Source organism: Galleria mellonella, unplaced genomic scaffold, assembly GCF_026898425.1.
Source record: "Galleria mellonella isolate WM207_F2 unplaced genomic scaffold, CSIRO_AGI_GalMel_v1 utg176, whole genome shotgun sequence".
NCBI lineage: Eukaryota > Metazoa > Arthropoda > Insecta > Lepidoptera > Pyralidae > Galleria > Galleria mellonella.
The window spans coordinates 1,277,602-1,421,780 of NW_026442019.1; the positions used below are offsets into that span (position 1 = coordinate 1,277,602).

General features: G+C 36.0%; 4 protein-coding genes across 14 annotated transcripts in view; 3 read left to right on the plus strand and 1 right to left on the minus strand.

The window, feature by feature from the left end:
- The first annotated feature begins 305 nt into the window (after window positions 1–305).
- Window positions 306–61,850, plus strand: LOC113510406 (insulin gene enhancer protein ISL-1). Of its 2 annotated transcripts, none has more exons than XM_052893475.1 (9): window positions 306–864; window positions 38,296–38,485; window positions 47,429–47,559; window positions 50,926–50,993; window positions 51,900–52,005; window positions 57,071–57,188; window positions 58,396–58,561; window positions 59,720–59,920; window positions 60,921–61,850. In XM_052893475.1, exons 1-9 carry the CDS (start codon window positions 759–761, stop codon window positions 61,029–61,031), a joined length of 1,197 nt encoding a protein of 398 aa, XP_052749435.1. In that variant the 5' UTR covers window positions 306–758; the 3' UTR covers window positions 61,032–61,850. The 2 variants fall into 2 exon arrangements, with proteins under 2 accessions (XP_052749435.1, XP_052749436.1); XM_052893476.1 differs by having other exon boundaries at window positions 58,396–58,558.
- Window positions 61,851–66,504: 4,654 nt separating this feature from the next.
- On the plus strand, window positions 66,505–100,166 carry LOC113514893 (endoplasmic reticulum metallopeptidase 1-like). Of its 4 annotated transcripts, none has more exons than XM_052893471.1 (20): window positions 66,505–66,703; window positions 78,482–78,556; window positions 79,056–79,109; window positions 80,160–80,276; window positions 80,821–81,001; window positions 82,100–82,261; window positions 83,572–83,699; window positions 83,893–83,991; window positions 84,685–84,829; window positions 86,243–86,394; window positions 87,734–87,878; window positions 90,194–90,314; window positions 91,900–92,002; window positions 92,493–92,685; window positions 92,769–92,950; window positions 93,335–93,475; window positions 94,422–94,639; window positions 95,670–95,788; window positions 96,585–96,766; window positions 97,645–100,166. In XM_052893471.1, exons 1-20 carry the CDS (start codon window positions 66,638–66,640, stop codon window positions 97,810–97,812), a joined length of 2,751 nt encoding a protein of 916 aa, XP_052749431.1. In that variant the 5' UTR covers window positions 66,505–66,637; the 3' UTR covers window positions 97,813–100,166. The 4 variants fall into 4 exon arrangements, with proteins under 4 accessions (XP_052749431.1, XP_052749433.1, XP_052749434.1 ...); XM_052893472.1 differs by lacking the exon at window positions 66,505–66,703 and adding an exon at window positions 71,165–71,311; XM_052893473.1 differs by lacking the exon at window positions 79,056–79,109.
- Window positions 100,167–108,521: 8,355 nt separating this feature from the next.
- LOC113513622 (RNA-binding protein 33-like) lies at window positions 108,522–141,613 on the minus strand. 3 transcript variants are annotated; one of them, XM_052893478.1, is made up of 19 exons: window positions 141,562–141,613; window positions 141,145–141,346; window positions 139,297–139,434; window positions 137,648–137,711; window positions 136,263–136,358; window positions 135,485–135,570; window positions 134,519–135,242; window positions 132,763–132,840; window positions 129,115–129,235; window positions 127,859–128,026; window positions 127,398–127,482; window positions 120,549–120,667; window positions 119,347–119,552; window positions 117,660–117,894; window positions 116,575–116,678; window positions 115,389–115,468; window positions 115,045–115,110; window positions 113,165–113,518; window positions 108,522–108,955 (listed from the first exon to the last, which is right to left on the minus strand). In XM_052893478.1, exons 1-19 carry the CDS (start codon window positions 141,570–141,572, stop codon window positions 108,824–108,826), a joined length of 3,069 nt encoding a protein of 1,022 aa, XP_052749438.1. In that variant the 5' UTR covers window positions 141,573–141,613; the 3' UTR covers window positions 108,522–108,823. The 3 variants fall into 3 exon arrangements, with proteins under 3 accessions (XP_052749438.1, XP_052749437.1, XP_052749439.1); XM_052893477.1 differs by having other exon boundaries at window positions 139,297–139,449; XM_052893479.1 differs by lacking the exon at window positions 132,763–132,840 and having other exon boundaries at window positions 139,297–139,449.
- Window positions 141,614–142,327: 714 nt separating this feature from the next.
- Window positions 142,328–144,179, plus strand: part of LOC113519259 (zinc finger and BTB domain-containing protein 24-like) — a 9,486-nt gene continuing 7,634 nt past the window's right edge. For 2 of the 5 annotated variants that reach the window (XM_052893480.1, XM_052893484.1), the window contains exons 1-2: window positions 142,328–142,434; window positions 143,205–143,310. In XM_052893480.1, coding sequence (XP_052749440.1) covers window positions 143,275–143,310 — 36 coding nt within the window. In that variant the 5' untranslated portion in view covers window positions 142,328–142,434; window positions 143,205–143,274. Of the gene's footprint in view, window positions 142,491–142,513; window positions 142,721–142,748; window positions 142,859–143,204; window positions 143,311–144,179 lie in introns of those variants that run through there. The other 3 variants (XM_052893481.1, XM_052893482.1, XM_052893483.1) reach the window with 3 other exon arrangements.

Below are 144,179 nucleotides of genomic sequence, written 5' to 3' on the forward strand. Positions count from 1 at the left end.
CCAGATTAAAAAATAAAGTCAGAAAAAGGAGCTCACGGATCAAAACCATAAATCATGCTCATTATATTCGAACCGGATTATTTTTTACCGAAGAAAATGTTCAAAAAAGCATCAAAAGGCTATAGGGGAGCGCCATTTTGTAAGGGTACAGTCGATTAGGGCGGGAAAATGGGAAGCTGTTGGCCAACCAGCGGCGCTGTTTTGAAAAGGCGTTCTAAAAATCCACCAATAGCATCGCAGATTGGTCCACTCATGCGCTTTCGCGTCGATCCATAGAATTATAGATATAACACGGCAGTGTGGGCTTGGCCGTTGACGCGAGAGGACTTATGTCGCTCTATATTTTACATTTTTTTGTATAAAATGTCGAAGTGCCTACGGACCAATATTAGTGAAATTTTAGTCTAAATGAAAATTTTGGTGTATTCCTTTTGTGATAAAACAATAGTGTTACTAAAACAAACTCTTTTTAAGTGTTTTCATAGATAATGTCTGACCATAAAATACCAATATGTTAATGTGATATCAATGCTGTAAATATTATATTTTTTCCTGATTTTCTAATATCAAAACAAAACCAGTTACCTTAGTAAGCAATAAAACTAGATTCAAACTAAATCTGAATTTAAAATACATACCTAGTCACGGCCTAATTACTGTCAAAATTAGAAAAAAGAAATAAACAAACAGACCAGACGTTTCGCTTGTAAAGGCGTCGACATAACGTGATCATCGGTGAAGACATATCATCTTCAGTGATGGTGATGGCCAGCGGTGGCGGTGGTGGGCTGGTACAGTCCCCACCCGATATGATGCATCATCACAACATTATGGACACTTCATCACATGTCGAGATGATGCCCAGTGAGTATTCACACTTTTAACCTTTTGACCAACCTAATCGGATTCATTCCGGAATTATTTTCGTGTCCATATTGTGTCTGTCAAATTTATCTGACAGATAACCTGTCTTCGCATATTATTCAGATGCTTATACTATATTAAAACATTAAAATAAAATATATTTAAAATGTAAAACAAAGGTTTACAATATTTTAAAATTAATTACTTGTTAAAGTTAGAAATATTTAAAAAAATAGTAAGCAGTTACCAAGTGCTAGGGTCTCGGCAAGTGCTGTAAAAGCCATCGGTTAAAAGATTAACTATCAAATTTTACTACACTGACACCCGCATGATATAACTAGTCTACTTTTTTAAAACAACAACCAAGCATGTTTACCTATTAAGTAATTCAATTACTAAGTTAAATTAGATTTGCTATCAGTAATTTACCTCATACGGCAAACGAGGAAAAATTTATAATTATCAATCAAATAAAATTGTTGATACAAGTTGGTCGATATACAGTTTATCCATCTATATATTATGGAAGTCTTTTAAACAGAACATAAGAAAAACTTGTCTAGGTATTACTTATCTAAGTTTATTTTAATTGCTAAAAAATATTAACTACTTATATTTTCTATATCAATATTCGTTATTTAAACATACATACATACATATCTGTCACACCCGTCTCCCATTAGGGTAGGCAGAAGCAATAGAACGCCAAATGCTTCGATTCAAACAAACCTCTTTCGCTTCCTCCACATTCATCAATCTTTCAATTTGAACAATATATAAATATGTAAACAAAGTTCATTAAACTATATATAGCTTGGTAAATAGGATATTTAATAATGTCAAACAATATTTGTGGTTTTATATATTTAATATCGTGCGTCATATGTTGTGATATATCTACAGGGAAGGACCTATTTTTGTACAATAAGGTAAACAAGTATTTTAATATACATTTTTGTGGCTTTATTTTATTATTATTATTATTATAAAAATAATAAAGAGTTAAATATATTGTTTTTTTTTATACAACTTAGAATGGAAAACAAGCTGACGGCCCACCTGATGGAAAGTGGTAACCGTCGCCTATAGACATGAGCAGTACCATGGACATAACAGAGTATACTGTTTCACCCATGATACCCCGACTCAGGTGTTATTCCTCTGTACCCAGTAAATTCATATTGTATAATATCATTTATGTAGGCGTATTATTTTAATCTTATTTAGGAATAAATTTCAAGATATATATATACCTTTTCAATGATACATATTAAGAGAACTATAAACTTTCACATTAGGTCTGCCAATTCATCGTTAAATAATTAATAAATGCTTAATAAACGTAAAAATTTACTAGTAGCTAATTACTACATCATACAAAACAGAAAGAGAGAGAGAAAATAAGATAAATTAATAATCTAAGAAAAAGGATTATATTATTGTAAAAATGTCTTATTAGTCTAAAATCCATCTAATCCGCTCCAACTGTAACCAATAAATACAAAGTACGAATATAAGAAAGGGGAGCCGTTGATTGATTTATAAATCGCAGGGGCCGAAACTACCCGTGGGCATTATTTTTGCTAATGCAAGCGCGACCGACCATTAGAGGGTTAGATTCAAGATTTATTTGCACTGCAGCTCTTAGATTTAGTACAATAGCCTTATAGAATTAAATGCACTGTATAAATCTTTAACATTATTAGATATATATTTATTTAAAAAAATGCGAATTTTAACATAATAATTAAGATAGAATAATTATTACAATAATAAAAATAAAAAGTATTTTAAAATTAATTAAATTTATCGTGAAGTTTATTCTATACATATATTTTTTTCTATTTTTTTTTGTTTCTGTATGCAAACACTATAAAATAATTTATAAATTATTTGGCTTTTTTTTTTTTTATTAAAATGACATAATTATTGAAATAAAAACATTTTCCTCTTTAGAATGATGACCGTAGATAAAATGTTAATGACTTTTTTTTTATTTTTATAATTATACACTATGCAGGTACGTGACGTAGATGTATAAAAATGCATATACAAATAGATTTTTTTTTAAATTCCTTGTAAATACAATAAAAGTCTCTTAACAAATTAGTATTACATTTGCTTGAACTTTGTAGATATTTTCACTATCACATTTAAATAGTATATAATGTTAGTAGACATAGAAAATAAATAACTAATGTTATTTATTTATTAAACTGACACTTCCCTATGGTTGACTGGGAGAGAATGCTTTTAGCATTAAGTCCGCCATGTACACGTATATGTACTAACGAATAAATAAATAAATAAATATACAATATGAGTACATTCGACCCCGCACTAGCCGAACCTATATCGCGGGAGTTCAAAAAAGATTACCAAAACACAGTGTTTTACAAATATATCACAGATCAGTGAGCAAATTTTACTAAAACAAAAATGATACAGGAACATCGTTAACTGGGAGAAAGGGATTGTTAGTAATGGAGATCTCCCCAATATACCCAACCAGGTCGACCTCCTCGCGGTTCTCCCTGGAAACTATCATGGTTAATTCCCGATGAATTCATTATGATGGGCTAACTGGCCTATTTTCATTCTCATCTATCACCCTTCACTGGATGTTTATTTCCTTGGATAAACCAACATTACAGCCAAAATTAGTATAAAATAAAAAAAAAAAAAACACAACAACAATAGCAATAAAGAAAAAGAAAAAAAAAAAAATACAAAATCAGCAGAGAATCACGTAAATCCCAGTTCCTAATAGGAAAAACATACAGTGCCCCGAAACAAACAGAGCGTCCAATATTTTAGCGGCGAGAAGCCAGTTATTTGCTGTTTAGCGAACATTGCGAGGATGAATTTTATTGCGGGACCAACGCGCCGTGCGGATACGCTAAGTGTGTATGCAAATACATCGGCAGTTTAGGGTTAAACGGGTGGAGTAACAATTTCACTGTGAACATGCAGGCTAACTACGGTACTATTGTTTAGGATAATCTAGCCACTTTGACCTCGTTAAGACGAGCTAGGCTTAAAAGGATTGTTTTAAATCTATTATAGTATGCAGTTATTTTATCTGAGCGCTTTTTCGTAAGTAACAATTAAAAAAAAAAAAACATAAACAATCTTTTTTTGTGTAAATACTTTTTTGACATTTCGAATTTTTTTTTTTTTATTCAATTGAAAGTTTATTTCTGCCATTTTTGTACCAAGAAATTTTTAATTATATTACTTCAACAATCGGTGAAATTTAAATATGTAATCGTAACTTATACCTTTCTACTTAACTTACTTTCTTAGTATATTATAATTAATTTATAACTATTGTAATTTGTCTTGTAATTTTATATTCTGTTACCTTGTAATTGTTACTTTTTGGCTGATGGCTTTCGCCAAAGTTACAATAAATGAAAAAAAAAATAAAATTCTGCCATGGTGTGTTTTTAACAACTTAATTGTATTTTCACAAAAATTTAGTATTTATCTGCTTGAATAATAGAATTAATTATTTATATTCAGTATGTATACTGATAATATTACTTGATATGTATTTTAAAATTTAGATAATAGTAACAAATCCACAATAATAATCATGTACTTATACATATATATAATACTTATACATATATATAATATAATACATAATAAACACAAACACATTTTTATTCTAGCAATTTGTACATTGTATGTAAATGAATTTTAAATTCAATAAAATCGGACAGGCAAAGAGCAAGGCCTACACAGTCTAGTCTACAATTACACACACTTACATGCACAATTTAAGACAAATTTTATATACAAAAAATTTGTCTTCTTATAAATATGTAAGTAGAATGTGTTTTGACACACGACGTTCCATCTATCATGTAGTAATTCATCTGAGTAGTACCGTAGACTGTGGATGCATCAGCAGTTTGACATTACGCCATGATCAAATGTCACATTTCCCGCGCTTTATAGTGTTATCAACGCCCACACCAGAAAATAATATTTGTACACACAGACCGACACACAAATATTTATACAAGGCAAATTGGACTTAGATATTTGACCCGTGAGATTGTGGTCGCCATAACCTAGTTTCCATGGCTAACCATGGCAATGATAAATTTAAGTAACGTTTCGTTTAAGTGGCAAAATTTATTCTCAGATAGAATACTGTTAGCGGCAAACTACTTGACTAAATCATAGACAATGAAACTTGCGCAGTAAAAGTTTTACTACCGTAGATTAAGAATCGTTTTCTACGTAAAATTGTTATATTGCAAGCTGCATAGTATCTAAATCATATTTCGGACTCTCTGTATACTATTTGTCAGTAATTACCAAAATATTTACTCAGTACCCTATTGTATGGTTGCATTTTTTTATATCCCTGTATTAATTTGTGTAATGCTAATGCGTAAAGTAAGACTTGTCAAGAAGAATATAGGTAGGTCCCTATATAGAAAATTTAATTAACATTGGTATTGCCTGTGTATAGATTTTCAAGTTGGGCATTCAAAATACCGAAGCAAAATTTGAAGCATCCATATACGTGAAAAGTGAGTATAAATAAAAAAAAAATACGAAATTTGAACTTATAACAACCCGCATGAATTCAGCCACACTGACCAAACACACAAACAGACAGCCGAGCGTGTCAGGTACCCAGACCACCGTCATTTTATGGGGCTGCGAGCCCAGTAGCCACGGTTCGCACCTACCATCTAAACTAGCATTTAGATCCGCGCCACTGGTGTCGACACAAAAAATGGAGGGAAAAATGTTTTTTTTTTTTTTAATAGACTTAGGAACTCGTATTATAATCTACAGTTTAAACGATTTTTTACGAATAATGTTTTAATGTTACAACATTTATGAAGAATTTCCCTTGTATATTTAAATTGGCCAATAAAACACGTTTTGCTGCTCTCTGAACTATTTCCGAAAATGTCATGCCTTCGTACTTCGTACTACAAAAGGAATTTCACTGCTTTATTCATTGCCACATTCGCTCTTCAAAAACAAAATACAGCTAAGTACGGCTACCTGTAACTGAAAGACGAGTAGGACAGCGGTACTGTCAAAGACAACCACGCATGCCGGTTTAACAAAAATTTACTCTTCGATGGTTAGTAGAACAAAGTGGCTGATTCAGCCCCTTTCTTCTATTAACTAATAGTGTTCAATAGCCAAAGACTAAACAAATTTTTTCTATACAACTTAGAATGGCAAACAAGCTGACGGCCCACCTGATGGAAAGTGGTAACCGTCGCCTATAGTCATGAGCAGTACCACGGACATAACAGAGTATACTGTTTCGCCCATGATACCCCCCATGCGTTGCCATTCCTGAGGATTCAGATGTTATTCCTCTGTACCCTGTAAATTCACGCCATATCCCACCCTTCAAACCGAAACACAGCCATGCAAACAACTGTTTCACGGTAGAAACACGAATGGGATAGAGGTACCCAAGCAATCGACTTTTTGTTTGCAAGTTGTTAAACTTTATGAGTACTATAGCTGTGTCGGCCCTTGTGACGTGTTAACGTAGTAGTTTTTCAAAAAAATTTACTTTTTTTACCTTTATGACTAAACTAACGGCCCGTCCCGGCTTCGCACGGGTGGACAATATTACAACATTTTAAAAAGTGATTCTTGAGACATAACGATAATAGTTGGACATATAGTGTCGCGAAGTTTTTTGTAGTTATTGATATTTTCTTTAATATTGTGGAACATACTTTTGTTCTATCACCAATAGTTTCCGCAGCGCACGCGACGAAAGATATTTTATAGCATTTCTTTACACCTTGAGTTACGTTACTAAAGTTTTAGTAAGGATCCCTAGTCTTTTCTAGCAATAAATATAGACTATGTTACACAGGGTGAATGTAGCTTTCTAATGGTGAAAGAATTTTTGAAATTTTTGAAAGTAGTTTTGAGTTTATTCATTACAAACATACATACACACAAAAATACAAATCTTTCCTCTTTATAATATTAGTGTAGATGTACGCTACGGTTGACCATATGTCGTCAATTGCAACTTCCATGGACACAAAATGCGATACCTAAGAGCATGAATACTCACAATAAATAGCTTAAAAATCTTTATCCTTAATAATATTATAAATATGAAAAGGAGTTTGTTTGTTACTTTATTTATTACTAGCTGATGCCCGCGACTTTGTCCGCATAGAGTTTGTTATTATTGATGTATGAACCTATCTATTTATTATGTCCGGAAATACTGTACCAAAATTAACAAATGACGTGTCGTTCTCACTCTTTGTTTGGAGTCAAAATGACTTTACTTGAGTAGGTTGTGTACTAAGCGGTATAAGTTACTATAGTTTTTTTTCTTACCCACGGAAACTTTTTAATTTTCCGTGATTAAAAGTATCTAAAATGTTGAACGGGGATATGAGGTTTCACCATGCAACATTTCATTTAAATCGTAGCTACAAATAAACAGACAGAGAAACAAACAATTAGAAAACAATCTGAATGTATTTTATATTTACTTCTGACATTCATTCGACTCGATTTTTTTCTATGTACAGACATTGGACTTCTACAGTTTTATTATATATATATATATATATATATATATATATATATATATATATATATATATATATATATATATATATATATATATATATATATATATATAGGTTTATTAACTACATTATGAAAATTATATTTTTCGAGAATTTAAATTTATTTTTTTATTTTATTTTTATCTGAGACTCCTATTAATAACTACCACTAGTTTTAGAAAATATGTTACAATAATTAACATACTGTATAATATATATTTGCGACATAGCGACGACAGAAAGTAGAGGACAGAAAGTAAAACGCGTCGCGCGGTGCGCTTGGCGCTGCGGTGCGGCCGTGTCGGACACAATGGATGCGCGCGCGCACGTGTCGGCTCCTATGATCACCGCATTACCAATTTACAGCTATTTACAACAGGATATAAATTTTTTCGCTTCCCAAACCCACCCAGTCCGGAACGTGGGTTGGGTTTATTGCTCAATCGCCTTAATGCCTCATCCCTGTAGATCTTAATTTAAAATTAAGATTCCAGTCTTTTTTGATGGGTGAAAATGATATGGTAATACCGCCTGCGCTAACGGGATACGTTGGTGGAGCACCAGTGAAGGGTGATAGATGAGAATGAAAACAGGCCAGTTAGCCCATCGTGATGAATTCATCAGGTTTTAACCATGATAGTTTCCAGGGGGAACCGCGAGGAGGTCGACTTGGTTGGGTATATTGCTAGCAATGAGATTCTCAGTCTCCATTACTAACAATCCCTTTCCCCCTTTAAGATTCCAGTCAGTAAGAAGTACTTAACAACGTTTGGGTGTAATTGTAGCAAAATCAGATGAAACGGAACTATACTCGTAATATACCGAATAAATTAGATTATATATATTTTTTTTATCTTTTGTTATTTAGAGGATTTTATCCTATAAGGATACGTCAGCCTCATCGTACCCTAATTTAAAAAAAATATCTTACACACTTAAAACATATCGTACGGCTCGCCATCGACAGGGAGTTCACCCTCATACCCTACAGCCTAAATGGTCGCGTACAACGCGGTTTCAGAGATATTTTCTCCCACGAACACTCAGGTTATGGAATGAGCTTCCTGCCGAGGTTTTCCCAAGAAACTACAGCATGAAATTCTTTAAAAGGGGGGTAAAAAGGTTTCTTCAGGGTCGGCAACGCGCGCTTAATACCTCTGGTATTGCAGGCGTTCATAGGCTACGGTAACCACTTACCATCAGGTGGGCCGTATGCTTGTTTGCCGCCTCAGTGGTATAAAAAAATGATGATGATGTTGATGAAATGTATAGAACATATGAGCACTTGGCAAGTAACTACTAATCCATTATTTATGTAACATATTACTGCACACGACTGACTATATACACGCTCCTATGTCGTCAACAGTAAGGTTCAGAATCGAATCAAAATTCGGGTTAACCGGTACAGGTGTTAGTCAATATGCTGATAACAAAATTTGTATTAGGTCTTAAATTTTACTACCGAAGTGTGTTGTATGTTTGTCGTAGATAAGGTAATCTCCTAAACATATGTTCACTTATTAGTTGTATTTGTTTGTAATGGGAGTGAGCCCATAAAATTATTGATAGAAAAATAGTTAAGATTGTGGTACGCACATAAAAAAAATCCGTCTTCTATTGTGAAAAAAAAACAGTATATATAAAACCACTGTAGCAGTGGTTCCCAACATTTATTGTCCCATGCCCCACTTGAACATTTCTAAAATCTTTATGCATACATGCATACATAATTTTTCCCGACAAAGTTTACTTGACGACTCTAATCGCCCAGTTGATATTTTGGTAACGTCAAACGAAATTATACCTAATAAATATAATATACAGCATTTTTTTTAATTTACTTTTTATTTGTTAAATTTGACACCGATATCTACTCGTAGCATTGCATTTAAATGGCCCGAAGCAAGAGGGTTAAAATCGCTTCGAGTCCATTTTTTAATTGGCCCCCCTTAACTATCAAATTCCCTCTGTAAGTCGTGGGCCCCACGTTGGGTAACACCGATCTAAATGGTCATGTCTTACGATGACATTTTTATATACATCATTGAATTAGGTCTTATTTTCCGGAAGTCCATCACATGGCCATTTGATTAAAATTTGTTTACTTCTAGTGGCGGAAATAAACAGAATAATTCTAATGGACTAATTATTATAATCTTATTCCGTGACTAAATCGATATATCTATATAGAAAATGTAAAAGCCAAAATCCAGGATAAGGAAGGTATACCTCCAGACCAGCAGCGATTGATTTTTGGCTGGCAAACAGCTGGAAGAAGCTGGTACTCTTTCTAACTACAATATTCAAAAGGAGTATACGCTTCACTTAGTACTCCGACTCCGAGGAGGTACTATTGAACCATCTCACCGTATTTTGGCTATGAAGTACAATTGTGACAAAATAATCTGCCGTAAGCGCTATGCCCGCCTGCACCGTCGTGCAACCAACTGTTTCTTGTTCAAAAAAAATGTGTTCGTGCCATCTGTGGTATCCCACCTTGGAAATCATGTCGGCCTTTATTCAAAAAACTTCGCCTTCTTCCCTTACCATGTATGTACATATATGAAATAGCAGTATTTGTTAAAAAATATTTTAGCAAATTTACTACTACTGTACAACAATACCCAAAAAATACGAGACAGCCAAATAGATTAGTTTTAAATTGTATTCCAAAAACAGCAGTCTATCAAAAAAATTGTTATTATATGTGTACGAAACTGTATAATGCAATCCCTAAAGAATTTAAAGAATTAGGTCTTAAACAACAATTCAAACTGCCGCAAGACTAAGTGTGGACATACTAACAATCTCCGCCCTGAGAAGAAGCTGAAGGATTAAATTAAACCTCAATCTATTTTCATTTTCTATCAGCAGTCTACATTTAAAATGTATCAAAGGTACTAAAATAAAAAAATATATATATCTGTGTGGTCCCGGCATAGAATAGGCCAGCCCTTCCTTTCCCGTGGGTGTCGTAAGAGGAGACTAAGGAAGAGCGAGGGATGGGCAGCAACGTCATTCTTAAAACATCTCTAAAAGCCTAACTGCGGTTGTCCACCCGCCTGCCAAGCAAGTCAGTCAGCCCATCGTGACGGATTCAACTAGAATTAACCACGATTGTTTCAAGGGGAACCGCGTGGAGGTACCTGATACGGTGTATTGCCAGCAATGGGTCAGTTAGACCCCATTACTAACAATCCCTTTCCCTTAGCGGGAGATACTAATGATTTAGTTTTAAATGTCTATACAAACACATGTTATTACATTTTAATATATTTATACTGGGGGGAAAGGGATTGTTAGTAATGGAGACTGAGAATCCCATTGCTAGCAATATACCCAACCAGGTCGACCTACTCGCGGTTCTTCCTGATGAATTCATCATGATTAATTCCTGATGAATTCATCATGATGGGCTAACTGGCCTGTTTTCATTCTCATCTATCACCCTTCACTGGTGCTCCGCCAGCGTATCCCGTTAGCGCAGGCGGGGTTACCATACCATTTTCACTCATCAAAAAATTACATTTTAATATATTTATACTAAATGTCACGTGTGTGTATGTATGTATGTATGTGTAAAACTGTATTCGCTTAACTTTTAGCATGCCGTCTCTATCTGTCTAATGAATATTAATGAGACCGATCGTGTACGAGATGAATACTGGCTGTTCCTTGTTTATCTATAGAAGGCAAATAATAAATATTATACTTAACTGGTCGCCTATACTATATTACTATACTAGCCACCCGCCCCGGCTTCGCACGGGTGCGATATTTGTGTGTGTGTGTGTGTGTAACTTTAAAATGTTTTTGTGTGCTCAACACATTTTAGTAAGGCTGCTGTGTAAAAGTTTATTTCACTTTTTAACGTGAAAACCATCTTTTTTTGGCTGATATATTAAACTTAGGTATATGGTGTCGTGGATTTTTCTTGTAAAGCTATATTTTTACTATAGTTTTTATTCCTTTATTTCAAACCGTTCAGACAGCGGACGCCATATTATAATTACCGAATTCAATTATCATTTATTGTGATGTGTAAATGGCATGGTAACCCCGCTTGCGTTATCGGTATACACTGGTGGGGTACCATTGAGACGTGATAGGTGAGAATAAAAAGGCAGATCGTGACGAATTCAACGTTAAAATAATTATTCACAATATTTTTAAAGGGAAACCGCGTGGAGGTCGACCTGATAGGGTACATTGATAGCAACGGGGACTCAAAGGTCTAAAAGCCTCATTGTTAACAATATAGGTTGATCTCCACGTGGTTCCACCTCGAAATCGTCATGGTTAATTCTTGTCGAAATCATCATGGTGAGCCAACTGACCTGCGTTCATTCTCACCTATCATCTTCCACTGGTGCCTCGTCGGTGTATACCGATAGTGCGGGCAAGGTTACTATATATATATATATATATATATATATATATATATATATCCATATATATATATATATATATATATATATATATATATATATATATATATATATATATATATATATATATATATATACAATATTTCCTTTCATGTTTCAAGCCAGCAAGAATGCTAATCCTGTGCCGATGCAACACTCGCCCGCTTATCTGAAACACTGCGCTCGCCAAAGGCACCGAACATTAACGGTGATAAGCGAATCGTCACGATAAGTGCTAGCAAAAAGCGTCACATTACCAAGTCAACATCAATATCTATAAATAACGGATCGCGTATAAAATTATGCAATGCAATATTATGACAATGATTGGAATATGTTAACACTGAAACGCTTCGAGAGTACTACTAACTATAAAAGTATATTTTGTACAGGTATAATTGGCTTTAAGTGGTAAAAAGTGGCTTTCCATTTCCATTTCATTTCCACAGAAACGTTAGAACTCTTTATACCCTCTACACTCTTCTTCGAAACCCCCAGTCTCCTAACTACTTAAGGAGTAAATTCCATTATCTTTTTGAAACTCACGAACGTAACCTTCGTTCCAATAATACTCTCCAATTATCTTTCCCCTCTCACCGTACTGGTTACGCTTCAAACTCTTTTCTCCTATCTCTATTCTTCACGACTCTGGAACGCGCTTCCTGATGCCATTAAGAGACTACCGACTAAACCGCCTTTAAAAAAAAGCGTTCACGCTCACTTTTTATCTTTATCCGAGCAGTAAGTGCTTTATATTATTCCCAAATTCGTGTATAATATAATATATATCATATATGTGTAAGTATATTTGTTATTTATATATATTTATTCGTTTATATATGTAATTTTAGTATGTATGTATATCAATAATTACTAGTACCGCATTCGAGTATTCTGACACTTTCCTATGTAGCTGACTGGGAGAGAATGCTTTTAGCATTAAGTCCGCCATGTACACATATATGTACTAATGAATAAATAAATAAAATAAAAAATTTTATACTTAGATTAGCTTCTTGCACGCCTCTTCGAACTCGTGGATTTCAGAAGAAAACCAGTAAAAAAAAACACTTCTAGTTGAACGTAACAAGATAAAATATACACCAGAGGGCCTACCATGAAATGTGTTTCGAAATTTCGTTGCCGAACGGAACACAAGTTTCATGTTAAAATAATATAGTAGCTTAGATTATATAGATAGAGCATCGAGCCTCAAAAACGGGTCAACTTTTTGTCAGCTAATTTTCAAATTACTTTTTTTTTTTTTTTATACAACTTAGAATGGCAAACAAGCTGACGGCCCACCTGATGGAAAGTGGTAACCGTCGCCTATAGACATGAGCAGTACCATGAACATAACAGAGTTGATTCGTTTTTTTATTAGTGTTCTATATACTTACGCATAAAATGTATTTTGACATATTATTTGATAAATAAAATGAGTGTTTACGCATTAAAAAGATGCAGAAATTAGGAGACAAAATAAATATAGAAGTTATAAAGGAATCACTCATAACTATTTATCACGCAAAATTTTACGAAAAAGTTGACGCTTTTTTTTCGAAGTATTTCTATGGAGATACTCTATCTAAGCTAAGCTAAGCATAATACATACAGATTAAAAATATTAAAATATCGTTTCTTTGGACTATTACGGTAGTATTTGGTGAACGAAACGTAACCTTCATTTGCTGGGTTGGTTTCAGTACAAACAAAAACACGAAATGGAGTCTGAAATTTTGGAATATCGTTTCATGGTAGACCCTCAAATTTAAAGTTAGCTTTTTAAGAACACAACTGTGAATAGCGCAATACGATTTGGTATAATAGTTATGGCTTGATGCCGGAATAAATAGACAGACAGACAAAAATTAGAAACAAATATAAATACCTACTGATACCCTGCCGTGGGATATTTATGAATTCGTGGTTTGTGAAAGAAATCTAAAGCAATTCTTAATTATATTTTTAATATTAAAGTAAGTTTATTTGTTATTTATTGTATTTGTAGTATATTTATTTATTATATATTTGATTATAATAAAAAATTTGACATACACGTACAATAAAGGATAGGAAACGAAATAGAGTACTGTTTATCTCGAGCATTCGGTATATCCGGTTTTCGCGGATGAAATCGAGGATAAAAGCTAGTATAGAATAAACGTATACTTACTTCCCCATCATAAAGCGAGTGAACACAATCCGATAAACCTTAATTTTCCGCTTTAAAAATTTTAATTATCCAAACATTTCCGTGGGTGATCAATTAGATTGGGCGCCGATTCGAACCCGGGCCGCGGAAGTCGAGATTGGCCGATAGCGGCGCAATCAAAGTGCTCAGTTGTACACTACACTGATGGTGTCGAGATTCGATTAATTTAAATATTTTACTGGCCACAAGTTAGACGGTTTCGAGCTTGGTACAGCTATAGATGGAGCGACGACCTCTAATGTGTTCGCAGGCATTCGATGGTTGTAAGGCGCATGGAGTCTTTTCTTGTGACAATTTATGCTATGTTCAATAGACCATAGGGGAATGAATGATAATTCTATATACATATATGTCGTGCAGTAAATGTGTTTGAGCCTGCCCTATCATTTAATACTCGTACTTGGTTAAAAATAAAATTTAAATATATTTTAAATGATTAAAAATTTGTGCCATCACTTAAGTAAATCATTTTTATTAAAAAAATTTAGTAATCTTTTCAGAATTACAGAAATTTTAACGTAATCTAATTAAAATACAAAAATAAAGGTGGAATGATATATTTTCTTCGTTTGTAAGTAAAAAATGGGAGACAAGAATGCAGTTATCTCAAAAGAGACTTCTTCCAGTAAACTCGTAAATAACGAGACTCCTTATTCATGCTTTCTTGTTCGATATCTTGGTTTAATAATCTTTACTCAAGGTTTTATTTAAGGGAAACCGTTTATTCCTATTGAAGCTATTAATGGGTGAAAATGAACTGGTATCCGCGTTTGAGCTAGTAGTGTATGTGGGCGAGGTACACGCGAGAGATGATAGGTGAGGATGAAGCGAGGGCAATTGGCCCGTATTGGGGCAAATTCCTCAAGAGTTAATCACGATGGTTTTTAGAAGGAACTATGTAAAGTTAAACCTGAAAGGATACATTGGTACAAATAAATTTGCTCATTAAACAATCTCTTTCTCAAAAATATACAAATAGTCATTAAATAAAAATAAAACTAACAAATCAAACCAAAAAACACTCGTTGTCACTTCAAAATTCAAAACAAGACTGAAACAAAACCTGTTATTATAATAAAACTTCTCTTATCGAGTGCGTAAATTCTGTCAATTACCAAGTCTGAACGCGCCGGGATTTTTGCTTCAAAGAAAAGAAAAAATAAAAAAATCTACCACACCGCTCGCTACCACTGGCGCCGGCCAGAGATAAGGTAGTATTTTTTTTAAACATTTCTTTTGTTTTTTTTTTTCATCCGTGGACGTTATAGGTCTTTTATGGGGGACAGTCGATAACGCGAGACATAGATTAGGACGTTTTTAACGATAGCCGCGTAAACCCGTTCCTTGGTATTTTATTTAATCTACGGATTGTTTTTCTTTTTTCTACAATAACCCAATTATTGTGTTAAATTGACGTACTTAATTTCTACATCACTTTTTCATAGGGTCAATAAAATATGAACCTAATGATTTTGAAGTATCCTATGAATTAAGTTAAGCAGATAAAAATTCAGAGTGGACACTGATATTAAACAATTCTTATTTCATTTATGATATCCAAAATGGTTCTTGATCCATACCGTGTTTTTTTTCATATTGAATTCCATAACAATTATGACTGATGATCACAGTGTTCACTCAAAATATTTCTAAAATCATAATCTCGTCGTCAATCACAATTTGCCACAAACAACGCCCACTTTGACAGCTGTCAAATTAACCTGACAGCTTCATTGCCGCCATTTTTTGCCCGCCATCTATTTTGGCCAGTGACAATGCGTTTATTTTTTTTTCCATACACAAAATTTTATGTTTCCATGTGACAAATCGGTAAAATATTTTGTAACGAAGGAGTTGATAAGCGTGGCGCCTTTCGTTGCTTTAACATGAAAAGTTCTGTATACAATATTAAGGTTTACGTAGACATACATATATAGTAGTTGTAGGTAGGTAGAGAAATAAAATAACATTTTTGTAATTTTAAAGTAATTGCGAATTACCATTTAATTAATAGATAAATTTTTTTATCATAGGTAATTATTAAAGAAATTTTACTGTCAATATATATATTTTTTTAATTTTCTAGTATTTACGAAAAAAAAAAAATAAAGAAAAAAAAAATACAAAACTGTAAAAAAATCCTTTATTCTTTATTGTGATTTATTATTCTTGATTATGTTTGTGATTTATTTTTCCATCTATTGTTTACTGTGAATTATTTTATTTAGTAATTTTCTACAAGAAAATATATTTTCTACTATATACTAAATATAAGCTTTCCCTTGGCTGTTTTTGCCAGTAGTTGCCACGTTTGACAAGCCAATCCGCTTGCCTCAACCGCAGTTAGGCTTTAGAGATATTTTAAAACGGACGCTGCTGGCCATTCCCTTAGTAGCTTTTTAGACACCCACGGGAAAGGAAGGGGTGACTCATTCTATGCCGGGACCGCACGGCCAGACTACTACATAAATATATTCAATTCTGCCAATAGGCAGACTCGTGCTAATAAGCACGATATTAATTTAATTACTTAGCCTTATTTTTTGTTGGCAAAACCTTAAAATTATGCGTAAAATCTAAAGCAATAGTCGAAAGTGATGTCCTTGTCGCACGAAATTTGACTCTACGATCCCGGGAGATTTATTATTATTGTCAACAAATAAAATGGTTCTTACCGTTTTTATTTTAGGGTGAGTTTTCGCTTGTTTCCGTATAGAAAAAAATTAGGCGCCGCCGTTTTGTCGCCGGCGCAAGTGTCGCGCCGACAATATCCGGTGCTTCGAGGAGAGGAGAAAAAAGAAGAAAAAAAAAATGCTTTTGTTTTTTTCGGACCCCCGTAGGTCAGTGACCATGGCGTTAAAATATTGTTCGTCTGTACGTATTGTAATGATTTATAACACTTGCCTACGCGCTGACGTTTCGTTTTTTGTTTTTCGGAAGTCAACACTGAGTTGTTAGCATATGGGTTTATTTATTTATTTATTCATTAGTACAAATATGTGTAATGCTAAAAACATTCTCTCCCAGTCAACCATAGGCAAGTGTCAGAATACTCGAATGCGGTACTAGTAATTATTGATATACATACATACTAAAATTACATATATAAACGAATAAATATATATGAATAACAAATATACTTACACATATATGATATATACTATATTATACACGAATTTGGGAATAATATAAAGCACTTTATATATTTTTTAAGTCGCAACTTCTTCCTTGGCGCCTGTATTAAAAAAAAATATACGATTTTCCGTTTCATTCGCGTAACGGTCACACAGCAGCTGTATCTCTGATATGTTCCAATATTTTTTAAATAACGAACGCCTATTTAAAAGTTAAGTACGCCACGACTTTGTTTAAATGAGAGCTATTTAATTTTATTTTCCTATTTGCATGTAAGTGACCGATGAGAAATATGCTACGTCATAAAATTTGTTTTATAAATTTTATACATGTAATAAATTCCAGACAAATTATCTTTTTGAAGACTAGGCAGCATGGTCTCCGACCTTAGCCTGTTCCAAACGGAACAAACGTACTAAAAAAAAATCATGTAATAATTTTTTTTTCTTAAAGAAGATAAGAGGAAGTAAATTGGTAAAATGTATTAAATACGACGATAGAATGCGATAAATAATGATTTACATATTAAATTTATTTTTATTTATATATTTCACCATCATCATCATATCAGCCGTTAATCGTCCACTGTTGCTATGTTTAGCAGGTGGGTTGGCAACCACAGGATTAGGTGATATTTCAAAAGGGACGCCGTTGCCCATCTCTCGGCCGTTAAGTTCCCTTAGTAGCATTTTACGAAACCCACGGGAAAGGAATGGATAGCCCAATCTATGTCGGGACCAAACGGCGAACATTTCACCATATTGTCAAATAAATTTAAAAAGAATATGGTGATTAAAATAATGAATTTAAATAACACAGACTGTATTATGTCCATGGTACTGCTCATGTCTATAGGCGACGGTTACCACTTTTCATCAGGTGGGCCGTCAGCTTGTTTGCCATTCTAAGTTGCATAAAGAAACACTACAGTGATTGTCATTTGCGTGGAAATGTATGTATTTTTATTTATTTATATATACACTGTTACAGGTAAATAATTTTAATGCAATAGTGTAACTATCTTAATAAATATAACAATATATATAAATATAAATGTACCAGTTATTTTTTTTTTGATGGGTGAAAATAGTATGGTAACCCCGCCCGCGCTAACGGGATACGCTGGCGGAGCACCAGTGAAGGGTGATAGATGAGAATGAAAACAGACCAGTTAGCCCATCATGATGAATTCATCGGGAATTAACCATGATAGTTTCCAGGGAGAACCGCGAGAAGGTCGACCTGGTTGGGTATATTGCTAGCAATGGGATTCTCAGTCTCCATGACTAACAATCCCTTTCCCCCCACCAGTTACTATTAGCTACTGTTAGAGGCATTAACTAGAGTCACGTCCACGTTTCACTCACTGGAATTATAATAATAATAAATCCCCCAAAAGGGAGGGTTTCTGGTTGGCTATTACTGATGTTTTAAGAGGGACGCTGCTGCTCATCCTTCGTCCATTAAGTTCCCTTAGTCGCCTTTTACGACACCCACGGGAAAGGAAGGGGTGGCTTAATCTATGCCGGGACTTATTCGGCTAAAAGTCTTAAGTAAGTAATATATTATCCGCATAAAAGATAGGCTCTCGACAGTCTGCTATCGGAGGATTCTCGGATACTTCGGTCATATTGCTCGTCGACAGTCCGACAATCTTGACAAACTAATGGTTGTAGGCAAGATAGAGGGGAAAAGACCACGCGGACGATCGCCTAGTCGATGGTCGGACCAAGTAACCACAGTTACGGGACTGTCAATTGCAGCTGCCCTGCGAGAAGCTGGAGACGAAATGGGGAAACTGCATAAGAGAGGCAACAGACACCTTTCAAAGACATGACCTTCAGTAATGAAATGGACGAAGAGAAAGAGAGAAAGAGAGAGAGATATTGCACTGATCACAAGTAATTGAGTTAAGGGCAGAAAAACGATGATGACGATGTAAAACGTTCTTTATCATCCACTTTCATATTACATATTTCCATTCAAAATCTCATCGGATTTGCAAAAGATACCAGAAAACTCAATTATTTCTAGTACGCACAATATTTTGAAAACCGTGTGAATGTCTGTCCGTCCGTTTGTCACGTCCAGACGTCGCGTGTGAAGGAATTTGTCAGAGAGCAAACACAAACATTGTCTTCATATCGGATTAATGGTTTTGTGTTTGTGCACAAATTCTATTTTATTGGTCGATCAAGATATAAACTTTCATCGTTTGTTCAATTTTGTTCTAACACCATTTAAATTGGAGGCTTCAAATTAATTGTTTTACCCGAAGAAACAGAGATTTCCGAGTGGTTCCGTATAAACAAACGTAGTGTAGGACGATCCAGTAATAAATCAAATCCATCCCCGATGTCACTCCCTTAGGGGTAGAACTTCCAAAAAGTGCTATTTTTGTTTTTAATTACAAATCTAAAAAACAAACTTTCTTAGTTGTAACTTCAGAAATAATAGAATTCCTATACAATTTTTCATTTCCCATTTCACCCCTTTGGGGCACACACAGCGACTACTGACTTTCAAATCTTACCAATCGATTAGATCGGTTCTTGTAAAACTATAATGAGGGGGGAAAGGGATTGTTAGTGATGGAGACTGAGAATCCCATAGCGATATACCCAACCAGGTCGACCTCCTCGCGGTTCCCCCTGGAAACTATAATGGTTAATTCCCGATGAATTCATCATGATAGGCTAACTGGCCTGTTTTCATTCTTATCTATCGACCTTCACTGTTAAGGTTGTCTTGAAAAGATTGCTCTCAGCAATAAGACCGCCTTACTGTACTTATACAATTGTATCGTTGTGTTTGTAAATTGTCTTGTTTATTTCCTATATTGTATAATGCAAACAAAGTATACTCATTCATTCATTCATTCACTGGTGTTCCGCCAGCGTATCCCGTTAGCGCAGGCGGGGTTACCATACCATTTTCACCCATCAAAAATAAAACTATAATGAGTTGGTAGATATATACATAAAAGATAGCCGTGTGTGTCCCGGCATAGAATAGGCCATCCTTTCTTCTCGTGGATGTCGTAAGAGGCGAATAAGAGAGGCCGAGAGATGGGCAGCAGTTTCTCTCTTAAAACATCTCCAAAACATGGCATCCAAATGGCAAACAAGCTGACGGCTCACCTGATGGAAAGTGGTAACCGTCGCCTATAGACATGAGCAGTACCACGGACATAACAGAGTATACTGTTTCGCCCATGATACCTCCCATGCGTTGCCATTCCTGAGGACTCAGGTGTTATTCCTCTGTACCCTGTAAATTCACTGCCATATCCCACCCTTCAAACCGAAACACAGCCATGCAAACACAACTGGTATACGGTAGAAACGCGAATAGGACAGAGGTATCCAAGCAAACGACTTGTACGAAGTCTCCCTCTGGTGACGGATATTTTTTGGCTACTTGAAATATTGTTGCTAAAAATATCCAGTAAATATTTACATGTAATTCCGACGCCTTAAGTCCCAAACACGAATTTAAGTACAGCTCCATACCCTAAGTATTGTGTTGGAGGGATGAAGATGCAGTGTTTCCTTTTAGCGCCATATAATTCTGTATTTAACCCGGTGTAAAGTCTCTACTGGTATATGTATGTATATATTCAAATGGCTTATTTTTTGTCCGTCTGTCCGTACCAATGGATTATTCACGTCACCATAAACCCTACGGTAGCCGGTCGTGTCTAAACTTTTTTAACTAACTTTTTTTTCTAAGGCCAGAGTCACACTTAGATATTGGGGTTCGTTTTGGGTTCATATTTCACATGTATTTTTTTAAATATTCTATATATATATATATATATATATATATATATATATATATATATATATATATATATATATATATATATATATATATATATATATATTTAATTTGTCATTCGTCATAGAAAATATGCATTAGTCGACATAGGCTGTGTATTTTATCTCATTTTTTTTTATTTTAAATATTAACAGTTTTAACTATAAGTCTCTTATAGTTGATATTGTATGCTATTCACGACATGAACATATATTTTTTTAAACATTTATTCCATATTTTTTTAATTTTTTTTTATACAATGGCAAACAAGCTGACGGTCCACCTGATGGAAAGTGGTAACCGTCGCCTATAGACATGAGCAGTACCATGAACATAACAGAGTATGGACATAACTGTGTATTTTAAAAAATAACTGATTTCAATCGTTTAAAAAATATGGTATGGGCCCTTCTTGAACGTATCTGAAGGATATTACTCAGAAGAAAAATAAAAATCCATTCAAAATTACAACACACAAGACAAAAAAAAATAATTTGTTAATTTAACTATAAAAAAAATTTTACTATTTTTATTTTACATTAATGTTTGTGTATAAAATATATGTACTTAGACAGACTAAGATTTTTAGAAAGATCAGGTATAGAACAAATAACTTTTTAATAAGGAATTGTAAAAAATCATCTAATTGCATAAATAAGTCAGTGAACATGTTTGTGTGTATTTTATACATATTTTTTTTTACAACACAGGGGGCAAACGAGCATGCATCTCACCTGGTGGTAAGTGACTACCGCCACCCATGATCACCCACAACACTAACGGCATTGCAAGTGTGCTGCCGGCCTTTTAAAAAGGAATATCTCTTTTCTTGAAGGTTACGTTGTCGTATCGGTTCGGAAATACTGCTGCTGGAAGTTGATTCCAAAGAATGGTTGTGTGTGGAAGAAAGTGCCTTGAAAAACGTACATATATTTATACTTTAGTATTTATACAATAGTGCGGCACCTACCCTTTGTCTTTCGTCTCAATATCCTCTACTTAAGCTTGTTTAGAAGAGATTGCCTATTCGTAAGGCCGCCTTTTGTATCACTTCTCATTAAAATTTACTGTATTTATTATCTTTTTGTAATAATTCTAATAAAGTTTAAATGAATAAATAAAAGTGTCCGTTTATTCCTATAATACGCAAAGCTCCCAGTGTGTTACGGTCTCCATAATCCTATATAAGCTGACGTGAGATGGTCGCTCCACACTCACTACTGTTTAGGATGACAACCTCGACCTGTTCATATACTTCGGACGGTGTCGATCAGTTGCGTTTTTCCTTTCAATGATCTAGTTGGTAGCGATATGAGTAAGTAGTGTACATCGGTAGCGACAGTAAATTTACCTATATATATACTAATTTTATATATATAAAATTAGTAAACTTACTGGTTATTTGATTAGAATTATTATTATTACTATTATTCCTATTATTATTCCGCTTCCATTATTATGTGTATCTCATGCATACTAATTGTACCAGCATTAAACAAAATTAACTAAAAATTGCTTATTTCATTACATTTATTTTGTTTAATTCCGCTACCATTATTATGTGTACCTCATACATATTAATTGTGACCAGAATTAAACAAAATTAACTAAAAATTGCTTACCCTATTTCATTAGATTTATTTTGTTTAATTCCGCTATCATTATTATGTGTATCTCATACATATTAATTGTGACCAGAATTAAACAAAATTAACTAAAAATTGCTTATTTCATTAGATTTATTTTGTTTAATTCCGCTTCCATTATTATGTGTACCTCATACATATTAATTGTGACCAGAATTAAACAAAATTAACTAAAAATTGCTTATTTCATTAGATTTATTTTGTTTAATTCTGCTTCCATTATTATGTGTATCTTATACATACTAATGGTAGTGAAATTAAACAAAAATGACTGAAAACTCAATCAAATAATCAGTGATATGGACTTCGCGGTTCCCCCTGGAAACCATCATGGTTAATTCTAGTGGAATTCGACACGATGCGCCAACTGACCTGCTTCATTATCAACTATCATCTTTCACTGGTGCCCCGCCAGTGTATACTGATATGGGAGGCGGGGTAACTATTACATCGTCATTCATAAAAAAAGCAGACGACTTTTGAAAAATTATTTCGATATTTTTGCAAATTCTAAATACAGGGGAGAAAGGGATTGTTAGCAATGGAATTTGACAGCCCCATTGCTAGCAATATGCCCTATTAGGTCGACCTCCACTTGGTTCCCCCAGGAAACTATCGTGAATTTATCACGATAGGCTAACTGACCTGCTTCATCCTCACCTATTATCTGGTGGGGCACCAGTGAGAGATAATAGGCAGTGGGCGTCGGTATATACCGATAGCGCGGGTGGGGCTACCATTCCTTTATCACCCATTAAATTCTAAATACATCACACGACAACATTAAATTGTCAAAAATTAAAATAAGTGCAATAAAGTACATTCTATTGTTTTTTTTTTTTTTTATATACCAAACATATCACAAAATTAGTCATCATTTTTATACGGTGTTCCCGCGTAATCTCCGATCGGGTGACAGTGATTAAGTCGCCATATTTTTACCTTTTTCAAATTTCAAGATGGCGTCCGATACAAGGATATAGACGTCAAATCAGAACCGAATGTACGTTTATCTTGATCTCTCGAATGTGGCTCGGGAATAAGCGATCTCTTATGCTACAGCGGAGCGATTTATATTACTTTAGACTTTTTTTTTATATCACTGAGGTGGCAAACAAGCATACGGCCCACCCAATGGCAAGTGGTTACCGTAGCCTATGTACACCTGCAATACCAGAGGAATTACTCGCGCGTTGCCGACCCTGAAGAAACCTCTTTAAGACTAAGGTGTAATCTTCACAATAATTCTAATATAGCTTCAATTTCCTTAATTCCCTCGTGCATTAGAATAAAAATATTCTGTATATTAATCTAGGATATGGTTTTTTTGTATATATTTTTTTTAAATCAACTCGGCTGTTAAAGTGTACTTTTTTTTTTATATATAACTTAGAATGGCAAACAAGCTGACGGCCCACCTGATGGAAAGTGATAACCGTCGTCTATAGACATGAGCAGTACCATGGACATAACAGAGTATACTGCTTCGCCCATGATACACCCCGTGCGTTGCCATTTCTGATGACTCAGGTGTTATTCCTCTGTACTCTGTATATAAGATGTTGCATTTGTCAAGTTTAAAGCTTTTAAGAGAATCGGTTTAACAACTACGAAATTCAAGTAAGTGCATTTTTGTATATCACTGAGGTGGCAAACAAGCACACGGCCCACCTGATGGTAAGCGGTTGCAGTAAGCGTAAAGCCCCTACATTATGCGTGCGTTGCAGACGTTGAGGAAACCTCTTTATCCCTCTTTGAAGAACCCCATGCTGTAGTCTCTTGGAAAAACCTCGACTGGAAGCTCATTCCGTAACATGAGCGTTCGTGGGAGGAAATATGTCTAAAACCATGCTGTACGCGACTATCTAGGATCTGAAATCTTTTTTCATTTTTATGTAACTTAGAATGGCAAACGAGCTGACGGCCCGCCTGATGGAAAGTGGTAACCATCGCCTATAGAATAGACATGAGCAGTACCATAGACATAACAGAATGTACAGAGTGAAGTATGAAGATGAACTGCCTGTCGATGGCGAACACGAAATCTGGAGTCCGCCATTTTCGTAGCCCGCTGCTACGGTAGCCAACTAATACCTCGTTACCGATGAACTGATAAAATATTTTAATGGTTCATAACAAATTTATAATTTTATTCTCACGCCAGTTATCTTCGCTTTATAGTAGAATTAATATTATTTAGTGAACCATAAATGTACAGACTATGGCGGACCCAACTACCCAGTGCTAGTTTCATCCTCACCTATCATCCCTCACTGGTGCCCCGCCAGCGTATACAGGTAGCGCAGGCGGGGTTACCATTCCATTATCATGCATTTAAAAAAAAACCAGTGCTAGTTATTGTATCAGCTTTGAACGTACACACGTTAAGAGGGAGACTTTGTACAAAAGTCGATTGCTTGGGTACCTCTGTTCTATTCGTGTTTCAACCGTGAAGCAGCTGTTTGCATGGCTGTGTTTCGGTTTAAAGGATGGGATATGGCGTGAATTTACAGGGTACAGAGGAATAACACCTGAGTCCTCAGGAATGGCAACGCATGGGGGGTATCATGGGCGAAACAGTATACTCTGTTATGTCCATGGTACTGCTCATGTGTATAGGCGACGGTTACCACTTTCCATCAGGTGGGCCGTCAGCTTGTTTGCCATTCTAAGTTGTATAAAAAAAACAATTATAAAAAATAAATACAGTAAATTTTAATGTAAAGTGATATGCTTCAAATTGAGAGATAGAATGGTTTTTTATTTATTTGGAAAATCAATAGTTTTTCCAACAATAAAAGTAAATATATAAGGTCACCACGCGTAGTAACGGAATTTAAAACAAATGCGTGGGATAGGCCAATCCCAATTTATCCCAACAAGTGATATATGATGGACAAAACAGCATTTATCGGGTGAGCTAGTACATTAATAAGAACAGATGTTCAGTGACGGCAATAAATAGCCTCCTAAGCTCCCATTCCTCAAGCACTCGACTTGAGGAAACCGTCCCACTTAAACCACTACGCCAACAGTGTTCCCACTCAAAAAAATCAAAGAACTGTACAAGTTTTTATGCTCTCGAGGTGATGGTAAACAGTACAAGCTATGTTTTACCCGCGGCTTCCTTTGACGGTGAGATGAGAAAGGTTCGGTAAAAAATAAGTGGGATGGGATCAACTTTGGACAGGTTCTATCAGTAGGCTGTTGGATTTGTGATGAAGTTTATTGAAATAGTTTATGAATACTAATATAGGGAGCTGCTGTTACAACTTCGTCCATTTATGGGATTTAATGTTGCCCTATTCGATTACTTGTTGTTTAATAAGTATCTGATAGTAAACGATTGCTTTAGTCTATTGTTGCGGAGTAGAGAATACAGTTTTCTGCAGCTTATTTAGCGTTTAGTGTACAATAGTGTACAAACAACCAGAGGGAGACTTTGTACAAAAGTCGATTGCTTGGGTACCTCTGTACCATTCGTGTTTCAACCGTGAAGCAGTTGTGTTTGCATGACCGTGTTTCGGTTTGAAGGGTGGGATATGGCGTAAATTTACTGGGTACAGAGTAATAACACCTGAGTCCTCAGAAATGGCAACGCATGGAGGGTATCATGGACGAAACAGTATACTCTGTTATGTCCATGGTACTGCTCATGTCTATAGGCGACGGTTACCACTTTCCATCAGGTGGGCCGTCAGCTTGTTTGCTATTCTAAGTTGTATAAAATAAAATACAATAGACTTTGTTCAATAAGTGTTTTTAAATAACAGTTTTAAACTTATTAAAAGGTAGATCTAAAACATTCTTCGGTATTTTATTTTAACATTTAACGCCCATCCCCATAAATATTTTACAAATTTTGATTAATTTTGTAAACGTTGTTGATGTCATAATTAAAAGTATCTAACCAACTCTTTTCAATCCCGTATTAACTACATACGTTATAAAAATGCCGTAAGTTGCTGATCCTAGCATTTTTTTATACAACTTAGAATGGCAAACAAGCTAACAGCCCACCTGATGGAAAGTGGTAACCGTCGCCTATAGACATGAGCAGTACCATGGACATAACAGAGTATACTGTTTCGCCTATAATACCCCCCCATGCGTTGCCATTCCTGGGGACTCAGGTGTTATTCCTCTGTACCCAGTAAATTCACGCCATATCCCACCCTTCAAACCGAAACACAGCCATGCAAACACAACTGCTTCACGGTTGAAACACGAATGGGACAGAGGTACCCAAGCAATCGACTTTTGTACAGTCTCCCTCTGGTAATCCCTAGGATGTAATAGGATTCCGGTATACATGTGTATACCGGAATAGAAAATACAGTCTTCTGTAGATTATAATACAGGGAAAAATGTAAGGTAGCCGAAGACTAGGAAGACGTCTAACCTTCTGGTTCAAAAATCTAGGGCAGTGTTTCGGAATGAGCACCAGATCCCTTTCAGGATGGCAGTGGACCAGGTAAAGATCGACACAATGATCGCCAATCTCCGGTAAGAGATGATATCTTAAGGAGAATAGGCAATTGTTTGCTTGTACAAGCTTTATTGTAGAAACATATTGGGAACAAGATAAACCAGTCGTAAGGAGAAAAAAGAGACGAAAGTAACAACACAAGTGGATAGGAAATTTCTTGCAGACAAACTTAAGTATTAACTTTGAGAAATAAAAAGGAGAAATTATAAAATCTTGTTTAATTATAAATTAAGATCTTGGTGGACCGGGCTTGGTGATGTGGTGCTAATTGAAAATCAGTTCAGGGGGAAAGGGATTGTTAGTAATGGAGACTGAGAATCCCATTGCTAGCAATATGCCCAACCAGGTCGACCTCCTCGCGGTTCCCCCTGGAAACTATCATGGTTAATTCCTGATGAATTCATCATGATGGGCTAACTGGCTTGTTTTCATTCTCATCTATCTTCCTTTTCTGGTGATGGAAAAACCAACTTCAGTAGTGACAAAACCAGTTATTTTGATTAAAAAACTAAACTACTGAGCAGATTTTGATGAAATTTCTACGAAACCAAACTATAATTGTGTCCTTTGAGATAAAAAAAAAGCTTTTTCTAAATCGGTTTACATCTATCGGAGTTGGATGTGGAGATGTGGTAACAAACATAAGACAAATATAATCGAATTCAGAACCTCCATCTTTTTGAAGTCGGTTGATAATGGGCCAATTTGAAGTCACGTGACCAAGGTCGGTTAAGTTTTTAAAAATTTGTGATTACCCTAATAAAGGAATGGTGTCATATTATATTCACTCCGTCGCCAAAGGGAAAATTTTCCTTTGCTTAATAAAAAAAAAACATCAACTGTCTCAATCCAGCGTTTTGTAGAAATAAAACGTCGAAATTTGAACTCTAATAACTGGGCAAACATATTACCCTCGCTTTACACAGCACATACGGTCGATAATCCTACGGCTGGTTGACAGGACTCGTATCGTTGTTACATTGAAACGTGTCCACAGTTACAAGGGAATTCGACCCGTATTGGCGTTCTTGTTGGTTTTGTACAATGTTTGTTAAGGATGGAGGTTTAAAATTAGCAGGTCCTACCGCGGTATAAGGTAAAGAGTCCCTTCTGAGGGTAATAGGTAAAACAAATATGGCGCACAAATATTAAAAAATATTCTTTAGATGAAAATAGTGTATTGTGAAATATTTGGTGGTAGGCGCCGGTTGGAAAGTGTCACAATTTGTTGTATGATTGCAAAGAATTATTTATAATGGGGACACCAGACCCCATTGATGCAAATACGAGTAGAGTGGATGATAATGGAATGGTAACCCCGCCTGCGCTATCGGTATACGCTAGCGGGGCACCAGTGAAGGATGATAGGTGAGGATGAAGTAGGCTAGTTGGCCCATAGTGATGGGCGACCCACTTGGAATTCAGCACGTTGACCTGACAGGGTATATTGCTAGCAATGGGCCTGCTAGTCCGCATTACTAACAATCCCTTCCCCCTCTATTTATGAAATTTTGTATACACGTATACTATATGGAAGGGAGAAAGATATACCTAGGCTACTTTTAATCTTGGTCAACAAACATATTCTGGTCACTTGGACGAAGTCTGTTATAAAAAATATTTTCTAACTTGGTCACACCGAGAATCGAACCCATTATTCAGGGGGAAAGGGATTGTTAGTAATGGAAACTGAGAATCCCATTGCTAGCAATATACCCAACCAGGTCGACCTCCTCGCGGTTCTCCCTGGAAACTATCATAGTTAATTCCTGATGAATTCATCGTGATGGGCTAACTGGTCTGTTTTCATTCTCACCTATCACCCTTCACTGGTGCTCCGCCAGCGTATCCCGTTAGCGCAGGCGGGGTTACCATACCATTTTCACCCATAAAAAAAACCCATTATTCAAATTAGGTATTGCCTCCTTTTGGGGTAGCTCGACAATTTAAAGTCAGTAGTTAATTATTGGTACAAATACTAGCAAACAAGTTTAAAAGACTTTATGACCGGTGCGCCACAATTCCTCAGCTCGCTGGCTGGCTACCCGACGCGCGGTCGTGAAGATAAGCCCAGATACGTGTAGCGGTGCCTTTGTGCGCATCCCTTTGCGCCGCCGCCGATTTGGTTATCGGCCTTAGGGTTGTCACCGAACGCTTTTTTAATCCCCATTTCATTACATACCAAGTATTAGCTGCGACTTTATCCGCGTAACCGGAATTTGTTCCCTATTTGGGACAAAATGTAGCCTACGTTCTTCTATATCGCACACACATATATATACTGACAGCCCACCTGATGGAAAGTGGTAACCGTCGCCTATAGACATGAGCAGTACCATGGACATAACAGAGTATACTGTTTCGCCCATGATAACCCCCATGCGTTGCCATTCCTGAGGACTCAGGTGTTATTCCTCTGTACCCTGTAAATTCATTGCCATTTATCCCACCCTTCAAACCGAAACACAGCCATGCAAACACAACTGCTTCACGGTAGAAACACGAATGCGACAGAGGTGTCCAAGCGAATGACTTTTGTACAATGCCTCCCTCTGGTGATTACGTACATAACATACTTATTGTATGTTTCTTGTACAAATATATCAACACAAAACATGCATATTCTTGTTAATTTTGCAACTAATTGTTATTACAAACACAAGTACTTTATTCCTTATTTAATATACAATCGGAAAATAAACTATTGTAGGTACAATCGATTTGTTAATTGTTTTAAATTATGTTTCACTATGCATACATTATTGTTGGCCTGTGGGTGAAAACGTAAGTGTTTTATACATCTTTTTATATGGGTATAATATTAATTTTTATTGTTATGTTAGTTTTTTTTTTTGATGGGTGTAAATGGTATGGTAACCCCGCCTGCGCTAACGGGATACGCTGCCGGGGCACCAGTGAAGGGTGATAGATGAGAATGAAAACAGGCCAGTTAGCCCATCATGATGAATTCATCAGGAATTAACCATGATAGTTTCCAGGGGGGACCGCGAGGAGGTCGTCCTGGTTGGGTATATTGCTAGCAATGGGATTCTAAGTCTCTATTACTAACAATCCCTTTCCCCCTAAAATTAATCAATTGTTATTACAAATTAATGTTTTTGTATTCGACACTTTGTAACGTAGATTTTACTAACTGATATTTTAATAAAATTGAATACCAGGCATGCTCGCGGCTCTGTTCGTGTAACCGGAATAAACAGATAATCTGTTAAGGCCGGCAAATCACCTACAATTCGTTTGACATTGCGGTATCCATGAGCGGTAATCACTTACCATCAGGTGAGCCGCATGCTCTATTGCCTTCTGTGTTAAAAAAAAAAGTTCTTCCCCGTGCTATATACTATGTTTATGCCTAACTTAATGATAATTGGGTGATTTAATAAACAAATAAACAAACTCACTTTTACATTTATTATAATATAACAATAGGGTGGGTTTAATAAACAAAAAAAGAAAAAAGAATCCAACATCAAAACGTGACAACCCTAGCGTCGGAGGCGGCCGCGGCGGTCACTCGTTATTGACACAATAAATTCTAACTCACGCGTTTTTAAAACCAGCCACACACAAACACGGCGTGATCAGGTGTGTTCATCACACACGCACACAGAAACACGTATTAATAGTCCAAGCACCGGTGACATGAATCGCATCATTACATAATTAAGACGATTTTATATATATTTAAAAATTCATTTTATTGTGTTGTTGACTCTAAATTCTTTCAAACCATAATGTTTATTTATTTATTCCTAAAATTTAAAACCACTATTAGGGAATAGAATTTCTAATTCGATAATTAAGCAATTATAAACGTTAAACGTAAATTTACATAAATGTCACATTCTGTAACTTATACAGTGAGGCTTTTGTGAATTTAAAGTATACGAATCAAATCGTTTACTTCGACATTCAGATCGGAGATTTAACCATTTGAATGCGCGTTTTTTTTTTGAGTTTGGTAAACTAGTTTAGCTAGATGTCCCTTTGCGCTATTCAAAACGAACGACGAAAATCAGCAACTTGAATAACTGATTGGTGGGTGTCGTTCATTAGAACGACATCTACTAAGAAGCTTTTCTTTTGGAAACTATCTTGCTGATTTCCAGGCCTATTTATCACGATGGACTAACTGACTTGCTTTTTCATTACCACCTATCATCCCACACTGGTGCCCTGACAGTGTATACCGTTAGCGCAGGCGGAGTTATTATTCCATTGTCATCCAATAAATAGAAGCATTTATAGTTTTAGTTTTGGATTGTAACAATCGAAGGAAGGATTACGCCATTGCTGCTTACTGGCTGGTCGATTGCCCGATGTCAACTAGACGTAAAGTTATTTTATAAACGCACTGCTCTTGGATGTCCTTGGTGTTGTATGAAAGTCAACACTGACTTTCTACAAAGACTAGGTATAATGTGCATTTAGTTGCTAACTTGTTATTTATTAGATGCTGTATTATATTTAAAAAATTTGTAATGTAACGATTTAACATATAACCACAAGTTTCGATAGTTCCGGATAGTTCGGTAGTTTTTTTTCTATATAAATTTACAAAAAAGTAAGCTTAATATTTATTGTATTATTCAATAAAGAAGAAATTCTCATTTGATCTTATTTCTTCCTTCCATGTTTGTTCTGTGTTTATTTTGTAACGATTAAATCAACCGCTTATCTTTCTGAAAGAAAAAAAACTGCTTGTTGCGAAGCAATAAGATAGCTTATGATAATGTAGATAGATACTCTTTATTGTTTCCTCCAAAAGATTACAATAGTAAACCTATTATAAATATAAACAATTACAAGAAATAATCACAATAAGAATACAATGGGCGACCTTATCGCTAAGAGCGATCTCTTCCAGGCAATCTTTGGATGGAGAGGAGTAATTATAAACAATTTGGTGGGAGGCACGATGAAACATGTATGGGAAAAATAAATACTAAGTATATGGGATTATTCTAAATTTCTAAACTATCTCTTCTTCCTCATATTGGTATTAATGTCGAGGGTCGTGATCACGTGCATAATAATTTCACGGGAATCTTGATTGATATTATACAATATGGTATTACTAAGTAAGTAATTTTTGTGAATTGTATACATATACTTACTCTGTGTTAAGTTTTTATTTATTTAGTTTTAGGTTTGTTTAATTTAATGGATCTAAAATAGAATCTAAAAATGACAATAAATGATCCAAACATACAATAGTTATCAGCAATTGAAAAATGAGCATTGCATCAGAAAAATTAAAATTTTATTTCATCATAAGTTTTATTTAAAAATAAACTATAAAAACGAGGACAAAAAAGATCCCTAACAGATGGCACTTTCAAAACTATTGAATTCACGAATGTATGTTATAAAAAGTACCTAATAGCAATGTTTGTGTACGGTGTTAGGTTCACTTAGAGTACACACTGGGGGCGCCACTAAGATAAAATACGTTCGCCATTTTAATTCGAAACAACAATATTGGGACTTTCTCGCCCTCAGATCTTATACTACTTTATAAAAATTAAACGCACACATATTAATATATACATATATAAAAAAAAACATATGTGTGCGCACATACAATGTTGATCACAATGATCTCACACATTTCGGGTTCGTCGTGATGATCCGGGTTCAATCCTAGTGATGATCGAATGGTATATGTCACTTGACCGACTGTGTGGACAAGGTGCATCGCACCTTTGTCATAATAATTAAACTTTACAATTCCGCTTTGCTGTTTCAATTAACGCCAACACTCAAGATTTTTATGCCGATACTTGCATGTTTACTTACTCCATAGTTACGTGATTGTGTAGTTTATTTAAACCGAATCGAATAGAAATGTTGACAAACTAATAATTTAGGGGAAAAGGGATTGTTCCCAATGGAGTTTGACAGTTCCATTGCTAGCAATATGCCCTATTGGGTAGACCTCCACGTGGTTATTATTACCAGAGGGAAACTTTGCACAAAAGTCGATTGCTTGGGTACCTCTGTCCCATTCGTGTTTCAACCGTGAAGCAGTTGTGTTTACATGGCTGTGTTTCGGTTTGAAGGGTGGGATATGGCGTGAATTTACTAGGTACAGAGCAATAACACCTGATACATCAAGAATGGCAACGCATGGCGGGTATCATGGGTGAAACAGTATACTCTGTTATGTCCATGGTACTGCTCATGTCTATAGACGACGGTTACCACTTTCCATCTTTCCATCAGGTGTCGTATAAAAAAAAAAGAAAATAACCCATTCATTCATTCAAAATAACCCATATTGCCGTCGGTATATAGTATAATGGTTGAACACTCCGTCTCTGTACCATGGACATAGGTACAGAATGGACAAATGCAAGTGGTGCTAATGCCTTGGGGATTCCATACCTTTAATTTGTTGTAAAGTAAATGCAAATTAATTTAGTGAATTCAAAGACGTCTCTGGGACAACATGGCAATTTATTTTATGTTTAAAACCTTGGAATCTGCCTTTTATTCCTTAATATATTTTTTTATACAACTTGAGAACTCAGGTGTTATTCGCCTAATGACATGTAGCCCTGGTAAAATTCATGTGTTGCCATATCCTATCCTTCAAACCCATAAACGAAACAGCCATGCAAACACAACTGCTTCACGGTAAAAACACGAAACTAACTAACGATTGAGGCAGTTGCTTTTTTTCCGTGAAAAAAAATCTGTTATTTTTTTTTGCACTTCATACCTTATTTGTGTCATTTTCATACCAGCGGAACTCTAAAAACAATTATGAATGAGATAAAATTTTAATGAGTCATTAAAACGCGTCATTAAATTGGCTATTAAACCGTGCACCGTCCGTGTAAGCTCACGGCGGCTACTAAACGCTACATAGTTGCTAATATCCAGTTGCTAGTTCATCTATTAGCAATACTGCTATAATAGTTGTATTACAGTAGTTATTAAACGTGTATGGGTGGCACATATACTATTAGAAAAAAGAATAATTAAAAACAGTCCATACTTTTTTATACTAGCATGGTGGCCTGTCTGTTAGTAAATGGGGTAAATGCATACGTAACAGAAGAGATGTCACACGCGCATTATCGACCCTTAGAAAACCTTACCCCTTAGGGGGTACCGCGTGGAGGTCGACCTGAGAGGGTATATTGCTAGCAATGTGGCTTTTAGACTTCATTACTAACAATCCCTTTTCCCTTTATATATATATAACAACAAGCATACTTAATCCATACCGTTATAAGCTTAAAACCAGGTGTGAAAGGAAGTCATTCGTCACGACAGAGAGATCAGGTGGTCTTGAAAGAAAAAAAAAACATAAAAAATTTGCGGAAATGCAAGTTTTATTACAAAAATTAGAGTTATGCCATTTTGTTTTATAGCGGGACCGCGTTATGAGAGACGGAACCATTATTACTGAATTAGCGCGTTGGTTCACATTAATTGATGTAGTAAGTAGCTATAGCGGTAGGGTCACCACCTTCCACTTCTTGACTTAAGGGTTGCCAGCTCTAAAAATAGTTTTTTTTTTTTTTATACGCAATTTAAATGCGTCGTAAAACAACAACATTGTTTGCAATACACAACATTGTTACAACAATTTATACAGGTTGCAAACGGAATTGTAAACGGTACATACAACCAGAGTAAAACAGAATTTATTCATGCTGTAGAGTCGGGAATTTTTCGTGTATGTATGTTACTTATTATATAAAGTATAAACAAATATATTTGATAATTTTCCCGCGAAGTTCCTTACGGGATAGGTAGAGAGAATCGAGTGCCAAAGATCCAGTTCATACATGTCATCACATTTTGTCATGTCATCTTTTTGTAATATGGATAAAAGACATATTACGCCGACCACAAATAAATTGGGATAAGGGTAGAGAGACGATGATGACACATTTCTTGCTTCCTGCATTTTCATACACGCAAGCTACTTCCGGATTCCACTCTTGACTCCTCTTGACCAGTAAGGTTAGTCTAAATCTTCCCCGGTGCCTGCAGCCATACACATTTCCATTTAGTATTATAACTTTCCACCAGGCATTCTTTCAACATGCCAGAACTACTGTAGCATACCCTTTCGCATTTTATACAAATATTCTTGTATAATAAACAAATACATTATTTAGGGGGGAAAGGGATTGTTAGTAATGGATACTGAGAATCACATTGCTAGCAATATACCCAACCAGGTCGACCTCCTCGCGATTCCCCCTGAAAACTATCATGGTTAATTCTTGATAAATTCATCATGATGGGCTAACTGGTCTGTTTTCATTCTCATCTATCACCCTTCACTGGTGCTCCGCCAGTGTATCCCGTTAGCGCAGGCGGGGTTACCATACCATTTTCACCAATAAAAAAAAATACATTATTTAAGTCATATACATATATATAACTGTCTCACTCCGACATAAAATCATCCCGGTCATTCGTCATGGTAAACGCGCATTGCACTGCCAAAGTAATAAACTGATGACGTGTCCATCACCAGGTTATGGACCTATGCAATTTGAGTTTACAACTGGCTTTAAACCTACTTAAAGATTATTAGTTCATTACAGTTAAGTTTATTTCCTTGATTTAAAAAAAAGATTTAATTAAAAATTTAAATAAGTGAATGTAACTGAAAATATATCAGATTAAAAAGTTGTGAATACATACGGGACCGTTAAAATGACTTTTAAATTTATTTTTAACAATTGTATATGTATTTAACTGTAATACAGGTATTCTTATACCTATCTCAGGCACCAGTCTCTCACAATTATATTTATAATTTGATTACTTTAATATAAACATGTCTTATTTTTTTTTCGATGGGTGAAAATGGTATGGTAACCCCGCCTGCGCTAACGGGATACGCTGGCGGAGCACCAGTGAAGGGTGATAGATGAGAATGAAAACAGGCCAGTTAGCCCATCATGATGAATTCATCAGGAATTAACCATGATAGTTTCAAGGGGGAACCGCGAGGAGGTCGTCCTGGTTGGGTATATTGCTAGCAATGGGACTCTCAGTCTCCATTACTAACAATCCCTTTCCCCCAAAACATGTCTTATTGCATTTCACTGTGATGAATTGTGAAGAGAAAATAAATCTATTTATTATTTATTTATTTTATTTTTCTTTTCCCAAATGACAAATCCAAACTGGGACAGAATTATATAATATTGTTGTTGTTGAACATAGCCTCCTCCTCCACAATGGGAGGTTTTGCCAGTAGTTGCCACGTTTGGCAGGCGGATTGGCAACCACAGTTTGGCTTTTGGTGATGTTTTAAGAGGGACGCTGCTGTCCATCCCTCTCCCTCCTTTAATCGCCTATTCCGACACCCACGGGAAAGGAATAGGTGGCCCATTCTATGCCGGGACCGCACGGTGATTTTTAGCACATATTTCTATCAATTTGGAATATATACAACAAATACAAGAAATTTACAATATGTGTACATTGGACTCAAGTATCTAGTGTCAACATTTATCATTACTAGTTTACGTCAAGGTAGTGTAATAAAAAATGAAAACCTGGATCACCTTGCCTAGGCAAGCACGCGAACAATTTGCATGTACAGTGTGCGAGGGAGACAGCGGTGTGCAAGTGAGATGCACAGCCGGTGTCGACGCCGTCGCCAGAGGGCGGCACGAGGCGGCACGCCCATTCGAATCATATTGATTTTGAATGTAACAACACCTAAAATTTATTCATAATTTCTTTATGGCCATTCGTCTTTTCTAGAATGTTTTACACTAATTATAAATGCCCACTTTGAATATCTATATTTGAATTTTGTTTAACTTCGTGATATGTATCTATTATATAATGGTTGTTAGTATATCTAGTTAACTATTTCTATAAATAGTCATTTTTTTTTGATGGACGAAAATGGTACGGTAACCCCGCCTGCGTTAACGGGACACGCTGGCGGAGCACCAGTGAAGGGTGATAGATGAGAATGAAAACAGGCCAGTTAGCCCGTCATGATGAATTCATCTGGAATTAAACATGATAGTTTCCAGGGGGAACCGCGAGGAGGTCGTCCTGGTTGGATATATTGCTAGCAATGGGATTCTCAGTCTCCATTATTAACAATCCCTTTCCCCCCAAATAGACATTTAAATACATACAAATTTCCCATATACTAACTAGTACGCGTTTTATAAATAAAGGGAAAGATTTTTTATTTGTTATCAATTAGGTTAAGATAAACTCAAAAACTACTTAACGGATTAAAAAAAATTTTTCGGCTTTAGAAAGAAACATTTTCAGCGAGTGACATAGTCTGTATTTTATTAAAAAAAAAATCGAAACCGTGTAGTGTCGCTAGTAAATTGACATATTTAATTATTTAACGGAGAAATTCACAAAAAGGTCAATATTTCATTATTCGAATGCTATGTAAAATCATAGATATCATAACATTATAGATATAGGTATAGTATAAATGCTGAGGGATGACAGGTGAGGAGATTATATAGTGATGAATGAGCGACGGTTTCAGAGAGAACCCGTGGAGGTCAGAAGGACAATGGATCAATTTAACTTTTTATTAGGTATAGTATAAATGCTAAGATTATACAGATGGAGCGTCGAGTCTAATAAACGGGTTAACTTTTTGTTACGGTATAACATAGGGGAGGCCTAAAAGGAGAATTTTGCCAACAGTTGTCACGCTCGGCAGGAGGTTTAGCAACCACAGTTAGACTGTGGCGATGTTTTAAGAACGCTGCTGCCCACCATTACGTTCTCTTAGTCTCTAACGACACCTACGGGAAAGGAAGGGGTGGCCTATTCCATGCCAGGACGACATAGCATAATTTTAGACGGTCTTATTGCTGAGAGCAATCTCTTCAAGACAACGTTAGGGGTAACGGACTATTTGTTATATAAGTAGGTATGATAATATAGTATAATTAAGCAGTCTTAATAGTTATTTTTCGTTTCAACTCTCAAGGAAAAAGAACTCGTTTCTATCTATCTGTGTTGACGAAGATTAATTGTTTTATTTATTAAGCAGTTGATTTTCAATGTAGAAGCGAAATGCTTATATAACTCCGTCATTGGTCAACAGAGAAGCTGCGGTTGTCGCTGTGCGTGGGCTGCGGCGGCCAGATCCACGACCAGTACATCCTCAGGGTGGCGCCGGACCTGGAGTGGCACGCCGCCTGCCTCAAGTGCCAGGAGTGCCGCCAGTTCCTCGACGAGTCGTGCACGTGTTTCGTGAGGGACGGCAAGACGTATTGCAAGAGGGATTACACTAGGTAAGCGATATTGTCATTTGTCCGCATTTTTTGTCATATAATATCTCTCATATATAACATATGATCCCAGGCTTACAAGCGGTATCGAACCCTTAAGTCTTAGGAGAGATTTTGCCTCACTCTGTGTGTTCTACCGCCTGTACAATGGATTGTGCTCAGAGGAAACATTCAATATGATGCCCACAGCCACTTTCTACCATCGTACGGCTCGCCATCGACAGGGAGTTCATCCTCATGTCCTACAGCCTCAATGGTCGCGTACTGCGCTTCTTCTTCTTCTTTGAAGTCTGTTGAAAAATACTTCGTCAAATAGGTAGCTAGTTTTATAACTAATCTATGTTAATTTTACTGAATTAGACGTTATATGGCGGGAGTCCATATCACAGGTTAATTCACTAGAATTTAATATAATAACAGAATTAATCAACACGACTTTAAGTTGATTTTAACTTACTTACAACTTAATATATTTGTTCTATTTAAAATGTATGCGTCCTCTGGTGGTTTGTGGAATCTACAGTTAAGTTAATTAAAACGCAAATGCAGAAACGGACGAGTGGTAATCTAAAGTAGGGGTTGTTGAACTTTTAACAAAACGGAACGATCAACAAATACCTTTCATTTCATGGAACCCCATATCGAATGATTACAAATCAAAAACACTGTAATTTATAGAAGAACAAAAGCTTTTATTGGAAATATTTTAAAAGTAAAGCGCTTTCTAGTTTCTTTTAACTTTTAATGTGAAGAATGAAATTGTTTCGCTGTATAAATAATTTCGGGGAACCCTGGTAACTTTTTTACGGAACCCCTAGGTTCTACGGAACTAACTTTAGGAATCGCTGATCTAAAGAAATATTCAAACTTACAACTATTAGGGATTTTTTTTTAATATTAAAACTTTTTGCATATGAAAACAAAGGTGAATATTTATTACAATTATTAAAGTAAATCTAAGATAGATAGCAGATTGTTTTGAAAATATAGAAAATGTTCGTCTATTTATAATTATAATTTGTTATATTTTATGTAATTTAATTTGCTTTTAAGCAAAACTATCACTGAGCTGTAGCTTATTTGGGTCTTTTGTTTTATATTGAAAAAAAATGTATATTTTCTGATTGTATAAACTCGTTTGTTAATTTACGTGTGTCATAAATGTCTCAAATAAAGTGTTTATCTATCTATCTATCTAACCTAAGTAATTTAACAGATGTCTATCTAATATTAGATATATTGCTAGCTTGCGGTTTTTATTAAAATTATAAATTATTATTACAATCTCTTAAATATATCAGAGGAATTGGAAATAGGATAGTTTTCTTTGGATGTCATCTATTGTAAGTATACGGAAGTTGTAGCCATACCTACACGAACAGACCATCTATTTTCTTATAAATTATTATTGTAAATAATTAAAAATATTGTCAACATTTTCCCTTTATATGAAAATTGTTATAAAATATCGCAACTATAAAATTAATAAGTCTTCCGCCATTACCAATTATCAGGTTATAGACCCAGCACGTAATGGAAGCATTATGACTGTAGAATTTTCTAGATTTTCATATTGCAATCATATGTAGGTACTTATCAATTGAAAATAGCAAACAGAATATGTTAAATCAAAGATTATTTTTTCAAATAGACACGTGTTACTAATGTAAAATTAACAAACCAGTTTTAATACATAACATTCCCATATTAGCTCAGCAGTTTATAACAAAATCGTATAAGAAATAGAATTCATAACCGATGTCAATCACCATCACGTCGTGGCGCCACTTTTTATACACACAGACCAAAGATGAATTCACTAAAATAACTTGCATCTGTTTACATTTTCACCCTTCTATCTCTCGCGGCCAAAATATAGAATTACGCATCGACAAACACCGGTGTTCCTGTTTAAAAACCGCTAATGTTAAAATAACTTCTATTCTTTCCACATAAACCACAAAATCGAGTGTTCGATCACAGAAATTCATGTTTTCAACAGTAAAAATATTTTTGTCACTACACTCTGATGTGCCGTAGAGAAAACAAACGTAGTTTGACTGAGCATTATGTATTTCGGCGCCAAAACAAACGTCACTGTGACAGCGCGGCGGGCGGCGGCAACTCGATATGTCTATGGTATGTTTGTTCCCGTTTACACCGGTCCGGATAAGCGGGTTTTCGATTACACTTTTTTTTTTGTGTGTAATGTATAATTCAAAATATTCAGTCAATATTGTCAGAGCGGTGTTGTAATGTAAATAAAAAAGCGGCAGGTATGTTAAATTTTGACCGGCACACTGGAACGTACTTGTGAGTTGCAAAAATGACGAGTCATCCCGTGTGTCACTGATTTAGATATTATGTGTGTATATATTACAAGATTACGATGCATATAAGACCTCAATAAGCTCCCACGGATGACTTTTAAAACAGTCATGTCAGTTAAGAGCATAGACAACTTGAGTTTAATGAAAATGCGGCAACGCAACACGCAACGATCTTTTATGTTAACTTTTTTTATTCAATTTCAAAGACAATAGAAAACTTTTTAATATTTATGATTATTTAAAAAGTACTCTGCCTACGAATTAAAAAGTTAATCATGCAATTTTAGATTATAATAGATAGAGCATCGAGTCGTAAAAACGCATTAACTTTTTTTCAAATAATTGTCAAATTTCTGCTTTCATCTTCGGTGTCCCGTCAGCGTATATCAATAACGCCATCCGATACATGGTTATTCTTCACAAAAGGAGACATTTCTTTATATAGATTATTCCGTGGGATTAATCAATCGATACAAAATAATAATCTCTCACGCGTTATAGATAATATTTATAAATATTAACCCTTTGTAAGGGAAGACAGCGGAAACGCGATGTTTGTTTACCGCCCGCCCGCGGCACATCACCGCTATCGAGTGACGAATTCGACATAAACATCCGAAATGCACCTACAAACAGACAAACATACAAATACGTTACTAAACACGTATTGGAATTATTTATTTAGTTTATTTAATTTATATTGTACCACTATACATACCTATTACACATAGATATCAAGATTAAGCACGAGGACATTGTGTAAAGGTCGACCTGATAGGATATACCCTATATTGCTAATAATGGGGCTTTTAGTCCCCATTACGAACTATCCCCCCATCATAATATAATGCTGTCCTAATAATTTGTGCAGAGTTATCTTCTATACTTATAAAAAATCTGTAGAGAGGTCAATTCTGTACATGAAATATATTTCCAAAATAACTATCAGGCGGTGATTAGTGATCGATACTGATGCCAAAAATGCAATCAGTAAAATTTTTGTCTGTCTGTCTGTCTGTATGTTCGTTATAGAAACAAAAACTACTCGACGGATTTTAACGAAACTTGGTACAATTATTCTTCATACTCCTGGGCAGGTTATAGTATACTTTTCATCACGCTACGATCAATAGGAGCAGAGCAGTGAAGGGAAATGTTAAAAATGTCCACCTGTGCGACGCCGGTACAGGCCGCTAGTTATTAAATAAGTTTATAAGTATACATTCCACTCAGTCAACGATACGAGAATCCCAACATGGAATCTCTAGGGGGAAAAGGATTGTTAGCAATGGAGTTTGACAGCCCCATTGCTAGCAATATACCTTATTAGGTCGACCTCCACACGGTTCCCCAGGAAATATATATATATATATATATATATATATATTAAGAAATATATATATATATATATATATATATATATATATATATATATATATATATATATATATGTTTTCACATCATAATTCAAGTTTTTATTTATTTATTTAAATTTCAATGTACAATTATATAAGTGTACATATGGCGGACTTAACACTTAATGGCGTTTTCTACCAGTCGACCAGGAGGCAAGCAGAAAATTAAGTAGGCGGTGCATTTACTACTAAAATATGTATAAATATTGTTACTACATAGATAAAAAGATAGATAGATACTCTTTATTGTTTCCTCCAAAAAATTACAATAGTAAACTTGTTATAAATATAAACAATTACAAGAAATAATCACAGTGAGAAAACAATGGGCGACCATATCGCTAAGAGCGATCTCTTCCAGGCAACCTTTGGATGGAGAGGAGTAATTATAAACAATTTACATATTACATACCTACATACATTCATAAATAAATAAATATTTCTTTTTGCGTAATAAAATGTAAAATTATTGCATATTTACGAATACGTCATTTGTAGATAACGTGTGTACAATATACCTATCTCGTTCCACGTACCATTTGTACAGAAGCTGGTAAGCTGAGCTCCACGGATGGTATCATGTGTCGCTAATTGCCGCGACCGCTCAGCTCGGGGTGGGGAGCCGCCGGTCGGAAACAAAGTCTACGTGATCACATTTTCAGTCCTGCAGCTCTGCTCTTGAATCCCATATTTTAGTATCATTCCAAACTATTGCCAATGACAATTTTATACTGCACTCATGAAATAACAGTTGGGAATTAGGTTATAATTGGGATCGGTTTACAATAGTTTGTATTGGCGGGGAAAGGGATTGTTAGTAATGGATACTGAGAATCCCATTGCTAGCAATATACCCAACCAGGTCGACCTCCTCACAGTCCCTGGAAACTATCATGTTTAATTCCTGATGAATTCATCATGATGGACTAACTGGCCTGTTTTCATTCTCATCTATCACCCTTCACTGGTGCTCCGCCAGCGTATTCCGTTAGCGCAGGCGGGGTTACCATACTATTTTCACTCATAAAAAAAAAGAGTTTGTATTAGCAAGTTACACTAATACGCATCTATCAGAACAATATGGAACCTTTATGTCGCTAGTGTTGCAATTCGAGAGTGCAGTACGTCTCAATCTCAATATCGATTTACAGGAATTTATTTCAAGAGTAACCCCACTGTTATGGCAAAATATATCGTTCTATACAATAGAAAATACTAGTGTTTTTTTTTTTAATAAAATAACCCATTACACGCTGATAATGTATCCTTCAATAGGTAGGAGAAAAAATTTGTAAACTTAAAAGTATTTTTTGAGTTTCTCTTTTATAAATTATTATTTTAGCAGAGGGAAACTTTGTACAAAAGCCATTTGCTTGAGTACCTCTGTCCCATTCGTGTTTCTACCGTGAAGCGGTTGTGTTTGCATGATTGTGTTTCGGTTTGAAGGGTGGGATATGGCGTGAATTTACTGGGTACAGAGGAATAATCTCTTTCTATGATTTTATAAACACATATTTACCATTTTCAACGCATGGGGGGTATCATGGGCGAAATAGTATACTCTGTTATGTCCATGGTACTGCTCATGTCTATAGGCGACGGTTACCACTTTCCATCAGGTGGGCCGCCAGCTTGTTTGCCATTCTAACTTGTATAAAAAAAAAAAAACAAGAAATCAAATCTATCACGCGGATTGGCAATTACAATTAGGCTTTGGAGATGTTTTAAGAAGAACGCTGCTGCCCATCACTCAATCTAAAGTTCCTTTAGGTGCTTATTACAGCACCCACAGGAAAGGAAGGGCCTACTCTATACCGGGACCGACACTATTTCATTATGATCCATTAAAAAAAAAAGATCCCATTATCACCTGTTAAAAAATTTCTATCCATGATCTCGCTAAGTCGAAGACACAAATAATAAATCTATGAAACACTATTGTTCAAAATGAACCTTTGAATGTTTGTAAATTGATAGATGTAGTTTTTTTTATAAAAAAGAAAATTGAAAAACCAAATGAATTATAATAAAATGTATTTTATATCAAGTCAACAGGCGGCATTTTTACTTACAAATACATACATATCTGTCACGCCTGTCTCCCATTAGGGTTGGCAGAAACAATGGAACGCCAAATGCTTCGATTCAAACAAACCTCTTTCGCTTCCTCCACATTCATCAATCTTTTCATACACGCTCGCCAGTTACGGGTACTTTTAATTTGTTATTTAAAATATAATTAATAAATAATAATAATAAACAACAACAAGAACCAGCATATCGTCATAGCCGTAGAATACTGACGGATCTATATACATATGTAATATTTGTCAGGACTGTCAGTATTCTACGACTATGACGATATTTGTATAAACAACTACTGCTCTATCAAATAATACATATTGTATTTACATACGTATGTAGGTATATAAGAAGTACATATAACACATTGACCTGTTTCTAAAACCTTGTAGGTAAAACTTCAATTGGTTGAGTTCCATTTGATCGGTACTGTATCTATGTTCAGGTGGTTACAATCCTATAGCGACGCCGACGGTACGTACGTATATGCGATGCTTTTAGCAAGATTGCCGGGGGGGAGTTTCATTCTGCTAAGTGGCGGTCAATAACCCGAGCCGGGGGTGTTTTTAAATGTACTTAGAGGTTTGGGTTCGAGGGCTTTATAGATTATTTTGGAGGCTTTAAAGTGGGGTGTTATTGTTTACAAAAATAATGATGAATAAAATAATAAATGGCTCCGGACGTTTCGTGTAGAGCCATCTTGTTTTAAAATAAATATAGCTAATGATTTTTTTTTTAATTGATGATAACGGAATGGTAACTCCATCTGCGCTAATGGTATACGCTGGGGGGGCTCCAGTAAGGCATCCCTGATAGGTGAGAATGAAAAGGCAGGTCAGTAAGCCTATCGTGATGAATACACCCGGAATTCAGCACGATAGTTTACAGGGTTGAACTACATGGAGTCGACCTAACAGGGTATATTGCTAGCAATAGGACTAGTAGTCCGCATTATTAACAATCCCTTTCCCCAAACACAACTACAAAAAAAACTATTCATTTTCCAATGGTAGATAATTCTATTATATATAATTAAAATTAAATGAGGAGCAAGTATATTCTTTCAGATAAAAAAAGAATTTTCCAAATCGGTTTACAACTGAGTTATTAAAATTCGAAATTCAAAATTCAAAGTCAAAATTCACAATTCAAAATTGAAAATTGAAAATTGAAAATTAAAAATTGAAAATTGAAAATTGAAAATTGAAAATTGAAAATTGAAAATTGAAAATTGAAAATTGAAAATTCACAATTCACAATTCCAAAGTCAAAATTCAAAATTCAAAATTCAAAATTCAGAATTCAAAATCAAAATTCAAAATTCAAAATTCAAAATTCACAATTCCAAATTCAAAATTCAAAATTTACAATTCCAAATATCTTTATTCATGTAGGTCTATTCTAGACTCTAATGATATGTCAAATCTACCGTCAGTTCGAAATGATTACGAGATGAGAGGAACTGACAAGAGACTCAGCTTGTATTCTTTTCAAATAATTTAATATCTCCTCATATTATGCTGAAAGCCAATGTTCAGCGATGAACAATTAAGGGCTGATGAAAGATTAAAAAAACACACAACCGAATTAGAAGCCTTGAAGTCCTTTTGAAGTTAGTTGATAAATTAATATTCCTTCTTTCATTAATGTAACTGACATTTCACTAGACCTAAATAACTTATGGTATGAAGTCTATGGTGCTATTTATGTCTGTATACAATGACAAATAGATACACACACACACACACTTACTATCAAACAGCACTTCATTTTATAGCATTCGTTCGTTCATTTAAATGTAATCTTTTCAGGATTTGTTTATTTATTTAACCCTTCTTTGCAGGGGGGAAAGGGATTGTTAGCAATGGAGTTTGACAGCCCCATTGCTAGCGATATGCGCTATTAGGTCGACCTCCACGTGGTTTCCCCTGGAAACCATCGTGAACAATTCCTGTTGAATTCGTCACGATGGGCTAACTGACCTGCTTCATCCTCATCTATCATTCTTCACTGGTGCCACGCCGGTGTATACCGATAGCGCGGGTGCGGATACCATTCCATTATCACTCATTAAAAAAAAGCCCCTTCTTTGCATGACTTTTTTTATTTGTAAAATAAATAAAGGTGATATAATTCATTATCAAAATTAAAGGAAAAATGGTTAAGAAAGTAAATTTGACAGCTATGTTTTTTTTTTCTGCAACGGACATTAAAAAGGCATCCAGACACGATCAACTTAAAGTGAACATATTCTTTTATATAATTTCTGGGCGTTCAATGTTATGATGGAAATTTCCACCTTAAACAAGCAAAGAACTTTAAATTTTAACTTTAATGCACAGTAAAATTCTATGTACATATGGCGGACTTAACACCGGACGGTGTTCTCTACCAGACAACTATTGGTCAAACAGAGAAATACGTAGGCGGTGCATTATTGATTATTGCATTATTTAAATAAGTGAGTTGCTTTATTCCATCATAACTGTAAAATCCTGTACAAATTTGGTTGTATAGAGTATCGTTAGAAGTCTAAAGTACATCATCTCGGATGACACTGGCTATTATAGCCTTTTTTAAAATAGTTCTTTTTGGACAGAGCAATCGTGTTTTTTTTTTTTTTATTTGGGGAGCAAAATGTACTTGTTTGCTAATAACCTTTACAGCGCTTTAACATAATTAAACTTAATTAAATTTACTTACTTAAACAACATAACTCTCTTCGTTTTCCTTCGTCATTTTTTTTCTGTTGTAGGTATGTGTGCTGTTAAGTTTGTGTATGTTATGTATATATTTAATTGTGTATATATTATAATATATATGTATATATGTATGTATATATGTTTGTATATGATAATATTTATATAATAGTGCGCCACCTACCCTTTGTCTTTTTCTCAATGTCCTCTACCCAAAGGTTGTGTGGAAGAGATTGCTTAGCGATAAGGCCGCCTTTTGTATCACTTCTCATTAATATTTACTGTATTTGTTATTTCTCTTTTTACTTGGTGCAATAAAGTGTAAATAAATAAAATAATTAAATTTTTAAATGTATTTTATTTTCAATTCAGTTAATTATCATTAAAACATTAAATAATCTTATTTTCTATTGTCGACAGGTTATTCGGTACAAAATGCGACAAGTGCGGCGCGTCGTTCAGCAAGAACGACTTCGTGATGCGCGCCAAAACGAAAATCTACCACATCGACTGTTTCCGGTGCTGCGCGTGCGCAAGACAGCTCATACCCGGTGAGATTTGCCGTGAAAACGGTAACCCTGTCTGCGTTGTCGGTTGGCGGGGTATAAGCTTTTTTTTTAATAGTACGAAAATGAAGTAGCTTTGCCTGCGTTATCGCTATACAACGGCATGGGTTAAGTCTCACTTATTCTCCCTGGAAACCATTTATTTATTTAACTTTTTACTGCACCAAAAACATAAAAATATACATTGACAATTAGAAAATTCAAGTTAAACACAGTAGCGTAGAGTACAGGTTAAAATATACACAAAGGTATAAAAAGCGGTCTTGTCGCTAGAGCAATCTCTTACAGACAACCTTTGGTTAAAAGGAGAACAAAAAAAATATTATTAAATGTACTTAATTAATTTAATACTTGTTAAATTTGTCACGATGGTCCAACTGATCAGCTTTCATTCTCATTTATCATCCTTTACTGGTGCCCCGTCAGTGTACACCGATAGCGCAGGCGGGGTTTTTTTTTAATGGGTGAAGATGGAATGGTAACCCCGCCTGCGCTATCGGTATACGCTGGCGGAGTACCAGTGAAGGGTGACAGGTGAGGATGAAGGCAGGTCAGTTGGCCCATAGTAACCAATTGAACAACAACTAACCACTATGGTTTCCAGGGAAACCGCGTGGAGGTCGACCTCTGATGGGGTGTATTGCTAGCAATGGGGCTGTTAAATCTCGTCACTAACAATCCCTTTCCCCCGTGCAGGCTGGGTTTTTTTTTTTGATGGGTGAAAATGGAATGGTAATCCCGCCTGCGCTAACGGGATACGCTGGCGGAGCACCAGTGAAGGGTGATAGATGAGAATGAAAACAGGCCAGTTAGCCCATCATGATGAATTCATCAGGAATTAACCATGATAGTTTCCAAGGGGAACCGCGACGAGGTCGACCTGGTTGGGTATATTGCTAGCAATGGGATTCTCAGTCTCCATTACTAAGAATCCCTTTCTCACCCCGCGCAGGCTGAGTTACCATTCCATCACGATATAAGGGAGTCTTCCTTACGAATCAACCATAAAAATCACATACGTATACGTATTTAAATCAAAAAATAAATATTAGTAATACTTTATATTATAATATTAATGTAAATTTAAAGAGTTATCTAGACCTCACATTATTACAACCTTGTATATCAACAGACTTCATTCTAGCTTGAACTTATCTTGCCATATGTGTGTTTTTGACGCGATATCATCCGAATTACGTAGCCGAATTCGATCGCCATGATATTATTAGACGTTGATAAATAACTGAATTATTTTCCTGTCCTAAAATAGCATGAGTTATTATTAAAACGGTAGGCGTCGTTAAAATAATTATAAAGTACTAGCGACTTACCGCGGCTTTGTACGGGTAGGGCATACGTTTACATTACCCGGCGACATACCTGTAATATCAGAGTTTATTTTTTTAATGGGCGAAGACGGTATAGTAATACCGCCTGCGCTATCGGTATATGCTGGCAGGATACCAGTAAAGGGTGACATGTGTGTATGAAGCCAGGTCAGTTGGCCCATAGTGACCAATTGAACAAGAATTAACCACAATGATTCGGGAGAAAGGGATTGTTAGTAATGGAGACTGAGAATATCATTGCTAGCAATATACCCAACCACTGGAAAGTATCATGGTTAATTCCTTATGAATTCATCATGATGGGCTAACTGGCCTATTTTCATTCTCATCTATCATCCTTCACCAGTACTCCGCCAGCGTCCCTCTTAAAATGTTTCCAAACCCTAACTGCAGTTGCTAATCCACTTGCAGAGCGTGATAACTTTTTTTTTTATACAACATAGAATGGCAAACAAGCTGACTGCTCACCTGATGGAAAGTGATAACCGTCCCCTATAGACATGAGCAGTACCATGGATATAACAGAGTATACTGTTTCGCTCATAATACTCCCCATGCGTTGCCATTCCTGAGGACTCAGATGTTATTCCTCTGTACCCAGTAAATTCACGCCATATCCAACCCTTCAAACCGAAACACAGCCATGCAAATACAACTGTTTTACGGTAGAAACACGAATGGGACAGAGGTACCTAAGCAATCGACTTTTGTACAAAGTCTCACTCTGGCAAACCGCCCCAAAGGTGAGACTTATGTACAGCAGTGAACAGTTAAGGACTGATATAATGATCCAAGAATTAAACTCACTTTGGTACAGTACCCGAAAAACGGGGGGAAAGGGATTGTAGTAATAGAGACTAAAAATCCCATTGCTAGCAGTATACCTAACCAGGTCGACCTCTCACGCGGTTCCCCCTGGAAACTATCATGGTTAATTCCTGATGAATTCATCATGATGGTCTAACTGGCCTGTTTTCATTCTCATCTATCACCCTTCATTGGTGCTCCGCCAGCGTATCCCGTTAGCGCAGGGGTTACCATACCATTTTCATCCAACAAAAAAAAAAAAGTACCCGAAAATCATAAAGGAAACAGGACCGTCCTTTGACATTCCAAATCGCAAACCTTTGAAATTTCGTTTTAATCAACCAGCTCGCTGATTCCTCCACATCCCGCTGTTTCCGTCCGTACTGACAGCGCCCACCTGCCAGATATTGGTTTTATTAATGCACTCTAAGTTAAAATAATTATCTTTTAAAGCTCCTGTCAATGTACAAGGAAATGATTGTTTACACCCACATATTATAAAGCATACGGGCCCATTACGGTTTTTATTGAAAGAAATATCCGAAAATATCGATTCTAATAAGCTAATAGGTAAATAGGAAGTAAAATTCCGGTGTTTTTTTTTTAAATCATTTATAATAGATGACAATGGAATGGTAACCTCGCCTGCGATATATGTTAACAAGCCACCAGTTAGAGATGATTTTTGAGGATGAAAGCAGAAATTCGAAAAGAATTAACCACGCGTGGAGGTCGACTTGATATTTGTTGATGAGTGAAAATGGAATGGCAGAGGGAGACTTTGTACAAACGTCAACTTGTTTGCCATACTAAGCTGCATTTTTTTTAATTAATCCTTCAGTAACACAACTGTGAAAACCGCATCCAATTTGAAGTAGTAGTTTTTGCCTGATACCGAAATAAGTGGATAAAATTTAGGAAAAATGTTAATCCTTGTCTTATAGTCCTTGATCTAAGTTTTGGAACAAAGAAATATTCTAATATATCTAAGATTAAAAGACTTATTATGATGAATAGACCTGAACGTATCTTACAACGCCATCTAGTATCGAATGTAATGAGGTTACCAGACAATAGTCCTTTACCTTATCGATCTAAATCATCTAAGTATTTTCTATTCTGCATAACATAATGCGATCAATAAAAAATAATCATTAATCAGTCAAAATTATAATTCGATAAATTCTCTTGTCAGGTGACGAGTTCGCGTTAAGAGAAGGTGGCGCTTTGTACTGCAGAGAAGACCACGACGTTTTAGAAAAGGTGAATATGACATTTCTTAATTGCTACTTCTTGCACTCACGAAAGGGGGAGCTTTTGTACAATAGTCGTCGCGTGGTAGCTACCTATTGTGAAGCAGCTGTACTTCCATGGCTGTTTGTCCTCGAATTTTGTTACGGGCGTCTGCTGTACACGTTGTTGGTTCTCTCCTCAAGGCAAACATTGATTATTGGACATCATACAAAGAAAGAGAGACAACCGGAGAGGACTTTAGTAAATTAATGATCGGCCGTCAAGCTGATTGACGCTGCGCACGGCTGATTTTTGCCCCAGCCGTGAAAATGTTGCTAAAATCTATATATTATGAAAACATTATTGTATTTGTGTTATTTTCGAATTCCTTTTCTATTACCTATTCAAGATCTCTAAAGAACTCTCATACGAGGTTTAAAAAATATTAGATTAGCTGTTCGACTTTGATCTGTCCATTATCCATAAAAAAAATTGCACATATGATGGAAAAGTGCTGGTCATATAAACTCGATGGGAAGAGAAGAATTCATACGCCACTTTAATCAAAATAAATACTGGTCTTATTCAATCTATATTAGCTGAAACCAAATCAGAAAATTTTCAACATCTCTGTAAATTGTTGATATCCATTAATTCCTTTCTTTCCGCGTCTAGGGTAAGTAGACAAAACTTTATTTAAGAAATCAGTTCAGGGTACGATAGGACGATATATCTGAAGAAGGCCCTTAAACTTAAAAAAAAAAAAAAAGGTTTTGGAAACTATCTTGTTTTGCAATATACTTTTAATCTTATGCAACATAAATTACCCAATAATAAATCATTTTCATTAAAAGGTACAATGTCATTTGATAAATAAACATTAATCCTTATCAAGCCGATATTAAGTTTGTTGATTAAGCCGAGCTTTGATTACAGAGTGCCAACTCGAGCGGAGGTGGCGCCACCAATGCGGAGAGCAATAATAATACAACGTTAAGCAACAACAATTCTCACCATCCACACGAGCTAGGATCTATGTCGGGTGAGTTTTTCTATGGTCTTTTTATACGATTATTAAAGGTAAGTGTCTAGTAGGGGGGAAAAGGATTGTTAGTAATGGAGACTCAGAATCCCATTGCTAGCAATATACCCAACCAGGTCGACCTTGCGGTTCCCCCTGGAAACTATCATGGTTAATTCCCGATGAATTCAGCATGATGGGCTAACTGGCCTGTTTTCATTCTCATCGATCACCCCTCACCGGTGCCCCGCCAGCGTATCTTGTTAGCGCAGGTGAGGTTACTATTCCATTATCACCCATTAAAAAAAATGGTGTCTAGTAATAATGGTAAAATGCTCTGTGGACAATCAGAATAATATGAGTGTCCTATGTATGTTATTGGTTCTTCTATAGTATTTTAGATTTTGAATCACAGCACCCAGTATTTTCACTCGTAACTCACCTTTTAGATCTAAATACAGCGTGCGAGTAATTTGTCGAATGGTAGAGTTACGCTGAGGTTCAGGTAGCCATTCAGAAGATTTTGTGCAGCCATGTGATGTGATCTAAAAGTACGTATTTCTCAAACCCAAACGTCAGTATCCCTGTAGACTTACAGGGATATATATAGACAAACGTCTGTTTCAGTCGGTCCTTATTGAGTTTACAGATTTATACTGAGTTTAAAAGATACGCTAATACTGAATGCTAAAAATACTGGAACTCAACTGTAAAGAGACAAATCCTCAAAACTCAAAGTACATCTAAATGTTTCTAAAATAAAATTCTAAATTCTTCTAAATGCTCTTTAGGCATTGTAACATATGAGATTGTCTTAATTTTTTTAGTATATACCGTATTATTGTATGTCTAAAAAGAAAGTAAATTGCACTTAATTTATTAGTAAAAGTACCTAATGTAGGTACTTTCCCGAGTATGCGGTGAAAGGTGAGACAATCCGTCAAAGTTTATAAGATCCTTATTTCCTGACAAAACTTACCCGTTTCTCTAATTAATGACTACAAGCGATGGTTCTTGCTTTCTATTTTATTTTATTTTATTTATTAGGCGCACATAACAGAAGTTTACAAATACAAACTTAAATTATAACATGCAAGTACATAATGTATTGGATCAAGTAAACTTGCCACAACATGTGCACACAGCATGATCCAATAATAAATGCGACTGCGACAAAGCCATTCGGTTGCAACTATTAGTGAAAAAAATTAAACATAAAAAGAAACATAAACATAAATAAAGTAAAATAAAAAACAAAACAAAATTATGTCAGAAGTTTCTAAATATTATATTATTTTACACAATTGCCTGCGATAACTTTCTACTAAAATGACTGCCAATTTGTTTGCCGTTTCCGTCGTTATTTTTCCGCCTTAAACCGTTTTAGAATCGGTGTATTATTTTCTCACTCATTCTATCTATTTGAATACATTTCGGAATTCGTCCTTTTTCTATATCATATTTTATTATTTCGTTTATTTCCTTTAAATATCTTTTTATGTGTTTTTCTATATTTACAACCATTATAACATGATCATCATCATGTCAGCTGTCAACCGTCCGCTGATTAACATAAGGCTCCCCTATAGACTATCTTTGCCATTGGGTGTAATATATATATACTGGTATATACCACTAATAAGTAACAATTCATTTCCAGCATTTTTAGTATTTTTTCCTATACATCACATGTCCATGTCAAGACAAACGATTTATTAACGGTACCTACGTAGAATAACAAATAAACTGATACCTCATCTGATGGAATGTGGCAACCATAGCCTATAGGCACAAACAGCACCATGGACATTATAGAATACACTACAATGCCCATGGTACGTCTCATACAATTATTCTTTACGTATTCTTAACTATTATAACTTGTAGAGAGTTTTATTGGAAGTGCTAGAGCTCTGACGTTACTTTCGTCTTTCTCAATGGTGTAAAAACAATTTGAAAGCTTGATCTTCGTACGACGGCGATCCAAAATTATCCGTAAGTACTGTGTAAGGTCACCAGTATCTCACGGTTGACATAAAATCAACTCCCATAATATATTGGTCGAATGTATCACTTGACATCCGTAATTAGGTATCATATCTGTAGTGGTATATCAAGTGGTGATAACGTTTCGCGATCGGGCACTGATTGACCGATATACCCTTTGATGTGAGCCGACAAAGCCGCCGCGCTCTTTGATGTCGCCGCTCGCCGCGCCGAAATATACTCGCTTTCTTTATCAATCTAATTATTATTAATTTGTAATTTAAAATCTCTTTTGTTTTTCAATATATTTTGTTGTTGTTACGATTCGTGGTACACTTTCTTTTTTAATTTGGGAGATTTTTTTTAATAAACCTATCTCTTAACCTACATTATAATTTAACTATTTCACAAAATGATTATTTTATGGACCATATAATAAATTCCCCGTATAGGTCCCAGCATAAAATAGCCCACCTCTGGGAGAAAAGGGATTGTTAGCAATGGAATTTGACAGCCCAATTGCTAGCAAAATACCCTATTAGCTCGACCTGCACGTGGTTCCCCCTAGAAACCATCGTAAACAATTCTTGTTGAATTCGTCACGATGGGCTAACTGACCCGCTTCATCCTTATCTATCATCCTTCACTGGTGCCACGCCCGTGTATACCAATAGCGCTGGCAGGGTTGCCACTCAATTATCACACATTAAAAAAAAAATAGGCCACCCCTTTCTTTCCCGTGGGTGTCGTAAAAGGCAACTAAGGAAGGACGAGGGATGGGCAGCCGCGTCCCTCTTAAAACACTTCCAAAGCCTAACTGCGGTTGTCAAACCTCAACAAGCGTGGCAACAACTGGCAAAACCCCCCAAGGGGAAGGCTTATGTTCAATAGTGGACAGTTAAAGGCTGATATGAGGATCACAATAAGTTCCACTTAAATCTATCAGAACATTAGTCTTTAGAATAAAGATTTTCCTGTGATATTAATATTATACCAGAGGGAGACTTTGTACAAAAGTCGTTTGCTTGGCCACCTCTGTCCCATTCGTGTTTCAACCGTGAAGCAGTTATGTTTGCATGGCTGTGTTTCAGATTGAAGGGTGGGATATGGCAGTGAATTTATAGGGTACAGAGGAATAACACCCGAGTCCTCAGGAATGGCAACGCATGGGGGAATATCACGGGTGAAACGGTATACTCTGTTATGTACATGGTACTGCTCATGTCTATACGCGACGGTTACCATTTTCCATCAGGTGGGCCGTCAGTTTGTTTGCCATTCTAAGTTGCATAAAAAATAATATCGAATCAAAATTTCAGGTTTTCTTTTTACGTGTACAGAAATGACTACCTCCAGCTACTTCCAGCCAGACTGCCCTATTATAATGCATATTTTTTAATTAATTATCACACGATACACACCTACAAATTATGATTACAATATACATGATAACCCCTCGAATAAAGCTAGCTTAATCGTGATTAAGGGCCCCAAATGACCATGCCCGCTTGATCCGTGTTTCACACCTCGCTAAGCTGGCGTATTCCTTTGTAAATATCTAATCGACGTCATGTTTTGTCCGGCGTTTTAGGGTTGACATTGTAATGTGTGTTGAGCGATTAGGTGGGATCGCTTCCTTGATAATTTTATGTAATTTTTTTTTAATTAAGTTTTGTTTTATTATAAACAAAAGATACGCTTGTCGATACCCATCTGTAATTTAAACAATAAAAATAACGACTGTTTAGCGCTGGTCAGCACCGCTACAATCGGTTTATGCATACATTTTACTACAGTAGATTACTAGGTACTGAGTTTCTACAGTACAGTAAAATCTCGATTATCCAAATATTCGATTATCCGGATTAATTCTTCACTAACTACTGATTTTGAAATGGTATTGTGTATTAATTTAGTAAATAAGTTTTGATATAATCCATCATCTTTACAGCTGGTATTTTTTATATCGTATTGTTTAAATGACGTATGTAAAGCCTTTTAATGGAATGGTAACAAAGGAGATTGTTAGATTATGTATTTTGTTTTTGTATTTTTTTTTATTTGTGCTTTTTTTATTTTTATTCTTTTGTCTCTTTTGCTGTGTATTACGTGTATGTTTTTTTTTTTATTGTAATTTGTGTGCTGTAAGTAATGTAAATAAATTGTCTATCTATCTATCTATCTACATAATAAAATTAATATTAAAATTTCATAATGTGTTGTGTTAACTATTCACTTTTATTGTAAGACAATTTATGTAATAGTTTGAAGTCGTCTTAGTGTCTAGAAATGGGGTAATGTGACTATGGAACGAGAAGCCAAAGCCGAAACGTCCATATTTTTTTAAAGCTAGTAGAATAAATGACAGTGTTGCCAGCTGTCATTAGTTCGATGACAATTGAAGGGCTATTGATTATTAAATATTATTGATGTGTTTGCACATAATTGTTTTCGCGTTATTTTGTAGTAGACAAAGTATTGGATTATCGTATTGTTAAAGTATTAAATTTGTAAACAGTATCTACACGTTTTATTTCTGACCTCTTTAAAAATTGTTTGATTTGATTTTAAAATCGATTATCCGGATTTTCGATTATGCGGAGTGCTCGTTTTATATGATTCGGATAATCGTGATTCGGCTGCAATTGAAGTATTCGATAGTTGCATAACTATCGAACACTCCAACTACAGTCGTAATCGTATGACTATGAGTTTTTGTTTACGAAATAATATTCTATCTTACATAAACGAAAATGGGATATAGTAGATATTTATAGTTTACGACAGTCGTATAACTCGAATCGAATACTACAACTACTGTACAAATTTGAGTTTTATTTTGTGCCACGAAGGTGGCAAATAAACATACAACCCGTCTGATGGTAAACGGTAGCTAAAGCTAATGAATATCTGTAACATTAAGGGTATCACGTGCGCGTTGTCGACCCCGAAGAACCCTTAATATACCCTTTTCGAAGAATGCGTTATTGCGTGACACTTATCATGGTAGAAAAAGAAATGGAACAGAGGCATCTGAGATTTTTGTTCAGTCTCCCTCTAATAATGCAGGTAATAATATATTACTTTATTTCAATTCCAGACTCTGGCAGCGAATCGGGGTCGCATAAGAGTGGTCGCGCGCGCACCGCGGCCGCCGCCGACGGGAAACCCACGAGAGTTCGCACCGTGCTCAACGAGAAGCAACTGCACACGCTCAGGTTAGTCAACAACATCAGCACCATTGCCATAATCGATGAAGGCCGAAGGATCAGCAAGATGTAGTGGCAATAACCGGCTCAGTTTGAAAGGTAGGAAATTTTATTTTAAATAAAGGATCAATACGTTTGGAAAACCAAAAACCAAAACCTTGGATAAAATCACAAATAATTGGAATAAGGACAGGTGGTGATAATTTTTCTTTATCCAGGACTCGGGAGAATTACAAGAACAACTAACTACAATTAAACAAACAATCAAGAAACATATTTTTATTGATTATTTCAAGCATTTGACTTACAAATTAAATTAAATAGAAATGTTAACACAAAGAACATTTAAATAAACAAAATATATGGTTAATCCAATATAGATTACGTAGTACATTAACTACGGACCTAGGCAGGGCATAGATAAAGATAGTACCTACGGTTTTTTTTTGATGGGTGAAAATGGTATGGTAACCCCGCCTGCGCTAACGGGATACGCTGGCGGAGCACCAGTGAAGGGTGATAGATGAGAATGAAAACAGGCCAGTTAGCCCATCATGATGAATTCATCAGGAATTAACCATGATAGTTTCCAGGGGGAACCGCGAGGAGGTCGACCTGGTTGGGTATATTGCTAGCAATGGGATTCTCAGTCTCCATTACTAACAATCCCTTTCCCCCCAGTACTTACGGTTTCAAAGACGTTTTCTTTAGTTTTGAGTTCTAGAAAATTCGCGCGAAACCGATGACATTACAAATGTTGCCCTACATATACTTTATTGTAAAATGTAAGGGAAAATGTTATTATGTACAATTCCGTTATAGATACACAAATGTTTTTATGTAATAAAAACAACTTAATGTCATTAAATAAATTATTTTTCCTTCTGTCTTTCATTCTTTCTAACTACAGAAAAGATTTTGATAAAATTTCTATGAAACCAGTTTGGAAGTGTATCCTATATTATAATAAAAAACTCCAAATTGAATTTTGAAGAAACAAAAAAAAAAAAATCAACCGACTTGTGAATCTCCGTTTTATTTTGAAGTCGGTTGAAAAAAATAATAAATTTATATTTTTTATGTATTTATTATTTTATTAACTTAATTATTACCTATTTAACTTAACTTTTTAACATAGAAAAAGAATTGGTATTTATCATTACAAATAAAAATTCCAATGATCAAATCACCCTATTTATTAAATATTTTATTACAGAACATGCTACGCGGCGAACCCACGTCCGGATGCGCTGATGAAGGAGCAGCTCGTAGAGATGACGGGTTTAAGTCCCAGGGTTATCAGGGTCTGGTTTCAGAACAAACGTTGCAAGGACAAGAAGAAAACCATGCAACTCAAAATGCAAATGCAGCAGGAGAAGGTGGTAATTTGAAATTTGGTATATTTTATATATTTATTATTACATTAATAAAGTTCAGTAGATATTATAATAATAATAATAATGAATAAATAACAACAACTGGAAGAGATCTCTTTTATGGGATAAGTCCGCCATTGTACTTATTATTTTCTTAATAGCTCTGTGTCCTATAATTTAAGACTTTACTGTACAAAGTGTTACAAACAAACAAACAAACAAGATTCGTGATATTTTAAATTAAAATATAATAATTATTCGTGTTTCTATAGTCAAGTAACTGGCCTGATTCGCATCGAAGATTTAGCTAATTAGACAGGGAAGTCACTAGATGCAGAAATTGCAATGAGTATGGTCGATATATTTTATAAAATCACCATAACTATGCATTTGCCCCATCAGTACTTATTACTTACCTCTACTAGTGAAATATACATACATACATACATATTTGTCACGCCTGGCTCTCTAGACAAGTGGCAAGCGAACTCGACGATGGAATCGACATCGCTAACGAGTCCGTGAGTTGGAATGAATCATCTGGCATTGCTATCTCATTCTAACTCACGGATTCGCTAGCGATGTCGATTCCATCGACGAATTCGCTTGCCACTTGTCTAGAGGCCCTGATTTCCATTAGAGTAGACAGAAACAATGGAACGCCAAATGCTTTGGTTCAAACAAGCCTCTTTCTCTTATAAGAAATATAATATATGGGTAAAAGAATAAATAAATGCATAGTACTAATTCAGCGTATATTTCGTTATTTAGGTACAAACATTTTCTATGCAAAAAATGCTCTGTTTAACTAGTAAATATGATTATGATTTCATTCTCTATATCAAAGTAGCTAGTAGTAGCCAGTTTATCTTATATTTCTCTTAAAACCTCATCTTGGGAAGTCTTTCAGTCTACAGACGTAAGATTCCTATTGCTCCAAATTTTGTAATTATAGAATTTAGTTTTCCCAAAGAGGGTTGAAGTCAGGCAGGCGGCCGGTCGTAAAACTATAAGCCAAATTTTTTTGTAACATGGATAAAAACATATTACGCCGACCCTAAATAATAACTGGGATAAGGGTAGGAAGATGATGAGTAATTTAACGTTTGCTATTTATTTATATTAATGAATATAATAATAATATCCTCGTTTCGATGGCACCAGGAAGGGCGACGCATGGGCTACATGTCGATGGGCGTGCCGCTGGTGGCGGGGTCGCCGGTGCGGCACGAGCCGGCCGGCTCGCTGGCGCTGGAGGTGACGGCGTACCAGCCGCCGTGGAAGGCGCTCTCCGACTTCGCGCTGCACGCCGACCTCGACAGGGCGCCGCACCACAGCGCCGCCTTCCAGCAGCTCGTCAATCAGGTCCGTGGAATGGACTCTCGTCCAATGAATACACTACACCTCTCCTTTCTTCTTTGGAAACTATTATTTATTGAGGGGAAGGGATTGTTAGTAATATGGGATACCAGTCCCATCGTTAGCAATATATCCTATCGGGGAGAAAGGGATTGTTAGTAATGGAGACTGAGAATCCCATTGCTAGCAATATACCCAACCAGGTCGACCTCAACGCGGTTCCCTCTGGAAACTATCATGGTTAATTCCTGATGAATTCATCATGATGGGCTAACTGGCCTGTTTTCATTCTCATCTATCACCCTTCACTGGTGCTCCGCCAGTGTATCCCGTTAGCGCAGGTGGGGTTACCATATCATTTTCACCCATAAAAAAAATACCCTATCAGGTTGACCTCCATGTGGTCCCCCTGGAAACCATCGTGTTGAATTCCAGATGTATTTATCACTATGGGCTATCTGACTTGCTTTTCATTCTCATCTATCACCTCTCATTGATGCCCCGCCAGCGTATACCTTTAGCCCAGGCAAGGTTACCATACCATTATCATCCATTAAAAAAAAAACTATTATTTATTTATTTTATTTTTTATTAAAAAAAAAGTAAACAGCTAGAAAATTTCATAATAAAAACAACAAAAAGCCAATTACAGATTTTCACAAATAAAAACAAGATTTAACTAATGCACATGACATCGCTAATACTAACAACTAAATTAACAAACTAAAAATATAAAATAAAGCAATAACTAAATTAATCAACTAAATCAAATTTCTGTGTTACCATTTCCAGTGTGAGATATAGCAATCAAATTGTAGGGTACAGGGACGCCTTAGTCCTCAGGATAATCTATAGGCGTTAGCTACCACTTCCGTTAGATGGATTACCAGTTTGTTACCATTCTTAGTTACATAAAATGTATTAAGCTCGCCACTTACAAAATTACAAAATTTTATTGTAATTTTTTTTATACCTCTGTATAAATGAAAGTTTACACTTGTTACAGATGCACGGCTACGACGTCCCCTCGCTACCACCGCCGCGGCCGCCGCACAGCACCGAAGACAACTACGTAACGTATCTAGAGAGTGACGACAGTCTCCCGCCTTCGCCCTAGTGCCGCCTCACGTAATGCTCGCCCCTAGAGCGACACACAAGCGAGAAAACAAATAAACTTTATACCAAAAGGAATTTATTGAAACTGCAGAAAAATAGACATAGTGCGACAACCCTACATTAACTTTATACCAAAATGAATTTATTAAAATTGCAGAAAAATAGACGTAGTGCGACAACCCTACTTAATATAATTGATTACTGCATTACTTAATTTACATTAATGCTATCCACTCTCAATATTATATATTTATTTATTTTAGTAAAAAATGTCCAAAAATATTGCAAAATTGTAAATGTAATTTGTTTCATAAATTATACAAATTTTTCACCTTTATTACATACTGTGAAGATTAAAACTGTACAAGTATCAAAATTGTATAACTTTATATCAAGCAAACGACGCCTTGTTTGCTGCCAACATTACAGAATAATGTACAGACTTTATACAATTATTTATTTTCTCTACATTTTCTAAACTTTTACGTATCCAATTACTTAGTAATTACCACTGACTTATTTATAGATGAATTTCTTAAAACTGAATCCCTATAATAATAAAATTTACATAGTTTCATTTATAAATAAAATAAATAATGGCAATAAAAAATATTAACTTTGAAATTTATAGATAGATACTAACAAACAGAAATATAGATGGATACATTAACATCAAGAAGTAAAATCGAATGGAAATTACTTATTTTTATGTCACAAATAATGAACTTGTGTATGTACTTTTACCGTACTCACTTTTTTATTTTGCCTAATTAGAGTTTAATAAATACAGAAATATATGGCAACACTTGATAAATACTTGTTATTAACCCGTTAATCCTTAAATACCTGAATTTTAAAATTTGTCGATTATAAAAGGCCTACAATCGATTTTATTTTTATTTGGCTGTTTACATTTACCAAACGTTTTTTTTTTTCAAAATAAATATATAAAAATATCGTTTTGCTTTTTATACTACGAGTATTTTTTCCCATTAGTAAACACAGTAAAGGGGTACACTTTTATATTTTTTAATTTGATTAAAAAAATCAGGCTTTTAAGGGTTAAAGAAGATTGCATTTAATTCGATAGTATTTTTTTATGTTTATTACTATCGTTGCCCTTAGGTTATAAACCGATTTGGAAAATTCTTTTTTATCCGAAAGGATATGAATACAAATTGGTCCACTGTTTCACTGTTTTATATATTATTCTTATATATTTATACGTTACATCTCTTGCACACAGTTTTTTAAATTAAAATAACTGACATATGTGTTGTCCTATACAAACAAACATTGCTACATTAGAAACTTTTAAATTAAAATAACTGGTGTTACCATATTTGAAGTCAGTTATTATGTGGAACTCAATCTTAAATTATTTCTATCAAAGAAATATGTACTACACATGTACATATACAGTGAGGTAAAATTAACAATAGTTGTTTTTTTTTTACTTTACACTACAATTTCCATGTCATAAATACTTCTTGATTAAACCGTATATAATTTATATTGTAATACTAAATTGGGAGCGTGCAAATTGTTTTCTCATATGTCTAATACTAAATGTGCAGGTGTGAATCTTGCCAGGTTTTGTTAAGTGCCGTCATTTTTATGTAGGTACATTTTACAAGTTTTTAGCAAAAGTAAATATTATGTTTGCCTCTAATGCGTTGCAATAAAGTATTTAGTAGCTTCAATAACTAATCCAAAATATCTAAATATGCTTTAATATTATGTACATTGATTTGGAAGACTATAATAATATAAATACTAGTCTTTCGATGCCTTTCTCTATCATTAAAACATTTTAGGTAAACAGGTCTCTTCAGGGTGGACGACGCGCGCGTAAATCCCCTGGCATTGTAGGCTACGGTAACCACTCACCATCAGGTGGGCCGTATGCTTGTTTGCCATCTCAGTGGTATAAAAAATCGTTAATCCTAATTCGAATGTGAAGATTTATGACTTGAACAATTACATTATAATTAGATACAGCGATTAGTTTAACAACTTGTTAGCAAGGGAAGCCTTATCTCTAAAAGAGATCTCTTCCAGCCAATCCAGTGTAGTTAATGAGAAAATAATTAATTAATTAACAATGAGTATTCAAAAATATTTATCTTAATTTGCAGCGCGTTAGAAGCGGTGATAATGTTCAACTAATTATGTGATGTTTACCATTATTTTAACTATTATACATTATACTTATTTAGTTTAGACAATTCAGGATAGAATTAACATCCTTTTGTGGAGATCTGTTAGCGTTTATTGTATATAACTATCATGTAAATAAATTGTATAAATTTAAATATAACTATACATATATAGATAATAGTTTATATATAAGTATAATATAATTAAAGTAAGACCATTAATGGTAAAATTTGTGTAAAATATACATAAATATAGTCAGTCGCGTTTCATATTTAATTTACTTACAAACTTTAATGTAAATAAGTTACCTGGACATATGCCTTCGATTGGTTTAGTTTACAAATGTGGTAATTTTATAGAATTATCGAAAGGATTTAGCTTCTTTAGACAAAAAAATACATTTCAATTAGCGATATTACGTATAGTGTGAAGACGAAATTGTATGGATCATGAACGAAAATACTAGAATCGTCGGCGTATTTAAGATTAATTTTCCAAGGGGCCTGGCCTCATAAAAAAGTACATATTTTACTATACTTTTTTTCTATACTCTCAGACATGTTTTTTTGTCGTTTGTATCCTGGGATGGGCACTAAATATCTAACAGACTAGAGTAGGCACGGCTTATCCGGGATTCTCTTAAATACACCATGATTAATTCTTCTAAATAGAGCATCAGGTGTTAAAAAATATACCAAAAGTGGCTAAACAAAGTGAAACTGTTCTTGTATGCTTTATTTTTTCATACTATATATACCAGTTATGAGGAAGTGATAAATTAATTAAAATATTACGCCCTTAAAAAAATGTTATGCCGTTTTTGTTTATGAATTTTTAGAAAAATGCTCAATCTATCGAACACTACTACGAAGATTCATAACAAAAATACAATATAAATACAGGTGACGCTAATAAATCCCTAAGCTTGTAAGATCATGTGTAAATTATCTGTATCCGACGGCTTTGTCTATATGAATTAGAAAAAATACTATCTTCATATTTTAAATGAAGGATATCATACACAAGTGGTAACCTCACTCTTGAAAAAAAAATCCAATAAATCGATATTGAAATTGAGACGTTTCGTGCTCTCAAATTGCAACACTAGCGACAATGGCTTCATATTGTTCTGATAGTTACATATTAGTGTAACTTGCTAATACAAACTATTGTAAACCGATCCCAATTATAAACTAATTCCCAACTGTTATTTCATGAGTGCAGTATAAAATTGACATTGGCAGTAGATTGGATTGATATTAGATAAAAGAGTTTAAACGTGATCATATCAGACACAGCGTGTCTTCATAAACATATTCATACATTTTAGACTTTACTCTCAATATCTCTAATAGAAATGAACTTTGATTGTATGTAAAAAGGAGTGAAAATTGTATGTTACTATACAGATGTGAACTAAGCCTTACTTATTCTATATAAGATGAAATCAAAGTTGTTAGCTGCATTTAAAATTAAAAATTTTAATTTTAGCTATTGCCACCACCAATGTTATATTTGATGTTGTTTGCTTGTGACAAATTATTTTTAAATCTACCCTCCAAAATTTTTGTACAGTTTAAATGACTCTATTTTCGATGTTTATCATTTAAGCCTTTGTAAAATAGGATTACAATATGAATACGATCGAGTAGCGCTTATTTATTGGCAGTACAAAACGTAGTCAAAAATTCTTTGTTTTCCTGGTACATTGCTATATAAAGATGCTATCAATTTCGATTTCACCTGTATAGGCTTTCAATGACAGCGTCGTAAATCTAAAACGTACATTTCAATGTAAAAAGGGTGATGATGATGTATTGTGCTAATATTCGATAGAGATTACCAGATGTTAATTTATTCGGTAGTTAATACTATACACTGTACTTAGATTGTGAGCATAACATTAATAAAAATATTGAGTACTTACACAAGAACTATATTTTTTTATTTATTAACCTATATTATTAAACTTTTAAGGTAATTTTTAACCACCCCTTCCTTCCTTTGGTGATATAATGCATTATTCTTGGTAAGCTCTAGTGAGACATGTTCAAACGCGCTTGCGTGAGATTTATCCATAAAATTTTAAATAATTTTTATTTGATCCTAACCCGACAGATGTTGTTTGGAACCTTATCTAACTAACCAGAGGGAGACTTTGTACAAAAGTCGATTGCTTGGGTACCTCTGTTCCATTCGTGTTTCTACCATAAAGCAGTTGTTTGCATGGCTGTGTTTCGGTTTGAAGGGTAGGATATGGCGTGAATTTACAGGGTACAGAGGAATAACACCTGAGTCCTCAAGAATGGCAACGCATGGCTGGTATCATGGACGAAACAGTATATTCTGTTATGTCCATGGTACTGCTCATGTCTATAGGTGACGGTTACCACTTTCCATCAGGTGGACCGTCAGGTTGTTTGCCATTCTAAGTTGTATAAAAAAAATATCTCTGCGCTACTTATTAGATATTAAAACTATATTTAGATTTTTTTAATAGGTTATAATGAAATAGGCGTCGAACGGTCAACACTAAGCTCCGAGTTCCTCTATTAATTTGCCTGAAGATGATGGTTCAGAGGTGATACACTTGTCGCAATATGTGCGTGAACTGAATAAAAATCGAAGATTGATGATTAATATAGTCAATCTTCATGTTGGCAGACGCACGCATACAGAATTAAACAAGAAAATTGTAATCGAGAAACCGGTAAATTTATATTTTAAACTTAAATCTAACTTAAATTAAATCTTGACTCTTATTAGAAATTTAGTCCCTAGAATAAAGATTTTACTGTGATATCAAAATGAAATTTTAATTTTAAAGATAAGTTTAGAAAAATTAAGCCTCTTAAATTAAATTCTTATTGACTACTTAGTACATTATAAGTCTATGATTAACTACCAGTTCATTTGAATAATAAGGAAATGACGACTATTTCTGGTGGTAAAAAGTTGCTGACCATATTTATTTCTCAATAAAGTTTTTCTGGCTCAGTTTTGGCAGCCCCGTAAAGCGCCTATTTCCGACATCTGCAATGTTGTAGTACTATAATTTTTATATTATACTTATTTAGAATTTCACAATTATCACATTATGTTTCTAAAAATAAATTTCGAATATTACGCCAAAAAAATCCGTGGCTCAGTTATTTAACAAAAGTTTTATAATGGAAATAAAGTTTCATAAATGGCAACATAGTAAAATGATAGCTGTCATCCGTAATTTTTTAATTTAACTGTCAAGTTGTCAACTGTCACTTTAACTGTCATTCCCACATGCATTGCACTTGTCAAAGTTGTTTGTTATCAGTTCTTATCAGTTTCCCTAATTCCTTGCTGATATGTGGATTTAGTTCTGTACCGGAATTAAATTTATTCCGTTATGAATTAAAATTAATTTTAGTATATTTAACATAATAATTATTAATATTATTGTATATTAAAATGTCTAATTTGAAAGAAGCTGAAGTGGAATTACAGGAATTGAAACCAAAAAGGGCTATATCAAAAGTAAGTGATTACTATTCGATATTGGCATGTGATAAGTTACCTACTGATAAGAATTTATAGAGGTAAATTACAAATTCCCCTAGTTGTTTTTGCAAAACGCCTGATTAAATGTAAAATATGTCCCATACTACTTATTTTTTTTAAATAAATAGTAAATAAATCTTATTTAATAACTAGCGACCTATTCCGGTTTTGCGCGGTTTTTTTTTTAAATAAAATACTGCCTATGTTACTTACTGATAATGTAGCTTTCTATAGCTGGAATAATTTTTAAAACTGTTCAGTAATTTTTGATTTATAAATTACAAATAAAAAATAAAAAAAAACAAGTGTTCAATCAGAAAATCCTTAGGGTGTTCCCACTTTGTAATTTGTAAAATTAATAAATATGTTAGCACTCAAACCTTCAAATTCTAAAATAATTAGCACTCTAACTTCAAATTCCTCCTGATGAAGGTGATCCTAAGTGACTGCAGTCCCGAGTCTAATATAAGACTGGACGCATTTTGGGTCCAGACCGTTAATTCCCATTTTCAATTGACTTCAAAAAGAATGAGGTTCTCAATTGGGTATATATATTATATATATTTATGTTTGTAACCCCATAATTCTATCAAGTGTAAACTAATTTAAAAATTCTCTTTTTACCTGAAAGGATATACTTACAGATTGGTCCTATAGAAATTTTATCAAAACGGGTTAGTAGTTTAATTTTTAAATTAATATAACTGTTTTCATTATAATTGAAGTTGGTTATTTTGTGAAACACAATCCTTATTACTAGTAATTTAATTATGAATATAATTATGATATCTGAAATGTGAAGTCCTCAGGAATGGCAATGCATGAGGGATGCAATGCATGGGCGAAAAAGTATACTCTTTTATGTCTATGGTACTGCTCATTTTTATAGGCGATGGTTGCCACTTTCCATCAGGTGGGCCGTCAGCTTGTTTGCATAAAAAAAATTTAAACTAAACAGATTATCCAATGTTAAACATGTCTATTTAATGTCAAATTATATTATTGTTTTAATAATATTTCTATTCTGGTTAGCCGGCTTCAAAAGAATTTGTACCAAAATTATCTATCTCAGCTCTACTCACATTTTTACTTGCAAGGCTGTATTTAAGTTTGAAGGATGAGATATGGCAGTAAACTTACACGGTGTGGTACTATGGACACCATAGTATACTGCAATACTTGTAGTGCTCTATATATGCAACAGTTATAATTATTGAGCTGGTTACTTGTTGGTCATTTAAAGTTGTATAAAAAGCAATGCATAAAGTTGATTAAGACAATTTACAAATGGTAGAAAAAATATTTTTATACTTTATTTTTCATACCTATACTAAGCCACAAAATACAAAATTTAGGTTAAGGTAGTACCATATCAGTAAAAGGGATTGGTGTAGTGTAAGCATGTGTAATATCTTATCAGATTGTATGCCAACAAATTTACTAGTATTTTTTTTTTAATGATATATAGAAATACTAATTTATATCATGGAATTAAAAATGTCTTTATATTAAGTAATATTATTAGTTACATAGACTAAACAACTTTTAACTACATAAATTAAATTCATTAGTAAATTAAATTGTAGCATTATTGTATGTTAGAATTTTTTTGTTAACTCATGAGTCTTTAAAATCTTACCTGTACTTGCTAAGTCTCCATAGATTTAAATTTTTTTCAATACTCTGTGATTTCACGCCACTGCGATCTCGCTGTTTCTCTCGGGTCATCTTGTTGTTTGTCATTTTGTTTCTCTTATCACATCATCGCGTAAATGTCATGCTGTAGTGTAATTTTCAAAGTTTCGCGCCCATTTCCGCGCCATTTTTTTCTCTCCTGTACATTATGTGACATCTTTACTTTGTTATTTTTTCTCTTAATGTTTTTAAACGTTTAGAATTGTCCTTTTATCTAATATTCATCATAACTTCTTATCACATCATTTTGGCATATCTAATTTTTTATATTTTTCCAACTTTTTTTTTTACAATGGTTTTGACACTTAGAAGTACGTTATACTTATTACGAAATCTTTGGTTATACCACAGATATAATAATAGTTATACTAAGTCTATGTTTTGACAAGAGACTAATGTTGCAAAGCGGTCATTTTTTTCTATGATTTAATGAGATATTATCAGCATGTGTAATAAACATCATGACAAACGAAAAACAGTTTCCGTGACTAATTCAGTTATTACACTTTCCGGAACTTGCCGCTGATAAAAAGGCGCCGCTTTAAAACTCAGCACATAATGCCCGGTAGTCAAATTTCCGCCATTTTTCACTTACATCATAAATATAAATGTCAATTAACAAACTGCACTGATAACGAGTCAACACTAAAATTAAGATTAACAATGTTATCAATATGTATAATACGTTAATATTAAAAGTTATTGTGCTTTTTCTAGATGCCGGTAGTGATAATTAAAAAAAAACCCGCTAGTAACATAGACATATTTAAATGTTATATGTAAAAGTTACGAAAATGACGCCTCAAAATCGACCCTATATCTGTGCCTATATAATGATCTCCAGGAAGCTAATAAAATACTGAAGGTTTGTCCGCATAGACGGACACTGCCAAATAAATGTACACGTATATAATAAAACAATTAATAACACAGTAATAAATTGAATTATTATATTTATTGTTTTATTATTGTACAAGCATTGAACTAGCCGTTTGATATTTGTGATTCTGTTTTATCCATTTATTACATCACTGTAAAGCGTAAATACAACAATAAAAGTTAGACTTCCTAAAAATGTGCGTTAAACATGTTTATATTAAAAAACAAGTGATAAATTAAAACAATCACCTGTCCAGGATGTACTGGTTAGAAATAGAGCTGGTGTTTTTCTGTCCGTAGGTATATCACTGATATTTTTTTTTAGGAAAAGTTAAAAATTACTAGTTTTCATTTGCTTTCTCTGTGTTACTTTTTTTTTTATGGATGATAATGGAATGGTTACCCCGCCTGCGCTAACGGTACACGCTGGCGGGGCACCAGTGAGGGATGATATGTGAAAATGAAAAGGCAGGTCAGTTAGCCCATCGTGATGAATAACTCTTGGAATTCAGCACGACAGTTCCCAGGTGGAAATAACGTGGAGGTCGACCTGATAGAGCATATTGCTAGCAATGGGGCTGTCAAACTCCATTGCTAATAATCCGTTCCCCCCGTAAGGGGGGTTTGCTAGTATTTGCCACGCTTGACAGGCGGATTGGCAATCATAGTGTTGTTTAACAGGGACGCCGCAGCCCATCCCTCGGCCTCCCTTAGTTGCCTTTTACGACACCCACGGGAAAGGAAGGGGTGGCCTATTCTATGCCGGGACCATACGGCAAATGAGTCAGTGAACGATGAATGACGGAAATGATGATGACACTCATCTGGCATTTTTATTGTCTATTATATAACGGAAATATATTTAGTTATTGTTGAATAATGACTACCGTGAGTCATACTCTATTGTAATTAATAATGCCAGCTTTACTCATGTTTTAAATTCGAATATGTCGACATGTTAATTTAAGTTAGTTCAAATAAAATAAAGTTGACACTTGCGTGTGTCCGTTGAATTTAAATATATGCACGTAAAATGTACTGTTTCAGTATAGTGTTTACATATATTTATGTAATAATATATACTGGGGCAATCAAAGACATTGGCCGTATATAAAATTAAAAATGTACATACATATATGCTATATGTAATGGTGCACTTAAATTTATTTACAGGGGGGAGAAAGGCATGCCCTAAGAAAGTCGCATATCGTCATAGTCGTAGAATACTGACGGATCTGACAAAGATTACATATATATATCCGTCAGTATTCTACGACTATGACGATATGCACTATCAGGCATACTTTTAGTTAAAAAAAAGGTGATAAACATGTCTTTTCTTTTTATTGAAGTGTTTTAAAAAGTAAAAAAAAAAAAAGAAATTAGTAAGATTGTTAAAATACTTTTTGTTGTTTATTTACTATTCTTTAAGATAACTAAAAAAAAGAGCATATCTTAACTTTTTTTACAAGATTATTTTTTTTCTTTCTGTAGTGAAAGTTTGCTCAATACAATATGTTTTTCATTGAAGACAAAATGAGAAAAAGAATAAATAATAATAATAATAATAAAATGATAATAAGAATTATATATATAATTAAATCAAAGATTTTCCTTTTACCTGTTTGTTAGTCGAAAGTTAAAGTCACGTGTAAACACTAGTATCATAACGTGGGATTAATTGCAATAAACCAGTCGTTATTTATCTCTGATAAACTAACATAAATGAATAAAAGGATTTATTTCTTAGTTTCACTTCTGTGACTACAGAATCAACATGAGAAAAAGTATATTCTGATAGAGAAACGTAAATTTTAATAAAAAAAAAATACAATACATAAATAATAAGATTTAAAAAAAAAAAAAAACAATCTCTAAGTTTATAGTGTTTAATATTTGTGAATTTCTTTTGCCTTTGTTTTTTTTTCTATTTACTAGTGTATTCCATTTTCAAATAATATGGAAGATATAAACGGCAAGAAGCAGGAGAATGGAATGTTTGGATCTAAGGTGAAGTTGGAAATGTTGTAATTATTGTATTATTTTTGTCGTGCTTAAGCATTTTTAAATGTGTGATCATTTGATTTTTTTTTAGTCGTTCACGCTTTAATTCACGTATATATGTATATCACTTTATTTAAATCGAAATTTTAGAAAATATTTAATTAAAAAAAAAAGATACGAGTATTGTGTTTATTGTAAACATTTGTTATTTTAAAATTAATTTGTCAATTTTTACTATTTTTTTTTTGTGGAATTTTTGACATAAACCTTTTACCATAACGTTTGAGCTCACTTAACTATATACAAAAAAAAAAAACATCTTGACCATAACAAAAAAAGAAAATTCATCCGAATAGAAATCCTTACTATATTCACTAATATTAAAAGCATGTAAGTGAGTTTGTTTCCTTTCTCTTGGCGTCAATCACTATGAAATTTGGTATACACGCACTGTATGGGATGGAGTGGGACATAGACTTTTATCTCTTTTAGTGAATTGGGAAAATGAAAGAGATTTAAATGAAATTTAATGAGTTTATTTGCATTAAACAGTTTAAAATTATTACAAGCCACGTGGTATTATTTTGGCACCTGTTTAATTGCCTTAAAAGATGTAGGCATGCAAATATTTTACATTTATTATATATATATATATATATATATATATATATATATATATATATATTTAACGATAATTATATATATATATATATAATTATAATTAAAAGAGTAATTGTTGAGTTTCTTATGGTTATTCTCAGCAGAAAACTATCCGAAGTGAAAATTGAATTTGTGTATATCCCGTGCGAATTTACGGGTAAATGCTAGTATATTTATATACTTGTATAGTATTATACAATTTAAAATCTAAATACTTATGTATCTTTAAGATCTAAATACTATAGGGAGACTCAGATTTTTTTTTTAATTTTTCAACACATCTTTTTAGAAATACTATTCAGTTTTATTAATAAAATAGTCTTAAAAGGATGCAAATGATGCCATTTTCACCTTGTATAATTAATTATATATTATATATATAATTAAATATTAAAATTTATATTTAGTCTAGTTATTAATTTGTTTTATGTATTTCGATAAAAATATTAAGTAAAAATTGTCTACATATATATAATAGACATTTTTTTAATACGTTTGTTCCGTTTTGGGACAGGCTAAGGTCGGAGACCTGCTGATTTGCTGCCTAGTTTTCAGTATAATAATTTGTTTAGAATTATATAATAGACAGTTTTTACTCAATATATTTTTTTCATACCACAAAGGCGGCAAACAGCCATACAGCCTGTCTGATAGTAAACGCTCACTGTAGCCTATGAACGTCTGCAACACTAGGGGTATCACGTGCACGTTCCCGATCCTGAAGAAACTTTAATATACTTTTTTTGAAGGTTAGGTGTTTTTATATTATTTACTAAATGTTCCAAGTATAAAAAAAAAAAAACAGATTTTTCTATTAATATTGATATTATGACTTATTTAACCATTATATTTACAATGTACAATTTCAAACATATTTAATTTAATACAAAAATAATAGGTAACCGCTTACCATCAGGCGGGCCATACGGTTGTTTCGCATTTTAGTTGTGTAAAAAAAAATATTAAAAATTTAACTAACGTTTGTATGGATAAATAAATAATATTATTAATTGAAGGTAAATAATAAAATTATAATTATTAACTGGACGAAAAAAAGGAAATGGGACGTAGTTTCACTAATGCATAATATTTAAAATACACGGTTTCTGATTTTGAGGTTTTTTTTTCTTTTAAACTGAACGGTTGTCACCATCCTATTAATATTATTCATTTACAACTGCATTTAGGTATTATTTATTACGTTTAAAATGACGTCAATAAAATATACTTAGCCAATACAGTAAATATATCAGTTAAGTTTAATTGTTTAATTGCAGTATAAAGTAATAACGATTAGTTATATCTATATCTATATTGTATCTATATTTCATGTTCGCGCATAATCTCGAACATTGTAAATGTTACTTACCTTACTTAGTTATATTTGTAATTCTTGTTTTTTTTTTTAATTTATTATTATATCGTCATAGCCGTAGAATACCGACGGATCTTTATATGTAATCTTTGTCAGATCCGTCAGTATTCTACAACTATGACGATGTAATAAACATGTTAGAGCGGCACAGATACAGTGTGCGAGAGAGAAAATACAGCCTATATTACACGCTGATAATGTAGCTTTCTATGGCGGAAAGAATTTGTATAAACGCTTAAGGATTTTTTTGGGGTTTATCCATTATAATGAGTAGGGATAATATTTATATTATTATATGTATCTCATCATCTCCCATATTTAGAACTAAAAAAATTTTTCATCGTGCCTCCCACCAAATTGTTTATAATTACTCCTCTCTATCCAAAGGTTGGCTGGAAGAGATCGCTCTTAGCGATAAGGTCGCCCATTGTTTTCTCATTGTCGATTATTTCTTGTAATTGTTTATATTTATAATAAGTTTACTATTGTAATCTTTTGGAGGAAACAATAAAGAGTATCTATCTATCTATTTATAAATAAAAAAAAAAACTAAGTTTTCCTCTTCGTAATATTGGACTAGACTAGCGACAATATTTATTTGTGTAAATTTTAAACATATTTTAGTAAGGTTGATGTTTGTGAGAAAGTACTGCACTAATATTCTCTAATATTTTAAAATTAACGGCCTTTTTATTAATTTAATAAGCGTGTGTATATATTGTACCTCCCGCGCCCCTCACCACCGCACCCCGCCTAGTATTCTCGCACGGCCATCGCCTGCGACGACGCAATAGTTTTACCGGCTTATTGTTTTTATTTCGCATTATCTTCTGACCAACTGTTTCAATTAATATGCTGTAAAAAATATCCTCTATTCCTATGAAATTTCTATTTTTATTTAGTTATTTGTTTTTATAATAATTTATAAAGTTTACTTTAAAACCTGTTTCCTAACTTAATTTTGTAAAATTTATTTTACTTTTAACGTAATAACCAACTTTTTGGCTGAGTTATTAAACTTAGACATATGGTGCCGCGGAATTTTTTGTAAAACTAAAACTTATAAATGTTTTTGTTATAGATTTTGTTTCTTTACTTTAAACTGTTCAGGCAGCGCGCGCCATATTATAGAATTATTGCCGACTTCATTTAGATTTATTGTGATTAATTATTGAAAATATATATATATATATATATATATATATATATATATATATATATATATATATATATATATATATGTGTGTGTGTGTGTGTGTGTGTGTGTGTGTACCAAAATAAAAAATAGTTTATAGCACTCAGGAATAGTACTGGAGATTACCCCGGACATACAAAGTCACAAATTTACCTCTTTATAATCATCACTACATAGTATAAAACAAAGTTGCTGTCGCTGTTTGTCCGTCCGTATGTTTGTTTAAATCTTTAAAACTACGCAACGGATTTTGGAGCGGTTTTTTTAATAGATAGAGTGATTCAAGAGGAAGATTTATATGCATAATACATGCATAATATTGTAGAGAAACATTGATAACTTTAGAAGTTTCTAATGTGATGTGATGTAATGTACACCCGTGCGAAGCCGGGGCGGGTCGCTAGTGTTAGTATAAATAATAATTGAACTCTAACTAAGCATAAATTTTATGAAGTATACCAAGCACAGTTTGTGATAATTGGTAAAAATCAATACATTTATCTAGAAACTCCAAGTTCAGCGATAACAACCGCTCTCAACATATGTTATCAGAGATAACCAGACCTTTGGTGACTGTAGTAGATTATTTGATAGACAAGATGTCGCAGGAAGGACAATAAAATTAAATGTACTGATAGTATAAAAAAGTATAAAGGTCGGAATGAAAAAAAAAAATCCATTAAAACAAAAAATAAACTAAATAAAAATAGGATGCAAAACATGCGTGGATAAAATGATAATCGGAAAGTGATGGCTAACATGGAAGGTTGTGGAACTTCTGGTAGTAATAGTGGTGGTCAGTCTTCGAGTGTTGGCGGTCACACGCATACTAACGGTAGTGGAATTAAACAAAATAATTCTAAATTTCTTGTGTGATGATAGTTTTATGGTTTAAATTTCTTTTAATGTAAATTATGGTATATGTATATAATGTTTACAAATTATTATGTCTTCCACGTGTCGAAATTGAAATGTTATGTTTAAATGTTAACCATGTGGTGTACACATGTTTTTGAATTATAACCTAACATTAACACCATAATTATATAAACATATAAACCTAACAAAAGGTTATAATTTGTTATGTGTGCCTTATTAAAAATAAATAAATAAATAAATAAACAATTAAGCATAAATAACAACATCAAGTTCAAAATGTTATAATACCTTACATCGTTCTTGATTTAATGTCTCTCTGATAAGTTGATAACTTTAAATATATATAACAATACAATAAATAAATTTATATATCTATATAATATAAATAGATGTATTTTTTTTTTGGTGAATGAAAATGGAATGGTAACCCCGCCTGCGCTAACGGGATACGCTGGCGGAGCACCAGTGAAGGGTGATAGATGAGAATGAAAACAGGCCAGTTAGCCCATCATGATGAATTCATCAGGAATTAACCATGATAGTTTCCGGGGGAACTGTGTGGGGATCGACCTGGTTAGGTATATTGCTAGCAACGGGAGTTTTAGTCTCCGTTACTAACAATTCCTTTCCCCCCAAATAGATGTATTGTATAATTAAAATAAATTTAGTATTTATACTCATACAATATAACTGGAAATGTTCTTGAAGCTATGGACATGATAAAAGAAAAACCTCAGCTTAATTATTCGTAGGAAAGTTCGCTCAAGTGCATGTGTTTTGTCTCTTTTCTTTCAATTATATATTTTTATTTTTGTCTATACGTTCCGTAATATCTTCGAACAGATTTTGTCGATACTTTCAGTAATGACCCCATACTATACCATAACAGACGTTAATTATCCATTGTTGAACATAGACCTCCCTCTATTGGGGGTTTTGTCAGTAATCGCCACGCTTAGCAAACGGGTTGGCTAACGCAGTTAGTCGATATTTTGAGAGGGACGCTGCTGTCTATCTCTCGACCATTAAGTTCCCTTAGTCGCTTCGACACCCCCGAGAAAGAAAGAAAGAAAGGTACTTTCTGTGATTGATAAAGTTTAATTCCATGTTGATACCATATGTATTTTGTCACTATTGAATTTCTTGTTTTGTCAAAGATTAAATAAATAACAATCATAATTTAACATTTAATATTTTAAAGTATAAATAATTATTAAAATTTTAAGTTTTAATTAACAATTTACACAGCAATCATAATTTAAAATCTTAAATGTAGTTAAAATAAATATTAATAATTACAATTTATAATTTAAATAACAATCATAATTTAACATTTAATATTTTAAGTTTTAATTAACAATTTATATAGTAATCATAATTTAAAATTTTAATTATATTTAAAATAAATATTAAGATTTTAAAATTTAAATTATTATATTTATGAAAACCTCGTTTTCTCATAAAAAGAAGTTGCAAAGAAGGAGGGCTTCTTTCTTTCTTGGGCCAGGTGTTGCGGATATAATTTGTATGATTCAATGAACTACAATGTAAACACATTATCTAGTAGGTACAATAAAAAAAAAAAACTTTTGTCACCTTTCCTTCCATAGTGATAATAGAATGATTACATTTATTACAATTTGTTATCGTTTTACAATCCAAACCAGTTAAGAGTACCATCAATAAATTGCCGGTTTCTTTCGGATCATTATCAGTCGAGGAGATCTATAGAAAATTTAAGATTTAGATAATTTATTAATATCATAATCTGCGCCTACGCTCACGTCTATCAGTACATAATGTATCCTATGTACTAATTTAGTATGTAACCTATATTAAACAATCTAAAATTTCATGTGTTTAATGAAAGTTATATACAAAAAAGATTTTATTTATTTATTTATTTATTACATTTACCAACTAAGTGAACTTGACAGTTTCTTAACTCGCTCCCTTAGCAATCACAATATATATAAACATAATTAAATGTAATTAGTGGACACTTTCTAAATAATTTTTTGCTATTCTGCAAAACTCCATGAACACTCAGGTTATGGAATGACTTTTATTAATTAATTTTACTAAGAATAACTTTTTAGGTGTACCTGCATAATTTATATTATTATGCATATTGCAACTTCGGAAGTCTCCTTTTATCTCGTAGTCGCTGTCTTGGGTGACGCTTTTTTCTCGATGTCTCAACTTAGTACCTAGTCGTTTTGTATAGTATTAAAATAATATAATAGTAATATCTGCATACATATATACATATATATCTGTCGCGCCTGACGATGATGATTATGCCTACCTATGGGTATTCGGATAGGCATAATGTCTGCATCAAAACAAAAATCCTTAAAAACAAAGAATCGAGTATAAAAAAAATACAATTTTCATGAGAGTTTTTTGTTTCAATTTAAATTTCTAACACTACAATAACAGGATGTACTGATAACAATCCAAATTAAGTACAGTAATTAAACGGCGGTAGACACACGCTCTGCTACACTGGCTTCTAATATGATGGGTGAAGTGTGAAGATATATCAGTATTCTGTTCATCACAACTACAATAATCATAAAATGCCTCTGACTGTCCATTAGGATTATAGTTGAGAGAACATTTATTTTGTTATGAATTTAATTTTTTTTCGAGAATATGGCGTTTCTCTCCTGCATCAGAAATTCACTCCCTTTTATCTACTCAATAACACATCGCGAGCTTTAAATCATTTATAATATTACAAAATAATTAAAAATTAATGAATATACAAAATAATTATTTAACAAATAATAAATATACAAAATAATTTATTAAAAAATAATAAATAATTAATTATTTAACAAATAAATATACAAAATAATTATTTAACAAATAATAAACATACAAAATAATTATTTAACAAATAATAAATTATACAAAATAATTAATTAACAAATAATAAATATACAAAATAATTAATTAATCAAATAATAAATATATCAAAAATAATTAATTAATAATTAACTAATATACAAAATACTTTATGACTTAGTAATAACTTAGTTGTACACGTGTTTACTTTCAGAATGGCACACCAGAGTACGTGGACGTTCCGAGTCGCGACCACGATAAAGATCGAGATGAAAAGCCCTGGCAACGGGTTAATTTTTCATTTATTTCATACAACACTATGTACATACAATACACATACAATTTTATGTGTACATTAATTTATTTATTTATAGTTTACAATTAATTGCTTTATACGATATTATTTTCATTATAAAAAATAATTCTTATAATTATAATAAAAATATATTTTAAATATATTTGTATATATAACATTTATATTTATTTCGTTATATGGATAGGACAATAAAATATTTTAATATAATATATATATATATCTAATCTGATTTTAATTCGTTTAAAATAATATTATTATTTTAAACACGTTAGGTTAATATATTATTTTGACTAAGTGTCAATTCATTGCTTATCATTATTATTCATTTAGTGACATCATGTACATGTTTGTTTATTTCTGATGCATCACTAATGAACTAATTGCTAATTAATACTATTGCTTTTATTACATTTTGTTATTCTAATCATATTTTTATTTTCTTTCCTGTTTCTTCTATAATTATTATTTTTAGGTTGTCTATGAGGTGACCAGAAAAGGGACACATTTGTATGAGCCCGTTAAGTCTGTGAGTAAATGGTTGTTCTGGGCAAATTCAGTTTTGGGACATATTACTAAATGTTTGTGACGTATTGTTTTTATCGGGGTTATATGTTGATATATTTATTTATCTATTTTTGCTTTGAAAGGCAGAAAAAGGTTAAAATAAAATAAATAATTGGCAAATCAATTTAATTACAATTTAGCTTTTAATTCTTGGGTTAATCTTTAACCATAAAGTAAAATTTTTTACTAAAGATCATCTACACACAAATTTAAGACGCATGAAATACTTTGATTTGTTTTGGTTTTTATTTCGATGTTCATGTGGTAGACTGTTCTAGTTATAACCTGAACCTATCTTAACCATAATGTTAATTCTAATACGCTTAACTTAAAACTAATAAATACATTTCATATTTCTCTAGATTATAAATTCTTTTCATATTTTTTTCCTTTTCACTTAAAATTTTAATCTATATATCTATCCTACACTTCACCTAATTGGTTTGTTTATTTTTTATTTCTGTGATCACGGGTTTCAGGGTTCTAGTCCTTTTTGACTTAGTAGTAAACATAATATTGTATTAATGCCATTCTAATGAAATAAATAAAATACATACTATTTATATGTACATTAGAATACAAAGAAAGCATGTTAGTTGGGTTGTTTTAAAATTGGTTTCTGTTGGGATCTCTAATGAAATTGGTGTTAATAATTTAATATTTATTTACATAAAAATATAAATTCTATAATTAATTAATGAGTGTCAAAGGCTGGTGGTAAATTAATATTTAATTTAAATAATGCTTTATGTGAAACGATAAAATTTAAAGTGTGTCAAAATTTGCGGGTTTCCTTTGCTATTTTATATATTTGCTTAATTTTATAAATTAATCAATTAATCAGTACCAGGGAACGAGCTAACTTTTGTGACTCTAAAAAGGAGTCATTATTTAAGCATTTTATTTTAATTTTTTCATGACTTATTTTTATAGTCGCATACTTCACGTTTTATTGGGATATCAATTTAAATATTTTTTCATGAGTAATTAAATTAAAAATAAAATATTCCAGATTCCAAGTACAATAATTATAGTAGTGCTCGGAGTATATCTGTTACTCGGATATTTCACTCAGCTGATCGAAGACAATATGCCTACACCATACCAGGATGCAGACATTACCAGAGAGGTGAGTTCTATAGTGTATTGTCTAAACAGTAAGCCTAGAATAAACTGACGTCTTACTTTTTTTTTATACAACTTAGAATGGCAAACAAGTTGACGGCCCACCTGATGGAAAGTGGTAACCGTCGCCTATAGACATGAGCAGTACCATGGACATAACAGAGTATACTGTTTCGCCCGTGATACCTCCCATGCGTTGCCATTTCTGAGGACTTAGACGTTATTCCTCTGTACCCTGTAAATTCGTGCCATATTCCACCCTTCAAACCGATTCATTCCTGATGTTTATTATATTTTATACCTTTAATTAAATTAATTTACATAATGTTAAGAATTATTTTTTAATTGTAATTTATAATTTAATTACTTAATTAGTTCAGTAATTAATAAATTCATTCTTAATTTTTTAATTTTAATTATCAATGTTATTCTTTAATTAATTAATAATTTTATTTCTTAATTAATTAAGAAACATTTCAGTCAATTTTTCATTTTTAAAATGTAATTTCATTACTCCTAATAATTATCCTGTATCTCATGACACACAGAGTTCGGATATATTTAGTGAAGAATCAGCTTGGAGGTATCTCTACACAATCCTGGGCGACGAGCCCAGGGTCGCGGGGACGGAGTATCACCTAAATAAGACCCGGGATTTGAAGAATATGCTGGATCAGATAGCAGCACAATCCAGAATACCAATTAGGACCGACTGGCAGTTTGTTACAGGTATTTAATTATATTTCAAAGATCCTAAATAGTGCTAGATGTTCGGGCAAACCAAGCGGTCAAAAGTGACAGCGAATGTCGCCCTCCCTTGTAAAATGGATTCTGATTGGGGGGAAAGGGATTGTTAGTACTAGAAAATAACAACCCCATTGCTAGTATTATTACCCTATCAGGTTGACCTCTACGCGGTTCTCCCAGACAACCTTTGTCATCCTCAGCTATCATCCCTTACTGGTTTTCCGCCAGCGTATACTAATTGCGCAGGCGCCGTCTCTATTTTATTTTCGCCCATTAAAAAAATTACTATATCAACATCATCATCATCATATCAGCAGTGGACAGTTAACGAACTGTCCACTGCTGAAGGTCTTCTTCTATTGGGAGATTTTGTCAATAGTTGCCACGCTCGGCAAATGGATTGACAACCGCAGTTAGGTTTTGGTGATATTTTAAGAGGGACGCTGTTGCCTATATTTCGACCTCCTTAATCATCTCTTACGAGACCCACGGGAAAGAAATGGGTGGACCATGATATGCCAGGACCACACCTAGGCGGCCTAGGATACTATATAAAATCTCGTTTATCCGTAATGATCGGGATGGCGTCCGGTTCGTATAATGAAAACTTCGGATAAACCGAAGACTCTCAAAGCATGGCGTGGCTCCAGTGAGGAATAATGAAGGATGATGCACGTCAATTGGCCTATCGTGACCAATTCAGTAGTTATTAATCACGATGGTTTCCAGAGGGAACCGCGTGGAGGTCGACCTGATAGTGTGTATTACTAAAAATGGTGTAGACGCCATTATTAACATCCATTATCCCTCAATTTAGGTTTTTTATACCACTGAGGTGGCAAACAAGCATACGGCCCACCTGATGGTAAGCGGTTACCGTAGCCTATGAACGCCTGCAATACCAGAGGTATTACGCGTGCGTTGCTGACCTTGAAGAAACCTCTTTACCCCCCTTTTGAAGAACCCTATGCTGTAGTCTCTTGGGAAAACCTCTTGGGAAGGTACAATATATATACTATAGGTGTATTTTCATGCCTTTTGCCTCGAGCTTTCTTATTTTTTTTTTATTTTTATTTTCAGGCAGTTATTTGATGAATTCGTCTACTCCCTTTTTGAATTATTACCACAATTTGTCTAACGTCGTGGCGGTGCTAGAGGGGGAGAGCGGGTTCAACAGCGACGGCAGTACCCGCTCGTCGATACTGGTCAACTGTCATTACGACTCTGTACCTTTTGCGTTAGGTGAGAGAGATTAAATTCATTTGTAAAACTTTTTGCACATAAATACCACTTGATATATTATACAACGCCATCTAGCGGCGAACGTAGTAAAGCTTGTGTTATGTGTATTAAACAATGGACAAATATGCTTAAATATTTATTCTTTTATTCATAAAAATAAACCTTTCTAGAAATCTTTTTTAATTATTGCACTGTTTTGTCGCTTTCTTTTACACTGAAAGTTGAGCCCAAAAAAAAATTATCCGGTTAGCTAAAATAGGTTTATAAAAAAATGGATGTTTTAATGAGTAATTCTGTGATTTTTTTCATTTTTTTTTGAAAAGAAAACAAATATTTTTTTTTAATATAACTTAGCATGGCAAACAAGCTGACGGCCCACTTGATGGGAAATGGCAACCGTCGCCTATATACATGAGCAGCACCATGGACATCATACAATATACTGTGACGACCATGTTATTCCATCATGAGCGTCACAGCATATTGTATTCGTTGGTTGATGTTCCTAATAACATACCAAGTAAGTCCACTGTCATATCACGTTGTTTAGTTGAAACAGCCAAAGTCGCCCATTGTTTTCTCACTGTGATTATTTCTTGTAATTGTTTATATTTATAATAAGTTTACTATAGGATATTAATCTTTTGGAGGAAACAATAAAGAGTATCTATCTATATATCTAAAGTTTTGAAAAGACAGCCTGTTTTATATATATATATATATATATATATATATATATATATATATATATATATATATATATATATATATAAATTTAGTTGGCCTATCTATAGCATTCCTCAGCCTCATTTCATCCATCACCCGCTTTGCTAATGTGTTTTTTCTAGAGAGAAAGGGATTGTTAGTAATGGAGACTGAGAATCCCATTGCTAGCAATATACCCAACCAGGTCGACTTCCTCGCGGTTCTCCCTAGAAACTATCATGGTTAATTCCTGATGAATTCATCACGATGGGCTAACTGGCCTGTTTTCATTCTCATCTATCACCCTTCACTGGTGCTCCGCCAGCGTATACCGTTAGCGCAGGCGGGGTTACCATACCATTTTCACCCATAAAAAAAAATGTGTTTTTTCTAGAGTCCTCACCCCACATCTTAATTTTACTTTTAGATCATATTTTTTAATCTACCCGCGTCTTCTTTGCTTCATCTCAATGATGTGTCTCTTTTCTCGCCCCCTAATTTTCTTTGGGTTTCCTTAATAGGATAATTCCCCCCTTGCCTTGAAAGTTTCAAACGGTCACAAAGGGGCGTTATTGCCCATTATTGACCATATGCTATCCTCATAGGTGCGTCGGACAACGTGGTGTTCTGCGCGGTGATGGCGGAGACGCTGGAAAAGATGTCGCGGCGAGCACGGCCCTACCGACACAACATCGTCTTCCTCTTCAACGGCGCCGAGGAGAACCCGCTGCAGGTCGGACGCAGCATATCTACTCGTTATATGATTCTTAGAATGACAAACAAGCTGATAAGCTGAGGAAGCTATATATATATATATATATATATATATATATATATATATATATATATATATATATATATATATATGTGTGTGTGTGTGTGTGTGTGTGTGTGTCTATTGACTTGAGGATTGGTGCGTGTTGCAGGCGAGCCATGGGTTCCTGCAGCACAGCTGGTCGCGCGGCGCCACCGTCGTCGTCAACCTGGACGCTGCCGGCATGAACGGCAAGCCCGCCGTCTTTCAGGTAACGCTGTCGTGTGACAATAGAATGCCAACCGGCATACAATGGGCCAACCCTTTCTTTCCCGTGGGTGTCGTAAGAGGCGACTAAGGGAGCACGAGGGATGGGCAGCAACGTCCCTCTTAAAACATTCACCCAGACCTGGTTGCGGTTGCCAGTTTCTGGCAAAACCTCCATATGGGAGAAATCTATATTCACTAGATAGATAGATAGATACTCTTCATTGTTTCCTCCAAAAGATTACAATAGTAAACTTATTATAGATATAAACAATTACAAGAAATAATCACAATGAGAAAACAATGGGCGACCTTATCGCTAAGAGCGATCTCTTCCAGGCAACCTTCACTTCACTAGTGGACAGTTAACGGCTGATATAATGATGGTGATTATATAGGCACATTTTTTAATGGGTGATAATGAAAGAGTGAACCCGCCTGCCCTATCAGTATACACTGGCGAGGCACCAGTGAGGGATGATAGGTGAGGATGAAAGCAGGTCAGTTAGCCCATCGGACGAATACACCTGAAATTTACCACGTTGGTTTTCAGGTCGGATCTTGTTTTTTGCCCTACCTTAAACTTGGGTCTAGCTAGGACCCCGAAGGAACGTGTTTTAACATGCTTCTTACATAATAAATAAGAGAGTATGTAACAATACAAAGCTAAAGGCAGCACCCGTTTACATGACGACAGGCGACGGACCTGCGGCTGCTGCGCGCGTTCAGGCGAGTGGTGCCGCGGCCTAACGCGCAGTCGTTCGGCGAGTACCTGTTCCAGTCCGGCGTCATACCCTCCGACACAGACTTCAGGATTTGGCGGGACTTCGGCAACATCAGCGGTGAGGGGCCGTCTCACTATTTACCCCATAAAAGATAGCTGCTAGAGTACGCCATAAGGCATTATAAGCTCGCGAAGCGTGGGCGTTGTAAGTGGCGACTAAGGGAACTTAATGGTTAAGGAATTGGCAATAGTGTCCTTCTTAAAACATCACCAAAGACTAACTGCTGTTGTGTGGGGGGAAAGGGATTGTTAGTAACGGAGACTGAGAATCCCATTGCTAGCAATATACCCTACTAGGTCGACCTTCTCACGGTTCCCCTTGGAAACTATCATAGTTAATTCTTGATGAATTCATCATGATGGGCTAACTGGCAGTTGTTTTCATTCTCATCTATGAACCCTTTACTGGTGCTCCGCCAGCGTAACACCGTTAGCGCAGGAATGGGCAAATATAAATGAAAATTTTAAACCATCAAAAAAAAAACTGCTGTTGTGTCAACCCGTCTGTCAATCATGACAATTACTAGCAAAACTCCTGAAGAGGAAGACCTATGTTCAGCAGTGGACAGTTCACGGCTGGTGTGCTGATGATGTTTTATTTGAAGGTGGGTGGGAGAATTATAACAAAAGTCGTTTGCTTGGGCATCCTCTGTCCCATTCGTGTTTCTACCGTGAAGCAGTTGTGTTTGCATGCTTTAAAACTGTGTTTCGGTTTCTTTTTGAAGGGTGATTGGGATATGGTGTGAATTTACTGGGTACACAGGAATAATACCTGAGTCCTTAGGAATGGCAACGCATGGGGGTATCATGGGCGAAACAGTATACTCTGTTATGTCCATGGTACAGGCTCATGTGTATAGGCGACTTGTTACCACTTTCCATCAGGTGGGCCGTCAGCTTTTTTGCCATTCTTACTTCGCTTTTTCTTCGCACGGGTGCACATTACATCACATCACATTAGAAACCTTAAAAATTATCAGTGTTCCTCTACAATATTATCACGCCATATCCAACCCTTCAAACCGAAACACAGCCATGCAAACAACTGCTTCACGGTTGAAACACGAATGGGACAGAGGTACCCAAGCAATCGACTTTTGTACAAAGTCTCCCTCTGGTAAATGTCAATTTGACTATTTTTTTTTTATTAATAGTATAAATTCAATATATTATTGTGCCAGTTGTAAACTGATTTCAATGATTCCTAATAATCCTCGTATCGTATCAGCCATTAACTGTTCACATCTGAGCATAATCCTCCGTCATAAGGGGGATTTTTGGCAGTAGTTGCCACGCTTGGCAAACGAGTTCGCAACAGCAGTTAATCTTTGGTGATGTTTAAAAGGGGGGCTGTTGACCATCCCTCGACCATGGAGTTCGCTTAGTCGCCTCTTACGACTCTCAGGGGAAAGGAAGGGGTGACATTGAGTATAATGTATGTCTATCTATAAGATGCGAGTACGGTTGGCAGGTATCGATATAGCGTACTCGAAGTGGGGCCACGTGTACCACACGCGGTACGACCACCCGTCGCTGGTGCGGGAGGGCGTCGTGCAGTGCGCCGGAGACATGCTGCTGCCGCTGCTGACCGAGCTGGCTGACCTACAGGACCTCGAGAATAAGGTACATCTCACTTATATACTGTTCACTTATGTGAAAATGGTCAATGTAATGGTAAGGAAAATGCAAAACTTCTATAAGGTTTGCTATTTTCTATGTTAATTGTCTCTACTTCAATTCGCTCCATGTCACTCTAGTTTAATCCATATCACTCCAGTTCATTCCGTGCTACTCCAGTCCATTCCATGTTACTCCAGTTCATTCTGTGCTACTCCAGTCCATTCCATGTTACTCCAGTTCATTCCGTGCTACTCCAGTCCATTCCATGTTATTCCAGTTCATTCCGTGCTACTCCAGTCCATTCCATGTTATTCCAGTTCATTCCGTGCTACTCCAGTCCATTCCATGTTATTCCAGTTCATTCTGTGCTACTCCAGTCCATTCCATGTTACTCCAGTTCATTCCGTGCTACTCCAGTCCATTCCGTATTATTTCAGTTCATTCCGTGTTACTCCGGTAACTTCCGTGTTATTCCAGTTCATTCCGTGCTACTCCAGTCCATTCCATGTTATTCCAGTTCATTCTGTGCTACTCCAGTCCATTCCATGTTACTCCAGTTCATTCCGTGCTACTCCAGTCCATTCCGTATTATTTCAGTTCATTCCGTGTTACTCCGGTAACTTCCGTGTTATTCCAGTTCATTCCGTGCTACTCCAGTCCATTCCATGTTACTCCAGTTCATTCCGTGCTACTCCAGTCCATTCCATGTTACTCCAGTTCATTCCGTGCTACTGCAGTCCTTTCCATGTTACTCCAGTTCATTCCGTGCTACTGCAGTCCATTCCATGTTACTCCAGTTCATTCCGTGTCACTCCAGTTCATTCCATGTTACTCCAGTTCATTCCATGTTACTCCAGTTCATTCCGTGCTACTGCAGTTCATTTCGTGTTATTCCAGTTCATTCCATGTTATTCCAGTTCATTCTGTGCTACTCCAGTTCATTCCATGTTACTCCAGTTCATTCCGTGCTACTGCAGTTCATTTCGTGTTATTCCAGTTCATTCCATGTTATTTTCATTCTGTGCTACTAGTTCATTCCATGTTACTCCAGTATATTCCGTGCTAATCCAGTTCATTCCGTGTTATTCCAGTTCATTCCATGTTATTCCAGTTCATTCCGTGCTACTGCAGTTCATTCCATGTTATTCCAGTTCATTCCGTGTTACTCCAGTCTCTTCCATATATATATGATGGTGTGAGCGACCGAGGTGGGGGCCTCGGGACGTACCCCATTACCTCAGTCTCAACTCTGGAGGCTACCACCTCCGGGTCTCGTGGTTTTAATTTGACGTGCGTTTTTAAGTTTGTTTGCCATTCTAAGTAGCATAATTCCGTGGGGCAGGTGGAGCCGTCGGGGGCGGTGTACTACGACTTCCTGAACCTGTCGGTGATCGCGTACTCGAAGCCGGCCGCGCACGCCATCGACGCCCTCATAGCGCTGCTGGCGCTGCTCTCCGTCGCCTACTACGCCTGGCTCGTCGGGCCCAGTCAGTGCACACTTTTTAAATACAGTGAACGCTATATATATATATATATATATATATATATATATATATATATATATATATATATATATATATATATATATATATATATATATATATTTTTCACACACACCAAAGACAATCATCAGCGCCCTCTGGCCTACTCTACCGTAACTACTCTTTCGTTGTCTATGCCTAATGTTGCAATTATTAAAAATAATAATTGTGGAGACTGGAAACATAAAACAATTAAACTCAACAAACGCTCTATATAAACAACCTCTCTATAAGCAACATTCTTTATATTTCACTTTTTTCTTTATATATCACCAGAGGGAGACTTTGTACAAAAGTCGTTTGCTTGGGTACCTCTGTCCTATTCGTGTTTCAACCGTGAAGCAGTTGTGTTTGCATGGCTGTGTTTCGGTTTGAAGGGTGGGATATGGCGTGAATTTACTGGGTACAGAGAAATAACACCTGAGTCCTCAGGAATGGCAACGCATGGGGGGTATCATGGACGAAACAGTATACTCTGTTATGTCCATGGTACTGCTCATGTCTATAGGCGACGGTTACCACTTTTCATCAGGTGGGCCGTCAGCTTCTTTGCCATTCTAAGTTGTATAAAAAAAAAAAATATTTATTCTACTCAGCTTAGTTAATAAAAGAAATAAGTGAAAATATTTTCCAGACGGTAAGTATTTTTATACTCCTTTTTTCCCTGTAAGCAACTTTTCCCAATAAGATTTTTTTTTTTAATTGAAACTGGTTCAAATGAGTTGCTTATATAGAAAATTAACTGTACTTTACTCAACTAGATCTTGCAGAAGTTCAAATCATTGGTTCGTTTCAGCTATTATCCGTCCACTGTTGGACATAAGCCTCCCCCATAGACTGCCATAAAGAACGGTCCTGAGCCACCTGCATCCACTGACTCATTGCAATGCATTTCAAGTCGTCACTCCATCTAGTGGGGGGTTATTCTATACTGCGTTTACCCGTACTCGGTCTCCAATCAAGAACCTTTGTTCCCTATCGGTTGTTAGTTCTTCGAGCTATGTGATTAGCCCATTGCCACTTCAGCTTGCTTATCCTTCGGCCTATATCGGTGAGTTTGGTTCTTTTGCGGATATCCTCGTTTCGGATTCTATCACGCAAAGAGACTCCGAACTTACCCCTAATATAGCTGAGGGGGGGAAGGGATTGTTAGTAATGGGGAAGTTAGTCCCCATTGCTATCAATATACCCTATCAGATCGACCTCCGCGCGGTTCCCCCTGGAAACCATCGTGACTAATTTATCGTTGAATTCGTCACGATGAGCTAACTGACCTGCCTTTTCATCCTCACCATTCATCCCTCACTGGTGCCACGCCAGTGTATACCGATAGCGCAGGCGGGGCTACCATGCCATTTTCACCCATTAAAAAAATACCCTAATATAGCATAAATAATTGGTTATTTGATTACAATTATTTTGTTTAATTCCACTACCGTTAGTATGTATGTGACTGGCAACACTCGAAGATTGGGGGAAAGGGATTGTTAGTAATGGAGACTGAGAATCCCATTGCTAGCAATATACCTAACCAGGTCGACCTCCTCGCTGTTCCCCCTGGAAACTATCATGATTAATTCCTGATGAATTCATCATTATGGGCTTACTGGCCAGTTTTCATTCTCATCTATCACCCTTCACTGGTGCTCCGCCAGCTTATTCCGTAAGCGCAGGCGGGGTTACCATACCATTTTCACTCATCAAAAAAAAAAAAACATACGAAGATTGACCGCCACTATTACTACCAGAAGTTCCACAACATTCCATATTTTTAAAATGTTGTTTTAAATTTTTAAGTTTGTAAAATAAACCCATGGCTCACTTCACGTTTTGGGACACTGTAAGTGTGGTGAGTAATTTATAAATAAATAAATAAAGGTTATGTTTTTTTATGGATGATAATGGAATGGTAACTCCATTTACGCTAACAGTATACGCTGGCGGGGAACCAGTGAGGGATGATAGGTGAGGATGAAAACAGGTCAGTTGGCCCACTGTGACGAATTCCATAAGAATTGACGATGGTTTCCAGGTGGAACTGCGTGGAGGGCGACCTGATAAGGTATATATATTGCTAGCAATGGAGCTTTTAAATTCCATTAATATCCCGGGAAGATAGGTCAAGTTTTATTCGATGAAAGTTCCAAAAATTATGTATTGTTATTAAGTCCTTACATTCCTGAGCTGCTGAGTTCCTTGCGGGTTCTTCTCAGACAACAGTCTTTATCTTCTTTTTTTTATTAAAAAAAACTTGAAACCAGGATGGACGACCGTGCAAGAGCTTCTGTACGCTGTGCTAGGCCGCATCGCGGCGATGCTGGCCGGCGTGCTGGCGGTGCTCATCTTCGTACCGCTGATGGTCGTCACCACTATACAAATGAGGTCAGTAGCCCATTCACTAGTTCTACAATTTGAATAATATAACAGATGCCATTAATAGATACATATACTACAGCCGGCAGCACACCTGCAATGCCGTAGGTGTTGTGGGTGACCATGGGCGGCGGTAGTCACTTACCATCAGGTGAGCCGCATGCTCGTTTGCCCCCTGTGTTGTAAAAAAAAAAAATACATTACATATTGATTCACAGTAAGTGTATCTCGTCTCCATGACAGGAAAGTCCTGTGTTATGAACGTCAGGCTACAGTCATCATCTTCCTACCCTTATCCCAATTATTATTTGGGGTCGGCGTAATATGGTTTTATCCATTTCCAAAGGATTTAGCTTACAGTTTTACGACCGGCCGCCTGCCTGACGTCAACCCTCTTTGGGAGCGTCAGGCTACAGTATTTTATATAATTAAATTTCTTATATAAATTGTAAGATTGTTTTAATAAACAATAAATATAGAATTAAAAGTTAAACATATGAACAACTACATTAAATTGCATTAAATTAAAATAAAACAAATGGAAATAAAAAAAAAAATTCGTTAAAATCATTAAATTAATTTGGAATTTAATTAGAATTTAATTACATTGATGAAATTGAAATTGAATTAATTAATTATTGAAATTTTTACGTAAAACATTCCGTTCGGTATTTGCCAAAGATTTACGTATTAGTGAGGCTGTACCCAACTTATGTCATTCTTTAGATCAGCCTTTCTCAAAGTGGGCGATAACGCCCCCTTATGGGCGCTGCTGGCCTAAAGGGCGGCGGTGTAAGAGACTCAGAAAAAAAACGGGGCCGTTGTGTAGAGGCTTCGGGGATGATTTGTTGATCTTGAAGTTATAGTGATTTTCAAGTAATTGACAAAATGGGAGCGCTAAAATATAATTTATTCTCAAAGTGGGCAGTAGACAAAATAAGTTTGGGTACCCCTGCTTTAGATTGATATAACTTTTTTAATTTATAAACCAATTGAAGTTTATAAACCAATTGAAGTTAGATTAAGCCGTTTTTGAGATTAACCTGCACAAACGTACATACAAATATTTTAAACATCATTGTTTTGAGTTCTTAAAGTTCTTGCGTTCATAAAGCCCCCCCCTATAATAGTTTTTCTTACCTATATCTTTCATGTAATCATATGTATTCATTGATGATTTTTTACTAAAATACTTCTAATATTTAATTTAATGCTTTTTTTTTGTAAAATCATACATAATTTCAGATATTGTTTTTGAATAAACGACTAATGGCTGATCTTTAAATAATTGTCTAGTATCCACACTTGATACGACATGACGAACTTATGAACATTATAATAGAAGGTAAGATAGAAGGAAGGCGGGGGAGAGGGAGACCGAGATATAGTTACATCAGGCAGATCAAGGAACGAGTTGGTGTCGTGTCGTATCAAGAGGTGAGGAGACTCTCTGAAAATCTTAGTGAGTGGCAAGAGCTCCACCGACAAGAGCGCAGCTCTTAAATGGATAGATAGATAGATAGTATCCACAAGTTTCGCTTAGTTTAAAACTATATGGCGATATCAACTAATGTGGAGTGATAACGCGGCGCAGGTACCTGTCCTACCCGTGGCTGGTGGTCCCGCTGTACTGGATGCCGTACCTCGTCCCCGCTGTCATCGTATCGCATCTCTACGACAGGTGGAGGACCAGCAAGGTAAACATTGACTCATAGATATTTTCGAATCAAATACACTGTGGATTAGGTACCCAAGCTGTAGTTTCCCAAGAGACTACAGCATGGGGTTCTTCAAAAGGGGGGTAAAGAGGTTTCTTCAGGGTCGGCAACGCGCGCGTAATACCTCTGGTATTGCAGGTGTTCATAGGCTACGATAACCATTTACCATCAGGTTGGCCGTATTCTTGTTTGCCACCTCAGTGGTAAAAAAAGACTCTTGGCCTTGACTCCTTTCTGAGGTAGAACACGGTCTATCTGATCATCTTCTATAGGTAATAATTAGTCTGATTAGACTACGTAGAGAAATGTTTTATATATAACATTTAAGAAATTTTTATATAGAACTATATAATTTTGAGACATGTTTGTTTTACATCTTATGTATTATTTTAAGACACACCTCTAAATATATAAAAGTAAACCTTTAGCGTATGTTCTGAGATTGATCCGTGTCAATTGTATACCGCAGAGCGGCTTGAATCGCTCGATTCGAGCGCTGCAAGCGATGGCGGCGACGCGGCTGCTGCTGGGCGCGGTGCTAGTCGTACTGACGTGCGTGCCCAGCTTGACCACGGTGCGGTACGCGCTGTCCTTCCCGCTCATGTTCATGTCTTGCGCGGCGATCGTCTCGCTCACCGTCGTCAGATACTTCCGGATGAAAGGTGCGTTCATGTTTTTTCACCAGTGACACATGTTGGTGGTGCTCCGTTGCCTGTTTAATTGATATTTGTACTGGCACGTGCAGCGTGGCGCCACCTGGTGCTGGAGGTGGCCCTGTCGCTGCCGGGCACGATGTTCGCGTTCTCGCTGGTGCTGCGGGCGGACGCCATGGTGCTGCCGGTGATGGGTCGCTCGGGGCTGGACCGGCCCGACTACCTGATCGCCGCCGTCAACCTCGCGCTCGCCGCCCTCACGTGCTCTACTGTCGTTAGTACTCCGGCAATAGTTATTGATTAAATATCCAAATCTAGCGTTACATTATTCCCCACTTCTGGCTCACTTTTATTAATTAAATCCCCACCTCTGACTTATATTTATTCATTAAATAAATCCCCACATGTAAAGTACAATCATTAAATAATTCTCCACATGTAACATGCAATCATTAATTAATTCGCCACATGTAACATACAATCATTAACTAATTCGCCACATGTAACATACAATCATTAACTAATTCGAAACATGTAACATACAATCATTAACTAATTCGCCACTACTAGTTTACATTAATTAAATAATTCCCCACAGGTAACGTACAATCATTAAATAATTCTCCACCATAGATTTTAATTATATTTATATCGTCAGTCTGGAATCGAACTGCTGTTTTCCCGGCGGCGGCTGTGGATAACGGCCGGCTTCGTGTCGCTGGTGTGCCTGGTGCTCATGTTCATACCGTTCAGCCCGTACAGCGACGACGGACCCTCCACGCAGAGGCATTACTGGTTTGTGAGTATTACTACAAATTTCATACATTCAGAGTTGTGCATTGTCTACGGAAAGGCCTTCTCTCTTATGTGTGTTTATGAACCTTTAGTGCGAGTTTATGAATATAGATAGTGCGAGCGTATGAGAGGGAGACTTTGTACAAAAGTCGATTGCTTGGATACCTCTGTCCCATTCATGTTTCAACCGTAAAGCAGTTGTGTTTGCATGGCTGTGTTTCGGTTTGAAGGGTGGGATATAGCGTGAATTTACTGGGTACAGAGGAATAACACCTGAGTCCTCAGGAATGGCAACGCAATGTCCTCTACCCAAAGGTTGTCTGGAAGAGATTGCTTAGCGATAAAGCCGCCTTTTGTATCACTTCTCATTAATATTTACTGTATTTGTTATTTCTCTTTTTATTTGATGCAATAAAGTGTAAAATACATAAATAAGGAGAGATGGCAAACTAACCCCGCCAGATGCACAGTCGGCCGGGGTTCAGGGCCCCAGGGAGAGAAACCGGCGTACAATGCGGGCAGAATCTAAGAGCACTGCTTTCTGCATCTTTCCCGGGAGTGAACCGCTCCGGAATCCCAACCGTCTTAGATGTTTTTCCAGTCTAGTTGGGATAAAATCGACAAAACGATTGGAATGATTTCGGTGGACGCCACCCCCCACATTTCGGTCACCTCGTGAGCCAGGTCGAGATGTTTTCTCTTTTTCTCAGTTTCGGCTTTCACGAGGTTTTCGTCATGCGGTATGGTGATATCCACCAAAAACACCCTCGAAAGTTCCCTATCCATCATTACGATATCAAGTTTGTTCGCAAGAACTGTCCTGTCCGTGATGATGGATCGGTCCCAGTAGAGCCTGACGCTGTCGCTTTCGAGGACCGGCTGGGGCTCATACTTATAGTACGGCAACCTCTCATTCAATATTATTATAATAGCAGAATGTTTTCTCGCAGCACTCAGAGATAAAGTCGCACGATATAAACGGCGCGGTGACTGCGAGCACGACGGGCGTCCTGGTGACCAAGCACGACCCCTACAGCAGCGACCGCGTGCTGCCCGCGCTCCGCGACCACGGCATCTCCCTGCACTCCAGGACTGACTTCTCCGAAGACTGCCAGAGATACGTGTTCTGCAACCTGCCGCTGTACAGGGTCTCGTTCGGACAGTACTTGTAAGTGAATCTTTACTAACACAACAGTAAATCTACAGGGTACAGAGGAATAACACCTGAATCCTCAGGAATGGCAACGCATGGGGGGTATCATGGGCGAAACAGTATACTCTGTTATGTCCATGGTACTGCTCATGTCTATAGGCGACGGTTACCACTTTCCATCAGGTGGGCCGTCAGCTTGTTTGCCATTCTCAGTTGCATAAAATAAACGGTGAAAATGAAACAGAGACCTCACCTGCGCTATCGGTATACACCGTCAAGGAAACTCATTGTTTTATTAAGAAATTAATACATATTTTTTTGTCTATTATCAATATAATGATAGGAAAGATTAAATTTTTTGTATGTTTATTTGTAATGGATAAACTCAAAAACTACTCAACCGATTTTATAAAATTCTTTCACCTACAGAAAGCTACATTATCAGCGCGTAACATGGGCTATATTATTGAAATAAATTAGAGATCCGTACGAAAAACACAAATGTGAATCGATGTATCAAAAATTTATCTATTTAAGCTGATATAAAATACTAGTTTATCTTTATTCCATTATCATATATGCGCGCGAAACCGGGGCGGATCACTAGTATTTATATAAATTGTATTGTACACTATATTTTTGTCTATCTTATAGGATACTTTTAGATAGAATATCAAGATAAAACATACACCAGATTTTAAGTTGGATCTTCAGGAACATAACAGAGGAAAACTGCATCCAATTTGGTGGTGTACTTTTTGCACGAGGCCAGAACAAATATATATATATAAATAATAAAAATTTCAAAAAAATATTGTTATTATATCTATTCCTTCTATTAAGACCCCCCCCCCTCATCAATTTTTCATAAATATCTCTCATGTATAGTCTAGTTACAATTATGTTACTAATATCTACGGAAAAAAGTATTTAATGAATTGATTGACTGATAAAACAATTGGTTAATAAATCGATTGATTTATAAATCGATTGGTTAATAAGTCGATTGGTTGATAAATCAATTGATTGATGAATCGGTTGTCAGGAAGGACGCGCTGTTCCTGTACACGTCCGGGCCGGCGCCTTTCGACCCGGAGCCGGGCATCCGCGTGGTCGGCCGCGACTGCCTCGGCGAGACCTGCACGCTGCAACTCAACATGACCGGTCAGTCCACACACACAAATAAATAAATTATCATTATATTTATCTTCAAATAATGTAATGTCATCGATGGAGAAGAGAGGTTCATTTGAGTGGTAACCAGCGTTTTTTAACGACCAAACGTCTGCGCTATGTAATCGGACTGACAGGGCATCAGTGAGGGATGATAGGTGAGGATAAAGCAGGTCAGTTAGACCATCATGATGAATCTAATAATAAAAATGCATTGCAGGGAGTCGAGTGGATATATTGTTCATGGTGGCTACGGAACCGTTTTTTAGTTAGGCTTGGTGATGTTTTAAGATGGACGCTGTTGCTCATCCCTCGCCCTCCCTTGGTCGCTTCTTACACACCCAATGGTAATGGAGACTGAGAACGGATAATCGCGGCTGAAATGATGATGAACAATGAATGTCATCATCATCATCACATCAGCCGTTAACCGCCCACTGCTGGACATAGGCCTCTCTAATAAGAGGGTATATGCAGGGGGGTGGATTTTACCATTATGGTTTTCAGGGAGAACCGCGTGGAGGTTGACCTGATAGGGTGTATTGTTAGGAAGTGGTTTCCACGCTATTAATAAAATTGTAAATAAGCGGATTGGCAATTGTATAGTCTTCTAACGTGATCTTTCTTCGGGCTGTCCCATTCGTGTTTCAACCGTGAAGATGGCTGTGTTTTTTTTATACGTGAATTTACTTAGAATGGCAAACAATGCATGATCGGCCCACCTTGTTTGCCATTCAAAGTTGTATAAAAAAAATCCCCTGCTAATGAACCGTTGTCCCCACCGCAGCCGCCCCCCACAACATGGTGACGGTGTGGCCGCGGGCGGGGGCGCGGCTGGCGGCCTGGAGCCTCGCGCCGCGGCTGCAGGCGACAGGCGACGTGGCCGGCCGGCCCTACTACGTCATGGTGCATTCGGAGGCCACGTACAAGGGCAGCCTCGACACGCTCGCCTTCAATCTCACATTGGTCGTAAGTCATTTTTTTTTACAACACAGGGGGCAAACGAGCATGCGGCTCACCTGATGGTAAGTGACTACCGCCGCCCATGATCACCCACAACACCAGCGGCATTGCAGGTGTGCTGCCGGCCTTTTAAAAAGGAATATGGTCTTTTCTCGAAACTTATGATAATGATGTATGATATATATAAAGGTAAAGCTAACGGCCAGCCTGATGGGAAGCTGTAACTGTCGCCTATAGACATGAATAGCACCATTAATATTATAGTGTATAATAATAATAAACTCTTTATTGCTCACAGTACAGACGTATATAAAGAGTATTTATACAAAATGTACATATACAAAGGGCGGCCTTATCGCTAGAAGCAATCTCTTACTGGCAACCTGGCGTAAACAGTATACTCTATTATGTCCACGGTACTGCTCATGTCTATAGGTGACGGTTACCACTTTCCATCAGGTGGGCCGTCCGCTTGTTCGCCATTCTAAGTTATATATTTGCACCCCTATTTTTTTTAATGGGTGATAATGGAATGGTTACCCCACCTGCGCTATCAGCACACACCAGCGGGGCACCAGTGAAGGATGATAGGTGAGAATAAAAGCAGGTCAGTTAGCCTATCATGACGAATTGCACTAGAATTAACCACGATGGCTTCCAGGGGAAACGCGCGAAGGTCAACCTGATAGGATGCAGTAATGGAACAGTTAGACCTCATCACTAACAATCCCTTTTCCCCCCCGCCATTCTAGGTTGGATAAGAAAACCCATGCTTTCGCTTATTACACGAAGCCCCCCTCCAGTGAAAAGTGTTGTATTAATAGAGTTGTTTGATCCCACTATCCATTTTCTTTCCCTCATCTTGTTATGTTGTCGTCCGCCAGGTGCCGCTGTCGATGCAGAATGGACCGTTGGTGGACGTGTCGCACCACGCACACAAAATCCACCACCCTAAAGACTACACGACTCAGTTTGCAGAGTTACTGGACGCTATGCCCAAATACTTCAACTTCGCTAACTTCATGACGTTCAGAAATAATTATGTCTTTTAAATGGAACACTTGACATGAATGGGGATATAGTACATTACTGCAGCGGCCAGCAACTGAGGCATTGATGGACAAACGTTTAAATGTGGGCCGAGGCGACGCACACATACGTGAGTCCATCAATGTCTAGTTGTGGCCAAGGCTTGTATAGTACTTTTCTCAAACAATGCGCGGAAATCAAAAACAATTTTACTTTTTAAGTTCAATGACGAATAACGAACAATAATAATTTTTCACGCGCCATAATGTTCCTTTGTTGTTTTTTCCAATAAACAGCTCTCTATTTGCAAGCTAGTTCGAAATTTAAATAAAACCTTTTATTAGTTACCTCCTTGGTAGCCATATTTCGAAGTAAAAGGTAATTCCATTTTTAAATTACAGGACAGATATGAGTTTACATAGTAATTTATCTGGCCGCGAAACACGACAGATATGGATTTTCATACAACTTTTGCCGGCCGCTGCTCGCATGTATCTGGCCAGTACGGCAATATTGATTTATTTCGAAGAAGATTGTTAAAATAATGCTCACATTTCCAAGCGTGTTTGAGAAAAAGTATTTACCTTACTCGTTTCGACTACAGTATTCTCTTTTAATACCCACAAATGGGGTCATTTTGTAATATCAAAAATTATGTACTTCTATGGGATAGACCAGGGTCTTCCAACCTTTCTTTTGTTGATCCTCCCCGGATTTATAAATAATAATGGTTATTTAATTAGATTTTGTTAAATTATTTTGTTTATTTTGTTTAATTCCGCTACCATTAGTATGTGTGTGACTGTCAACACTCGAAGATTGACCACCACTATTACTACCAGAAGTTACACAACCTTCCATGTTAGCCATCAATCTCCAACCGCCATTTTGTTCACGCACGTTTTGCAATACGTGTTTTATTTCTAAACGAGGTATCTTCAGGCAAATTATTAAATCGCTGCTCAAAGGCAAGTATTAATGGTTCGGCACTTAAACTGCATCACAAATGTTTGAGTGTTGGCAGTCACACACATACTAACGGTAGCGGAATTAAACAAAATAATTGTAGTTCAACAACCAGTGAAATCGACTTCTGCAAAATAGGATCTAGTTCAATAAAATATATACCTAATATTTGCATACCCCCTCGAATTTTATCATTACAAAAAAAAAACATTATTTTATCGACTTTTATTTTAAATCTAAATTATTGTCTAGGTTTCACATAGTAAATTTGAATTCCTTGTCACTAGATGTCGTTGTACTGAACAGAACGCGATATAGTTTTCTTCCATTTCTTTCTTGTCTATTTTAATGCAAGATTTTTTTTCTGAGTTAACATCTGTGTTATATACAGTCCGTCTAAATATATACATATTTTATATACTGGTTTTCTTTGCTCTCACCGGACCGAGTTTTGTACAGTTATAAAAAACAAACCAAACGAACTCAGGCCATGTTTCACCAATACATACATATAACAGAGAAGTAAGCATTAGTTTTTCTTTCCAAATTATGCCCTATTTCGTATCTTTCTACGTTCCCCTGTTTGGGGAGTTCTAGGCTTGACTGATCAAATTAGATTTAATATTTTTTGATAAGACAGCATTTCTGGAAACACCGTTGCAGTTAGGCATGTAAAAAAAGGAGCGAAAGATTATAATTAAGAACATTTATATGCTATTTCTCATCCAAAATACTTCAAACTTTGAAGACGAAGGTCTTCAACCAGCGCGTGTTGCCAGTGATGACTTATGAAACCGAAACATGCTCCTACACGATTGCCCGTATGCAGAAGCTACAAGTAACTCAGCGCGCTATGAACAGAGCTATGCTCGAAGTCTGCGTGATAGAATCCGAAACGAGGATATCCGCAAAAGAACCAAACTCACCGATATAGCCCGAAGGATAAGCAAGCTGAAGTGGCAATGGGCTGGTCACATAGCTCGAAGAAACGACAACCGATGTGGAAGAAACGTTCTTGAGTGGCGACCCCGTACGGGCAAACGCAGTGTAGGACGACCCCCCACTAGTGGGAGGGACGACCTCAAATATGTATTACATTGCAGGGAGACAATTTATGGGAGAGATCTATGTCCAGCTGTGGACAGATAACGGCTGTAATTATAATGATGAGTTTTCATTAAAATTGAATAATTTGTAATGAGAATTTGAATTTACAATATGAACTGCTTACAGCATCATTACAATATGATATCTCTTATCGTGATAATATTAGTTGTGGGTGATCATGGGCGGCGGTAGTCACTTACCATCAGGTGAGCCGCATGCTCGTTTGGGCCGTGTTGTAAAAAAAATCTATAAAAGGGTAAATTTATATCAAGTTTATCAATATGAAGTCGTTCTCCTTGTATCAATGAGACTGTATAGTTAATATACAATAAATAAGGTGTTACCAAATTATCTGTATTCCCTTTAACCCATAAAAAGCCTGATTTATTAAATCAAATTAAAAAATATATAAGTGTCCCCGTTACTGTGTTTACTAATTGAGAGAAATAGTAAAAAAAAAAATCAAAACGATATTTTTATATATTTATTTTGAAAAAAATCATTTGGTAACATGTAAACAGCCAAATATTATAATAAAATCGATTGTAGGCGCTCAATGCGATCTATAACCCCGGATCAAATTTCAAACTTCAGGTATTTAAGGGTTAAAGGGATATAGTATTACGCATATACGTTACCATAATGATAGGATTTCGTGTCTCAAATGTCATAAAATTTTTCATACAAAAAAAAAATATCTTTAATAAATGTAAATTTTTCACTCCATGTATAAAAAGTGCTTTTTAAAAAACGTTACGCTCAAACTGACGGAGTGAGCGCGACCTAAAAAGTGTGATAGAGAAAAGTATAGTTTATTTCATACTACTTAGACATGAAATCCCTTTTTTGCGTATATGTATATATATATATATATATATATATATATATATATATATATATATATATATATATATATATATATATATATATATATGTATTTATAATTCTGATCATATTATTTTTATTTTTGTATAATAAGTTTTAACATTTGCACGCGTACAGTGTGCCAGAATAAGTTTGTACAAATTTTCTTCGTCTCCATACAAATGCTTCGAGAAAACCGGCTCAACTTTTTCATACACAATTTTGCGTGATAAATAGTCATGAGTGACTCCTTTATAACTTGTATATTTATTTTGTTTTATAATTTTTGCATCTTTTTAATGCATTAAAATTCATTTTATTTATTAAATAATTATATATAGATACGTCAAGATACATTATGTGCATAAGTTTTTGTCCGCTAATTTGACAATTAGCGGACAAAAAGTTGATCCGTTTTTGAGGCTCGATGCTCTATTTATATAATTTAAAGTTTCCTAATGTAAAAATGTACCTACAAAAATATTCTACATATAAAATGTACCTTACATTAACAAATAAATCAATTCTAATTAAGTTAATTAGATTACATATAATTCCATTTATATTTACATATAGTTATTTAATTTAAATTATGAATTAGCCGTAATCCGGCATATGAAACGGAGCGGCTTTAAAAAAATTTGTATATTCTGTGATGTTAAAAGTTAATGTGGGCAATTTTGCGTAATGTTTAACAACATTAAGCATTTGATTTCAGATTTATGTAACGACAAATTATAACGCGTTGCAAAACGACCACAGTGCCATCTATTATAATTTTTATTTACATGTACATTCCTGAGATGAATATATTTGTACGAGAGCTTGTTTTGTCGACTTTAAATAAATTATTGTTAGTAAGTCCAGGTACCAATATACCTAGGTCATGTAGCTGCATTACTAATGCATTCTTTTTTTTAATTAATTTATTTTTTTGTTGTAAATTTATCTTCTATATTTAATAAATAAATAAATGTATATTAAACTAAACCTGTCATTTAAGTATATAACAAAATTATACATAATTTGAATTGTGACCAATGCCGTACATAGCCCTAGCTAGATTAGAACGAGATTGTTTTTAGCGCCCTTTGGTCGACGATTTCGCTTCACGTTAATTCTATTACGTTTTTATGTTAAATAAATAATTCCTAAATTTTCTTAAATCAATTTTTATCAACACTTATTAAATTTAAATGAAGTAGTTTATAAATAGAGGTATTTTTTCTCGTATTTAACTTTTTGGCGCCCCTCGCCATCTGGCGGCTAGAGCGACCGCTCCTTCCGCCCAACCCCAGGGTCGGTATTGTTGACTTGTTTATTATTAATCAGACAGTGGGCTCGATTCTGTGGCACGTATTTCTTTTAACGTATCTTTAAAATAAAAATTTCAATTTAATATTACATCGAAATCTTTATTCTATGGACCAGTATGAATGTAATTTTATATAAAGTTAAAATAAGTTTAGAATGGTCTATAAAACAATAGTTTTACGAAATTATCGAATTAAAATATTGTAAATAGACGCAAGTTTAGAAAGATGGTACTTCACTGGTTAGTATTAGCACAGATAATTTAATACTGTGGCAATAGCAACTATACGTGTCTACAAATTATTAGTCTATTTATAGTTCCAAATATTTTTACACAATACTCGACTAAGGCAGTCCGTATTAAGCTTCAAGTGAAACAGTATTAACTCGTGTACCTTTTCAATCGTTTATTGCTGACTGTAGGCTTTCCTAAAACTGTCATATCGGACAATCCTGAGCTATCTATGTCTATTATTTGCAAACAATTTTTTTTAAGCAAGATTAGAATAAAAAAAATCCGAATCATGGATGCAGGCATTTTTTCTTTTCTTCAATGACAATCAGTCTTTATTTTTACAACCATACCTGCCGGTGTCAAGAATTTTCATTTTAGTTTGGTCCTTCAAATAATTGCCATATTTAACGTTTCCCGCCTTTTTCGATCACCGTGTTGTACATTCAACGAAAATCTTTTTAACCAATGTCAAACACAATTACGGCAGTATTGCGATGTTATCTAGTATAACATGACATAAAATTCAATGACACTCTCTCCTTTACTCCCAACAGCTTGTCACCATACAGACATTTATTTCATCAGATTGACAAAAAAGAATAAAAAGAGATGGCATGATTGAAACAATAAGATAAAATGGCTTCCTATTTCATTTGCACTAAAACTATATTGCGTTAAAGTATAGATTCGCAAATTTACCGCCAATTTTTTTTTTTAATATTGTACATCTTTACAGTGTAATATACAGGTGACGTCGCTGTTTTGTAGGAATTCGATGTCATTGGTTATTTTTTAATAATAAATTTAAGATTAAATTCAGTCATTGTACATTGTGAATATGGTTGTTTTATTAGATATATTGTATTTAAATGTTTGTCTTTGTGAATGTAACAAGCCAGTATATTTTTAGGTCTCTTTAAAAAAAGATTTTTATATAATATTGAAAATTCATTAATTGCAAATGTAAAAGTCAAATTGCCCGCTTTAATTTTTTTAATTGCATCACACAGCAATATATTTGACATATGATTTTGATTAAATATTTCATTGTTTTTTAATATTATTAATTTAATGTTTTTTATTTTTCCATGACTTTATACTGTTAATACGAATTTATTTAGATGTATGTACTTACGTGTATAAGGACAAAGGACCAGTGAAATAAAATACGTAATGAAATATATTTTAATGTTTTATTTGATCAGTCTTTCGATTCATTAATATGCGTAAGATATAAAAATTATATATCTTACGCACGCTTGTTAATATCACACAAAATAATTCATTGTATTATCTGTGATTGTATACCATTTTCATATGTAAAAAAACAAGGCATACACATTGAGAGAAAGCAACATAAAATTTTATTTAAAAATGTCCATTCTTAATTCGTCCCTGAACTATACAACCACAGATAATGGTGGCGCGTCAAATAATTTAACTTATAAATATAAAATTACATATTTACAGGGTCAAAATGACATAATTCAGGCACAATTTTTCATATCAATTTATTGGAGATCTCCTTTGAAATACAAAACAGAACATATATTGTTATCTAAGTCTAGATACACCCAAAACTTAGACATAATAATAATAGACGACGCAAGTGTCTAATCTGGTCTAATTGACAACTGAACTGGAGATGCCTATTTCTTTCTATTTAAAGTTTCAAACAGCTCCAAATGTATAAGATTGAACCTCTTGTTAAAATCTGAATAACATATTATTCTTTCTACACTTCACAACGGTTATGGGCCCAGCTCGATAACCTCAATATATATATATATAAAAAAAAAGTGAAACATTCCTTCGGCAAGTCTGCACAATTATTACGAAGGCAAGTTCGAATATTAGATTTAACCTCAAAATCGCAAGGATCCGAAGTATTCTTTGCTATTCCCTCTACAATCATTTACAGATGAAGGATTTGTTTTCAAACGCTTCGTCAAATACAGTTCAACTGTTTTATTCATATGTGAGTAGTTTCTATTTTGATCATGTTAAATTCACAATTCGTTAGTAAATAATTTAGTATATACATAAAAAAAAACTTAATTATTCTTTATAAAGCCTATACCTTTCTTCAACTTGTGAGATAGGATAGTTTTTATCCCAAATAGAGAAAAGAAATCCGGTGAAGGTTCTAAACAAAATTTACTAAGTCGATCAATATTGATATACATTAAAATAGCTATTTATTAATAGCAAATTTAGATTCAGACCAAACTCTATGAGAAACACCATCTCTGTCATTCATTTCAAGTTACATTTAACTCATTAATCATATAATTCAGTTTTAATAAATAGTTACACAATAAATATTGTCAAATAAACATAAAATAACATTCTGAAGACTTAGAATGTACGTAGTAAATCAGAGTCAAATATATTCGAGGTTTATTTATTTACTTACCATTTATTGCACAATAAAATTTGTACAAATGGCGAACTTATTAAGGCATTCTCTTTTTCTCTACCCGCTAATCATTAGACAAAAAGTGAAGTTCAAGTAAGCTGTACATTTAATTTAATTAAAATAAAATCCAGCAAAATCCACTTGCGTCATCTATTTAAACTCGCATCTGTAGGAGAAGAGTATACACGTAACTTACGTGATACGTAATGGTAAACATCTTAAAAAATAAAATTACAAACGAATTTGTTGAAGACAATAAAAACTCCACGTTTTCTAACACTAAGGTTTGTTCTGTTGTTAAAATTAACATTTTAAATCATCGTATTTATAAAAAAAAAAAAAACACTATAAACCTATTTTACTATTATAGTATTCTGTCTCTTTTCCTCCAATTGTGATTTTTGCACAATAGAAAGGGACACAATACTTTAATTGTTAAAGTAGGTCTTTATTATATTTTAGTTTATTGCTTCTGCAAGTAACATGTCTATAAGCATTTATATTAAATGCCACCATTTAATTGTGCATAGGAGCGATATGGGTTCCCCCAAAACCACTCCACATTATTCACGAAACATGTAATGGGTAACCATAGAAGCTGATAGAATTCCATCCATATTCCATCTGATATATTTTTTTTTATAGTAAATTCGTTTTGTTCTGTCTGCGTTCTATATAAGTCTTTCATATAATAAATGCTCTGTAACTAATATTCAAGATATATAAAGATTTAAATGTCAAACTAAAATTAATAAAATAAATCCGGTTCATCGAACAATGTCAGCGATTCCCAAAATATTCACAAAACAGTGTGACCATATGTTAAAATATCCAACCAAAGCAATCGTAGCGGCATACTTTCGAGTATTTGAGAGGCGATTTATTTAAAAAATGAAGATAACTTGTACAATATTTACCAGTGAGGTACTTTCAATACAGGGCCGTAGCTAGACTCAAGTTTAGGGTAGGGCAAAAGAACTAAAGAACTTTTTCGTAGGGCACAAGTCATAATTAAGCGACTTCAAAAAAAAGTCAATTTAATTTTCTTGGGGCGTTTCATTTTAAGTTAGGGCATTGGCCTCTCAATACCCCCGTCTACCTACGGCCATGTTTCAATATCTTTTATTTATTGTCTAATTGTCTAAGAAAAATAAACTATTCCCTTTAAATTTTAGGAAACGCTGACTTCAAATGTTTATTACAATATTATAAATTACCTGTTACATAGATAGGTACGTGAACCAGATAATTAAACTAACGATAAACCTTAGCAAAACTATATAATATAATCATATTTTAACAATAGCAAAAAAAAAAAAAAATTATCCTCAATTCCACTTCTCGCGTATAAAGGAACATAATAAAATTGCATATTGGTCATAGGTTCTTTATATATACAGGCTGATATTATCATCCTGTTAATAGAAGTGTTTACAGGCAAAACTGAATATTTCTTCCCAAAGGTTTGAGTAAAAAAATATAAAAAAAAAAAATGTGACGCTCATACTAACATACGCACTATATTATAATAAAAGTCACGACATTTTTTGTCACTCTTTGACCCATAGTATTACACTTTGAGTAAACTGTACAATTTTGCTAGTAGAACACTCCCTGAAAACGACGCCAACGAATTCGGCTTCCACCTCGTGATATATCAAAATACATCAGCGATGCATTTAGAACAAGTTAAAAAACAAATGACTGTTAATCTACGTACTTAAATATGGTAATAAACGGCTACTTAGTATCAAAAACTTCAAAAGCTGATAATAATCAGAAATAAAGTCACACCGATTGTGGCCCATAACGACACAAGAAAGGTATCCTATACCTATCTCCCTCTAACACACATGTTACTATGCTCTTTCTCTCTTTCATTGTCATAATTGATAATAGATTTATTAAATTCATAATAAGCAACATGTTTTGTTGTTACAAATTATGAAATTCCAAACAATAAAGTAACTTGATGCTTTAAACACGTTTCCAGTCCGTTACAGAGGGGTAGACAGAATATCACAAAGGTACAGATATATCACTTTAAATCTATTCGATAGACACGTGTTCGTTACCAGACGTGTAAGAATGGGACGCTGGACGTTGCCGTTTGGTCACTGTGCATTCATGGTGCTTACTCGTTATGCAGTATTATGCATGAGAAAGGCGTCTATCGAAAGAATTGTTCACTACGTATCTGGTCTCCGACGACATATACGATAGAAGATCAAATAGCAAGTATAAGCTCAGATATATAAAGACAAATTAACATTTCCTCACTTGATTACTAACAACACGCTCTAGCATCGCACGATTTTTTAAAATAAAATACAACCCACTTCATTCGTTGATAATGCATCTTTCTATCCATGAAAATATGTTTAAAATCCGTTAAGTATTTAAAAGCTATTTTAATACTACAAACAAAAAGTCAAACCTCATATACATATTAGATTTACAATAAAACGGGTACAAACTAACATGCATGTCAATATAAAATAATAAGGCTATAAGGCCATAAGCTATCTAAATCAATTTAAGAGACGGACTTTTGTGGCTTGACCATTTCCTCGTGGTCTCTATTCGCTGTAAACACGTTAAGTGCAGATTCTAAATAAATACGCTTTACCAACAAATGGTTATTGAAAATTTTGTAGTTTTCAGACGTCTATCATATTTTGTACACTTAATATTATTGTATTATATAGTATATATTACTAAATATTTGAAATAAATTTTACACAAATAATAAATAATACACAGATTACGTTCTTTTTTTGGAATTTATGTTAATGTTGTCAATTCTCAAGTGTCAATTTAATCAATATATTTAAGTTACAACTATTTTGAATTTAGTTTACTATGACCCATAATACAAAACTTTTAGTGAACGATCAGTTAAAATTTTTGATTCAGAGGCAAATTTAGACTTTAGAATCGACTCCATTGTCATAATAAAAATCATTCAATATTACATGTAACATTTTAAGAAATGTAATATTAATTATTTGTTATCATTAATACATTGTTACAATATAAATCATGCGATAACAGAACTGTAATATAATGTTATAAAGAATAAATAATAATTGGTACCATCTTTACTCCCCATATTCATCTATTATTTTACACATAATATAATTCTCTTTTTACCGTTTCAAAACATATGACAATTTATTAATCATATTTATAGATAATAAAACTTGTAGCGTACTTATAACTAAGTACTGAATAGATTATTTGTTAATAATATGACAAAAGACCCCCTTATTCATAAAAACGTCAAACCTCTCATAAACCTATTTTAGCTATTGAACTGTTTTGTCTCTTTCTTTCTTAGCTTCAATGAAAGTGACAAAACAGTGTAATAAAGTAGGTTTGTAGGAGATTATAGTTTTTATGAATAAGGGGGTTAGATTAGTAGTCACTAATATTACAGTAAGAAAAACATAGCCCTCCTTCTTTCAGCAGTTCGTATTTTATAATAATATTGGTAAGTCTTCCACATAACAGATGTCAACATTCAATAGTTTTGAATGTTACGTTAATTGAACTATTACAATCAGCGATGTAACTGTACTATTACATTACAACATCGCTAATACTAACGTGTTCGGATAAACTTTTTACAGAATATTGCTTTATTCCGTGAGTTATAGTATCACTGGATACGTTTTATAATAATTCCAATATTTAAAATAATAAGAATACTACTCTTTTATGATAAACGTCAAAAAATTTTGTAAAGCGTAAGTTTATAAATACTCTGCTACCATTGTAGTGATGTCATATTGCATGATTTATTTCTAAAGAGCAATAACACAATATAAAATCCGATAGATTATTAATTTTAATATATTTTTCAGCAATTATTTTTTCTAGCAGATTATTATATTGTAATTGTTTACAGTAATATTACATTAAGAGAAGATATTACACTGTTTCATGTTACAACACTAATATTACAAACAACAGTCGATAAAGGTAAATATTTTAATCCGTATGTAATACAGTCTAGGCAAAGGTTATAATTGCGGTAAATAACAAACAAAATATTACAATTTGAGAAAAATATTACAATTTGAGAAAATGTTAAAACTAGAGATACAATTTATTAAGGTATTCATTATTAATGTATTGTAACGGTCAATTTACTTTTGGAGACCATTTTATTGTTGAATTTCTTCTTGAATCCTTCAGCTGCTGTGGATGATTTAAACGTTATTTTCGCGCTGCGTTCCTCTTTGTCCAAATTTAAGCTCTGGAACATTAATCCGGGGGTTTCATTCCTTATTACTTATTTTCACTTATGGACTACTTAATATTAAACAATACAAACATAATAATATAACTTATCTACTTAATGTAATTTAAATATTAAAAAATAAACGAAATTATTTTGTGGGTATATTTTCATATTCAGTCATAAGTCAGAGAAGATGTGTTTTGTAAAAGAGAAATAGAGACATTGGCTTATCGGCTTTCGAAATAACTTTCAAGTTAACTGATTATAATAATTTTTTTTTGATAATTCATATTTAATCTTAAGACACTACATATCAGTTTGATTCTTTCGCGACTAGTGTCTATATATCGATATTGTGGCTTGAAAAACTAGTAATTAAATGGACAAGTAGTGATTTATTTGAAGATATTTTTTTATCTTGTAACAAAGACAATAGAATTTGATAAGTAAAAGAAAAAAAAAAAAAAAGAACATAAATGAGAAATAAAAAAGGATGCATTGTGCACATTTCACAATGTTCCTTCAACTTTTTTTTGGTAGCAGAGTATGGTTACTCTTCTTTTTTTTTATCCAAGTCGTGACAAAGCACTAAAAATTGTATTATACGCTAAAGTCACCCACATAACAGTTTCTATTCAACATACAATCTCAACATGAGACTATGTACATAAATACATATGTAATAACTACATTGCTTTTGTATAACGTTACATAATTTTGACTAGTTTTGATATCACATTGAAATTGCATGGTTTCATATTAAATACATAATTATAAATACCATGCGTGAAATATATGCTTAGCTTACATAAATACAGTTCCGTAAATATACGAAACAGGCACTTCGAAGTCACTATGAAATTGTAAAATTGAGATTATTATTTTAAATGTAAATAAAAAATGTAGAATTGTATTAAAAAAAATGTTTGCATATGTAATTGTTCAATACAAGAACATGATTTATAAGTACATAACATTTTGTGAAAAATGTGTGTAAAAATTATATCTTGTTGATACATTGTGAATCTCTTTATACACCATATTTCAATAGAAAATAAATTTTGTATATTTCATAAACAATATACCGTTGAACCCAAATCCTGCAAGTATTTAAACAAAATTCTACTTCAGGAAATTTCATTTTGAATAGGTTCTTCGCATAATGGCAGGTTCTCATTTTAAAAGATAACAGAAACATGCTTTCCAAAGATCAACTTATGAGTAATAAACGACAAAAGTACAAGAAAGGTGACACATTTCATTGAAGAATGCTGCGTCAAGAAATAGTTGAAACAAAAATGTGATTGAATCACTAAAAATAACACGTCATGGAAATAATTGTACACAATAAATAGCAATTACAATCATAACACAAATAATTAAAACTGGCATCACAATCAGCCATTATTTTGTACATATACAATTGTTATGTTGTATAAATTGTACATTTGTATTCTAGGTAGAACTGATGGCCAAAATGATATGTCGTTATTATTAGATAACTTCAATGACGTTTAACAGTTTTGTACAGTTTTGATGTTTAAATTTTGATACTGTTTTTTATATAAAGTTATCGTATCAAATGTATCATAAGAATATTTTCTATATTTTCCGCCATCACATATAATATAATTTACAACACACTCATTGCCATTGATATCAATTTATTTATTAAATAAATATATGCCTTCCTATTTAAAACTATAGTAATAAATTTCTGGGTCACGGTGGGCCAACTGAGCTGACTTCATCACTGGTACCCTGCCAGTGCAAACTGAGAGCGCATGCGGGGTTAGTACTTCATTTTATTATTAAAAAATGAGTTTAGTATACTCAGAAGAGTATTTTACTTTGAATATTCATTACTATAATAGTTTTTGTAACTTTAAATTTTATTATTTTTGGATTATAAAAAAATGAGCTTAATCAATGTCGATTATTTAAAACTTCTATTGTAAATGGTCTCAAATCACGAGTATTTTTCAAATGTAAACACACATACATATCTGTCACGTCTGTCCCCAAGTGTGTGTATTTATAAATTTATTTGGGATCAGTTCTTCTCCTCAGTTTTCCCCAAGTCTATCCGTTTTGTTAATATTTAGAGTCATTTGACCAAGTATTATTCTATACCAATCGATGTTACACGATGAACGAAATTGTATCGTATACCGATTGGACAATATATTTGAGAAAATGTCAATGCAACAACATATTTGAGACACATTTAAATAAAATGACAGTGAATGTGTTATAAACTATATACATTAGCATATATATATATATATATATATATATATATATATATATATATATATATATATATATATATATATATATATATATATATATATTTATATAAATATATAAATATCACAGATTTTATATCACAGAAAGGTGTTGGTATTTAATACTGAAAAAAATATCTTAACTATGTTTGATGCTTCAAAAGTGTTTTAAAATTTTCGATCGATTGAAAAAAGAGATAAAAAAATAAAATAAAATAAAAAAGGTTACGTAAAATTTTCATAATTTTAGGTATAGAGACTAGTACTACTAGTTTTTACCTGCGTCTTCGTCCATGTCACTAACATTGGTCGATGGTGATAAAAAAGTTGCCTATATGCGTTCCCATACTAAATTGGTTGAGCCGTTCAGGCGTCAAGAGGTAACAAATAAACAAACAAATGCACATCATATTTAATAATTTGCAAAGTTTATTTTAAACCTACACTACATTCTAATTCTAATATAAATTTAACAGTTGTGTGAGATAAAATATTATATTTCTACTTTTTACCCTCACCTCTTTCTGTTACACGAAGGCTTTTGTAATCACACGGCACCATTTCTTTTTCGACAATATGTATCACCATCTCTTTCTTTCCCGTGGGTGTCGTAAGAGGCGACTAAGGGAACTTAGTTACTAAGAAATGGGCAGCAGCGTTCCTTTCAAAGTATCACCAAATCCTAACCGCAGTTGCCAACCCATCTGTCAAGCGTGGCAACTACTGACAAAACGCCAATTATGCGGCAGGCTTATGTTCAGCAGTGGACTGTTAAAGGCTGGTATGATGATGTACCACTATTGATTAAGTCAAGTTGCTTTATTCTGGACATTTAACACCCAAGGCCTACCTCGTCCTTTCTTTTATAGCCATGGAAAGGTATTTTCACAACGTGGCAATCGAATCGCTTCATTGTGTCCGTATCACCTTAGCCTGGACTCTACAATTATAACAAATTTTTAAATGATATATAACAAAGTCCTTGTCCGTATCTATTCGTTTCTCTATTTACTTTTTACTTGAACGTGAAAAATAAAATACGGCTACGGTAACCGCTTACCATCAGGCGGGCCATATGCTTTTTTGCCATCTCAGTGGTATAAAAAAAAATCAATAATTTGATCAATACTGTAACGGAACGTGAAGTGAATGTGTATGAACGAATGAATATGAGTGAGTACGACTGACGGATTGACGGATTGATTGAATTGACACATTACTGAAGTACTGTCCTGATAAAATTAATTATATAACATTGTAACTGGATGATGTCTGTATATTGAAAATATTTTAGAAAAAAAAATAAAAAGGACCTTAGACGCTTAGATTTTTAAAAAATATTTTTATATACACAAACGGTACTTAAGTCAATATAAAAGCGATTTTGTATTTAAAATATGTGTAAACACCGCGAAAATTTAAAATTAACTTAGACGTATAGAGGTCCAAACAATAATTTTTAGAAATCTTGTCTTTCTTTCTGTCTATATGTTTAGTCCAGGATCACGCAGACTACCGCACAAAATTGGATGCAATTTTTATAATTATCTCCCTGAAGGTTTAACTTGAAATTTGGTGGACTCTGATACGTTATTTTTTATACTACAAAAGTGGCAAACAATCATACAGCCCGTCTGATGGTAAACGGTCACTGTAGCCTATGGACGCCTGCAACACTAGGGGTGTCACGTGCGCGTTGCCGACCCTGAAGAAACCTTAACATAATCTTTTTGAAGAACCCCATACCGCAGTCTTTTGAGAAAACCTATCCTATCTATTAATGTGGTATATTTAAATGGGTTTTCTACTGCTGAAATCTGTACAGACGAAGTGGCGGGCAAAAACCTAGTATCAGAACATAAACTAGTCAATTTACATCACACTATACGAAGCATCAAACTGTACAATCGACTTAACCCTATAATGTCATGATTACCTGCACGTCGCTTCCCGCGAGCGTCTTCAGCCGTGTATCCGTGATGCCGTCGGGCAAGTTCGTTACCATGGCAACGGTCCCATCACTCAGATACCTCTCCTCGTCCACATCCGAGTCCGAGTTGTACTCAATTTGTGGCTCTTCCTGTTTCTTTATCACAATACGGGGCTTCTCCGAGCCTATGGCGGTTCGGACCGCCCTACTGAATATCCCAGGGTTGGGCTTGCTGGGATCGTTTTTGCTCTCTATACGGGAGAATACTGATTTCTCTTTGGTTTGCGTTTTCGTTTGGAGTATCACCCGTCGGTTGGGGAAGGATTGTTGTGGTTGGGATTTCTTGTCCTCTTTCGCGGGCTGTTTGTGGTTAAAAAATACTGATGTTAATACTAGGTACAATATAACAGGCAGCACTGGCGTGTTGGGGGGGGGGGGGGGGGGGGGGGGGGGGGTAGTCCGTGTAAAGCTTCGCAGATATGTCTGAGAATCATAGAATATTCACTAACACTATATTATTAAATGCTATATTGTGTATAACGCCAAATTTACATTATCCCTTAAAAGGATACTCGGTTCCATATATATATGGCCGTAGTTAGAGAGAAGGGGGGAGGGGGAGGAGCTTGAGGGGCAATGCCCTACTTTAAAATGAAAAGCTCCAAGAAAATTAAACAGACTGGCTTTTTCGAAGTCACTTAATTATGGCTTATGCCCTACCAAAAAGATTTTATGCCCTACCTTAAACTTGGGTCTAGCTACGGCCCTGTATATATATTACAATGGCCTGGTGTTCTAAGACACAGGTAGCTTGGTGTCCAGTTTAGACGCCAGTCTTCTTCAACTATGTATAGTTACATGCTACATTGTTGCCAATTGAACTGTTATAAAATCTATGGTATAAAACACGTAGTACAAACAGAGGATTTGATACGTACCTGTTTTAAGGGTCCACCCCTCACCCCCCTCAAAAGTAATTTTAAATATGGCAATGATTATAGACAGAAATAGACGAAAGTTTGTGTTTTTCTCTATCCCATGTATTTTGGAAGCTATGCTTCGGTTTGAAGGATAGCATTAGGCACTGAAATTATAGCATATTATTCGAAGTCTTTGATAAATTCCTCTAATCATGATTCTAAAATCACAGATTTGTCAGAATATGGGGTAGACAGAAGGAAATTAGTGACAAAAGGCTGTGTCCCTACAAACACCTGTTGCTACGTTCAATTTAATAACTTATTTCGTACATACAAGCCCGAAACCAACGTAACATTCTTTAAGTTTTCAAATGTCTTTAATAAAAAAGGTCTTTCAATTGACTGTATTTTTTTTTATCTGTTACGTCATAACCGCCATATTTATAAAGCGATTCGAAAAATTCTTTTTTTATACACGTACTTTCAGATTGGTTACATACAAGTTTTATCTGAATTGATTCGGTAATTTAGTTTGTAAATAATACTAACCAATTATTTTTATACCATTTTACCAGACTTTGGTACCGTGAAGCAGTTGTGTTTGCATGGCTGTCTTTCGATTTGAAGGGTGGGATATGGCGTGAATTTACTGGGTACAGAGGAATATCACCTGAGTCCTCAGGAATGGCAACGCATGGGGGGTATCACGGGCGAAACAGTATACTCTGTTATGTCCACGGTACTGCTCATGTCTATAGGCGACGGTTACCACTTTCCATCAGGTGGGCCGTCAGCTTGTTTGCCATTCTAAGTTGTATAAAAAAAAATCCTTTTGCCACGATTAAATATCTTAAAATAGAATCTCAATACGTCCTTTTTGAAGAACCCCCATCAGTGGTCGAGATCAAGACGATTGTTGCCACATGAAAATGCAACAAGTTCAAATGAATTAAATATATTACTTACCTCCTTTTTATCAAATGTAATTCTTTGCCTAATCTTCGTTGTGTTTGTTTCCACCTTCTGCTTTGTCTGAATGGATAATAGAATAAATATTAGTACTGGCGCTACGTCGCGACTTTACTCGGATTTTGAGATTGATTTTGTGCATATAAATAATGATTTAAAAAAAATAGTGTCACACAGTCAGAGCTCCGTGTGAAGTATAGTGACAGCACACCAAATTTGTTTACACAACTATGTCTTTACACATGTATTTAATGACATTTAATAATTTAATTCCATTTTAATGTTTATCAAACACAAAGCATGCCGTGGTTGCTTATAAATGAAAATATAGTTTTAAATACCTTATTGGCAGTTTTCTGAACGTTCTCCGTATCCTCCGCCGTGGAGCTGCTGGCTGCAGCTCGGCTCGGGGGTGACTTTTCTGTAATGGACATTTTTATTTGAACCTTTGTAATTATTCACATGTTTCATTCAATAATAGTTCTCAAATCCTACATGTGAAGGTTCATTTTTGGTTTTGTATGTTACGTTTTTGAGGTGCAATTTTCAAAAATAAATTATCTATTTGTCACTTCTAGTATTGTCATAGAATGTGCCACCACTTCCTTTCATGTGGGTGTCGTAAGATGCGAATAAGGGAATGTATAGTCGAGGGATGGTATGAAGGATGATAGCAGTGTCCTTCTTAAAATATCACTAAATCGTAACTGCGGTTGCGTGGCAACTATTGAAGCAGTTGTGTTTGCATGGCTGTGTTTTGGTTTGAAGGATGGGATATGGTGTGAATTTACAGGGCACAGAGGAATAACATCTGAGTCCTCAGGAATGGCAACGCGTGGGGGGTATCATGGGCGAAACAGTATACTCTGTTATGTCCATGGTACTGCTCATGTCTATAAGCGACGGTTACCACTTTCCATCGGATGGGCCGTCAGCTTGTTTGCCATTCTAAGTTGTATAAAAAAAAAACTTCCCTTAAAAGGGTGACCTATGCTCAACAGTGGATTGTTACCGGCTAATATAATAAAAAAAAAAAAATTAATACGTATTAGTCGAAAATTTCAACTTTTTATGGCACCAGTGAGGGATGATTGGTGAGGATGAAAATGCAGGTCAGTTAGCCTATCATGACAAATTTAACGATAAATTAGTCACAATGGTTTCCAGGGGGAACCACGTAGAGGTAGACCTGATAGTAATGGGGACTAATCTCCCTATTACTAACAATCCCTTCCTCCCTTTCTTGAAGATTATGATATCGTATAGTTTCGACAGTACTGCTGTTGGAAGTTGATTTTATTTATACTACTAAGACGGCAAACAACCATACGTCCCACCTGATAGTAAGCAGTTACCGTAGCCTATGAACGCCTGCAATACCAGAGGTGTTACGCGCGCGTTGCCGACCCTGAAGAAATCTCTTTACCCTCCTTTCTTCAAAAGGACTAAGAGAAAGATTCCAAAGCATGGTTGTGCGTGGAACAATTCAAGAGGATATAGATGGAAATACAGTGAGAGACACAGTACCTGTCCGGCTGGTGAAGACGATCTTCTGCCGAGCTGGGGGCTGCTGGCGGCCGCGTGCTGGCAGCCGCGACCGGAGGTCTTTAGGCGGGGACGGCGCGGGAGATCTGCATCACACATACAGACACATTACAATTACCTTCGCTCTACTTATCTACTGTTATATCCATGGTACTGCTCATGTCTACAGGCGACGGTTACCACTTTCCATCAGGTGGGCCGTCAGCTTGTTTGCCATTCTAAGTTGTATAAAAAAAAACTATGCCAGGTTGTCTGTTAGAGATTGCTTGTAGCGATAAGGCCGCCCTTTGTATATGCACATTCTGTATAAATACTCCTTGTATACATCTCTATTGTGCGCAATAGAGAGTTTTTTGTTATTATTATTAGAAAAAATATATACATATATATGTATATATGTTGCAGTCAAAATTCTTAATCAGTCAGAAGTACTTTTGACTGAACAGGGCCTCTAGACGAGTGACAAGCGAATTCGTTGATGGAATCGCAATCGCTAGTGAGTCCATGAGTTGGAATGACTCACTCGGCGTTGCTATCTCATTCTGTCTCACGGACTCGCTAGCGATGTCGATTCCATCAACGAATTCGTTTGCCACTTGTCTAGAGGCCCAGGTTGGTCAAAAGTGGTTTTGACTGTAATATATACATCACGAAGAACGATATTTAACAAATATAGAACAAAGTGACAGATATTTCTTCTATGGTATAACTGAGAACAATCTTAATCTGGATAGGAGAGAGATATGGCCTCAAATTTTGTTGGATCATGTTATTGCAAAGGAAATTTTTAACTAACTTAAAAAAAAGGTTGTTAACTTAGTTTTTTCATGGAGTTATGGGGTAACAAATGTTGTTATCCCATATTAATAGCTGTGTAGGTCTAGTAGGCCACTTCTTTCTTTCCTTAATTCCTTCGTGGGCGTGGTAAGAGATGTCTAAGAGAGCTTATAGTCGAGAGATGGACAGCAATGTCCGTCTTAAAACATCACCACAACTTAATTGCGGTTGCCAATTTGTCTGTGGGACGGGGGAGGCGTGTACCAGAGGACCAGCTAACGGATACTGACTGGGCGATGTGCTTGAAGCGGCCGGTGTCGTCGTCGTCGGAGAGGATGCCGTCGATGTCGCCGAGTATGAGGTCGAGATCGTCGTCCGAGTCGTGGCGGGCGGTGGTGGCGGCGGTGGTAGCGTTGGTGGCGGTGGTAGTGGTGGCGGTGGTGGGCGTGGTGGTGGCGGGCAGCGGCGGTGTGAGGGCGCGGTCGTGGCTGGCGGCGCGCGGCCTCGCGGGCGGCGTCAGCGACTCTGCAGTACGCAAACAAACGTACATTCCAATACTACAGTCCCATACTTCGCTCATACTCAGTGCTACCAGAAAAAAGTTAATTCACCGTGAATTTACTGGGTACAGAGGAATAACACCTGTGTCCTCAGGAATGGCAACGCATGGGGGGTATCATGGGCGAAACAGTGTACTCTGTTATGTCCGTGGTACTGCTCATGTCTATAGGCGACGGTTACCACTTTCCATCAGGTGGCCCGTCAGCTTGTTGGTCATTCTAAGTTGAATAAAAAAAAAAGGGTAAAAATTTTCAATGTTAGATTAATATGCAACATTCTATTATTAACGTTTAAATTCACTATCTACTTTTTAAATAACCAATCAGTATTTAAAAAAAAAATATTATAATGCATTCATGTACATAATATAAAGTTGTTACAATGTTCTTATGATGAGTAAGTAACTCTGTTTTGGACGTAGCAAAATTGTATTGATATGTAGCTAATATACACGCATTAATGTCAATTTACATACATACATACATATCTGTCACGCCTGTCTCCCATTAGGGTAGGCAGAAACAATGGAACGCCAAATGCTTCGATTCAATGTCAATTTAGTTGTTGTATTATATTTTTTTGTTGATATTAATTAAATTAATATATTCATTAATTAATCTCTCGTTTGACTAGACCGATATTGAATGACTCATGTATTTAACTTTCACTTCCTGACATCACCGCCCCCACTTCTTTTCGAGCGATACTTCCATGCACTCGAGTGCAGACTCAGATTGACTTCCTAGTGGTACATTAGAAAAGATCAATACAAAATAATATTGGAGAGCTCGTTTTATAGATTCAAAGTCCAATTTCCCATAATTTTACATATAATTGCTAGTTTTTCAATAGATTTGTCATGCATGTTTAATTAATTTATTTATTTATTTATTTATTAGTACAAATATATGTACATGGCGGACTTAATGCTAAAAGCATTCTCTCCCAGTCAACCATAGGGAAGTGTCAGAATACTCGAATGCGGTACTACTAATTATTGATATACATACATACTAAAATTACATATATAAACGAATAAATATATATGAATAACAAATATACTTACACATATATGATATATACTATATTATACACGAATTTGGGAATAATATAAAGCACTTATTGTACTTAATTGTTATTGAAAATTGACAGATAGTTGTGACTTTGTCACACATTTCTTGTACCACACAGATAGCAAACAAGCATACAGCGTGTCTGATGGTAAACGGTCACAGTAGCCTATGGACGCCTGCGACACTAGGGGTGTCACATGCACGTTACCAACCCCGAAGAAACCTTAGTCCTTATACCCTTACATCTTATACCCTTTTTGAAGAACCCCATACTGTACTCTCTAGCAAAATCATTTCCATTCACATCTAAATGAACATTCTAATCTTGTCACATTGAACTCACCACTAGTAGAATTAACTTCTGCCGTCTCCTTCTTCACCGGCGACCTCTCTCTGAACTTCTCCACTTTCACTACCTTCTCCGGCGAAGCCCTGGTCGTATCTGGTTTGCTGTCCTGCTCTACACTCGTGGTGCTAGGCTTCTCCGCGTCCACTTTGGCTTCTTCTACTTTCGGCAGCTCCTTCTCTTTCTCGAGACGCTCGTGCTCCCTAGTGAGATAATATTTTTTCAAATAGTACAATAATGGGATTGACTTGATATTATCTTCAATAATTTCACAGTACCATTTATAATCTACTACATAGTATAAAACAAAGTCGATTCCCGTCTGTCTGTCCCTATGTATGCTTAAATATTTAAAATTACGCAACGGATTTTGACGCGGTTTTTTTTAATATATAGAGTGATTCAAGAGGAAGGTTTACATGTATAATACATGCATAATATTGTAGAGAAACACTGATAACTTTAGAGGTTTCTAATGAGATGTCGTAAATAAACACATTTTTTTGCGCTTACATTGCAAACGTTGGCTGAGCCGTACGAGATAGATCAAAATAATGTACTTCAGTATTATACACCTTAAAAAGGTCTACAATAAAGTCAGCGACGGTACATGTCTATCTCTTAGGGATAACCCACAACAACCATTTTTTAATCCTTTACTTTTTATAAGAAATAATGGTTTATTTACGAAGCGATTTTAAGTAATACAGTATTAATCCTTATTCAATTAAATACCTTAAATACACTGTCCATTTAATATAGATCAATATGGCCCTTTACAGCATGTGATTTGAATGAATATTTTCGAAGATATTACAGATTTAAAATACAGGGACATAGCGGTTGCGGCGGCACCGGCCGGGGGGTCGGCGGCACTATTTAGTCAGCATTGCATTCAAAGTGCAAAGTCGGGACGGGTCGGTAGTGGTTTTAATAGATGAAAATTAATATAAACATTAGAGAGAAAGACACACACACACACACACACACACGGAGAGGGAGAGAGAGAGAGAGAGGAGAGAGAGAGAGAGAGAGAGAGAGAGAGAGAGAGAGAGAGAGAAGAGAGAGAGAGAGAGAGAAGAAGAGAGAGAGAGAGAGAGAGAGAGAGAGAGAGAGAGAGAGAGAGAGAGAGAGAGAGAGAGAGAGAGAGAGAGAGAGAGAGAGAGAGAGAGAGATGTGGCGATGTGTGGCGGGCGTACCTGTGGTGCAGCTGGCGCTGCAGCGCGGCGGCGCTCCTCCGGCGGCGCAGCTCCTTGGCGCGCAGCACGCGCTCGCGCAGGCTCTCCTGCTCGCGCAGCCGCCGCCGGTACTCGCTCTCCTGCACGACAACATTTTCAATCATACTTTATTTCTACCACCGATTGAAAAAAATAGGCTCTTAATTCAGTACTTTTTTATATCACAACATTTTGATGCTGACGGTACACCCTACGCGTTGCCATTTTCGTGGATTACGACCTTATGTTTGAGAAAAATATTGAAATTTTGTGGAAAGAATTTCCACCGGTTTTCAGTTAAAAATAATGATCTGAATTCACTATTTCAGTTTTTACCAACTTGCCCCATACATCTGCTATATATATATATATATATATATATATATACACATATATATATATGTATATATATACATATATATACATATATATATGCATATATATATATATATATGTACGGTGCAGCTTGACCGTACGGTGAGCGTGGACTGTAGGGGTGCTGGTTCAGGCTGGAGAGAAACGATAGCAGACTTTTTTTGAAGCTCCCGGTTCCGTTCTGAAGAGTTCCTACTTCTTATCGGTTGGGAGTGCAGTGCGTGCCGCTCGACGTTCGCGATATCGCGCATCCCCTTGCGGGAGGATGGGAAAACCAGTCCGGAGCCCTAACTCCCCTCTGGTGGTAGCACACGCCGGGCATAAAGATGTCCGGGTCTTCAGGTTGCTGCTGCTGCAGATCGAAGGCTTCTTTATGTGTTAATGTGTGTGACTAGCGGCTTGGTGGCGCTTAGCATGCCGATGCGGGCTCGCTCTGCGCGGTCTTCGCCTGCCGAGTGAGACCCCGTAGGGGGAGGCCCAGCAAGCTGCCAGCGTGCGAGTGAGCCCAACGGCTCTGTGTGCTAAGCGTCAGCTTCATTGTTTGGTGCGTGCGTGCTGGCTATGAGCTCACGCGCGTAGGGTCTTGAGTCCGGCGGCCGCGCATGTAGCGGGGCTAGACCCTTGAGGTGGTCCCATGATGAAGCGTCTACGCGCGCGAACATCTTGGTGGCCAGGTTCTCTATAACCGCGTCCAAGGTGGGCATCTTGAGGTCCCTCTCGAGTGTGGTGTTCCTCACGTACCTATGTGCGCCGGTGATGGTACGAAGTGAGAGGTTTTGTTGAGCTTGTAGTTTTCTTTTGTTGGTACGACTCAGATTGGGGTACCACGCCGGCGCAGCATAGGTCAGCCGTGGTCTAATGTAGGTTTTAAAGATTGTAGTCTTCACCCCGAGAGGGAGGTTTCCTTGGAGCGCTGGACGCAGGAGGTGCCTGGCAACTCTCGCCTTATTGCACACCGCGTTTGTGTGAGCGCCGAAAGTGAGCCTTCGATCTATGACCACTCCGAGGTAGGTGATGGTGGCGGACCACTCGATCGGGGAGTCGCACAGGTGTAATTTTTCAGGGTGTTGCTTCCGGCCGAAAAGGATCGCCTGCGTTTTACGCACGTTCACCGATAAGCGCCATTTCTTCAGCCATTGGGGTAGTATGTCCAGAAGTCTTTGGATTTATGTTGCTGCATGCGTTGCGGTGATGGACGACGCGATATAAGCCGCATCGTCTGCATACAGCGCCAAGGTGGTCTGGTGGGTGGTAGGTATGTCATCGGTGAACTGTGCGTACAGTGCCGGCGATAGGCAGCTTCCTTGTGGAACACCTGCGCGGATCGGACGCTCTCCCGAACAGGTTTGCTCGACCGTCACCATGAATCTCCTGTTCTTCAGGAAGGAGGCCACCACTTGGATTAACCTTCTTGGCATGTCCGTCTGGGTGGCCAACTTGTACAGCAGACCGTTGTGCCATACCCTGTCGAACGCCTTTTCTATGTCCAGGAATACCGCTGCCGCTGTCTCCTTCTTGTTTAGAGCGACTGTTACGGCGTGCAACGTCCTGGACAGCTGCAGTGTTGTCGAGTGTTCAGCCCTAAACCCGAATTGCTCCGGTCTCGGCGTGATGTGTGGCATCATGTGCCTGAGGATGAGCCTTTCGAATATTTTCGAGACATGCTGCAGTAACGTGATTGGCCGGTAGGACTCTGGCTTCAATACGTTCTTACCAGGCTTAGGCAGCGTGATGACTTTGCCTATCTTCCATTGGTCTGGGAAATGCCCTGTGCGAACAATACCGTTGAAGAGGTGCGTCAGTGTCGCTATGGTGCGTCGCGGCAGATGGTGAAGTGCCATATTCGTGATATTGTCGCTGCCTGGGGCTTTCCGAGGCTTCGTCTTTCTGATTTCACGCTGCACTTGTCCCGGCGTGAAAACTATGGGATCCTCGTGGGGTGGTAACGAGGATGATAGGTAGTTCGTTATGTAGTTATCTACCATAGCAGCATGTTCGTGGTCCTCTGCGGGGTTGGGCTGAAACTGGCGTTCGAGGTGGTCGGCAAGAATCTCTGTGCGGTCTGCTGCGCTGTACCTCGGAGTCCCGTCGCTCGCCAGTAGTGGACGGACTGGGGGTTGGGCTTTGGTCAGCCGGCGACATAGGCGATGGATGTTGTTCCAGTCGTCGCCGGCGTCTTCCATCATACGCTCCCAACTTTCTTTCCTGTAGGACTCGATGTCTTTTTTAATTTCGGCCGTCAGTTTGTTTACTCTCGCCTTGAGTAATGGGCATCTTGACGACTGCCAGTCCCTACGCAGTCGGCGTTTCTGCGCCAGTTTTCTGCGTGTCGCGGCCGGGATCCCGTTGAAGTTCTTGCGGACCGGGCCGGGTTGGGCCGCGTCTTCCAGGGCATTCTGCATAGAGACTGTCAGACGCTTGGCGAGTTCTTCCACATCGGTAGGAGTTGTAATGGTGGCGGTGGGTGTGTTGCTTTGCATCGAGTCCTCGAATTGCTCCCAGTCGGTCCGGCGGCGAGGGCCAACGGCGTTCGGATCGTTGGGGTTTCCGGGATATCCATGCATACTGGTAAGTGGTCGGACCGGATGTCCTCTAGGAGGACTTCCTGCGTCGGTTGGCTGTTTAGGCCCCTGAAGAGTGCGATGTCTAAGACGTCAGGGGTCCTTGTGGGGTCGTGAGGATAGTGAGTTGGAACCTCAGGTCCTTGGACGGTGATATCCATTCTCTCGACTATCCTCAGAAGTCTTTTACCTTCAGCGGTGTCATGGTTTGAATTCCACGCCGTGTGCTTGCAGTTAAGGTCTCCTGCCATGATAGTGGGTATCGGCGAGTCGAATATGGCCTCGACATCAGCCGATACGATCCTGCTTCCTGGTGGTTTGTACGTTGCAAACACACGGGTGGGGCTTCCTGCGACGTTTAGCTCGACCCCGAGTGCATACAGCGTGTTGAGTTGCACTTGGGGGAGTGGCTGGTGGGCAATGTTTCTTCGGACTATTACAGCCAACCCGCGATATGCCTTGTGGCTGTCCGTGATCTCGTCTTTACGATATACATAGTATCCCGGGATGTGGAGTTTGTCGACGGCCCCAAGTTGCGTCTCAGATATGAGACAAACGTCGACGTTGTACTCCACTAGCAGCAGTCTTAAGAGTGCCTTTTTGTGGCGGACGCCATCCGCGTTCCAGTGGACTATTCTTGTACACATTTCGTCTGTGTCAGTCTCACTAGACCCGCGGTGATGGCCGGCAGAGGGTCTGCGCCGGACTGTACCGCAAGGAGTACCTCCATCAGGATACCTATCATGGTTTTTAGGAGGTTTCCTGTGCTGATGGAGGTATTATCCTGGGAGGGTTGCTTCGCCTTCTTCCCCTTGTTCATCAACGATTTATGCATCGCAGAGGTGGTGGCGGGTGCTTCTAGTGGTTGAGGGGCGGCGACTGCAGGCGGATGCGTCGTGCGTTTAGCCACTGTTTTGTTGCCAGTGCCAGCGTCTGGGGTTTTCTTCACCTTTTTCCCCTTACCCCTCTTGCAGTTTTTCTTGGGGGCTGCTAGTGCTGTTGTTCTCCGCTCAGTGGCTGGGTTTGCCGGGGCCATTAGACTGCCCTGGCTGGCGGCTGCAGGGACCGAACGGCTGTTGTCTCTTGGAGCGCTTCTGTTTCTTGTGAGCACCGCCGTGCCGGCCTTCTTGGCACGGGATTCTCTCTTGTACACCGGGCAAGCGGTGCTGTTTGGCTGTGTGCTGGTCCCCGCAGTTTGCACACGTGGGTGGTTCTTCCCTGGGCCTCGGGCATTCCCTGGCCGTGTGCTCCTCTCCGCAGCGGACACACGCGAGTTTTCTGTGGCATCCGTACGATGAATGGCGGAAGCTTTAGCATCGGTGGCATTGAGCCGGGCCTTTCTTCCCCCGCCATGCTTCAATTTTGATTCCCGGCATACACAGCAACTCGCTGACTTCGTATATGCCGGGAGTGATGCCTAGAGTGCGCTTTAACTGGGCGTAGAATATGCAGCCTGGACAGCCCTGACGGGCTTTGATCTGCCTGATGTACTCGCTCTCGTATCCAAGCTCCGTCAGGGCTTCTGCGATCTTATCGATCGGTGTGTCCGCTGGAATGCCGCGGATAGCCACCTTAAGGCTTTTCTCAGCTGGTAGCTGGTAGGAGAACCAGCTGATTTTTTCCTTCTTTTCTAAGTCGGAGAGGTATCTTTGGATGGTGCGATATTCCTCCTCCGACTTAGGTGAAAATCTCACCCCCTTCCCATACGGGCGAGCGTTCGGGGCGAAATTGAGCGTTGCCTTAAGGTGCTTGAAGTGGTGGACCCAGTTTGGCAAGTGTTCCACTATGAGCGGAGGGATTCTATTATTTTTGGCCGCAAGAGGGGTTTGTGCGGCGCCTGATGTCGTTGTTCTCGTTGTTTGCGGTGCCGACGTTCCAGGAGGTGGAGCTGGCATCTTGGCTACGTTGGCATATGTTGCTGGTAGCGGGTCTGTGGTTGTGGCTTCGGCTGTCCTATGCCGTAGCCGAGGGTCTCGTTGTGGCATGGGAGTCTGTTGTAATGGCGGCGACGATTCCTGACAGGGGCGCTTGTGTCCCTCCTCTGTTTCTTCAGGACTTCTAGGTCGTCGCGCCAGTCTCGTTACAACAAACTGCTCACTAATGCTTCTGGCCAGCTCCTTTTCCTCTATGGGGGGCGTTGGCTGGTCCTCGAGGCGGGCAGCTTCATCCCCGACCAGAGCGGCGATCCTCTCCTTCATGCTTTGTGAGAGAAGGTCCGCGGCCAGCACTTGCCCCAAGATCAAGGAATCACATTCCAAGGTTGATCTTGGTGAAAGGCTAGCCCGCGTACCTCCGCTCGGCAACTGGGAGAGTCTCGCCGCTTCCGGCACAGGCATGGGCCGAACACCCGAGGACAAAACGCCTGCCCCCGTGTAGGCTTCTTCAGTCGGCGACGCTGGAGAGATCAGCACGTCTCTTGAAGAAGAATGGGCGGCGTGGATGGCACTGGTATGTTTCATCGATGACACTGGCACTGGTACTGGCACTGATCGCGATGATGGTGGTGTTTCTTGAGGGAGCATGGCTCCGGGACTGGTTTTATATGACTGATTCGCGGCGGGCGCGGCCTGCGAGGCGCGCTGGGCATCGGCGTCGCCCAAACCGGCGCGAGAGGTGGTAGCACTCGCGTGGCCGCGGATCGGCGCGGCTGGTTCGGCGCGGGGGACGTTCGGCGTCTCTGCGGTGCGATGCGCGGCGCGCGAGTGGGAGCGCTCTCTCCCCCGCGGGGGGGAGATCGCTGATCGCGGGCGCGCGCGGGGAGGGGAGCAGCGGTGGTAGGTCCCCCCCTGCGATGATGGTACACTATGGCCCTGAAAAGGGCCTTTTTCATCCGGCCGTCTGGCCGGGCTCGGCATCACTTTCACTAACACTGACACTTAGCACTTATGCTTCATTTGGTGTCCGTGTGGACGTGTGGCCGTTGTGCGGCTCTTGGTTGCAGCCTCCCGCGATCCTTGCTTCTTGGGGGGGGCCAGTCCCCAGATGGACGTCGAATTTGGTGTGGCTCGTCTCAGCTGTCCGTGACAGCCGGCCGTTGCCCGGTACGTTTGCAACAACAAACGCACCAGACAACGTCTTCTTGTTGGCGCTGGCTACGGAGGGTCCGAGCGGTGCGACGGCGGTGAAGGCGACGGTGCACGCGGAGTTGAGTGGCGAGGGCTCGTAGCTCGTAGCACGCGGTGGCTCTGCCACGGCGGTTGTTCGGTGGCGCTGGCGCGGTGGTGCACTCGTTGGAGCTCCTTGCGGTGGCGCACACGCAGCGAAGATGAATCGGTGCTGCCGCTGCGATGAATCTTCTGGTGCTGTCGATTTTCACTGTTGCTGACGCTGCGACTGCTTGCTGATCCGCGTGCCGCTCGACGGTAGGCGGCCTATCTTTATACCCGCCCGGTCGCACGATAACGTGTACCAACTCACATTAGCGAGTCTGTGCGAGCGGGACGGGGCGAGTGTGAGAGGGACGCGTGACTCTTCAGAGCGGCACCATTTGGCGTCTATTTATTTATCACAATTGTCTTATTACTATTATTTTTACAATCTTTTTCTTATTTCTACTTGTGGTTAATAATGAGTCGACACAATAAAATGTTTTATTCAACTTACAAGCTATAGATACATCATAAAAATCTATGTAAAATTAACAATTTAAACGATTAAAACTAATGACGAAAATAACTATAAAATATCGCTATAAACTATACATTTGATTACAATGTCGCGAACAATATATATATATATATATATATATATATATATATATATATATATATATATATATATATATATATATTTTTTATACCATGAAGGTGGTAAACAAGCACAGAATCCGTGTGATAGTAAACGGTGAGTGTAGCGTATGTATATTGGACACAAATAAGGACAGAGCGGTACGTACCTCGTCGCGGGGCGGCGTGGGACGGCGACGTTCGGGCGAGCGGCGCGGCGACGGCGACCGCCGGCCCGGGGACGGCGACCGCATCCTGCAAAACAATATGGCGTAAACATTACAGTATCACAAATACCACGAGTGTGGCGTAAGTATCTTCTAATATCAAATATTTCTAGTGTTGTCTTGGCTGTGTACGGGAGGGGGGAAGGGATTGTTAATAATACCGGATATTAGTCGCATTGCTAGCAATATACCCTGTCAGGTCGACCTCCACGTGGTCCCACCTGGAAACCATCGTGCTGAATTTCAGGTGTAAAAAGAGTGTGTTTTTAAAAGGGACGCTGCTACCCATCCCTCGCCCTCCTTAGTCGACTCTTACGACACCGACGGGAAAAGAAATATGTGTAAATAAAATGTGCAAATATTTGAAATTAACTATGTATCTATGTATATATTTGACAGCTGACCTCCTGCGCAGGCCGGCGCGGTTGGCGCTGATGAAGGCCTCCTGGCGCAGCAGCAGCTCGTCGTCGCTGTTCCGCCGCGCGGCCACCGCCCCGCCGCCGCCGCCGCCACCGCCGCCGCTGCTGGTGGCCAGCTCGTTTTCTATTTCTATCGTCGTATTCTCTATGTACCTGTAACAAGATGACAATCATTTGAAGGGGGATGAAGTATTCAGAACAAGAATCAACGGCCGCAATCATCACCATCATATCAGACGTTGACTGTCCACTGCTGTACATACGCCTGCTTAATAAGGGGAAGTTCCCAGTAGTTGCCCCGCTTGACATTGTGATGTTTTAGAGGGACGCCACTGCCCATCCCTCGACCATTTTTTTTTAATGGATGATAATGGAATGGTAACCCCGCCTGCGCTATCGGTATACACCGGCGGGGCACCAGTGAAGGATGATAGGTGAGGATGAAGCAGGTCAGTTGGCCCATCGTGACGAATTGTTCACGATGGTTTTACAGGGGGAACCACGTGGAGGTCGACCTAATAGAGCATATTGCTGGCAATGGGGCTGTCAAACTCCATTGCTAACAATCCCTTTCCCCCCTCCCTCAACCATTAGATCCCTTAGTCGCCTCTTATGACACCCACGGGAAAGGAAGAGATGGCCATTTCTATAGCAAATTGCTAGCAAAGATTCTCAATTTGAAAACGATAACATGGCACAGTAACAATTTACCAGCGGTGTCAATGACCAAAGTTTTTTTTCTCGTGGGTTCTACTCAACTAGGACATTAAATTTGAATATTCAACATATATATATATATATATATATATATATATATATATATATATATATATATATATATATATATATTGCAAATACAAATTGCTTTAATCAAAGCACGTCCAAAATGAAATGACCGCATGAATGACATAGCAACATGCTTGTACTGACAAAAATAAGTCAACATTGAAAAAAGTTTGAATTTGACACAAAAATCCCCATTAACAAAATGATCCGCCATTTATTGAATTGATTTGTTACAAAAAAATGTGATAAATGAAGAACCGCTCGACCGATTTTGTGCAAACTTCACATAAACCATCTACTAAATAGTCCGAACAAAGCGTAAACATTTGGTTTAGATAGGTGAGCCCGTTTTTGAGTTATAAAATTACAATGAAAAGTGGCATTAATCTGGATCGAGAGCGAACCGGAGTAAAACCGGGTTTAATTATTAGTAAAATTGGTGCATAGTTGCATACCTCTGCGGATCCCGACGTGGCGGGTGTGCTGGTGCAAACTTCCTCGCAGCCGCCCTCGCTAGGGCATCTCGTTGCTCCGCTATGAACCGCTCGGCCGCCTGGTCAATGTCCTTTATTGGCCCTGCAAGTACACGCATTAAAATGTACTATAATACTAGTTTTAGATAAACGCCGACCCTGTTAAACAAGTGGTAAACGAAAATTTCTGTAGATACGTTTACATTACCGCAGGGTGTGTGAGAAAGAACTAGCTAGACATTGTTATCTCGTTTTATTTCATGTATGCGGTGATATAAACATATATTCGTTTGCCATTTGTCAAGTTGGTACATAGGATAGGGTTGCCAACTCTCGAAAAAACGAACTTTGAAGGATATTAATAATAAAATAGGAAAGACAACATTTTTTAGACAAAATTAGTCTATTTATCCGTGTGTTGCGCACGCGCCATGCAGTAACAGTATGTTCACATTAAAATCCATAGGGTAATTTTATAAATCGCCGTATTGCGGCACGATATCGTACAACTATATCGTCACGATATAATAGAAGAACAAAATATGTGCTATTGTACGGAAACACTACAAAGAGCGTTCGGTATGCGGTTCAGTATATATTAAACAAAAAAAAAAAAAAATTGAACATGTTTCAGAAGAATAGAATGAAAATTATTTTTATTTAAATAGACTTGTTTACAAACTCAATTAAATCGCCATTTTTTATGATTCTACTACTCGCTGCATGGTATTTCTGATTGTATTTAAAAAGTGCTTTTACTAACTTTAACGTCAAAATTAGAATGATTCGTTATATTTTTACTAACATAGTTTAAATCAATTGTTACCAACAAAAATGAATCATAGTTATCTGTAATAAGATATATTATTATATAGTAATGTAACAAGTTGCCGCTGGACTGGATTGGACCGCTGCTTGTATGATATTTCTGACTGTATTTAAAAAGTGTTTCTACTAACTATAACATTAGTAATATAATAATATTCTTATTAAGCTGTCATTGAAAATTAGATTTTGATGGCATTTTTTGCCAAATGAATTTGAAAAATTCCGAAGCAAAATATGATTTGACAAATTTTTAGTGATTTATTTATTGAACCAAGCAATCGACTTATGTACAAAGTCTCCCTCTGTTGACAGGGAGACTTTGTACGAAAGTCGATTGCTTGTGGAAGGTGAACTTCTACATGTTACATGCTACTTAACCAATAACACAAAAAATAAATTTGCCTAATGTAAAAGTCTTTTACAAGCGAACACCACATACGTTATTATAATATTTACATGCTAAGTATTATATGATTAACATTTTAGTACAATATAAGTATTAATAGTACTAGAATATAGTATGAACATTCCCTGTCGCCCACTACGATCTGCGGGTCTATCATGAAATGAAATTTGAAATTTCGGACTCAATTTCGTGTTTTTGTTTATACAAAAATCGGACCAATAAATGGAGTTTAACATTTCATTCGTCATACATCCTATCATAAAAGTCTAAAGGAACAATATTTTAACATTTTTAATATTTCCAAACTTTATAATAAAAAATGCTGTATAATGTAATTTTAACATCAAATTTGTGTTTCATTTGGCTCCGAAATTTCGGAACACATTTTAAGGTAAGCCTTCTAATCTCATCCTCTCTCAAACACGCGTCAGCTGAAATCAACCTGTTGGCCAATTCAAATATATGGGAGCCCCATTGCAATTTGTAATCAACTAGTATGCCAAAAAAAAGTGGTTTTATCCACAAAGTCTAAATCCTGGTGGTCTAATCTAATAGCGGTATTCACTTGCTTAACATTAGATATGGAGAATCTGACACATTTCGTTATCTTTGAATTATTAATTATTTATTTATTTAACTCTTTATTGCACCAAAAACAAGAATATACAATGACAAGTGAATAATTCAAGTGAAACACAGTAACATAAATACAGACTCAAATATACACATATAGGTACAAAAAGCGGTCTTATCGCTAAGGCAATACTAGATTATTTGACGTAAACCATAACAGAACCACAATACACAATACATCGAAGCGCGCGCTTTTCCCGCGCTATCCCTAACCACACACGCATACATCGTCACCGTGTACAGACGTTACTTGTTCATGTAGTTGTGACAAACATACATCGTGGCGTTTTTGTATCAAGTGTCCGGGGTGTGGTTTTAATTTGCTAGCAGATCACTTTTTAACTAACCAATAAGTAACGTCGAAAATTGTTCAATTGTTTTTGAACATTGCAAATTACAAATACATGCTAGATTTCGGAAAATTACGGTATGAACAATCTTTATTTATCGCGACGATATCATGCATTAAAAACGATTTAAAACTCATCCTCCCATACACTTTGTTCTCCTATTATATCGTGACGATACAATAGTACGATATAGTACTTAACTACGGTAAATTATAAAAGGTTAACATCAAAAACTCATAAAAAAAAACAAATATTAATAAATAAATAAAATAAAAATGTTTTTAATAAAGATAAAAGCATAAGAGCAGTGCTAACAAAGATTCATGCGTGACATAACAATACATTTCAACGACACTAATTATAGTTCAAGTCATTAATATTAATTTTTTTTATACGACTTAGAATGACAAACAAGCTGCAGGCCCACCTGATGGAAAGTGGTAACCGTCGCCTTTACACATGAGCATGGATATTCCATTCGTGTTTTTACCGTGAAGCAGTTGTGTTTGCACGGTTGTGTTTCGGTTTGATGGGTGGGATATGTGGGCGAAACAGTATACTCTGTTATGTCCATGGTACTGCTCATGTCTATAGGCGACGGTTACCACTTTCCATCAGGTGGGCCGTCAGCTTGTTTGCCATTCTAAGTTGCATAAAAATAACTTTATTTCAAGCAACTGGTAGATCAGAATTCACGGGTCTTTTAACATAAATAAGAATAAATTGAAAAAAAAATAAATTTTTTTTTTTCTCAATCGTGGCGTAAACAGTCATTTTAATTTAAAAACTAAACTACTACAACGATTTAAATAAAATATCTCGGGGACCAATCTGTAAGTATAATCCTTTCAGATAAAAAAGAATTATCCGAATCGGTTCAGAACTGACGGAGTTATGAAGTAACAAACATAAAACAAAAAATACTTCTTTATTCTTCATTTTGAAGTCAATTGAAAATAGATTATAGCTACTAAGAAGAAACATGGAAAAAAAACTGCCAAGTTTGATCTACACTCTGAGAATAAAAAGAGTAAGTGTACAGTCCACAGAATCATTCCTAAACTATCATTGCTCTGTCTTTCTTGCTTTCTTTTTTTTACATGCACGTGTATGTATGTATGTATGTATATATATACATATAACTATTAGGTATAAATTTTGTTATCTATGCTATGTTTGTAATTCATGTACGAGTATGGTGTATTAATATCTATATAAAAAGCTGAAAATTGGAATATAGCTTTACAACTTAAGTATCTGCTAAGACTTCAACATTTTCACTTAATAAAAAAAAAAGGACACTACACGTGCAAAGCCGCGGGCAACAGCCAGTTTACGATAAGGAAGTAACTTAATTACCATACAGAAACAAGTGGCAAATGAAACAATTGTGGTAATTGTCACATAGTTTACCGAATTTGCTCTCCAGCGTCGGGCTGAGCGGTGGCGACCTCTGTATCCGCGTCGGTATATACGTAGGCAGTGGCAGCCCTATACAATTGACTGTTTCAATACTGGCACTCAACAATAATTGTTTTTTTAATGGATGATAATGGAATGGTAACCCCACCTGTGCTATCGGTATACACTGGCGGGGTACCAGCGAGGGATGATTGGTTAGGAAGAAGGCAGGTCAGTTAGCCCATCGTGATGAAATCCACTAGAATTAACCACGATCGTTTCCAGGGGGAACCCAGTGGAGGTCAACCTGATGCGGTGTATTGCTAGCAATGGGTCAGTTAAACCCCATTCTAACAATCCCTTTCCCTCCATAGAGATTGTGTTATGCAATGAAAAAGCTATGGTATTTCGAAATAGTATTTGTTTTACAATGTGTTCTCATTTTTACATTCACACGGTCCATAACGTAACGATCATAAAGTATTAAACGCAAATATGTTTGTAGTAGTAAATTACTTAGTACTTTAATTTTATATCCCTTATCTTTTCTTTTATACCACTGAGGTGGCAAACAAGCATACGGCCCACCTAATGGTAAGTGGTTACCGTAGCCTATGAACACCTGCAATACCAGAGGAACTACTCGCGCGTTGCCGACCCTGAAGAAACCTCTTTACCCCCCCCCCCCTTTTGAAGAACCCCATGCTGTAGTCTCTTGGGAAAACCACGGCAGGGAGCTCATTCCACAACCTGAGTGTTCGTGGGAGGAAACATCTCTGAAACCGCGCAGTACGCGACCATTGAGGCTGTAGGACATGAGGATGAACTCCCTGTCGATGGCGAGCCGTACGGTGGTAGAAACATCTATATACTGAGTCCTGCATACTGATGACCACCCATTGCTTTATCACCCATACCAGTCGAATGTCTATATTCATTACGAGCGAGTTCTTATTTTTTATATTATATATTGGATAAACGATATCTAATATATCAATCATTAGGTCAATATATGTATAGATATTGTAACTACCATATATAGATATTACTATATATATACCCACTCTTAATAACGACCGAGCCCAATATCTTTTTAATTTTTTTTATGACTAACTCGAACTACAACTGTGTACCTTTTGATTATCTATATCGCCTTCTTATCCGATAGCGCGGGCGGGGTTACCATTCCATTATTACACATTTAAAAAAAATAAACACGATTTCTATATATCCGGCGTCATACCAGTCGTCCAATAGACACGTTTAGATAGAGAAATACTTCGCTAATTGTCATGTAATCTTTTAGGACATGGTAAAGGTGTCAGACCATTGGTTGTTCCATATATTGCAGAGAATTTAACTCGAAGTTACCCTTATGGTGAAGTCGAGTGTTAAATTCACTACAACAGTAATAAATGACAGATTAGATATGATCAGAGGGAGACTTTGTACAAAAGTCGATTGCTTGGGTACCTACCGTATTACAACCGTGAAGCAGTTGTGTTTGCATAGCTGTGTTTCGGTTTGAAGGATGGGATATGGCAGTGAATTTACAGGGTACAGAGGAATAACACCTGAGTCCTCAGGAATGGCAACACATGGGGGGGGGGGGGGATCATGGGCGAAACAGTATACTCTGTTATGTCCATGGTACTGCTCATGTCTATAGGCGACGGTTACCACTTTCCATCAGGTGAGCCGTCAGCTTATTTGCCATTTTAAGTTGTATAAAAAAAAATATCAATCTATGATAACAATAATACATTACCTTCAACAGGTGGCTGAATGTTTCCTTTGAAGTGTGGATTGATGAGCACCTTCTTCCCCGCCAGCCCGCCGGGCGGCAGCTGCAGCGGCAACATCCGCACCTCCTGCTCCCTCCCCACCACTTTCCCACCAAACTTGTCCAGTTTAGCCAATGGCAACCCCGGCAAGGGTTGCCTTATGGTCACTTGAGGAATAGGATACGGCGCTATTTCCCTAACAGGAGGCCCGAAAGGCCCAGGAGCCCTAGGATTGGCCTGGCGAGGGTAAGGATACATGGGGCGAGGGTCGAAACTCGGCCTAACATTTGGCCCAAACATCCTCGGCTCTTCCATGTTTGGCCTGAATTGATTGGGGAATCTTTGAAAATTAGGCCCGAATGGTCGATTCTCGAGAGGTCTGAATGGTACCTCTTGAAGCATTGGTCTCTCTGGGGATATTTCGGGGCCCATTGGGAGAGGCCTATGATCGGGTTCCATGGGGGGATCCAAGGGCATCGGTCCTACTGGCGGTCGAATATCCGGCCTTATATCTGGTCGAATATCAGGGTGTATGCCAGGACGAAGATCTGGTCGTACATCTGGCGTTATTTCGGGCCGAATATCAGGACAAATATCTGGCCGAACCTGTGGGGGACTTGGTCGTATTTGCGGAGGACTTGGTCGTACTCGTGGGGGGCTCTGTCGTAATTGTTGAGGGGGAAACGGTGCTCGGTGGTTGAAGCTTCCCTGAGTAAACAGACGCAAAATCAATAATGTACATTATATTCCTTTTTTTTATTGTATATAGTAATTCATATTTGAAGAAATACCGTTTCGAATGTCGTGAAAATTAGAGGTGTACCGCTAGGATCAATTTTGGGTTCCAAACAAGAATGTAATAAATGTAAAATGAATTATATGTGTATTTTGTTTATATAAATGTAAATTAAGATGTGTAACTGTATGTATGTGTATGTGTCGGTACATACCCGGTGGTGGCGGCGGCGGTAGACGTGCGGCGGCCGCCAGGCGCGGCCCCAGGCGGCGGCCGGCCCGCGCGGGACTATCACTTTGTCTGCAAATAACCGGTTATTGTAATAATACATATATGTATTATTAAAAATTTTCAAACGGAGGGAAAAGGGATTGTTAATAATGGGGATTAGTAGCCCCATTGTTAGCAATACATCCTGTCAGGTCGACCTCCTCGAATTCGTCACAATAGGCTAACTGACCTGCCTTTTCATTTTTTTTATACAACTTAGAATGGCAAACAAGCTGACGGCTCACCTGATGGAAAGTGGTAACCGTCGCCTATAGACATGAGCAGAACCGTGGACATAACAGAGTATACTGTTTCGCCCATGATACCCCTCCTTGCGTTGCCATTCCTGTGGACTCGGGTGTTATTTCTCTGTACCCTGTAAATTCACTGTCATATCCCACCCTTCAAACCGAAACACAGCCATGCAAACACAACTGTTTCACGGTAGAAACACGAATGGGACAGAGGTGCTCAAGGAAACGACTTGTACAAAGTCTCTCTCTGGTATCGGATCGATAATCGGATGACTCTTATTCAAGTAAACATAATTATTAAATATAGGTATTTTTGAATATTAATTAATTGAATTTTGAATGAATTTTGAAAATATTCAAAAATGCTTCCAATTAAGTTAACTTGAGGTAATCTTACTACAGTAAAAATAAAACAATATTTCGTCTTTATAATGTTAGTACACAGATATATGGTAGCAGCCCGCGCACCTAAACTGTCGGGGATGTCCCTGAGCTGCGGCTGGCGCGGCGCGTGCGCCGGCCGCTCGGATGTGAACCGCTCGCGGCCGCCGCCCTCCACATTGTCTGCAACAAATCATTTTTTTTTATCTCCTTTTAAGCTTAGAATATTTCACATGTAGCAAGTGATACGAAAAGTAAAAATGACCAGAGCTAAGAACAAGGTATTACATAGAAGGAGTGATAAAATTGTCAATTCATAGCAAAGAGCTAGTGTATAGAAAATGTTATACGGCCGTATAACCCTACCAAATTCAGATACAACCTGCTTGCGTACTTTATACACACTATGTAATAATACATGTAATAATACATATGTTTTATACACATATGTATTATTTATTTGCGTTTATCTTTTTTTAGTATATTATGAGTCTTTTATGTTTAGAGTGCTTGAAACTAACAGAAATTGACTTCTGACTACCCTTCTTCCAATGGTATTTGTCATTTATTTGTTAATCAGATAAAGAAATATAGATGAAATACACACAATGTATTTCATCTATATTTCTTTTTTTTATAATTTTTTTTTTTCAGTGAAATTTCGCGGCTCACTTTCGCCCACAACAGAACATCAGTGTTTTGCTCTTTTTAGGGCAAAGCTATAAACTGAGTTGTGGCCATTTTGTATTACTGTGACACACGCATGAAGGGAAAAATTGTTACTAATTTGATAAATTTTGTTTTTGTTTTTTTTTTTTCTAATTTTTTGTACATGTATCTTTTTTATCTTTTTTTTACTGTGCATTTATATCTATTGCTGTTTATGTGCTTTAAATAATGCAAATAAATTATTTATCTATCTATCTATCTACATAAACTGTGTCGAATATATAATCTAGTAATGTAAAATTTGTCATTGACAAATAATTGACGTGTGAAACATTTTCTATACAATAACCTGCTATGAATTGAGAAAAATAGCAACTGATGGTGTATCTTTTGTCTTCTTTTTACTAATTATATTTGCATAAGAAGAAAGGAACCAACCATATGATTTACAGTTTTTATTGTATCATTCCTTCTATGTAATTCCTTGTTCTTAGCTCTATAGCTAGCGGTAGCTCCATATAAAATGCTATAAATACCACTATACTAAATAGCATCACATATAGTTTTCTGAATGTAAATGAAATAGTGGATCCAGTGAGCATGTGAGGTAGCAATGAGAGATGACAAGTAAGGATGAAACGAATTCAACAAAAAACAATAATTTTCAAAGGGAAAAATTGCAAGGAGGTTGACCTGTTAGGGTATATTGCTAGCAATAAGACAATTAGACCCCATTTAGTCCCTTTTCGTGCCAGATAAGTATGTGTATGGTGATACTCGTAAATATAGAAAAATATACTCACTAGGCACAGGTGCTGCCATCTCTGAGGGAACTATTTGTGACGATTCCGCAGGTACTGTTGCTGGCTGTAAAATCATATAACAATTAATATAATTAAGAAAGTGAAGGAGAACCAATAGCTTTACTATTGGCTTTTTTATACCATAAAGGTGGCAAACAAGCATACAGCCCGTCTGATTGTAAACGGTCACTGTAGCCTATGGACGCCTGCAACACTAGGGGTGTCACGTGCGTGTTGCCGACCCTGAAGAAAGCTATATTAAATAGGGGGGGGGGGGAACTACCAAGCCCATTACTAGCAATATACTCGTGTCTTTTTTTTTGATGGGTGAAAATGGTATAGTAACCCGGCCTGCGCTAACGGGATACGCTGGCGGAGCACCAGTGAAGGGTGATAGATGAGAATGGAAACAGGCCAGTTAACCCATCATGATGAATTCATCAGGAATTAACCATGATAGTTTCCAGGGGGAACCACGAGTAGGTCGAGCTGGTTAGGTATATTGCTAGCAATGGGATTCTTAGTCTCCATTACTAACAATCCCTTTCCTCCCAGACCAATATACTCTGTCAGGTCGACCTCCACCATCATGATGGGCTAACCGACCTGCCTTTTCATTCTCACCTATCATCTCTCACTGGTGCCCCGCCAGCGTATACAGTTAGCGCAGACGGGGTTACCATTCCATTTTATTAAAAAAAAAAACCTTAATATATTATTTTTGAAAAATTCCATACTGTAGGCAGATACTTGGCTACTTGATCTAGTACCACATCAAATATATGGTAAAGACTATTTGTTTTATCTATTTAAAGGAATAATCTACTGATCATCATCAATCATCACCATCATCACCATCATATCAGTCGTTAACTGTCCACTATTCTACTCATGTCCTGAATATTTTTCTCAATGTATCCTATTAGAGAAAATGAACATTCTAAAGACACCCGAGTTAAATAAATATTGAATTCAAAAACTAATACCTGACTATTGAAAAATCATACCTTCAAACTATGTACAAGAAAGTATTTCCATCTCAAATTTGTATGTACTCATACAAACTATTCAATATTTATTGTTTATTAAAGAAACAATTATTTATTTACATTAAGGCACATACTACAATTATATGTATTAAAAAATAACAGAATTTTCATGATGCCTCTAATCAAACTGTTTATAACCACACCTCTCCATCCAGTTGTTGCCTGGAAAAGTTCACTTTTAGCAAGAAGGTCTCCCATTGTTTAATCAATGTAAACATTTCTTATTATTGTTTGTATATAGATAAAAATTTACTACTGTAATCCTTCCTTCTTTTTTATGAAAGGGCAGCAGCAAATTCTCGTAGAATATCACCAAAACCTAACTGCGGTTGTCAATCCGCCAGACAAGCTTGGCAACTTCTGGCAAAGCCTCCTAATAGCGGAAGGCCTATATTTGATACTGGACAGTTAACAGCTGATGTAACAATAATAATGTAATCTTTTGTAATGTAACCACCTATCATTTTACTCCTTTCTTCTTTATAATAATTTTTAACAAATATCTTCCATGTACGGACATCCTGTAGATACAATTTTATTAATTCATAGGATGTTGTATAATGCAAATAGAAATGTTCTCATTCCTACAGTTCTACTCACTATGGGAGGCGGAACGACAGCATGCTCAGGCCTGTACACGGGAGGCTCGTACGGTGCGTACGTCGAGTGTTCTGGTAACGGTGCGTTGGCCACCTCCACCGTTATGTTGGGTACCACACACTCCGCCTCCACCGCGGGCTGGAACGACATTGGCTGGAAATGTTCATTTGGTTAACAGGAACAATTGAAATCTGATATCTTCAATAATATTATAATCAAGATTGCGTTTTACAAAAAAAGTCTAATTCAACTGTAAGGAAATCAATTATGAGGGGAGGTCAAAGTTCGCAGAATGGTGGGGTTGCTTTACTCATCCTATATCTTTAAGTCCTATTATAGTCCTAAGAGAGTCTCTCTTCCTTGTTTGAAAATTAAAGATGACGCCCCAACAATTAATGAAAACAGTTAATTTTAAATAAACTGTTAATTTATTTAAAAGTAACTGTTTTTTTTTTTAATTACATAAGTTTTTAAATCAAATATTCTTAGTCTGATTTTAATAAAACACATATTTCATTGACAACATAGTTTTTTTTTTAATATTCAATTTAAACCTTTAACAAGAATAGTTAAACATGAATTACTTGTACATGTTTTTTTTTTTATTGAATGAAAATGGAATGGTAACCCCGCCTGCGCTAACGGGATATGCTGGCGGGGCACCAGTGAATAGTGATCGATGAGGATGAAAACAGGCCAGTTAGCCCATCATGATGAATTCATCTGAAATGAATCATGATAGTTTCCAGGGGGAACCGCGAGGAGGTCGACCTGGTTGGGTATATTGCTAGCAATGGGATTCTCAGTCTCCATTACTAACAATGCCTTTCCCCCCTGTATATAACATGTTGTATGGGGTCATACAAGTGTGTTATAATACTCCTACAACGGGTTTTCCTATAATGCAAAACAAATCTACCATGTTATAAGGGGACTGCTATATTTTGTTATTAATTGCAAACAATTCTGCAGATTAAATTGGGGAAAAAATGTTTTTTCCCTACTATTTAAGATGGAGAAGGACATAAGTGACTTTATCCAAGTCAATTAAAATATACTAGCTGCATAGATGAAGTTGCAGATATTCAAAAAGTAAAATAATAAAATAAAAAAAAATATATGCTTTCGACTGAAATTTCTAATGGGATAAAAAGTGAACATTCTATATAATTTCATTCATTTAATATTATCTTTATTAATTTAATGATATTTAATAATTTAATTCCATTGTAATGTTTATCAAACACAAGTCATGCTGTGGTTGCCTATAAATGTAAGAATAGTTAGATCTAATCTACCGGCGTATTGTATTAAAATGTTTCATTGCATCTTATGTTGGTGATCCTATAAATAAAAAAATATTAGCAACTCATTTGAACCAATTTCAATAAAAAAGTTTCTTATTGGGAAAAGTTGCTTATAGGAAAAAAGAAGTATAAAAATAAATATTGCCTGGAAAATATTATATTTTACTTATTTCTTTTACTAAATAAGCCGAGTAGAATAAATAAAATATAAAGAATGTTGCTTATCTAGAGTGTTTACTGTATTAGTTGACAGTTGACATTTTGGTAAATATAACACTATTAAAAAGAGCCATAATTTGAAGTGTGTATTAAAGTAAAACATGGCAGGAGAGGATGGCATTGCCCATCCTGATAAAAACCATTTACAATTAGATAACATTTGAAGTTAATCTTAATTTCATGTTGTTGAGTAAGTCTTGCTCAATCAGACACTCAATAGTAGCACTATAAAAAAATCTATTTATTTCTTGTCATTTTAATTTTTAAAAATGATTGAATAAGGAAAAAAGATAAATTTATATAATCTCATAAAAGAAATTACCTGGCCATAATCGATGCCATTTCCAGTATACTCCGTAGTAACCATGTCAACGCCGTTTCCATAACCCGGACCAATCGAAGTTGGCACATTTTGTGAAGACCCAGTTTCATAGTCATCAGCTAGAAGTTGCTCCTCTTCTTCGTTTCCTAGATTATAATCTGCAAGGCTATGATCACCAAGATCATCGCCCAATAAATCTTCACTGAAAATTTATTAAAAAATAAACGTAAATCATTGATTTCGTTGATCCACATGCACACAACAAACACTTGAATGAAACTTAAAGATAGGCTTTCAATCAAATAATTTTATGTACACAGTAAAATTTAAGAAATAATAAACACTTTGTAGCTAACAACTAGCGATAAAATTAAAGAATTTAAGAAAAATATTGAATAATTTTAAGAAAATACTAACTTGTCCGACATTTTTATTTAATATATTGACCACAGATTATATTGACTTTGACAGAGCTGACAATAAGGGTTGCTAGATGCTACTTTTAATTTTTATCCAAATATCTTTCTAAAAATCGATGATTTTCTTTATTTTCAATCAATCATAAAATTGTGTCAATTTTTTTCATTCAGTCACACATTTCATTTTTCATTAAATCACAAAATATACAAATATAAAAGCTCTATGCTTTTCGTGTCTTACTCTTTGTTGTCCATTATTTATATTATTGGTATAATTTACTCATTTGTAGTTTACAAATAACAAAACTATGAAAAAGTACTTAATTTTTTCTAAAATTATTTCCTTTTTTTTACCTACATTTCTCTATGAATTTAAATTTTACAATCACAAAATTTTTACTCACTAATAGGAAAAAATATAAAATCTGGTAAGGCTAATTAAATGTCACTTCTCTATGATTTATGGCAATTAGTCCAACCATAAACTGCTAAGAAAATTACGACTGGCAGAGTATCGGTATTGCCAGATTGGATATTTTTTTCACAATATTGGGTATAAATTTTTCTGAAAGTGAAATTTTGGAGAAATTAAATTCTTAAAAAAAAGTGAAATGGAAAGATTTGGGTATATTTTTTTCTTAGAAATTTTGTCTGTATATGGTTATATAAGGTAAATAATTTTAAAAAAATATGTGACTGAAGGTATAATAAATGATGGAGCAAGGGTAGAAAAGAATTAGAAAATAATATTTCACTTTTGGGTAAAACTCTAAATTCCAATTTGACAACCCTGCAGAGTACCGTAAAAAACAGAGGTTTTTTTATGTTCTGTTTATTACACAGAGTAGTTGCCGTCTTGTATTGTTTTCTGGTATGTTTTTAGTTTTATTTCATATTAATAATTACTTGTGTTTTAACGTAATACAGGTAGATATAGGAATACACTAAGGAAAATCCTTAGCGTTTACAGATTTTTTTAGTAGAATCAATTATTGCTTAGTTAAAGGTTACAAGTCAGTTCGGCATCTTCAAACTGCTGTCTTATTCCTCGAGTTATATTATTTACACTTTGTACTTATTAATAAAAAGGGAAATAAAATGAACTTAATGTCTATGCGGACTTCGAGCCACACCTCTGTGTATATCCACATCTATATGTATCTACCTGAATCTAGCAAATGAATAAATAACCAGATTAAGTGTATTTTATTCATGAATGCTTAAATTAGTGTTTAGCTTGAGATACTAGCTAACATTTTTGTAGTGGATAGGAATAAGATTAACACAGTATAAAAGTATGATAAAATTTTATATTAGAGCAAATACAGAAAGCAGCAATTATCTTAGATGAGTGTCAACTTAATTAAAAAACCCATTTTTAAATTACAATCAGCCAGTAATTTGTGTTTATATGAAAAATATTATATTTCTATTTTTAACATTTTGTCTAGTTTTGGGAGCATCTATGACCTTTAATTATGAGTGACTATGTAGCGTCCAAAAGCCACACATGCAGTTGTTTACAAATCTAATTAAATTCATTGCTACATATTTATTTAATATTATTATGTACTATGAATATGTATAAGGATGAAAATGGAATAAAAAATAATAGAAGTTGTAAAAATGCTTATATTCCAGGGTACACATGTAAATATGGTTACAAACAACTACTAAAGAAGTAATACTTGAAGGTGACAGGCATACAATCATGTCCAGTTTGGAAAGGAGTCCTTATAACAATATGGTTAGTTATAAATAAGTGTGCATATTAACATAGACTTCAGGAATGGGAACACATAAGACATACTATGGACATTATTGTATTCTATGTTCATTGACATGATATTATTGTATTCTATTGTCCATGGTGCCATACATGTCATAGACAATGGTTCCTGTTTGGTATAGTGAGCTGTTAGCTTGTTTGCTGTTCTATCCTACTAGCATAGCAGGATTTATTAACTTTTTTTCTTTTAATAGATGATAATGGAATAGTAACCCTGCTTGTGCTAATAGTATACTCTAGTGGGGCACCAGTGAGGGATGATAGATGAGGATGAAAGCAGGTCAGTTGGCCCATAGTGATGACTTGATAAAAAAACAATCAAGGTGGTTTCAAGGGGGGACCGCATGGAGGTCAATCTGATAAGATATATTGTTAGCAATGGGGCCTTTAGTCCCATTATAAACAATCCCTTTCCTGTAAAGGATTTAGTAATTAGTAATATTGTTGTTCTGCTTTGGAAACAAACTAAAATACACATAATAGAAATCATTGTTAACTTGATGACCTTGGTTATTGGTAATACACCACCTTGTCTTTTATTCCCATATTTTTTTTTAATAGATGATAATGGAATGGTAACCCCACCCATGTTATCGGTATACACTGACGGGGCACTAGTGAAGGGTGATAGGTGAGGATGAAGTAGGTCAGTTAGCCCATCATGACGAATTCAACAAAAATTGTTCACGATGGTTTCCAGGGGGAACCATGTGAAAGTCGACCTAATAAGATATATTGCTAGCAACAGGGCTGTCAAACTCCATTGCTAACGATCCCTTTCCCCCCCTTTATTCCCATATTAGGTCATATAAGCTGTTGCATGTTAG

Coding starts and splice junctions, on each gene's coding strand:
- LOC113514893 (XM_052893471.1), top strand. CDS start 66,638: ATGTCTAATTTGAAAGAAGCTGAAGTGGAATTACAGGAATTGAAACCA. Junction 80,277..80,820: donor ATGCAGACATTACCAGAGAG/GTGAGTTCTATA, acceptor CATGACACACAG/AGTTCGGATATATTTAGTGA. Junction 81,002..82,099: donor CGACTGGCAGTTTGTTACAG/GTATTTAATTAT, acceptor TTTTATTTTCAG/GCAGTTATTTGATGAATTCG.
- LOC113513622 (XM_052893477.1), bottom strand. Junction 135,571..136,262: donor GGACATCCCCGACAGTTTAG/GTGCGCGGGCTG, acceptor GGTTATTTGCAG/ACAAAGTGATAGTCCCGCGC. Junction 128,027..129,114: donor CCACGTCGGGATCCGCAGAG/GTATGCAACTAT, acceptor ATCTTGTTACAG/GTACATAGAGAATACGACGA.
- LOC113510406 (XM_052893475.1), top strand. CDS start 759: ATGGTGATGGCCAGCGGTGGCGGTGGTGGGCTGGTACAGTCCCCACCC. Junction 57,189..58,395: donor AAGCAACTGCACACGCTCAG/GTTAGTCAACAA, acceptor ATTTTATTACAG/AACATGCTACGCGGCGAACC. Junction 58,562..59,719: donor AAATGCAGCAGGAGAAGGTG/GTAATTTGAAAT, acceptor CGATGGCACCAG/GAAGGGCGACGCATGGGCTA.